Source organism: Myotis lucifugus, unplaced genomic scaffold (assembly GCF_000147115.1).
Source record: "Myotis lucifugus unplaced genomic scaffold, Myoluc2.0 scaffold_69, whole genome shotgun sequence".
Classification (NCBI taxonomy): domain Eukaryota; kingdom Metazoa; phylum Chordata; class Mammalia; order Chiroptera; family Vespertilionidae; genus Myotis; species Myotis lucifugus.
This window is the reverse complement of record NW_005871117.1, coordinates 59,210-199,334: the sequence shown is the minus strand read 5'-3', so window position 1 is coordinate 199,334 and position 140,125 is coordinate 59,210. Positions and strand designations below refer to the sequence as shown.

Sequence of the window (140,125 nt, the reverse complement as noted above, 5' to 3'; positions counted from 1 at the left end):
TTTTATTGGTTCAGGGGATACGAAAGCGAGCACTTGCATTTGTAAAGGATACAATTCTCCCATGGGAAAGTCGCATTAAAACCTACCTTATTTTGAAGGTCCCTCTCATCACCCAGTAAGGGCTTTCCCTAGCCCAGAGTCCCCATCCCCCAGCCAGGCCCTGGTTCCCGCGGAATTTTACTTTCCCGCAGGCAATCAATAGTCTTCACACTTCACCTGGGGCCCTGGACGGGAGTCGAAGCCGGGCAGGTGAGGACATGATGCCGGAGGATGAAGAGGAGAAGGAGGCGGAGGTGGAGACGGCGGCCGGGGCGCCCCCGAGGCCGGGCTTCAACGGGCATGCTCCCTCCCCCGCGCGCCGCCGCCGCTCCCTCTGCCCCGCGAAAGAACTCGCCCGACACCCCGGCTCGGCCCTCCAAACCAGCTCCCAGCTCCCAGGCCCCCGATGGCTCAGGCTCGGCCAGGCGCGTGCGCCCCCGCCGGTCCCCCACCCTGTCCCCTGCTCCGGGCGCTCTGGCCGGCCCCGAGGGGTGGGCAAGGGAAGGGGTGCTCGCCCCCAGACCGCTCAATCGCCTCCCCTAGTCCCCCAAGCCCAGGTGCCCCAGGGGGTGAGAGACACGGATTTAAGGAGCACGCCGGAAGCCGCAGGAACCCCCAGCCTCTTGGGCCAGGCACATGGCCATGCCTCATACAACTGGAGACCCCCTCAAACCAAAAACCCTGACCCCGATCCAGGGTCTCCTAATATGAGGATTCCAAAATAAAGCCTAGAGACAACTGAGGGTGAATGGGCACCCCTAAACTTGGACATCTCCAAATTAAGACCCCCCTTGAGTCTGTGAGAGTTCCCCACCTCCAAAGAGCACTTATATAGAGACTTTCCCAATCTAATCCCCCAAGTTTTGGTTCAGGATCTTTCTCCTCACCCCCATTTGAGATGGGTTGGTCCCCAGAGTCTAACGGGGTTTGGATGTGGGGAAGAGGAGGACATGTGTTCCTGGATGAGGAAGAAGGTGGTGGGGGTCTGCTGAGGAGCCATTAATCTTTTGGGCAACAGGGGTGCTCTCCCTGCTAGATGTCACCCCCAGATTCTAGCTCGTCTGGGGAAGAGGCAAAGCAGTGAGCTATGGAAACCTTGCCTCTGTGATGCCCTCAGTGAGGGTCTGAGGTCCTGCTCCAAGTGTCTCCTGCCTCCCAGCACGGTCCTTTGTAAGCACATACAGACCACTAACTTCAGAGGACAAGGTCCCTAGAAGCTGGAACCCCACTTGCTTGCTCTCAGTCACCCCACCACACTGGTGTACAGTGGGATCCCAGGGCCACTGCACACTGTGTACAGTGGGTGAATCCCATTTACAAACATGGAGGGGAGGGGGCAGAGGTGCTTTTCCAGCTGATACCCCCATCACTCCCATCACTTCCTCTACTTCCTCCTAAAGCAAAGTTCTCCTTCAGATTCTCATCTTTAAAGGGGAGGAGTAGCTTTTATTTAATGGAAACAAACTCTCTACACTGTGGTTAGAACAAGAGTCCCAGACTTTGCACTTCAGTTTTGGGTTTCCCTTTAAGGAGATGGACAACATGGGAGCAAACCCATTACCCCTGGCTGAATTCTGTTTTCTCCTCAGAAAACGGGGTGGAGAGTGTATTCAACCAGGTGTCATGGCCCTTGGTTGGGTTCATGAATAAGCTTGAGGGTGTCAGGGAAGCTTTTAAAGTTATCGGAACTTTTCTGTGGATAGTTACGTATATTTCTAGGAGAGAGGTCTGTAGCTCTGATCAAACTCTTTAAGGTCCCCTGACCCCAGATGGACTCCGAAATGGCAGAAGGAAACTATTTTAAGCTGCCTCCCTGCTCAGAGAGTCTGGGCTGCTGTGGCTGAGCAAGGCTCCAGGAGAGGAGAGGCTCGTGCACAGTGCACAGTGCCTGGGGTCCAGACAGGCTCCCTGACTCCTGCTCCCCCTCCTGCCCCTGAGAGAGGGTTCCCCCTTCTGGCCACCACTTCCCTTAGGGCAGCCACAGAGCCTAAATCATCCCCAGAGGCACCCATCCTTCCAGACACACCTGACCTCTGTTCTTAGATGGATTAACTAGAAATCTAGGGGGTGGGGGGAAGGTGAAAGGATGGGGGGGGGGCGGGGAGTTTAGACAAATTTGGTTTATGGTTAGAACCAACAGTAAGTCCCCATCCAAGGCAAAGGGTCCCTGAGGCAGGAGGGGGCAGCAGGGAGGCACCGTCCCCAGTAACCCCGAAAAGGAAGGTGGGGAGTGTGTGTGTTGTCCCTGGAAGCCTTCCCAGGAAGCCAGCGCTGAGGAAGTCCATTTGCTAAGAGTGCTTTCTCCCGGGGGGCTGCGCAGTGATGGACACTACTTTCAACAAACCCTTTATTGGAAACTCTGGGGCTTTATGCAAAACATAAATTCTGGAGGAAATAGTTTACTTTAGGGATATATTCAACTTTAAGGTCCCTTGAACCGGTGATTTTGGTATGACCTTGAATTCCTGTCGCATTTTATACCCTTCAGGGCACCTTTCCACACACTGCATTCTTTGTGCCCTGTTCTGGGTTGAATTGTGCTCCCCCTCTCCCCCTAAAAAAAGATATGTTCAAATTCTAAGTCCCAGTACCTGTGAATTTGACCTTATTTGGAAATAAAACCTTTGCAGATGTAATCGTGCTAAAATGAGGTCATAGATTATGGTAGGCCTTCATCCAATGACTGGTATTCTTGTAGGAAGAAGGGAATTTGGATTCAGGCACACACAGGGGAACCACGTGAGGATGGAGGTAGAGGTTAGACCACTGAGGAATGCTGGCAACCACCACACATGGAGAGAGGCCTGGACCAGATTCTCCCTCAGAGCCCCCAGAAGGAACCCAGCCTGCGAAATCGGGGGGTTTGGACTTTTGGCCTCCAGAACTGAGAAAAGTTCATCTCTGCTGATTTAAGCCCCGTGCAGTTCATGGTCATTGGTTATGGCAGACCCAGGAACTGAACACAGTCTCATCACATGGGGGAGGTATGAAGGACAGAGATGGGCATCTCATTTTACAAATCCCCCTGTCACATCACTCTTTCACTAAGAATGTCTCTGGCCCTAGCCGGCTTGGCTCAGTGGATAGAGCGTCAGCCTGCGGACTGAAGGGTCCCAGGTTCGATTCCGGCCAAGGGCACATGCCTGGGTTGCGGGCTCGATCCCCAGTAGGGGGTGTGCAGGAGGCAGCCGATCAATGGTTCTCTCTCATCACTGGTGTTTCTATCTCTCTCTCCCTCTCCCTTCCTCTCTGAAATCAATAAAGAAATATATTTATAGTGTTACAGAAATACCATGTACTACTTATGAAGTACTTGGACTAAGACTGTTGGCAATAAATTTGGGACTTGTTGGGCCCACATCCCCAGGGGTCTGCCCACCAGGGAAAGCACCAAAGCCTATACCCCTGGAGACTCACCGACACAGGGCAGTCCCAGGGAAGGCAAGCAGCGAGGCTGGGAGGACATAACCTTTACTGGGTAGGATAATCTCCTTCAGTCACTTCCTTGTAGCTTATCAGTAGAGCAGTGACCTTGGAATAGCCCTTATAATAGAACACAGAGATTAACCTAGACAGGATTAAACTCAACAGAACTAGATTAACAAACGCCCTAACCTTGGGAATAGAATGGATAGGATTAAAATCAACTGGTATAAATACAGATGTAACAGGATAATAAAGAACTGAACCTGGCTGGAGAACCTGGCTATGCTGATCAACTGAACGCTGTCTTTGTGTCATTCCTTCTTCGCCAACTCCGTCCACACCTTTGGGAACCCCTGGACCTGTTGGGGTTGGACCCCAACATAACCCTTTGATTCAGAGCCCTTTCTCCACATTTCAACTTAGATGCTCCCTGCTTTAGGAAGCCAGCCATGCCTTACCAGCCTCCTCTCAAAAGATCTAGATGTCTCTGCTCCTTGCTCCCATTGCAACTTCTTACCTCCCCTTTATTAACACGGATCAGTGTATATTGTTAAAATAGTTCACTTCTCTATAGCCCTCTAGTAGACAGAACAGCCCCCCCAAAGATGTCCATGCCCTGGTCTCCATAATCTGTGACTATGAAATATGTTATATGAGTAAAGGAACTGTGCAGATGCGATTAAAGTTACAGACCGAAGGAGGGAGACTGTCCTGGGTTATCCAGGTGGATCCAATATAATCGCATGAGGCCTTAAAAGCAGAGAATTTCTCAAGCTGGAAGCAGTAGAAGCAGAAGTCAGGGAGAGTCCAAGCAGAGAAGGTTTGACTTCCTCTGAGAGGCAGGAGCCCACAGGCAAGGACCAGAGAGAGGTGCTAGGAACGAAGGCATCCACAGCTAACAGCCAGCAAGGAAACTTAGACTTCAGTCCTACAGCCCAAGGAACTGGGTTCTGCCAACAGCCGAGCGAGCCTGGAAGTGGATTCTTCCCACAGACCGAGGAGAGCCCAGCGGGTCGGCACCTTAATTTCAGCCTTGTGAGCAGCCCAGCCAACTGCACCTCTGACCTACAGAGCTAGGAGATACTAAATGTAGGTCGTTTTAAAGCTCTGCGTTGGTGGAAATTTTGTTATGGCAGCAAGAGAAGACTAGCAATCCCCAAAGACTAAGCTCTGCGGGGACAGGAGCGATGGTAACTGGTCCACTGTCAAACCCCGAGTGCCCACCATAGCGCCTGTCATTTGGTGAGCACTCCGAACCCGTTAGGTGGAGGAAGGGAAACCTCCTCTACACCAGGACTGGCTTTGGGGCTAATTACTTAAGACATCTTTGAAAAACAGAATCCAGTCCTCCACCAGCAATCGGGGGTGGGAGGGGGACGAGGGGGGTGGGGGGCACGTTTTCAACCGAGGATGCCTAAGAAATTGGGCCTCCTCTGCAGGCTGAGTGACCCGGGGCCCCAGGGGCCTCTGATCCTGGAGTTTATGTTTCTAACGGAAAAGCAACCGTTGTCCTGCTGCTTTGCTCCACATGTGCAGTTCCTCTGACAGTAAGCAAAGCAGTCTGCAAGAGTGTGAGCGCATATGTGCACACGTGAGCATGCATGTATGCACATGTGAGCATGCATGTGCACCACAACAAAGTGTGAGAGCATCATGGGCAGGAGTGGGACCGTGCAATGTGAGTGCGAGTGTCTGTGAGCACAAACTGTGTTACTTAAGAATACTTGGGCCCTGGCCGGTTTGGCTCAGTGGATAGAGCATCAGCCTGTAGACTGAAGGGTGCCAGGTTCGATTGCAGTTAAGGGCACATTCTTTGGTTGCAGGCTCCCGGCCCTGGTTGGGGTGCATGTGGAAGGCAAACAATTGATGTACATCGATGTTTGTCTCTCTTTCTCTGTCTCTCCCTTCGCTCCCTTTCCCTTCCACTCTGTCTAAAAATCAATGGAAAAATATCCTCAGTGAGGATTAAAAAATAATAATAATTAAAAAAAAGAAATGGAAGAAACAAACAAACAGAGAATACTTGGATGCTTGTGAGTGAGGAAGCGATTCTTTCTAGGATGGTTCCCCATCCTCCCCTGGACATTGCAGGTTGCCCAATATTTGAGATGTGACATTTAAAAGGATTTTGTTTTTTTTATTCACTCATCTGCTGACAGGCACTTGGGCTGTTTCCAGACCTTAGCTATTGTAGATTATGCTGCTATGAACATAGGGGTGCATATATTCTTTCAAATTAGTGTTTTGGGTTTCTTCGGATATATTCCCAGAAATGGGATCACTGGGTCAAAAGGCAGTTCCTTTTTTTTTTTTGAGGAAACTCCATACTGTTTCCTCAATGGCTGCACCAGTCTGCATTCCCACCAACAGTGCATGAGTGTGGCTTTTTCTCCACATCCTCACCAGCACTTGTTGTTTGTTTATTTAAAAACTGTGGTACACAGTAGAATACTACTGGGATATTAAATTAAAAAAAAAAAGGGAGCCCTCGCTGGTTGTTTCAGTGGATAGAGCATCAGCCAGGCAAAGGCACATAACTGGGTTGTGGGCTCAATCCCCAGTGGGGTGCGTGCAAGAGGTAGCTGATCAATGATTCTCTCTCATCATTTGCATTTCTATCTCTCTCTCCCTCTTCTTTCCTCTCTGAAATCAATAAAAATTTATTTAAAAAATAAAATAATTTTTTAAAGGATATCTTACCTTTTGCAGCAGCATGAATGGACCCGGATAGTATTATGCTAAGCGAAATAAGCCAGTCAGAGAAAGACGAATACCATATGATATCACTTATATGTGGAATCTAATGAACAAAATAATTTAACAAACAAAATAGAAACAGAAGTATAGGTACATAGAACAGAGTGACAGTTGTCAGAGGGGAGGTGGGGTTGGGGGCTGGGTGAAAAAAAGGTGAAGGGATTAAGCAAAATTCATATATATATCTCACAGAGACACAGACAACAGTATGGTGATAGCCAGAGGGGAGGGAGGTGGGGGAGCTAAAATAGGGCAAAGGGGGGATAAATGGGATGGAAAGAGACTTGACCTTGGGTGCATGGTTCGGTGTGCCCAGGATGTTTTGTTGATTGTACGCTTGAAACTTGTATGGTTTTGTGAACCAATGTCACCCAAATAAATTCAATTTAAAAAACTAAAAGAATAAACATAAAAGAAGAGTTCCTTAAAACAATGAACTCCTCCACAATACTGAAAATGAAGTACTATTTATGAAAATGCCATGTTTCCCACAACTGTTTCGGGCTGCTATGCCAATGAAGTGAACCATACCTGTTTAGAAAAAAATTAGTTTACACTTGGCTATTGGTAGCTTCTCAAATCATGAAGACATTTTTTTTCCGGACTACTTTTGTTCTTAGTTCCGGAATAGCCCAGAGGCAAATGCCCTAAGATTTTAAAACAGGACATCTGAGAGGGCTCATATCTAGTGATGAATCTTGCTCAGAGTACCCAGACAGGGCAAAATTCTGAGTTCAGAAATTCAAAGCATTTGGGAACCTTAAAATGGATTAATTAATGATTAATAAATAAGTAATTAACTAATTATTGAATGCCTACTGTGAACCAGGCACCAGGCTAGGCCCTAGGGCAGTATACCACCTCCTTTTATCAATGAAGAGCCAAGGAATTGCCCAAAACCACACAGAAGTGGGGCAAGGATTTACACTCATCACCTGAATTCGTTGCTCTTTGTCCTGGAGTCAGGCCCTCCTTTGGAGTCCTCAATTTCAGTCTTCATTCCTTCTGGATACCACCCAAACTGTCTGCAGCAACCCTGCAAGGCTTACACCCAGCTCCTCCTCCCTCCGCCCCCCATTAAAACACTCCGAAGGTCTAGCTCTTCTACAGAAACCAGTTGGAAGCCATATTTGGAAAGGATCTGATACTAACTGATCACTTCCTGGTTACTTCTCCCAAAGGGTTGGTAGTTTGACAACAATTAGGCTGAACCTCAGGTCTGAGCAGCCATCTGGGTGAACCCTACTGGGTCAGGACTGGCCACATAGTCTCAATCCATGCTCCATCCATTCTTCAGACCACAGTGCTACTTCCTCAAGAGTCTTCGCTAGCTCCCCATTGCCTGCGTGTCCACATGCAGCTCCTTGGGTAGATATCCAAGGCTTGCTGCCTGCTAACTTTGTCTCCTCACCTCCTCAGTGCTCCAGTAACCTACCCACTCTGCCCTTCCCTTGGGAGCCCGCTCCTTCTGGCTCCCCTGCACCTACCTGTACAACCCCCTCGAATGCTTTGGGGCCAGGAACCACTCCTGCTGACTTTACCTGTCCCTCCCCAGAACTAGAGATGTGCTTACACCTTGAATCTCTCTCCCCCATTGCCATTATCTATTTCTTTGCATTGTTCATAAGTTTCCCTGGGATGTATTTCGCCACCCACTGGGGACAGTGGCCTAGCACTGCTCTTTCTCTCAGATCCCTCGCAGTGTGGCTAGGATAGTGAAGACCTAGAGTGGGCACTTCAGAAATACTTGCGATGGAAAGAACCCAGACAAGGGGAAGTGGGGCAAAGCAGAGCTTGTCTCCTCGAGGCCTCGGTTTAAAGGTCTCTTCTTCAGAAGCCCGCCTGTCCTGGCGTCTCCCCAAATGATCACAATTGGGTTCTATTCCCTCTGAGCAGCCATTTTTCCTCCTGGCACTCATCACACTTTACCTTATTTCTTATGTGACTGTGTTGAGTGACTGTCTCCCACTGACTAGAAGCTCCACTGAGCACCTATCAGTTCACCTCTGCATCCTAGCATCCAGTCTCAAAACTACCTGTTAAAAGAACAGATTAGAGAAAGAGAGGACATATCTTCCTCTGGTGCCAATAATTGCGCTCAGGAGCTCCCTAATGGAGCACTTCATCTCTCTAGTCTAGACCAGACTCGAGTGTGGAAGGACCTGTATCTGTGGGGTTGCTACAACCCCAGCCACAGAGCAAACTGGCAGTCCCCTTTTCCTGAGTGTTAAGTGCATGCCAGGCGCTGTACTGAGGCTTCCCCTGCAGCACCACGCCCAGAGGTACCACCATCAGCTCCATTTTAGAGACGAGGGACCTGAGGCTCAACACTCCTACCCCTCCAAGCCCCGCTGGCTGTGGTGTCTCCCATCTTTCAGGGGAGAGGATCTCAAGTGCAGGGAGTGGCCCAGGAGCCTCAGAGATGTTTTAGAAATGCACCAAAACTACCCCTGCCCTCAAGGGAATGAAATCCAGCTGCTGGAGAACAAACTGGAAATCAACTGGGGTCCTGTCTGTGCAGACACAAGTAAAGTCGATGCAAACGGGCCCGTGGGCCTGGTCAAGCCAGAAGCAGCATGTTAGAACGGACAGTGCTTGGGGACTCTGGTTTGGGTAAGTCAGAAACCCATCTGTGCCCCAAGGGCATTCAAAGTCCTTTAACCCACTCTCTCAATTGTCTCTCCCCTCCACAGAGTGGCGAGTGGCAGTACCGATGCCTCAAGTCCACATGGAGCTCAGAGAAGCAGCCCGCTCAGGCCCACGGAGATGGGAAGTGATGGAATCAGGGGTAGCATCAACAGCCTTAGCAGTAACTCCCCCCAGGTGTGGGCACGGCCAAACCTCGTTTGTGCAGATGTAGCAGCTGGAGAAACAGCTGTGGGTGAAACGCTGGCCTCCAGTGTCCAGCTGGGAGCCACCAGCTTTCCTGGGACGCTCCTTGGTGGGAAAGCCCCGCCACGGCTGTTCCCCATGCCAACAGCCCCAATCAGAGCACACCCAAGTCCTCCCCTTTTCCACCATAAAACTTGACCACCCCACTAGCCACCAAAAGCAAGCCATAGCGGCTGGCTCCCTTGCTCTAAACTCAGAATAGAGAGCCTTCGCTTATTTTCCTGTGGGTGATCTTCATTTATTTCCATACTGCCTCATTGTCTAATTGCTTTGTGACTCAGTTTTCTTACCTATAAAATAGGATAATATCTCTGGGCATAAATCTTTGGGAAGGAAACTGCCTTGGATTGTGGGGGAGCTTCCTAATATTATCCCCTCCCTGGGTCACCTCTGATCTCAATCCAGCTGCCACATAATCGACGTCCCTCTTGTTCTTAGCACACTTGAGTATATCCACATGTCCAGCCCCTTCGTTGTTCTCAAGAGAGGACCCTAAAGCGCAGGCAGGGAATGTGCCTGTGGAGGCCTCTGAGAAACCAGTCTGTCTCCAGTTTCTCCCCACTGGCTCCCAGACTCCAAAAGCAAGTACATGAGCCTATCAGGAACTCCCCAGGTGTCAGCGTATACACATGGTGAAACGACGCTCCAGAGAGCAAAACGCACCCAGGAGTGAGTTACCAGGAGCCACGGAAGCATCCCAACCAGCGCAGGCCAGTCGTGGCCTGTACGGAACTCTGCCCTCTGCATGCACGCTCCCTCCTTGGTTTCAGGGCGCCCCTCACAGCCTCCAACCATCTTTCATTCAAGGAGGCTGGCCGGCTCCAGAGAGGTCCCTTCGCCTTTTCTGAGGTCAGCTTCACCCAAGACTGCCCCACCTTCTCACTGTCAGACAAAGCGAGAACACAATGGTCACAGTTACCATTCTTTTTAACACCACGCAGTGCACTATTTTAATAGCTTCGCATGTCAACTATTAATCCTCAGAACAACCCTCAAAGTGTGTACCATTATGAGCAGGTCCACTTCACAAACGGGGATGTCACAGAGAGTCAGATGATTGCCCAAGGTCACATGACCAGCAAGAACAGCGATGAAAAAACACGCCCAGAGCTGAACTCTTCCCGCCTCACTGCACCGCCTCTGAATGTTTTCAGGTTAACACAGATGCTCATAGAAGAATCTTGGGGTGTTTCAAAGTTGGGAGCAAGATTTATTGACGTTTCAGAAAAATGCTGGGTTCTATCTCAGTCGCTTCTGGTTCACTTTGGATCCACAAACATTCGCTAACCAGCAAGAAGTTGGAGAGGACAGAAATGAATAAGGCCTTCTCTACCTCGGCGGGCCCAGCACTTCCCTGGGCATGAAGAGGCCGCCCTGCTAGTCCTCCCACCAATCATGCCAAGGCCTCCCAGGTAGTGAGCTGTGTCTCACGTTCAGAAGAGAAGAGGGCAGGGTGTACGTGTCACTGGACAATACATGGGACACCAGAGGGGTGAATTTGACATCCGGATTCTTGGGTCCCAGACCAGACCTGTGAAGCCAGGCCCTCCAGCGCAGTGGCCTGAGAACCTGCACCCCAGATGACTCTAACCCAGTGATGGCGAACCTTTTGAGCTCGGCGTGCCAGCATTTTGAAAAACAACTAACTTAACTCTGGTGCCGTGTCACATAGAAATTTTTTGATATTTGCAACCATAGTAAAACAAAGACTTATATTTTTGATATTTATTTTATATATTTAAATGCCATTTAACAAAGAAAAATCAACCAAAAAATGAGTTCGCGTGTCACCTCTGACACGCGTGTCATAGGTTCGCCATCACTGCTCTAACCCATAGTCTGGGTGACAGTGACCCCAGACCTGGGACTCTCTGAAGTCCCTTTCTAGGGACAGTCAATGCAGCCTGTATTTTAAGCTGGAAGAGCTGCACACGGACCTGCGACCTGCATCGGGCCCTAAGCAACAATCCCCAGTGCTCGGCGGAGAGGGGACAGAGCTGTGGGAAGGCTCCTCTGGGCCCCCAGGTGGATGCTCCTTTAGCCTCACCTGATTAGGACCCAGGCCCTGAAGGCGCGGGGCCAGATGAGGCCAGTTGGTGGAGACCTGTCTGCCCCCCACTGCACTCTGAGCTGCAGGAGCCAAGAGGCCAGGTTTGTGCATTTTTATTGGTTAACTCCCTCCTGTCACCCTCTCCCTCCCTCTGACACTGGGACTTTCAGTAATTGTCAGCTGAATGAATAAATTAATGACAGAGGGAGACAGACGTGCTAACAGCTAACAGTAATTCGAGCAGAATGGAGTAAGTGCTAAATGGTGGTGGGATGAGTCATTACTGCTGACAGGGAAGGAAGAGGGAAGAGGCATTCATCCTCTCTCCCCTGCGCTGTCAAAACAGACTCTCAACTGCCTCCCTTCCTGTCTCCCCCACGTTGGGGAGAAAGCAGAATACGCATGCCCATGCCCGGAGGTTAGATTAACTCCAAAACAAACATCCCATGGCCACCCCCTCTCCCACCCCCAGAGTAAGAAGTAGAACCTGGCCAGAACCCCAGAAGCCTCCTGCGTTTCCCTCTGGGACAGCCTGTCACCCCTCTCCCCTCCTCCAAGCTCTGTGCTGAGTCTGCTGTGGCCCATTTTCTTGCCTCTTTTTGTAGATTGGCCATGAACGTATGCGTCGCTAGATAACGCATTGTCTAGAGTTGCCTGGTTGGGATTTTCTATGACTGCAGTTTCTTCTGTGGCCTGCAACATGATTTTTTGGAGGGTTGCCCGTGTAGATGCATTGGTGGTAGTTCATGCCTGCTCATTGCTGCTCATTCAACTCTGTTATGTGAACACCCCTCATCCTCCTGTTGGTGGTTATTGGAATTGTGTCCAGGCCCCGCTGATCACTAACAATGCTGCTGTGTGTGACTCCTAGTCCATGGCACAGGTCTGCTACCGGGTTCTTACGCTGCTTCATGGTGCGGTTCCTTCCATCTCGCTCCCCGCTCTCCTGCACGAGGTTTGGCTGCTTAAACTCCCATTGGCTATTTGAGCACCAGCCATCACGTCTACATTCCAGCTAAGTAGTAGGAGGAAAGAAAAAGAATGTTCATCACTCTTTTTGAATACACTTTCAGAAAATTGTACAGGACACTTCCTCTTATATCCCAGTGGCCAGACTTAATCTCATGGACACAACTACCTGCACCTGATCCTAGAAAATGTAGTCTTTATTCTTGGTGCCCTTAATTCCCCCTAAGACCTGGGAGTTCTGTCATTTAAAGACGAGATAATGGATTTGTAGGACAATGACCACTCTCTGCCATAGCTGTCCTTGCTCAGAAGAGAATTTCCAAGCAGTTCTGCCTAATACTCTCACTACACAAACGTACAGGCATTACATATCCCACAACACAAATGCTGGTGAGTCATAGACATATTTAACAGGCCACGGCCTTAAACATTGATAAGTATATTCACATCGTCCTTCAAGTAGTCTCCAGAACTCCAGATGTGCCGTCGCATCTACATTTCAGCTAGCAAAAAGGAGAAAAGAAAAAGAAGGTTTCATCACTCTTTTTGAATTCACTTTCAGAAAATTCTGAAACACTGCTCACCTAGGAAACTGTGGTGCCCACATGGCCGTGTTAAAGTGAGTTTTCCTCCGTCTTTAATCTTGCAAACCTGAAATTAAACCCATTAAGGACAACTCCTCCTTTCCCTGCTTCCCCAGCCCCTGCAACTACCCTTCTACTTTCTGTGTCTATGAATTTGACTGCTCTATAGGTACCTCATATAAGTGGAATCATATACTATTTGTCTTTTTCTGACTGAGTTATTTCATAAACTCCTCAAGGTTCATACCTATTGTAGCATGTGATACGGTTCCCTTCCTTTCTAAGGCTGAATAATATTCCATCATATGTAGAGACCACATTTCATTTGTCCATTCACCCATCAGTGGACACACTGAGTTGCTTCTGCCTCTTGGCTTTGTGCTATGAACATGAGTGCACAAATAACTCTTCAAGACCATACTCTCAATTCTTTTGGGTGTATGACCAGAAGCATAGGGGTATTTGCTGGGTCAATGGTAATCCTATGTGTAATATTTTGAGGAAGCCCATATTGCTTTCCACAGTGGCTGCACCTTTTTACATATCCACCTACAGCGCATGGTGGTTCCCATGTCTCCATAGCCTTACCAACACTTGCTATTTTCTGTTTTTTAATTTTGTTTTTATAGTCATCATCTGGTGTTTTACTTTCTGAAAATTCTTGCTTAAAAAAAAAAAAAAAAAAAGCCCAGCCAACATGTCTCAGTGGTTGGGGCACATGTGTCCCAGGTCAGGGTACATGCCTGGACTGTGGGCTCGATCCCCAGTGGGGGGCATACAGGAGGCAACCAATCAATGATTCACTCTCATCATTGATATTTTTCTCTCTCCCTTCCTCTCTGAAATCAATAAAAATATGTATTTTTTAATTAAAAATAAAAATTCTTGCTAAATGAACTCAGACCCTGACATATCAGAGTGTTTATGGAATGAATGAATGGATGAATGAATGATGAATTTGACCACAACTGGATGAGGTAGTTTTGTTTTCCAGGATATGTTCATGAAGAAATAGTTTCCAATAGGTTGGTGTCTTGTCCAAGGTCAAGAGCCTGAACTTGAACTGCAAGCCCACACAATCTGTACAGAACAGTTTTCCTCTGAGCTCTAGGGTTTGTTCCTGCCTGCCAGGCCCCAAAGGCCCACCTTCAGTCCTCCTGGTGAGCAGCTCCTGCGGGTGAGGGCAAGGCAGCTCCTTCCTAGAGTCTCCTCTCCCATCTGGTTCCATCTTGCACAAGGAGAACAAATCCAAGAAAAAGAAACCTGCTGGCTTGCAAAATCCAATTACCCAAGCTGCTCCCCCGTGGGTGGGGGCCCCACGAGGGATGCTCTGTGGCTGAGGAGGGGGCAGAAGCCCAGCCAGCTCTCCCCTCCCACCCAGTGCTCAGTGGGGCAGAGCGAGTGGCAGTTCAGCAACACTCCCAGGCCCACTTGAAAGCTGAAACAAGTGACTGCCACTGCCCGGCAGGGTGAGAACTCCTCCGGATGCCTGCAGGCTTATGCTGGGCTGACTCACTTCCTCACCTTAATTCTCCCCTAATACCTTCCCTTTCTCTGCAGCTTTACTCCCGGCACCACTGTCTGAGTGTGGAATGTCTGGTGACGCTGAGCAGGTGGGTCAGCTGCGCTGTCTGCCCAGATATTACAGGCCTGACCATGACTGGGATAGAGTATGTGGGGGGCGAGAATGGGGAGGCAAAGTAAAGCCAGATTGTCTGCTAGCTCTGAAGTGCAACCTAACCCCTCAGCCAGTTTGATTCTGCAAGCCTGAGCACAAGTCACCACCTCCAGGCAGGAGTCCTGAGGGCCGGGAGCAGGTGGAGGATGGAGCAGAGGATGGAGAGAAGCAGAGGAAAGGGTGGGGAGCCATAGCTGATTTGGGTTCCAGACACTTCCATCCCATGCTGCCTTCCCTGGGGAAGCTCTCACGTGCCATCCCTGGGGGAACAGGGCTGCATCCTAAAGGTCAAATTTAAAGGTGATATTATGTGTATAGGTTTCCTGGACAAGTCAGAAGAGGTCTCGCTACTAGCCTGGGTCTGCCTATTTGAGGAAGTACCACTATTCCTCTCACCTATGCTCTTTCCTTCCCTGTCTACTACTAAACCATTCTTTTCGGATCCTGGATTCTTCATCTCTATCTCCTTAGCATTGCTTCCTGAATCTACCTGCCTCAGCTTGTACATTGTAAGAGAGAAATTAGAGCAAAGTTTTAATTTTTTTAAAAGTTATTCATTCATATAGCTCAGAGTCAAATAGTGGTGGAAGACAGGAAAAAAGAGCCCTCTCCCTCATCTATACTCCTTCAGTTTTTATGACTCATTCTTTTGGCGTTTATCACAATTCCCTTCATGATTTTTCAGTTTTAGGCACTACTGATTGTCTTTCTCATTCCAACAACCCACTCACACTTCCTGGCCCCCATCCTCCCAACATAGCCATGTAGTAATTTGGTTAGAGCAACAGTCAGTGTTAGAGCAACAGTCAGTGTTTACATTATTACCACCAGGTAAACACTATTTCCATGTGTTTACACAATAAGCCCTGGGATGGACTATGATTACTTCTCTTTTCATGCACATGTTTTTATTTCCCCTGGAGTTAATAATTATCGCCCCTGCCCCATTCACTTAGTTTTCTTTGTACTCAATGCCAGATTCTTTCAGTTATTGAACTCTCCCCTCAGTACATTCAGATGACAGTACACCAGTTTTATTTTCTTGAAGACATCTCTCCTGGAGCTTTCTGACCTAGTTCAATTTAGGCTGGCTGCCCTCTAGGCTTGTTGCATTGTGTTCAACCTGCAATATATCCATTAATATCCAGGGGGATTCTCTCCTGTGCCAGATTCCTGCTGTCTGTGTTTTCTTGGTTTAATACCTTATTTTGGTGAAATACATCCTCCAGCATCCTCATGAGTCCATGAGAAAATTTTTTTAAATCTCAAATGACTAAAAATGTCTTTTTCTACTTTCAAACTTGATTGATAGTTTGATTGGGTATAAAATTTGAAGTTGGGGATAATTTTCCTTTAGAATTTTGAAAGCATTGCTTAAGTGTCTTCTAACTTCCAGTGCTTCTATTAGACAGTCCAGACATTCTAATTCCTGACCTGTTCCCCAATGCATTGGGAATCTTGTAGAACCTCCTGTTTGTTTTCCATGTTCTGAATTATAATGATTTGTCTTGATATATGTCTATTTTCATACATTCTGTCAGCCACTCAATGGACCCTTTTAATCTGTCCTTCAGTTTTGGAAAAATTTCTTCATGTACTTCTTTGATTATTTCCTCCACTCTATTTTCTCTGTTTTGTTGTTGTTTGTTTGTTTGTTTTTTGTTTTTGTTTTTCCCTGGAACTCTTGTTATTTGGAAAGTGAGTCTCCAGGAGAAGCCTTCTGGCTGAGCAGTGCTCCCCCTGTGGGAGTGCACTGACCACCAGGGAGCAGCTCCTATGTTGAGCATCTGCCCCCTGGTGGTCAGTGCATGTCATAGCGACCAGTCGTTCTGCCGTTAGGTCGATTTGCATATTAGCCTTTTATTATATAGGATCATTCACATACCATACAGATCACCCATTTAAAGTATACAATTCAGTGTAATTAGAATATTTAAAATATTCAGAGTAATGCATCTATCACCAAAATCAATTTTAAAACATTTTCATCATGCCAGAAAAGAAACCTCATGCCCAATTTCCCTTATCTCAGCCCTAGGCAGCCACGAATCTACTTCTTGTCTTTGTAGATTTATCTATTCTGGACATTTCATATAGATGGAATCACTTTACTAGTATATGTGGGCCTTGGTGAATGGCTTCTCTCACTTAGCGTAATGTTTTTGAGGATCATCCCCATTGTAGCATGTGCCTAGTACTTCATTCCTATGTATGGCTGAATAAATAATATTCCATTGTATGAATATACCACCTTTATCCATCTATTGTTGGACATTTTGGTAGTCTATGGCTTGCTATTATGGATAATGCTGCTATGAACATTCATGGACAAGTTTTTGTGTTAACAGATGTTTTGAATTCTCTTGGGGATATGCCTAGGCATGGACTGGGGTCATGTAGTAAATCTATCTTTAATCTTTTGAGCAACTGCCAGAGAATTTTCCAAAGTGGCTTGTTATGAATTGAATATTTGTGTCCCCCCTACCCCAACCCAACTCATACTTTGAAGCCTTAATCCCAATGTGATATTAGGAGGTGGGGCCTGAGGTAGGTAATTAGATTTATCTGTGAACTGGAGGATGGAGCCCCATGAAGGGATTAGTTCCCTTATAAGAAGAGAGACTTCGGAGCTTCCTCTCTTCACCATGTGAAGATCCAGCAAGAAGGCAGCCAGCCATCCGCAAGCCAGGAACTAAATCGGCCAGCACCTTCATCTTGGACTTCCCGGTGTCCAGAACTGTGAGAAAAAATGTCTATTATTTAACCACCCGGTCTATGGAATTTTGGCTGAGCTGTGACTTGACTGCACCATTTTGATCCCCATCAGCGGCGTGTGAAGGTTCCAGTTCCTCAGCATCTTCTCAAACACTTGCTAATGCTTGACTCTGTTACAGCCATCCTTTCATCCTAAAGGGGTGCAGAGGGCCTCATGGCTTGGGTTTGCCTTTCCCTGGTAGCTCCCCTTCCCGCCCTGGGCCACAGCCGCCTCCTCTGTAGACAGAATCTAAAGGTTCTTCACATTCTAGCCTGACATTCTGAGTTCTTTTTTGTTTGTTAATCCTCACCTGAGGATATTTTTCCATTGACTTTTAGAGAGAGTGGGAGAGAGAGGGAAAGACAGAGAGAAACATCGATGTGAGAGAAACACATTGATTGGTTGCCTCCTGCATGAGCCCTGACCAGGGCCCGGGCTGAGGAGGAGCCTGCAACCAAGGTACGTGCTCTTGACTGGAATCGAACCCAGGACCCCTTGGTCCTCAGGCCAACACTCTATCCACTGAGCCGAACTGGCTAGGGCCATTCTGAGTTCTTTAAGTGTTTTCTTTAGAAGCCTGAGGATCCACTGCTGGGGATGGGGACTAGGGAGAGGGTGAGGAGAGGAAAAGGAAGAGAAGGATTTCAATACCGGTTCTCAGAAATCCTTCTAAAGAGCCATAGTCACAGAATGTCTGCCGTCGGTAGGACTTTGCCTTCATCCAGTTGAAACTGCCAAACTCCTTTACCGGTGAGGAATGGAGGTCCAGAGGGGAGATGGTTACTAAAGGTGCTCAGCCTGTGACTGTGGCCACTTTCCGGACCACAGCTCTGCCATTTGCGTGATGGGAATAATATCTACCTTCCGGGGTTGTTTCAGGATATAACTACTCTGTCAATAACTTAATTTTACTTTTGGAATAATTAGTATGTCATACCTATGGTAAAGAAATTCAAACAGTATACAGAGAAGCATACAATGAAAAGTACGTTTCTCTCCCCCGCCCCCTTCTCTGGCCCCGCTGTTACTAGTTTCCTGCCTCTCCCCTCAGATAGATTCCGAGCACACAACTGAAGCTATTATCACCAGGGACCCTAGAGTGGGTGGAGATCATTAACTTGCCTGCCTTTCTAAGCTGGTCTTTCCCACTCTGCCCCTTCACCCCCCCTCCCCCACCTACACAGAACCGTGGGGTTCCCTTATTTGTCTAGCTCCCCCTTCCCCAGCCTCCTCCACCTGGTAATGATTTCCTAGAGAGTCTCCCAGGGGTCTCCATGGGGACGTTTCCTGCTCCGATCTCCATGGTAACTCTTCAGGTTGCCATGGTGACACTTAAGTGATTATTTGGAGGCCCTTAAATAAATCACCCATGGTGGTATATGCTAGAAGCATTTGGCTCCGACTCTTCTGTTCGGGGCCAGGGTTGGGGCCCAGGCCCACAGGCAGAAAGGGGTGGAGGCGGGAGGAGGTTGTCAGGGCCGGTTGCCCTTGGTTCTGGCGGGGAGAGGGGCCCTCTCTGGGCAAAGGTGGAATTGAGGCTTTTGGGAATTGGTGCCGGGACAACCAGTCGGGGTTGTGCAGTCCTTGAAGAGAGATCCTGCAGCCAGGAGGGCACCCTTCATAGGACTGTGGCTCAGGACAGGAGCAGCTGCGAGGAAGCCGGAAAGTGACTGAGCAGGGATTCAAACCAGGATCACTGGGCTGCAAGCCCTCACTGCCTGAGCCTAACTGCTGAGAGGGAGTTTAAGATGGAATCCACTCCATTTACTCAGCCAATATTTTTAAAGCACCTACTGCGTGTTGGGCACTGTGCTAAGCATTGAGGATGCTGCAGTGAATAAAACAAAAATAGCCTGGCCGGTGTGGTTCAGTTGGTTGAGCATCGCTCCATGCACCAACAGGTTGCCAGTTCGATTGTGGGTTGCAGGCTCGATCCCCAGTATGGGGTGTGTAGGAAGCAGCTGATTGATGTTTCTCTCTCATCACTGTTTCTATCTCTCCCTCTCACTTCCTCTCTCTCTAAAAGAAAAAAAACAAACATTAAAAAAACAAAAATACCCATCCTCATGGAGCTTACATCCTACTGGGGGAGACACAAGCAGCCCCATAAGTAATAAAGTACAGAGGCCGGAGGGTGGTTTAAGTGTTTGGGAAGGAGCTAGGACTGCGGGATAGGCCGTAGCACACAGTCATAGGGGCTCGGTCCCTGGGCAGTCACGGGGTCAGCCTTTGGGACAATTCCTGAAAGGGAGGAGGGCGAGGTAGACTCCATCAGCGGTGCTGGCTCCTCCCTGGGTTCTGGTAACACCGCTTAGTGATTTTCAGGCTCCCAGCTTCCTGGAGGCCTCACACCACACAATGAAGCAGACAGGCCTGGCGTTGACTCTGTTTTAGACTGGGGAGCTGACAGCAGAGGGGGGCAGCATGCCGGTGGCAATGTGGCTCAGGCGGAACTTGAGGGTGATGACCAGAACTTGAGTCTGGGCTTAGACCAGGACCATTTCTGTCAGACAGTGGACTTATCACCAAGTCTGCAAATTCATACCTACGCCGGCACTGTGTTAGACTCTAACACTGTTAGAGGATGAACATATCGCTTACGTCGTACACCTGGGAGACTGGGGTAGTGTGCCTGGGGGATCTGGCTTATTTTCGTTCCAATGTCAACCTCAGGTGGTTATGATACGCTCCCCTGACCTGTATGGGATGAATGGTCATGCTCATTCTCTGGTGGTGAGCAGACAGAAGGGCATTTTTCTAACCCCCGGCTTCCCAGGAGGCAATACCAACTCCAGGAAATGGGGAAGGTTGGAAGCACAGGTCCAAGGCATACGGTGTACAGTGTGGATTCCGCCACAAAGCTTCCTAAGAAGGCGGTGAGACTCGTCTTTCTACACCAGGCTCTCTCTGCCTTAAAAAATAATGTTTTTTAAAATCCTCGTCTGAGGATATTTTTCCATTGCTTTTCAGAGAGAGTAGAAGGGAGGGAGGAGGGGGAAGAGAGAGAGAGTGAGTGAGAAACATCAATGTGAGAGAGACAAAGTGACTGGTTGCCTCCCACATGTGCCCTGACCAGGGGTGGGGAGCCAACTCGCAACCCAGGTACATGCCCTTGACCAGGAATTGAACCCTTGACCTTTTACTGCATGGGCCAACATTCTAACCACTGAGCAACACTGGCCAGGACTCTACCTTTTTTGTGTGAATTATCTACTGTCAAATAGGCCTTGGATTTTGGACCAGGTTAACAAGCAATAGAAAATGATGGCTGGACAGTTAAAGCCCCCAGAGGCCTCACTGGAAAGTTCCTTGGACAGTGAGCGATTTGTTTAACCTCAGGTGGCTCCGAGTGTCCAGCTTCAGGAGGCGCAGGAGGCCCTGGACACTCCGGAGCTTGGGCTCAGCTCAGACTTCAGTTAAGCTTCTCGGGAGGACAGGACTGGCCTCCTGCTGGTGGCTCTTGGGCCTTGGAGGGTCCAGGCTCCCTCCACAGGGGCTCCCTGCACACTAGTCCCTCTGCCTGGGGCACACCCTTCCCCTGGCCCTTCTCAGCCTTCAGGTATCAGCTTCAATGTCACCGCCTCACAGCGTCCTTCTCGGTCCACCCAACCCAAGCAGGCCTCCTTGCTTCCTCTCGCTGAGCTCCTCCTGGGCTCAGGCAGCCTGTAACTAGGTATTTGTTTGCTCTCTCTTGCACTAACCTGCTTTCCAACCTGAACACAATGCCACTGGCCACATGCGGCAGCTGAGCGCTTGAAACTTGAGATGTGCAGTTAAGTGTGCAACATACACTGGGTTTTGAAAACTTAGTATGTAGAGTGTAAAATAGCTCATTCATAATCTTTCTACTGATATTTTGGATATGATGAGTTAAAGAAAACATGTTAAAATTAAGTTCACCAGTTCTTTTTAAATGAAGATACGAGAAAATTTAAAATTCCATCAGTGGCTTGTATTGTATTTCTGTTGGACAGTGCGGTGACTGGATTAATTCTAAAGAAAAGAGGCAAAGGAACTGTTCGTCACTCTATACCCAGCACCTGGTATTGGGCCAGGCTACAGTAGGTGAGCAATAAATAGTGTAATTTATTGAATAGCTTGACAGTTATATTTTCCATCAGCCCAGATATATTTTGAACAGTCTGCTCAGTGAATGTGACCTAATTTAATAGTCAGTTTATTAAAAACAACTCAGGCATAAGAGTTGCAAGAAACAGAAACAAAGGGAGCGGGAAGGGTCAGGGTCTCAGTCTCTCTTCTGAAGGCGCCTTGGTCCTACCCGCCCCAGCACGTTCTAGTTCCGAGGGGCTTAGGGGGACATGCCGACCTTTGTCAAAAAATAAATTAAAATCCCAATACACCAACGGTGGAGACAATTGTTTCCCACTTCCTGTTCCTTTTTCTTTGCTAACAGAAGCCCCTACTTTTAGATAAGCACACAGCCACCCAGAACCCAAACATTTCTCAGCCTCCCTTGGAGCTGGGCTCGCTAGTGCTGGCTGAGGGGACGTTAACAGGGAGGTCAAGTAACTTTTGGGAAAGGTCTCAAAAGTTATGGCTTTCTTTCCCTCCTCCTTTTGGCTGGAATGCCTGGGGCTCCACCAGCTACCTTGGGCCATGAGGAATGAGGCCAGGGTCATACCCTGGGATGTGGGAGGTGAGGCTGAGAGGGACCTGGGTCTCCCACAGCTTTGGAAAACTGCCCTCAGCCCCGGAATGCCCCCTATTGGCTTTGCATCAGAAAGAAAATCTGAGGCATTTAAGACTGTTAGGGTTTTTTTGTGACCTGATCCTGATAACAATACCCTTCTCCCTGAATATCTGGTGTCTACCTGCTACCACTCAGCTCCTTTCAGAACAGAATACTCAGGACCAAGTCAGTTCCAAGGTGACAGAATTTCTTTAGCATCAGATATTGATTTAAAAAGAACTGGAAATACCCTCAGAAGGTACAATAGAGCACGGAGTGAAAATAAAGTCACCTCAACCTGTACCCTAGTCATCTGTTTCTATCCCGAGGCAACCATTATTACCAATGTCTTTACATAGTCTTTGCTGACAACTTTTAAATAGCAGCTTTTCCTTTAAGAGACAAAGAAAAGTTAAGTCCCCCCTCATGGGACACCCTGTTATATAATAATCTTATATAAATATCCATATTCATCTCTCTCAATAAAAAATAAACAACCTGTTATTTTGGTCTTACTACCCATAAACCTTCATTTGAGATCACTTTTGCTCTAGGGCTCAAACTTAAGCGCTCAGGCCCTTGGCTACATGACTGCGGTGTCAGCCCTTCCCTGGCTCTCCTGTGTGGTGCGAAACACTGAAACCTACTCCTGAGCAGAAGCAGGCAGGGGTAAGTCGGGAGGCCTGATCCCCAAGGCCACAAAGCACAGCTCCATCTGGAGGAATTTAAAAGGATTAGAACTGGGTTTTAGTTTTGATTTTTAGACTGTGTTTTTTAGTAAAAATAGTGATAATCACATAATAAAAATGCAAGCATACTTAATGAGTATATGCTCTGTGCCAGGTGCTGCACTAAGACCTTATATGCACAATCACATTGAAACTTCACTATGACCCTGAGTTAGATACCCTTCGAAAGCATTCCTATCTTATGAGTGAAGCCAAGAGGTTCAAGGTCACCAGATAGAAAAGGGAAGTTGGGATTTGAGTTCCAATAGTCTGATCATAGAACCCAGGCTTTTAACATGATGACTGCAGACAGATGGGCAAGTCCCATGTATGCAGGGACTGTCCCTAAGGGCCCAGCACACTGCTGGGTACGGAGCAGAAGCTTAACCAATACGCATGGTCTTAAACATCCATTCATTAACACTGCAAGTATGCTGGGGCTGGGGAGAGGATGGTAGCACACTTTCCCAGGGTCTGCAGGCTGTGTCCTCTGCTCAAGACACACCCTCTGGCATCCATGCTCAAGGGAAAGAGACCAAACTGGGGGCTTAAAGGGTTCTGAAGGGAAGGTTGGAATCTGGGGCAGGGGGTGCTCTGGCTCAGAGGGACACTAGTGAGGCCTGGAGTGCTGAGCCCGCCCACAGGAACCAGGCCCTAGATCAGGGGTCCTCAAACTTTTTAAACAGGGGGCCAGTTCACTGTCCCTCAGACCTTTGGAGGGCCGGAGTATAGTTTAAAAAAAAAACTATGAACAAATTCCTATGCACACTGCACATATCTTATTTTGAAGTAAAAAAACAAAACGGGAACAAATACAATATTTGTATTTGCATGTGGCCCGCGGGCTGTAGTTTGAGGACCCCTGCCCTAGATTATGCTAGAGGCACTTCTTGCCAAGTTTGATACAGAACCTCTTTTCTCTACCCCCTTTGCTGAACTATTTTAAGATGCGTCTGTATCTAACGGACCGTTTTACTGCTGTATTTCTAGTTCTTAGAACAGTGCCTTAGACACAGGAGGCCCTCATTTGTTGAATGAGCAGTTGAGCTGGCACCTGGTCCTGGCCAGGTGGCACTTCCAGTACTTAGGGGCACTGCTGCCTCCCTGGCTTCGAATCAGCTCTGTCACAGGGTGGGGCTGGCGCTTACTGCTTGCGGCAGGGACACTGGTTATTTTGAGTCGGAGCCCGCCTATATCCCAATCATCTGCTTCACAATCCACAGCAGCGACGTCCAACCTTCTCACCGTGGCACACACTAACTACTAAAATGCTGCGGCACACCAAAATATGTATTTTTTTTGCCGATCAGACAGAAAAAAATGGTATGGTTTTGACTGATTCACACCGAATGGCTACTGTTGTCATTCTTTAATTTGTCGCTCTAAGGCAGCGGTTCTCAACCTGTGGGTCTCGACCCCTTTGGGGGTTGAACGACCCTTTCACAGGGGTCGCCTAAGACCATCCTGCATATCAGATATTTACATTATGATACATAACAGTAGCAACATTACAGTTATGAAGTAGCAACGAAAATAATTTTATGGTTGGGTCACATGAGGAACTGTATTTAAAGGGCCAGAAGGTTGAGAACCACTGCAAAGAGGTCAGTGCTCCTGACTAAACGGCCAGGCATTGCCAGCTTTAAAAATTCTTGCAGCACACCAGCTGAAATTCGCTGACCTACAGGATGAATCGCTTCAGTTTTACGTTTATCAATTTTTCCTCTTTTGAGCTTTGGTAGAAAAATAGAATTCTGCCAAGAGAGAGCAAAAATTTATGAAAAATCATTATACAGTGTCAGGTTCAATCAGACATGAATCAATGTGAATGCACACGGATAAACCCTGAAATGGAAACACACCATAATTTAACTGACACACACTGAAACTCTGGGATGTTCCTCCTGCTCAAAGTGCTGAACACAGCAGGGTTGTAACGGAGTCAATAGCTATTTTAATCCTTTGTAAAAGATAAAAGAGGGCAAGCTGCTAGACAGATGACTAGGCAGGAGTATGTATCTGTGAATGGCTGAGACAGAATATACATGTTTTTCTTATTTCTTCCAAACAGGCCCAGACTAAACCCTAACCTATGGAGCTCACTCTGGAGAACATATTGCTGTCTGGTCTTCAAGTTCTGTGCTCACTATAAAGTCCAGTGCCCAGGGCAGGGAGAGGATTCCATTAGGGACAATTTCACCCCACACCCCCACGGCACACACAGCGGGGAGCACACAGCTCCCAGCCAACACCGCCTGTGCCCGTGGTCCCAGCAGGCGGCAGTACCCGAGAACCAGTGCCTGCAGGACCCCTCACTTCTCACTGGGTGGTGAGCTCCCTCGCAGAACCTTCTGTTCTGAGACACACGCTGATCTACACCCAACCCATCTGCAGCCATTGCAATCCCGTCCCATGGACGCGTCAGCCCACAGGTGGCCGGGGCTCCTGGCAATGCGTCTTTGTTACAGAAACACACTACTGCCGCCATCTCTCCTCCCCATTTCAAGCGTGTGCCACACAGAGGAGAGTGGGTGCTGCTGGTGTTCCCTCCCGCCATCCTATACTCCAGAGGCCATGAAACCCACCTGTGAGGTGCAGTCACCAGCGGAAGACGGCCTGGCATGTGCATCTGTTGTCACAGTATTTACTCTTCGAGGAGTCTGCTGTTGCCAATGGGGGCAAGTCCCCAGCTCCAGCTGACCCCACCCCATGTGGGCCTTTCCCTTCCTGTCTGGGTGACCCTTTCACCCCTTACAGCTGGCACCTGCTGCCACTGCCCTGGGGCACGTCTCAGGCCACCAGTTCTGCACCTGCCCCCTGCGCACACAGGCGATTAGTTCAGGAGGGTGGGGAGGCCACCCAGGAAGTGCCGGCAGCTCCAAGAACACCGACAATCCCACCCCAGCAGGCCCCGAGCGCCGGCAAGGCTCCCGTGGGCCATGAAGAATGGGCCCCCACCTCTGTCACAGGTAGAGTGACAAGGCAGTGCCACAACCTGAAGGAGCTGGAGGCAGACGAAGCAACGGGGTAACCAGGGCACGAGAAAGTGTTTCAGAGCAGCTGGGGCCTCACGACAGGCTCAGCTCACTTTCCAACCCCAGACAGTCTCATTGGCTCAACCAGTTTTTCCAGTGACGCTTCAATGCTGGCTTCCTTGGTTTCTAAGCTGCTGGATTTCAAAAGTAAAACCAAATAACAAAAACTCCAACTTTTTCAAATGGAACAAATAAATAATAGTAACAATATTTACACAAGTACATCACACCGGGAGTCGGAAAACCTGGGACGGTGCCCTGGCCCTGGGGCTCAGGCCCCTCGTTCCTGGGAGCCGCTGGACAGACAGGTAAGGTGGGGAGAGTAAGGCCTCCTGGCTGGGGCTCCTCGTGTCAGGGAGGTAGAGTGGGTGGCAGGTGTGGAGAAACCTCAGCTGCCTGGCCAAGCACTGTGGGGTGGTCAGGGTCACTGGGTGAGCTGCTCCCGGAGTGCAGGGGGCCTGCCCTGGCTGCTGGCATGGTGGGGACATCAGGGCCTCTGTTCCAAGGAGCACAAAGCCGAGGCAGCTGCTGGTCTCGAGCCCCTTTCTAGACAGGACAGGAGCCGAGGGCAGGAATGGTCCCCTCTTCCCGGGACTATGTGACAAGGGGGATGTGGAATTCCTTTGTGTCGAAGATCAGGGGCCTCCTGGGAGGGCTCGGGTCCCTGTTGGCCTTGTGGAGCAGCTTGAAGAGCCCGGTTCCAATGTTCATGGGGATCCCCATGATGATGCATTCGGACACCCCTAAAACCAACCAGAAGGAGATTAGAGAGCTTCTGACACACAGTGGGTTGTCAGGACAGAAACACTGCTGACGTAGGAGCCAGAAACTGGGATTGAAGTCCCAGCTCCATGACATATCAATTGGTTGAACCTGGGCTGGTCACTTTACTCCTCATCTATGACAGGGTATGCTGCGAAGTGCAGGCTGGCACCGTGCTCCTAGCTGGGCAGTGCCACCCACAGCCCGGCTCCCAGCTGGAGACTGATGGCTCAGTGGCTCTCTCACCTAGCGCTAACGTAGACAGCAAGGCTAGTGAAGGAAGCACAGGGAATCCCGAGTTTGCCATCCAGTGTTTGGTTAACTTAGGCCCAGAAGAAAAGCAAACAGGACGACATGGTCAGGTGATGATCCCTGGAAACAGCAACAGCAAGTTGTTCACTGTGCTCAGCGCCCAGGCCTGGGCCAGGCTCGAAGGCGGCCCCAGCCTTGGGAGAGCACAGCTCTAGGGTGAAACACTCAGAAGGCGGGGCTCCCTGGAGAGCCACAGAGTAGGGAGGTGGTGCAGATTCTTACTCTGAGCTCCATTTCGGCTTTACGATATCTAGTGTTGGGCTTTGCAGCTGGCTTCTGGCTCTAAAACAAGCAAGTGTGTGCTTACTACATTCTGGGCTCGGTGCTCTCGGGAAACCAGAGAGACAACCAACCAAACTAAAACCAACATGCGGTGAGGACAACATTATGTTACAACGTGTAAAGGACCAGGAGGAGGGGATTTCACAGTGGGGGTGGGTGGCTGTGCTAGGCCCCTAAGGGATCAGCAGTGGAGAGAGGGGCAGTGGGCGGGGCCATAGAAGGCAGCAGGGCTGCAGCACCGGCCCAAGGCCTACATCCTGGGGGCAAGGCTGGGGTGCTGGGTCTTAGCACCTTGTCAAGTACACTTGCTCTTACCTTTATCTTGGATTTGGCCTTCTCTGCCCTAATCTCTGCTCCCTTTTCTTTCCTTTCACCCTTTACTATCTTAAAGAATTATGCAATTCCTCTTTCCCTTTATCTGCAACTGATGCCCTTTGAAAGGAGGAAGAGTTCATCTTAGGCGTACACCGACTTGGGCTCTACCTGCCCATCACCTGTGTGGCAAATCCACTCAAGAGCAGGAGGTGTTGGGAATGGCCACTAGGAAGCAGAGCTCTGGAGGCGGGGAGGCGGCCAGGCCTGGAACCCCTGTGGCTTGGGGAGGCTCCTGAGCCTCCTGTGCCCTAGCCCCTCACAAGTTCCCACCTCGGGCCTGCAGGATCTTGGCAGGAGAAAGGCTAAAGTGGGCACTTTGTAAAGGACCAGGAAGGGCCATGTGGGCAGCAGGGAGTTTGTGACAGTTCCCCCTTCTTTGGTCTTCTTACTTGCAAACAGGTTTGATACCTACACCTCACAGAGGTGCTGAGATGCGGGCATTTAAGGTGCCCAACACAGGGGTTCCACAAACGTAAAAGGCAGGCTGGGTGCCTCTGCCGGGGAGTCAGGACAACAGGGAGCCCGGGCACTGCCCCTCCTGCCAGCCCTGGCATCACAGAGGGTGCAGGAGCGGCACGGCGACTTCAGGGGCTGGAACGGTTCCTGCACGCGCAGGCTCAGTCTTTTCTTCTTGGACCAAAAACTGACTGTCCGGACAGAGCAGCCTCCTAACAGATGTGGGGGGTCGTGGGGTGCTCCAGTCAAGCTTGGGAGATAAAAGACTGACTGGTTCCAGCTCCATGACCTGTGACTTTACTCTTAAAAAACAGAAGCTCTGCCTGTTCAGTGTGTTCACTCCCAGAAAGCCCCAGCCAGGGTCTAAGCTGCAAACACCCGAGGCCTCTGGTGATGCTCTTGGCAAACCTACCACACACGGAGTCCTTCTGCCCGAAGTAGGCGGCGTCGAAGAGGTGGTCAGCCGTCTTCTCGAAGGAGGCCAGCATCAGCACACTCTCCTTCATCTTGGCCAGGCCAAACCTAGTGATGCCCAGGACTTCACCCTGTCAAGGGAGACACCTGTCAGACTGGCACCCACGCCACTACTGAAAGCTCAAACCAAACCGCACCCACGGCACCTCCTCAACAGAAGCAAAAATCAGCCCAATACAGGAGTTGTTCAAGTCACAACCTCAGGTGTGCGCAGGATCCTAACAGCTACTGTCCCACCCGCCTCAGTGAGGCTGCCAGCCACTGGCAACATGGATGCTTACACTCACAAGCAGGGGCCGTGAAACAAAGAAGTAAGAATCTAGAGAAAAGAGAGCACTTCCTGAAGATGTTCATTACGTCCTGAAGACTTAAAACTCAACTTAAAAACCACAAAGCAAAAAAAAACAAAACAACAACAAAAAAACCCCCACAAAGCAGGGATAGAGTTAAGTACATTTAGGTGTTTTCACCCAAAGGAATATTCTGCCACCATTAAAAAGTATACTTAACTATGTAACAACAAGGGAAATATAACGTTAAATTAAAAAAGGCAGCATAAACACGGCAGGCCCGCTGTTTACTGCAACTGCAGTAACAATATATGCCTCCAGAGTAGACTGAAAGGGGGGACTTTAAAGCACAGCCTATACTCCAGGCGGGAGAGGCCGTTCCTCCCGAGTGCCTGGACCGTCCGAGTGCAGCACAGGTCTGAATGGGAAGGGTCATAAAAACCTGCTGTCCTCTAGCACTGCTAGAGGGGAGGCATTTCTTGGGAAAAGAAAAAAAAAACATAACAACCATCCAACCTCAGTCCCGCACGATCATGTTAACTTAGTCTTTTCCTGGAAATGGCTACAGAAGTGTGATAAATGGGTTTAACAGGGAATAAACACCTCGGTTTGCCAGGACATCAGGCCTTTGGCAATAGCTGGCTTTGCTTTAGGATACGATTTCTACTAAGAACAAAACCATTCTCCCCCTCATACCAGGAGGTTGCAATGTCTGTGCTGGAGTTTTACCAGAACACCCAGCCTGCCCGCCAGGCCTTGGTTTTGGGGGGATGGTGACGTCTTATTTTCTCGCAGTGGCCACCACAGCAAGTACTCCGTGTCTTATAAGCGGGCCAGCTTCATTCTCCTGAGACTGGGCCCCCACGCACCTTGTAGGTCATGAGGTCGGAGAGCAGCATCACGTGCCTCCGGTCGATGCTCATGCCGTGGTTGACCATCGTGTACTGGATCTCGTTGATGATCGTTGTCCGGGCAGCTTCAATGCCCAGAGTTTTCTCCACCTACGGAGAGCCAGGGTGAGCGGAAGCAGCCACTTCCGGGTGCCACATCCCCCCTCTCTGTGCCCCCCTCTGCCCTGAAGGTTCACGACAAGCCTGGCGCCTTTTCCAGAATCAGCTCTTGAGTGGTAGACCCAGAGCAAACAGCTGTCCCAGGAGCCCAGGAACCAGCTGAGGGAGACAGGGCGCGTGTGCGGGGACCCGGGTGTGAGCAGTACCTCATAGGTGTTATTGGAGGTGGTGCGGGTGCCCTTCACACCGTGAGTGGCCATGACCGCCCGCAGGTTATCGCCCTCCACCAGGAGCTTGTACTTCTCCTTCCCACTCTGCTCGTCGATGTGGATGACGGCTCTGGACACCTCTGGGATGCCCTGCACCACCACCTGGACTCAGAGACACAGACGTTTGAGGCCCTGCAGTGCCCATGGCCCCCACCACCCGGGCAGCCTCAGAAACCACAGCCGCAGAGAGGATATGGACGTCGGGCCCTGGTGTGTTCTCGGGAGCACCCCGTTCTCAGTGGGGAGTATCAGTGACGTCCACGCCTAAAAGTCCTGCTCACTGTTCTGAGGTCCAGGGAGAAGGCAGCAGTTCAGGGAACCGTGTCCTTTCCCATGGTCCGTTTTAGGAGAGAACAGAGGAGTCTAATAGACAGAGCTGGCGTGACAGTACTGAGGAGAAAACACCGACTGATTCCTTAGGAGTGTGGCACAGAAGGAGGAATGGGTGCCCCCTCAGTCTCAGGAGTGACAGGACTTAGGGTGCTCTGGGGCCTAGATACTGATGCTGGAGGTAAATGCGTCCCTTTACAAACCTCCCGGCACTTGGCTGGGGGGCACTGAGGGTGACTGTTGCCTCACCTTGGGGAGGTCCTCCTTCAGGAACTGCAGCACATAGTACATGGAGCTCTTGCTGTTCTCGCGGGGGGTGACACACACCACGGCCTCGCCGTGAACAGCCACGTCGCCCGGCTTCACTCGGAGCTTGGACATGCAGATGGAGTACCGCACCGTCTCTGCGTTCACCTGCGGGAGCCAGAGGCGTCCGCACAACCAGGGCATTACTGACGGTTCGGAGCCTTTGATTCCAGTATTTCTCAGCCTTTTGTCATCACTGCCCCTCTAAGAAGTCTTTTCAGGCATTTTTCCCCCTAATCTCTCTCCCCACCATGAGATTCTAATACTAGAGATATACTGTATTTGTTTACGTACTGTATGTATATTTGTGCTTTATTTATAGTTTCTTTTTATAGTCTCTCCACACCCCCACTGGAAATGCATGCTCAATTCATGGCAGCATGCCCGGGCTCCAGGGGAGTCTGGGAGTGCGAGGTTGGTGGCCAGGACAATTTAAAAGCATCAGTGCCACTTCCCCTGTACCGACCTCACAACTACTCGTATCTACACTCCCGGATGCAGCCCCGCTCTTGTGCTAAAAGGACAGAGGCAGGTGGCCAGAGCCAGCCTAGAGAAACCCTGACTTGGAGAACTGGCTGCTCAATTTGGGTCATCGTTCCCATGAACAAACACATGGACCTGGTACTTGAGAGAAGGGACACAAAATGTGTGAAGACTAGCACAGATTTTAACTACCTCGAGAGGGAGGAAGGTGCCAAGAAGTTACTCAGTTTGCACCCCGCCTCAGTCTGTCCCTGAGAAAGGCTGATAATCTTTCAACCATAAATGCCAATATGGTAAGCAAGGTTAACCCGCCCACCCAAAAACATTCACTGAGCTAGCCAGGTGCAGTGCTGGTGCTGGGGCCACAGATGTGCAAGACACGGACAGCCCTGCGGCCCTTCTAGACACTGGGAAGATGGACAAGGAGACGAATTATTGCAATACTTTGTCACCGTGAATGGGTACGGTGGCCTGCACAACTAATTTCCTGTGTCAGGTCAGGTTTAGAAAGAGACTGTGAAGGTGCAACAGACTCACACAGAAGCACCAAAGGCAAGTCTCTGCAGTGCATCCTGTGCCTGGCCCCGCTCACCAGCACCAGCCTGGGACTGACAGAGGGCGACTGCCTCTACAGATTTAGTTAACGACTCACTTCCAGCCTCAGAAGTCTAATCCGTTCCAGGGAGAGCTTGACAAGGATAAAGCAGTCGTCGGGAAGGAACACTTCTTCGATATACTCTGAAATCTGTAGTGTCAGAAGACCGGCACGTTAATCAGTCACTTTCCCTTTTTCTAAGAGCATTCACTGCTTGTTTCTTTATTTAAAAATATGTGTTTTTATTGACTTTTTGAGAGAGAGAGGAAAGGAGAGGGAGATAGAAACATGGATGAGAGAGAAACATCATCCATTGGCTGCCTCCTGCACGCCCCCTTCTGGGGATTGAGCCCACAACCTAAGCATGTGCCCCGACTGAGAATAGAACCTCCATCTCTTGGTTCCTGGGTTGACACTCTACCACTGATCCACACCAGCTGGGGCACTGGCTGTTTCTTGTATGCGTCCTGATCAGGGATTGAATTCGCCACGTTGGCGTTATCGGATGCTGCTCCAATCAATTGAGTTACCTGGCCAGGGCCTGCTTACTCTTTTTTTTTTTAAGTTGATTTTAGAGGGATAGGAAAAGGGAGGGGAGAGAGAAACTTCGATTTTGTTGTTCCACTTATTTTTGCATTCACTGGTTGCTTCTTGCACGTGTCCTGACCAGGGATGGAACCTGCAACTTGGTGTATCTGGATGATGCTCTAACCAACTGAGTACCCGGCCAGGGCCTGCTCTCTCTTTTCTTTTAAGGACATAGAATAGTGTGGATACACCAACTGGCATACCCACTGCACCTGGTTTTTATATTTCCTTGCAATACTACTGGTCTAGTTTTCTCATTATTAAGAGGGATTTCTCCTTACCTCTCCCAAGAGAGTTTTCTCAATTCTCCCTTTCACGAGGCGAGCGTAATCTGCATCCTCATCCTTGTCTAGCTGAGCCGTGATGATTGGAGTGCTGTGAAACGTAAAGCAAAAACAACGTCAGCACGAGAAGTATGCCTGCTTAAAGATGGCTGCTTTGTTAAATCCGCACACAGAAGCAACTGCAATTTATTGAGCATGTGCTACGTCACGCTGCTTCCTCAGACATTCTCATTTATTTTTTTAAAATATATTTTTATTGATTTCAGAGAGGAAGGGAGAGGGAGAGAAATAGAAACATCAATGATGAGAGAAAATCATTGACTGGCTGCCTCTTGCACACCCCCTACTGGGGACTGAGCCGACAACCTGGGCATGTGACCTTGACCAGAATCAAACCCGGGACCCTTCAGTCCGCAGGCCGACACTCTATCCACTGAGCCAAACCAGCTAGGGCCAGACATTCTCATTTACATTTACTATTTTTGGAGCCCATGAGGCAAACCACTCTACCAGTGAATGAAATGCCTTTCAGGAAATTCTTTCTGACCAAGTGTACCTACCTCTTCCTCTTTGGTCCTAATAAGTAGTTACTAGTAATTTAGTTCTGTTCCCTGAGTAAATTGGCTCTTTGTGTGTTATAGCTTCCGCCATCCCTTTTCCCTGCCCCATAACCTGCTCTCCAGGACACTTCCAGCTCCTCCAACACCCACTGTCCTGGTAGTGTCCCCTGAACACACACTCCTGGACGAGACTGACCCCCCCGGAGAAGGCAGCCCTGCCACCGTGGACGTCTATAGTTGCCATTCTACAGCCAAGCGCAGCTTTCCTTCATTTAATGCTGTTTTTATTCAGATCACAGAGGAATCATCATTCTGTCATCAAATGTAACATATTTCTATATTTCTAGTCTCAGATCATCTACAAATCCTATCATGAAATTACGTGGGAGTCACAGAACATGACCACAGCCCAAATGGTAGACACATCAGTCAGGTCTGGTTAGGCTGGGGATATAACATCAAAAATATGAAACCTGCCCGGCTGTGTGGCTCAGTGGTTGAGCGGCAACCAATGCACCAGGAGACTGCCAGTTCGATTCCTGATCAGGGCACATGCCCAGGTTGTGGGCTCAATCCCCAGCAATGTGTGCCAGGAGGCAGCCAATCAACGATTTTCTCTCATCATTAATGTTTCTATTTTTCTCTTCCTCTCTCTCTAAAATCAGTAAAAACATATTTAAAAAGAAAAGTGAAACCTAGCTCTGGTTAGTGCGTTGACTTGTGCACCGAAGGATCTGATTTGATTCCTGATCAAGAGCATGTACCTGGGTTGCAAGTTCAACCTCTGGCCTTAGCCAGAGCATGTACAGGAGGCAACCAATCGATGTGTCTCATATCAATGTTTCTCTCTCCCCAACCCTTTCCCCTTCCCACTTTCTAAAAAAAGGGGGGAAAAAGATCCTTGGGTGAGGATTAACAAAAACAAAAAAGTTTGAAATCTACACTGACACATTGCTGTCATTTTTCCAGTAGTTTTTTAGGTTTCTCTCTTTCATGTGACCAATGGCCATAAAGAACCACTTTTCAATTTTGACTGTATCTAGTTTCAACTAGTTTTTTTTCCAACGGGTTTTTTAAAAACTAAAGTATGATTAACACAGGCATGCCACTGAATTTGAGGTACTGCCCATTTAGATAGCACATATGACAAGAGATCACTGCTTCAGAAAAAACGAGGCAGGCGGGATGGGAACAGAAGGGAAACGGAGGCAGGCACCTGATGGCCTTGGAAGCGTTGATGATCTCTTTGATGCGGGGCACACCCAGGGTGATGTTCATGGAGGCCACGCCTGCAAAGTGGAACGTCTTCAGGGTCATCTGGGTGCCTGGCTCGCCGATGCTCTGGGCACAGAGTGCGCCTACCGCAGAACCGGGCTCCATCTGTGCCCTAGAAGGAAGATGTGGATGGAAAGTCCAGTAAAACTGCCAGGGAGAAGCTTCTGTTTACTTCTTTTCAGCAGAAAAAATGCCTTCAGGGTCAGGAAGGAATTGGCAACGAGCTTAGCTGTGCTGGTGGCAGAGGAAGAACCTGGCATAGATCAGTAATACGTGCGTACAGGAGACACGATGCCCAGAAGGGCCAGATATTGAAACTGTGTGGCAACAATGTCAATGTGCAATGACTGGGCCCCAGCGTCTATTGCCTGAAGAAGACAGGAGAGCCTGCTAACAAATGGAACTGAAGGTAGAGACAGGAGGTGGCACCTGCCAAATACATATTGGTAGTTTCTCTGTGGGGAGAAAACACTTGGAAATTTCTTTGCAATTCCACACCTTGGAGCATCCGTCTACACAGGCTATCATTAAGTGGTGCTGGTGCAGAATCTGTTTCTGTGGGCCAATAGGAAGGATCTGAGACCCTTGTGACTACCCGGTAGTCTAAGATGGTGAGCATCCCTACCTCATGTACTTATCCCTACAGGTCTCCAGAAACTTTTCTATTTGGGTGGGGGTGATCCGGTCCAGCTGGTACAGCACCCGGGGCTGGAAGAACAAAACCAAGTGCAGAGTTAGGGCTGGTACCTGAAAATACCCGAGTGTCCGCCCTTCCACCCGGGAAAGGCCACTTACCTCTGTTGTGCCGTTATCGTTGATGCCGTATTTATCTCTGGTTTTCTTGATCTTCTCAGAAACCCCCTTAATGAAGTTCTTTATTTCCTGAATGATTACACAGCAAATATCAATAATTCAGATGATGTGTTTTATAAACTTCAGTAATATGCAAGCCCATCATATCACTAAAATAGTAACAGCTAAATGAATATTTTAAGGGGTACAACACGGATGAAGTTCCTACTACAAAATGTTTCCCCAAGGGATACACCCAATCATCCACACCCTGGACACAGGGCTCACTGATTCAGATGTTTCTAGGGCCTTTTTTCTCCAATGATGCTTCAGCAAAGGCCACACCGACCACTTTCCTGGCCCTGCCATGTCGCCCTTACACTAGGAAAGCCTTCTCACCTTCCGCTCTCCCTTTGCTCTCCTGGCATACACACTGCCTTCATTTACACAGCTCAGAGCAGGCAGAAGTGCACTGTTAGACTTAGTCTCTAGACTGATTAACTTTAGATTTTCTCCTGAAGTCCTTATGATCCATTTAAAAACTAACAAGCTAAAGCACAGCTTTGCAGACATTATGTACATTTCAAAGGAAGCACCCCCACACTCAGCTTCACCTCCTCTTACTCTCACCTCGGCCTCACCCCCTCAGTCTCCCGCTCCCTTCCCACACAATCAGAAATTTGGAAGGGTTCCTGGAAACCGCTCTCAGTATATCTGCTATTCCTGCTGTATTTGAGAACAGTACTCTCAAAGGATAAAAAACAAAAAAGGATGTTGACAAAATGGAGCAAGGAAGGTGAGAAGTACATCATGAGGAGGGCAGCATTGGAGACTACAGACCTGCAGCAGTTTTCTAGCAACCCTCAAAGGGGAAAAAACCCATCTGTTTTACAGCTGACGGTGTGTCTGTGAAATAAATCCAGCTTCATGGTCACTCCCAGAACCAGGACCAGCTGGCACCTCCTCTCGCATGTGCTTACGGAGGAGTGTGCTGCACTGTAATGAACTGCCCCTTTCAGAGTGCTGCTCCCAAGGGGTCACACTTGATAGGACTGACTCAGAGCACTTCTCAAATGAGCTGACAGCACACACCACGCAGTAGAGCCATTTTCCCTGGTGTGACTCTGCCCAACAGGGAAGATTCAAAGGCAGCATGCCCTGTGCTGCTTCACTTTTCCTCTGTGTTATCCGTGGAAAGAGCCTCTTCCACATTGCTGATTCCTCCCCACCTTCTTGTCTAGCCGCTGCCATATCCTTTAGGCACTGTGGTTGGCAAACTGCGGCTCGCGAGCCACATGCGGCTCTTTGGCCCCTTGGTGTGGCTCTTCCTAAGCCTTAGGAGTACCCTAATTAATAACAATGTACCTACCTATATAGTTAAGTTTAAAAAATTTGGCTCTCAAAAGAAATTTCAATCGTTGTACTGTTGATATTTGGCTCTGCTGATTAATGAGTTTGCTGACCACTGCTTTAGGGCAAGCTCCTGAGAGCCCGCTTGGCTCAGATGCTGCCATTTGTCGCCAGGTGTTAAAAGTGTCCCACCTGTCAGTGCAGGGAAACTGGAAAGAGAGCCTGTCCCTGGGAAGACCGGGCACTGTCATCTGGAGGAACTCTGCACACACAGTAGAGGACACACCTAAAACCACTCCCCAGCTCAGGCACTGGAAACGAACCTTTAGCGGCCACCCACAGGGACCCGCTTCCAGCGGCTGTCCTGAAATGACTTTTCTTACACAAAAGTTAGACATTCTGGAGGTTAAAAAAAAAATCATTTTGCAGAAATGAAAACTGAAATAAGCTACTAAGAATTCAGCTGAATCAACCCATGCATACTACAGGGAACTCACAACATGGCAAATGACAGGCGATTAATCACACGATTAACCAGCAGTTAAGTTCTCACACTCACACCATAGTAGTCTGTGAGCAGGGGCACCAGCCTCTGGCAGGGCCAGGGCTCAATGCCACTCAGGAGCCGCCTCCGCTGCCTCAGCTCTGGCAAGGCGAGGGCCAGCACAGGCGAGGGCCAGGACACATCTCAGAGGCGCAGACAAATCTGTCTGGCCAGTGGATTTTGAACCCTCTTGGCAAAACTGAGTTCACCAGATTGTGAGCCACTGAAGGGCAAAGACATGTTTAGTCATCTTTGTGTTCCCAAGACCTGCAGTGTGTGACACAGTGCGGCTCACTGACTAAATAAACACCGAGGTCAGAGGTCACCCATTAACCCTTGTCAAAGACAAGCAAGGGGCCCGTCCAAAGTGACGCACAGGGAGGCCTGCTTGCCAGCCCCAGGATGAAGGGCTGTCATCTCCAGTGCTGGCAAGCAGCCGAGTGCTGCTCGGCTTCACCCCTTTATGCTCAGCAGTCGCAGCATGCGAAGTGCGTTACCTCGTTATACTTCTCATAGCCTGTCTCAGTTAAGGTCTTCAAGGATAAACAGAGAAATATATAAGTAAATATAATGATGTAGAAAAACAAAATCACAACTCTAACTTGTTAATTAAAAAAAATCTACAGAAAAAAATTAAAACAAAGGCACCCAGCCTAGCCATACCCTTGATTTAAACATATTAAATACTGTAAGATTCTTTTTTACCGTTCACTCCTCAACACATGAAAGGAAGAAGTGAAGCTTCCTTAACTGAAAGCATCCTTGCACTTTCACTCCTGTGGCTTTTTAAAATGTTTTAAATATATTTTTACTGATTTCAGAGAGAGGAAGGGAGAAGGAGAGAGAGAGAGAAACATCAATGACGAGAATCATTGATTGGCTGCCTCCTGCACGCCCCCTACTGGGGATTGAGTGCACAACCTAGGCATGTGCCCTGACCTGGAAATGAACCATGACCTCCTGGTTCATAGTGTGACGCTCAACTACTGAGCCACACCAGCTGGGCATGGCTTTTATTTTTGATATACCGAAAGGGATACATTCCTGCTGATTTTTTGCTGCATTTGAATAACCAATCAGTACAAACAGGAAACGATTGGTTCCTGCATCCCTTTGCTTTTGGTCATCACCACATAAAGAGAAAGGAGCTGCTTACATGGGTCAGTGACATTAAAAAAACAAAAACAAACAAAAAAACCTTTAAGAGTGCCCCCAGGTACCAGCTCTCCTAAAGAAAAAGGAGGGCAGACTCCATGGATCCCTGATCCATACCATAGTAGGAGAAAGAGCGATTTAAGAGGATACTGAGACAGCCCAACACAAATTATTGGGATTCAGAATGAACAAGGAAGAGCTGGTCCACAGGAGGTGATTGCAGGGTGTTGACGGGTACGGTTACACACAATCAGTTCTCTAGCTAAAGCATTTTCCTTCGAATAGGAAAACACTTGTGTAAAAGCCACAAACTAAGAAAGACATGAGACAAATTCTTCACATTGGCTGCAGAGATTTTGCCTCAGCCATTCTTTAATTTTTTAAACAAAGAAACACTCTTACACAAGCCCCCCAGCTCATGACATTCCCCTGCTGGCCCTTGGCCACCACTGTCTGGTGCAGCCAGGCGGGGCGACCAGCACCGGCGCTTACCTGCAGGAAGCTGTCCTGGCAGCAGAGGAACTCGTGCTTCTTCATGATCGACTCGGTGCTCAGGACCAGTTCGTTTTTGCTGAGTGCAGGCTCGCTCTGACACGGGAAGACTGCCTCAAGTGTTAAAGGACACAGTATGATGTGGCGGGCACAACGGAGAAGGGGGCAATATTAAATGAAAGAAGCTACAAGAGACAGGATACTTAGAGGGATCTTCTAGCAACCTGTGATGTTTTTCTCCTTCAAAACAAGTTTTAGATCCTACCTTTAATATGAAGGTGGAAACGGTAAACTGATACTCCACTTACACAAAGACTTCTGGGTATTGTTACATTGCTCCCAAACTTCACCCCAACCCCGATTTGCATTAAAAATACACACTGTTGTTTTAAAAAAATCCCAAATATTCTAAGAGTGAAAATATTCCTCCACCCTCAAGCTCAAAGCATTTCCCCAAAGATTTAAGGGCTACATATCATCCTAACGCACAGGCAGACCACTATGTATCTGAATTCTCCTCCATTGATGGTCTGCCTCTACCACAAACAGTGCTGGAAAACACTCTTGGCACTCTTAGATCATTTCTGCAGGGCTGGTTCCTCTAAGAGGAACTATGGGAGCAAAAGGCACCCACATTTTAATTCAGATCAGTACTGTCAAACTATCTTCCAAAAAGGATGTTCTAAATTATGTGAAATGTAACTGCTTTTCACACCCATGACTTATAACACTGGCCTGTTACATAGAAACCAAAGCCCTCTTCTGTTGGCATTTGATGACTAACACTAGACTTTGAAATTGAGAAAATATTTTCCTTTAATATTGGAAAACTTATTCAGAGTAACACAAAAGGAAAATACTAAGCCAGTAGTTGGGTAGATATGACTGAGCATTAAACTGTGTGTGATGTTCCAAAGGGCACCTCCATTCTAAAGAACACTCCAACCCCAGATATAATACTAAATCTTACTTTGATGTTGTCCAGAACCCTTTTAAACTCCAAGGGCTCATCTTTTCCCTCCATAGCTGCGGGATCTAAGCCATCTCCCCCGTAAATGAACTGTATAATATCTCCCGTAGAGCTTCGGACTGTCAAATCATACTGTGAACAAAGATCTTCAAGGGACTTCACAAGCCTTCTCTAAAGGGAACAAAACAGAAAACAAAGACTAGTCACATGTGCAGAGGATGAGATTTCCAACTCTAAGTTTCAAGGTTACTAGCCCTTTAATCACATAAAAACATTTTATTAGAAATCCCTTAAAAAGATTCCCCTAACCCCAAGAACGAGGCCAAGAGTGCCTCTCTAACCTGTCCAGAGGGATTCAGAATATGCCCAACCTCCAGCACTTTGGTGTGTTTTAGAATACCTGCAATTTAAACCCCATCTACCCTGAAGGACTATGCAAACACTGTTTTCCTAGCCTGCTGTGCCTCCTCTCTCTTTCTCCCTAAGGTATAAATTAATGCCACAGCTCTGCATTTCTAAACACAACTTGATCTCGGACCCCCGTGGACTTCAATATGAATTACAGAGGATCAGGTGCAGACCCTCTTCTGGGACAGGGGGCAGGAGAACAGGGCCAGCATTGTGTCTGACCCAGCAGGCAGCAGCCATTTCTCAAATCTGCCTGAGGAACACCTTCCCCCGGCAGAGCCCACTGCAGCAGCAATGTGACGGTGGCTCCGTGCATGAGGGAGACAGAACTCTTCCTCCAGGCAACTTCAAAACAAAAATCCCTCATGCCAGAACCAATTTGTTCTAGGTTAACACACTGCTCTGGGAAATCCATATTCTACTCCAAAAGGTAAAGAGAGAAAATAAAATCAAAAGACATCTGGCAAGAGCAGTAAAAGCATTTCAGTCCTTGGGCTTTTGACAAAAGCAGCACACTCCAAAACTGAAGGGCAATTTCCCATCAAAAGATGATTAAAAGGGAAGTATCAGTAATGACACACCACACGAGGCACAGAAGAGGGTATAGAAGTAGGTGTCTACTGGCTGGAGTCGATTTCACCCTCAGCAGCCTTGTTTGTCTGGCCCACTCGTTCACATCTCTGGATTAGCAGCCCTGTTTCCCAGTTTGCAAAGGGCCATGCTTCTCAGACTGGCATCCAGTGGGGAGACAGAGGACACAAAGCTACAGCGAGTTCATGGTCCAGCAACTTGGTGTTGTAAGTAGGAAAAACATTAAAATTAAACAAACAAACAAACATATATTATGGAGTACAGAGAAGAAATGAAAATTAGACTGGAAAAAACAAAACAAAACAAAATCCCTTGCTAAGGACTTTTTTTTCTTTCTTCAGTCTACGGAAGAACAAGGCAGGAATGTGTTTCCACTCCTCTGCAGCACTCCTCTGCAGCAGGGGCAGAGGGAAGTCTGAGAAGCACAGGCACAGGAAACCCTCTAGTTTAAATTAACCCCTGGACCTGTTATCCTAGACCAGCCGTGGGCAAACTACGGCGGGCCGTTTGAAATGAATGAAACTAAAAAAAAAAAAGACCATACCCTTTTATGTAATGATGTTTACTTTGAATTTATATTAGTTCACACAAACACTCCGGTCCAGTTTAAGAACCCATTGTGGTCCAGTTTAAGAACCCATTGTGGCCCTCGAGTCAAAAAGTTTGCCCACCCCTGTCCTAGACTGTACACACAGTGGAGAGCCTTCCCTCCCAGCTCCCCTGCGGGCACCAAAATGCCAAGAGATTCCTGGAGCCCATTAGAATGATACTAATAATGAGTTACTTAAATAGCCGCAAAGTGAAGCAGAGTCCTCTCAATAGACAGGAGGGATGCCCTGCCACGCCCATTTGTGTGCATTAGGAAACAGGCTCAGTGAGGTTCCATCGTTATGTCCCAGGATGCACGTTCTCCTCCCATAGAGTCTTGGAACGTGTGGCTCTGGCCTGGTCTTGATCATTCGAGGTGCACAGGATTTGGAACATTAACATTACCCTTTTTTGTTTTTAATTTCTTCTACGTTTCTTAATTTTCCCTTTTTATTACCAAGACTGGGTATATTTTAGCTCGTGTACAAAATATGTAAACACTCAGCAGTCAAAGTCCACAGAGCTCTGTCCTACTCTGTTGTTAATGGCCTACATTTCTTCAATTACCTGCATGTATCCCGTTTCAGCTGTCTTTACGGCCGTGTCGACTAGACCTTCCCGGCCAGCCATTGTGTGGAAGAAAAACTCAGTTGGTGTCAAACCAGAATAAAAGCTATTAGCCACAAAGCCTTTGGCAGCTGGGAGCTAAAGAGAGGTAGAAAAATAGAAAAATTAAACAAAAAAAAGTTCAGGGTCCATTCCAAACCCCATTCACATCAGAAAATGCTACACCTTCCAACTAGAAATCCCTGGCCACTGCACTCTCCTGAAGTGGCGGGCTTTGCATACCCTTCCCTAAACAAGAAATAATTTGGCACAACCCATCCTTCCCAGAGACAAGGAGGGTGAGGTCCCAGCCAGGGCCGGTGCTGGTGCCAGTGGCAGGCAAGTGGCTCAGGAGAGGAAACCAAAGCCTGGGCTGCCATCCACGGAGCAGGCGGGCAGCCAAGGACCTCGGAGGGCACTCACTGACTGCAGCAGCCGGCCCGTTCCCTGGGAAATGATGACTCCCTTAAAGACATCCTTCCTGGGCCAGGCCTGTCCACTTCTAGAACATAACCATGGGCTGCTGATGTTTATGGGGTTCACTTGGGGTGCTGAAAATGTCCTAAAATTAGATGATGGGATGATCACACAATTATGTGAATATACTTACTAAGTCACTGAGCTGTACACTTTGAATGGGTGACTATGATGTATACAATGTATTTCAGTGACATTGTTAAAAATATACACATGTGTAAAACACCATGTGAAATGGCCAAATAGCCTTTGGTCTGGATAGGTCTATGCTCCTTAGAGGACAACTGAGATGAACAGACCAACCACCCGCTTCCTTATGGTGTTTAAGGGACAGCTGGTGGACTCAGACATTTTTAGGCAAGCAGACTTCCCGAAGTCTAATCTAGCACTGGCCCAGGGGCCGTGAAGTCTGGATGCCCTGGCCTCTCCTCCCAATTAGTCAGCTGCCCGACAACTCTGAGCCTGACACACACAGGCAGGTACCATTCCCGTGAACACTCATCTGCCTGACCTGGTGAATTCTGGCCTGGGCAGAGGACCTGCATTGTTCCTGGGGCGACCTGATGCAGAGACTCCATACATCTCAGGACAGCAGTGCTGTCTGCCTAGGAGGGCTGAACAGAAATACTGCAGTTCCAAGCGGCAGGAGCTGTTGGGCTCCACACCCAGAATTTACTGAGGGACCAAGTCTACTTTAAGTTTTGGAACTACAGGTTTAACAGTTGTCTGCCCCTGAATCCCAGAACAACCTCAGCACAGGTTTGCCTCTCTCTGCTTACATTAGCGCCCAAACCACAAGCTAATAGAATTCAGAAGACATTTAAGAGCTGAGTTTGAGAATTCCAGAGGGAGAACCTGAAATTTCTTGGTCGGTTTAAGTGTGGTTTATGCTATTTAACAATCCTTATACTTTTATGTAAATCTCCCCCAAATAAGCAAACAGATTGAATATATATATATGTATATATTCATTTTGATTACTTAAGCTGGATGGGAACCTGAAAGCCTCCTCCTCAGAGAGAAACTTCAAAGGGGGCATTGTCCAAGTGTTACAGCCTGAGTTTAACAAGGCTCCTTCTACGCGAGTTGGTTGGGTTGAAAGGCAATAACGACCCTGAGCAGGGCCCACCCTTGTACGCCACTTGTATGTTGGTTGGCAGCTGCAGAGCTTCAGTTACTCTCTTCTGCACTACAGATGGTTGTCCTTAAAGTTCTGCCTGACCCTCCACTGCTTACCTTTGAGTGTTTTTCAAAGTGAGGCAAGGACCTGTTTTCAAAGCCATCTGGCACCCGGGAGCCACTGATGGCTTGCTGTCCCACACAGGCAATCATCTGTGATATGTTAATGAAGGAACCTGGGGAAGCAGGTCAGGAATGTAACGTCATTACTGACATAACACTAACTGAAGTGCGAGCAGATCCTTGAAATAAAACAGGAAGCAGTGCAGCCCAGCCCCTTCCCCACAGTAAGGTCACAGCCTAGGAGAGAGCTCAGTAACAGGGCACAGCCTAGGGGGGAGCTCAGAACAGGGCACAGCCTAGGGGGGAGCTCAGGAACAGGGCACAGCCTAGGGGGGAGCTCAGGAACAGGGCACAGCCTAGGGGGGAGCTCAGGAACAGGGCACAGCCTAGGGGAGAGCTCAGGAACAGGGGAGGCTGGGCAAGGGCTAGAGGTGCTCGGGAGCAGCGGGCACGTCTGGGTTGGAGGCAAGACTTCAGGTGCCTCTTCAAGAGCAACCAGGTTAGACTTCTGGAGGACATGACGACTCAGACGTAAAACAGGTGGGGGAGGAATTCCAAAGTGGGGGCAGGGGGGGTGGGAAGCAAAGACACAGGAATGGGAAAGGGTGGGGCAAGTGCAAGGAGCAAAAAGTAGAATATTGGGGTGAAAGGCAGCAAAGTTAAAGAATTTAAACTTTATCTGTAAAACATTTTCAGAAATAGGGGAAGCATGGAGGTTTTGAATTTGCGCACAGTATCATGAAATCTAATGGTTTAAGGTCCTGGGTAGGTGTGAAATTAAAAGTATTTTGCTTCATCACTAAATACTATATATATATATTTTTAAAAGTTGTTTTAAAGTTGCTCAAAACATCCTCAAACTTAGAAACCCACACACATTACCAAGAAGTTCCTCTAGAATATTAAACTCCCCAAAATGCAAATAGTTCTTTTTCTATATACAGCTGATCCCTGAATAACGTGAGGGTGAGGGGCATCAGCTGCCTGCAGTCAAAAATCCATATGTACCTGAAGTCAGCCCTCACATACGTGGATTCCCAACTGTGGATCGAAAATAGTTGATTTTTTTTGTTTTTAAAAACAACATATGAGTGAACCTGATTTAAAAAGATTTGCCTCTATAAACAAAAGGTCTGTTTGAAGTTATGATTCCTACATTTTCCAGAACAGAACCAGCCAGTCCTTATGGCAACACAACGATGGCAGCGGCCAGAGCACTCACCTTTGGAGCCGCACAGAGCCATGGTGAGGGGACTGTTGCTCTTGTCCAGCTCCCGGAGGCAGGCGCTGCCCGCATGGTCTCGGATCACCGACAGCTCCTTCAGGATCAGAGCCTGGTGGGAGAAAGGGAGGCGTGGGAGTGATCCTCATTGGCTCTGCTGATCACAAATGTACAATTTAAGGAAATTTGAAAAAAATTTAAGATGTCAGATTTCCAAAAGATAGAGGTTTCAGAGCCTTGGAAGACCAGGATGCCCTATATGTACAGACCAACATCTTCCACAAGGCTCCAAATCAGTGTGTTAGGTAAGGATGATTAGTAACAAAACCCCGAGCAACCCTTTCATTGGCAGTAAGGAGAATGCGCGTGGCTGTGTGCACAGAACCACACGACACATATCAGCAAGTCTATCGCTGTGCACACACATGCCTGAGGAAATGTGCACAGTGGAAGACAATGCCTGTACTATTTATAAAATGTGTCTAGTTTTTCTTGCCAAGAACACATTTGAACTCCCACAGTGAGCCGTGCGATGAGGTGACTCCCCAGGAATGCTCTAGTCCTCCAGCTCATCCACACTGTCCTTCCTCAACTCCCAACTCAGGAGGCTGAGTCACTTAGGGTCACGGTTCCAGTAAAAGTGAGTCCTGCTGCGGCCTCAAGTAATTCTCTAGATGAGAACCTTCCATTTCTCCCCCCTACCCCCTCTCTAAAATTTAAGTGAGCTTAAGACTGAGCTAGTAATAGTAAGGGTGACTACCTCACACAACCCTGCTTTAAAAATTTACTTCATCAGAAAACTTCTTACTGCTTAAACAGCCTTTCCTCCGGAGAGCCAGGCAAACCCCGCTGAGACAGACTGCTGACCAGGCTGCTTCAGAGAACACGCAGGGCTCTCAAAGGGTGGTTGCAATTCTGACTCTGACATGTGCTGGTCCTGTTCTCAGCTAACCTAGTTTCCAAGGGGGGCGGGCGGAGGGGCAGCACTCTGGTACATGACTCTTGATATAATTTTCCATCTTCTGTATCCAAGTCTCTTTCAAAGACCATCCATTTAAACAGTGGCAGTGCCAGCCTCTAGGCCAGTGGTTCTCAACCTTCTGGCCCTTTAAATACAGTTCCTCATGTTGTGACCCAACCATAAAATTATTTTCGTTGCTACTTCATAACTGTAATGTTGCTACTGCTATGAATCGTCATGTAAATATCTGATATGCAGGATGGTCTTAGGCGACCCCTGTGAAAGGGTCTTTCGACCGCCAAAGGGGTCGCAACCCACAGGTTGAGAACCCCTGCTCTAGGCGAAGGATGTAGGAAACCGATAGGGCAGAAGCACTTTACCAGCTCTAGAAGGGCCAAGTGTGATGTCTGAACACAAGCAGCCCGGGCGGCCAAATGAACAGATAGGGCTGTGTCTTCACCACCTAGAATGTGACAGCTGAGCGGGGTATAAGGGGCCTGATCGAAGGCTCTACCCTCATTAAACACACACAAGCAGCACAGGGCCAAGACGAGGCTGAATCACTGCCTCTGCTTCCCTCTCCCCTCTGCTTCCCTCTCCCCTCTGCTACCTTCTCTCTATAGCTGACAGCACATCCCAGGAGCACAAAGTGGCGGAACTGACCACCCGAAGAGCCAGACTCACCTCCAGAGTCTCCTCCGCAGTGCAGCCAGGCTGCTGCTGCAGTTTGCCCGTGTTTAGGGCTTCGATGTACTCATCACATTTTTTGTAGCCAGCGTTCAGCAACTCATTCTTGGCCTTTAGCCCAATTGAGAATCCACGGTTTGCTGTGGAATAGTTGATAGGTAAAGCAAGAGAGGGTTCATGGATGTTAGTCAAACTACTATGTGGAAACAAGTTTATGCCTTCAGAGAATCTGTCATAATTAAATTACATTAAAACTTACTGTATCAAATAAGCAATCAAAAAACTTACTGTATCAGTCCCTAGGGAGTGACACAATCCAGACTAAGACTCACTTCTCTCGAGTGGGGAGCACGGCATGTCCCACCTGCCTATGGAAAGTGTGCCGTCTGACTTCTGGTTCTCGGAGAGCATCGTAGGGACTTAGATTTTGCCCCATGCCCCCAAATACTGGTTTCTCTTTTCAGAAATCATCCCAAAACACAGAGAGCAAGAAACAAATGTAAACTCCACCTTGACGGAACTATGCACCAGCAATAATTCTAGCCCCAATAGATGTAGAAAGTGAGCAGATGAGAGGTCGGGAGTAAGATGCCTACAAGTGGCTATGGAAATGAGGACCAATGGGAAGGCTCAGAAACTAGATCACCAGGCTCTGCAGATGCTAGAGCTGGTATATGTGTTGGAAACAGAAACCCAGTGTCAAGTCTGCACAAAAAACAGACCCAGGGTCTTATCCCTGTGGGAGATGGGAGTTTATTACCCAAAAAAATTCAAGTAGAGAGAGTCTGGATTGGGGGATACTAGGTGCAGACAGATGGGGCTGACTGCCAATCAGGCACTGAGGGAAGGTCTTCATATTCCACAGCGAAGGTTCCTTAGCCCCTTTCCCTGTCCAGATCCCAAAATCCCAGCAGCCAGGTCTCCATCCTAGGGAAGGAGGTTGAGATTGAAAGATGTCTCTGGAGAAACCAAGTCATGACTAATAGGGATATTGGGCAGTTCCTAAATCAAAAAGCTGGTTTCCAGCTCAATTAATAAACTGAGAGATCTATCAGCCAATCAGCTCCATTTCCAATCAGTGTTTTTGTGCCTCACTCATAAAATATGAATGACAGCCAGGGAACCAGATATTTGAGGAAACTCATTACCATGAAAGACAGAAGACAACAAACACACAGAAAAAAGAAATTAAAAGAATATTCAGGGAGCAAATAAAACAAAACTGAGTAATATTCTCTCACAGTAATAGAGAGGATATATCTGGGGAGCAAGAACAGGAAGCCTTGCCCTAGCCTGTTTGGCTCAATGGATAGAACATCAGCCTGCAATTGAAGGGTCCTGGGTTCGAGTCTGGTCAAGGGCCTGTACTTTGGTTGCAGGCTCCCGGCCCTGGTTGGGGACATGCCAGAGGCAACCAATTGATGTGTCTCTCTCACATTGGTGTTTCTCTCTGTCTTTCCCTCTCCCTTCCACTCTCTCTAAAAAGCAATGGAAAAATATCGAGTGAGGATTAAAAAAAAGAAAAGGAAGCCTTAAGAAAAAAGGAGCCCGGCCAGTGTAGCGCAGCGGTTGAGCATCAACCCAGGAATCAAGAGGCCACCAGTTCGATTCCTGGTCAGGGCATATGCCAGGGTACATGCCAGGGTTGTGGTCTCGATCCCCAGTAGGAGGCATGCAGGAGGCAGCTGATCAATGATGTTTCTCTCTCATCGATGTTCCTATCTCTCTACCCCCCCCCCGCCCCCACAAAAAATAAATAAAAACAAAAAAAAGAAAAAAGGAAAGAACTACCTGAGGATAAAAACAGTGGTTGGAAATTAAATATATGATAGTGAAAAATAAGTTTACATCAATAGGAGTGTTAAAAGATAATATAAAATCAGAAATAAAAAATAAAAAAGGAAAAGAAGATTAAATCAGAGAGAGAGAGTCAATCCAGGAGCTCTAGTAGACAATTAAGAGAAATGCCAAAAAGAAAGAACGAGGAAGTAAAGGAGAGAATATTATCAGAAAAATCTATAATAATAAAAGCGTAATATGCTAATTAGACCGGACAGCTGAACGACCTTCCGGACATCCTTCCAGATGACCTTCTGGACGAAGCCCGGGCTGTGAGGGCCGAGCCCCTTGCACAAATTTCGTGCATCAGGCCTCTAGTAATACAAGAAAATTTCCAGAACTGAAGGACAAATAATTGTAGATTAAGAGAATTTACAGAGTGCTCAGCACAATGAATGGTAAAATACCCATACCAAAGATGTACCATTGTGAACTTTCAGAATGCCAAAACCAAAGAGAGGATTCTTAAAGTTTCCAGAATAAAAAGACAATTCAATACAAAAATTTGGGTGTAAGATAGAAATACACTTTAATAGCAACGCTGGCAGCTAGAATAGAATAGAGCAATATCCTCAAAATTCTAAGGTTAAATAATTTTCAACTGACAATTCTATACCCAGCCAATGAATCAATCAAGTTAAGAGTAGACTAAAGATGTTTGGGGGCAGTAAAGATCTCCTGACTCATGGCAAGCTCAAAACATGAGCAAACACAGGAAATAGAACAGTGCCAGGGGAGTAGGGAAATACTGAGAAATCTGGTAGGGCTGAATCATGGAAGGCCCAGAGGGTACAGTGAGTGCACAGGAACCTTGGAAGCAGCCCACAAAAGGCTCTTTATGTAACACAATCCTATCTGGTAGGCAACAGGGAGCCCTTATAGATTTGACAAGAGACTAAAAAGCAACGCAAATGTGCAGCCCAATTAGTTAGTATCACACTCATTTCACTGAGGAAAGCATAATGTTTAGCTTGGAATAGATATGTGTATGTGTGTGGGGTGAGAAAGGGGGATTAAACAATAGCAGAAGAAACCCCTAAGACCCAGAAAATACGGCATTAAAATGAGGATGCTGAGATACTCACAGAGGTAGACAGGAGCCAGCCTGGCAAGCCTTGACATGGCATCGGCAGCTTCATTCTGTCCCCAGTCTCGCAGCAAAATGTAAAAAATATTGTTCTTGGACCCTGATCCCAGTGTTCCTTTGTCCATGCTGCCACTCATCAGCTCACTGTTCTGGATAGTGACATCTGCAAGGATAACAGTGACTATGCATTTAAACAGACAATTAATACACCTTTTTTCATTCCAAAAAGCATTGGAGGTAGTTGAGAAAACTTGTTTCCATATTTAAAGTTAAAGCAGAGCAAGTGGAAATTCTCCTCAAAAAGAGGAATCTAGCATCTTTTAAGAAGCATTAAAGGCCCAATTAGTTACCTTATAGTCCTAACTCTGAAATGTACTAGTTAGCCCTCATTCTCTTCATCTGTGAACTGTGAAAGACAACATCAAGCACTTGCTATCTCTATGTCATGGGGATATTTTGGGCATCAATGACATCGTGTATAGCAAAGTTCTTTTAACCAAAGTGTAGAGCACTGTGTTGTTCGTCTAAGACAGTGGTCGGCAAACTGCGGCTTGCGAGCCACACGCGGCTCTTTGGCCCCTTGAGTGTGGCCACGAAGTTCCAATCACACTGTACATGCATGCCCGCATGTGGTATTTTGTGGAGGGGCCGCAGTTTGCCAACCACTGGTCTAAGATATTGGAAACTAACAGGGACACCATTGTGAAGAGCTTATGTAACCAAAAGAAGTGAAATTCTTATCTAGAAATAAACAAAACACAATCTAAAACATCAAGCTAGCGGCCGGTTTTGCTCAGTGGATAGAGCGTCGGCCCACAGACTAAAGGGTCCTGGGTTTGATTCGGGTCAAGGGTACATACCCAAAAAACAAAAGAGGCAGAATAAAAGAAATTGCATTAAATGGCAGGCTCGATCCCCAGCCCTAGTGGGGGAGGGGGGGCAACCAATCAATGTGTCTCTCTAACATCAATGTTTCTCTCTGTGTCTCTCCACATCCATTCTACTCTCTAAAAAAAAATCAATGAAAAAATATCTTAGGGTGAGGATTAAAATAAATAAATACATAAATAAATAAATAAATAAATAAATACCACGATGCTTTAAAAAATAAAAACCAAAATAAAACAACAAGCCAAAATATCTAAAAATCCTGGGAGCCTATTTTCAAAGTAATGATTATAAATCTGAGAAAAACTAATGCTCTACAAAACATTTCACCTTCATTACAAGACAGCAGAAACCTTGACTTTCAGAGAGACTCACAGAGTCTTATAGATCCATTTCCTGTCACAAGGCCTTGCTAGCAAAGCCCATTCTTGTTAGCAGCCTAAGATAAACTAAGGAGCTCATGCCAGAAAGGAAACGCTGGCTCGATGGCACTGGTCTGTAGACCAAACTTTGAGCTGCATTCGTCTACATGACTCAGTTGGCTTGCACTTACATAAATCTGTTAACATCTATTCTTCATGTTATCAGAAAATTCACTAACCAGGTGAGGCAGGAAAAAAACTTCGTATTTTTTGTTATACGTTTTAGTCATACTTTTAGTCAATGAACACATTTTTTGGACATAAAATAAGAAATTAGATGCCTTAAGTAATGAGACTCTGGTTGATGAAAACAACAACAAAAAACAACTCAAAAAAACAAGAGGCAGAATAAAAGAAACGGCATTAAATGACAGAAACTAAATCAATGTCAGCTCAATAAATTTAATTAAGACCAAAAAAAAAAAAAGGCAGAAACCAGTCACTTAAGACAAAATGCATGTGGTGAAAAACATTCTAATCACTGGCCCATGTGTCTACAGGTTCTCTACCTTAGAGAAATAGAAAATCACATCTGAGCCCGGCCAGCATGGCTCAGTGGTTGAGCATTGACCTGTAAACCAGGAGGTCACGGTTCAATTCCCAGTAGGGCACATGCCCAGGTTGCGGGCTCGATCCCCAGTGGGGAGTGTGCAGGAGGCAGCCAATCAATGATTCTCTCTCATCACTGAAGTTTCTCTCTCTCCCCCTCTCCCTTCCTCTCTGAAATTAGTAAAATCATATTTAAAAAAAAACAAGAAAATCACATCTGAGAGGAGAATCATCAGCTACATTTCCCTGAAGAACAAATTTCCTGCCTCAGGCTAAGGCCTTAGAGAAACACTAAATTTGCTTTTCTGACCCTCCTCCCCCGTTTGCTTTAACTCACAGGAATCATTGACACAGAGGTCTTCTCCTTTGCCACAGTACTGCTTGCCCTTGGTTCGAAGGTTGGCCCTCACTGGATTGTCATCACTAGGTCTGAGGATGACACTGAAGATCTGCTTTCCTGTCCACAGGGTGACAGGCTGGAGGAGGAAAGGAAGGCAGAGCATCAGCTGGCCAAGCCTGGTCTGGACCACCTTTCATGTAAATAAGACAAGACTACAGCGATCACATGCAAACCCAGCACCGGCATGGGTACATCCATATGGACATATGGGGATGGACACGCACGCACACCTGTGTACACACACACACACATACACCTGTGTACATACATACACAGCTCCTGCACAAACCTTTAATATTGTAGGAGGCGGGAGACGAACTTTAATTTTCTCATCCTTGCCCACCAGTATTGAAGCAATGATTTGGCATGCCTTGGCTCGGTCAAAGAAAGTGTCCTTAAGAGTAAGGAGATAGGCACCTAAAAGTGTTAAACACACGCACACATAAAGGAATGAAACTGTGAGAAAATCACATTTCAATTTTAAAGTTGAGATTCCTACCAGCATCTCCTACTGATGTCTTTATCTCTCTCTCCCTCTCCCTTCCTCTCTGAAATCAATAAAAATATATTAAAAATAAATATGGACTATTACTTAAAAAGTGACAAAACATACAGCTGCTTACTGGCTCTCCCCCTCCAGCTAGAATTTAGGCTCCATGAGTAAAAGGAGTTTGATTTACTCACTGCTGTATCCCCAGGGCTTAGAAACATGTTTGGTCTATGCAGGAGCTCAACAAATGCTTGTTGATTCAATGAACAATCAACCAATACAAAACATCTCAAAAATAAGTTCACAATTAAACTTAGTAAACAAACAACAGAATGAAACACAGGCAATTAAATAGCTTTGCAAGTTCTCATATAAAACCATTGTGAACACGAACCATTTTCCACAGTCTCCTTTTAAGTGAATTTCACAAACCCACCTGTTAGAAAATCCTGAATAGCAGCAATTAGTGGTTCTCCGTTCCTTGGAGTTACAAGATTTGCTTTAGTCTGAAGGAAAAATGGATACAGTAGGTTAGCCATCCTTGGAGGCATGATGCAGTCCAAAGATCTGCATGCCAAGGCCGAGAAATCGAAGCCAGGAGCCTTAATCCCAGCTTTGTCACTAATTTCCAGTTCCTCATCTGTCGAGCAGAGAGAAGAAATACCAGCAAGGCAGACCTCAGAGGTTCCTACCAGCACTAAATTAGTAAAACACCAAGTTAAGTTGTTTCAGATTCCTGTAAAGAACTCTGCCATCTAAGACTTTATTGTTTTTGATAAATGCACTTCTCCAAAGAAATTCACTTCTACGAATGAGTAGTACTGTGTCATCTTTGAAGTGAATCAATTCCACACTTCTTCACAACAATGGCAGAAATGTTCAATTTCTCTTGAGACAAAAAGTTCTAACAAAAAACAATTCAGCAACAAGATTTAACTAAAATTCAATGAGTGCCACATTGGGCAAAAAAGGAAGCTGTTGTCCAACACATGGGTAGGTTTACAGAGGTTCTGGGTCAGAGTGCACTGCTCAACTCTTGATGCGGACTTGCAGGCATTCTGGGCCTCCTCACCCACAGTGAAAGGCCCTCCAAGGCAGAGACCTTGCCTGCCTTCTTCTGAGCCACTGCCCAGAGCAGTGATCCGCACCGGGCAGGAGACAGCTGCTCACTTCTGGTTAAGAGAATTTCTCTGGGGTGGACAGCAAGTGGCCTGGGTGGGCGTAGGGTGCGCAAGCCCATATGTGCACATTTTGGAGAAGTTTCCTGGGCAATTTGGGCCACATTTAAGCTAGAGCCCCACCTGCTCCAGGAGACAGGACTGCTGGTCAGTGCAGTAGATCAGCAGTCGCCAACCGGTGGTCCACGGACCACTAGTGGTCTGTGAGGTCCAAAAGGCTGGCGACCGCTGCAGTAGACAACTTTCTCACAGAAACTGAGGGATTTGTCCAAATAGTAATTATGGATTCCTCCACCCAATATTCTTGAAGCCTGCATTTTAGTGTTTTCATTTTTAACCAGTGAAATATGTTGTTATAACAAAATGTCTAACAAAAAGGATCTATAATAGCAAAGTCAATGGCAAAGTCTAACTGGCTGCAGGCTGATAACTATTATCACTAGTAACATTACTTTTTAATTATAAAAATAAGATATATCCATTATTAAAAAATCTAAAAACATAGACCATAAAAACATCAAAACTCAATGTGTCGAACTGCCAAGCAAAAGCATCTACCGTTTTAAGACTTAGCATATAACCCTTCTAACTTTTTGCTATAAACGTTTTTACAAACATATAGGCAACTACTTATCAAACAACTATGTCATCATTTTTAAGAGAACACAAAGGGTTTCATTGTATGAATGTGACACAATTTAACAAAACCAATTTCTTTTCTGGGCACTGCTTGTGTTCTGTGATTGCAAATAATTTGCAAGTCTAATGACTTCCTCTGGAGAGGTTCCTAGAAGTGAGAGTGCCAGTCAGGATGAATGACTGTACTGACCTATTCACCCTTTGACTATAGGAGCGCAGAACAAGAACTCATTCACGGCTGTCCATCCTCCACCAACCACGTACCCATCAACCATCTTGTCCTCTTGTATCAACCACCAATTCCCAACACAGCCCTCATCACCACTGCTACAGACACTGAGGCACAGGAGAAAACAGGCCACGTTCTTGTTTCCCCAAGTGTGATTGTATCTTTGCAGCTGCTGCTCCTCTGCTTGAATTATTCTTTCCCGGACAGACCCACTGGTCATTCTCCCACTTCTTTCAGAACCTGGTTCATGTGACCGTTCTAGTGGTCCTCCCAGACTATCCTAAAACAGACCCCCTTCATGCTCTTTCATCCTTACCCTGCCTGATCCTTTTCTTCCTAGCACTTTTAACCACCTGACATTTTATATTTGTTATTCTCTATCTCTCCCCATTCGAATAGGAAGGAAAGCAAGAACTTGACTTCGCCACTCACTGCTATGTTCCTAGAAGAGTGTTTGGCACACAGTAGTGCTCAATCAGCATCAACTAAATCTTTTTAATAGGCCAAGGAGTCCAGAGAAATAATTTAAAAGAAGACTCTAAATGCACAAAGATGGCCCTTGAGGGACTAACTCTCAAAACAAAACAAGAAAAGCACCTTCAATTTTCAACACCAGAGGGAAGATGAGTCATGGTGTGCTAACGTGGTGAAATGCCGTAAAGCCATTATGATCAATCACGAGGACTCTATAGCAAGTTGGTATTTATAATACGTTAAGCAGAAAAAAGGAAAAGAAAGGCTATTTAACCATGACAACAACCATCTATATTCATGGATAAGGAACAAACTGATTAAAGAGGTGGAAATAAAGAAAGCTGTGATGTGTAGAAACTCTACCTTATTTAAATAACTTCCATTACTTTGCTAGAACGTTTGAATAAATAAGAATCAATGTTTCAAAAAAGTTGAAGACTTCAGTCTATTTTAGCACATAAATTTCTCAGAATTATTTAACTCTCCAAAGGATAATTTAAACATGTATAAACAATATATGATAAATTAAATATTTCATTTATTAGAAAAGATATATCACCCAGCTAGAGTGGCTGAATGGTTGAGCTGGATCGATTCCCAGTCAGGGCACATGCCTGGGTTTGCAGGTTTGATCCCCAGTAGGAGGCATGCAGGAGGCAGCCAATCGATGATGTTTCTCTCATCGATGTTTCTACCTCTCTATCTATCCCTCTCCCTAAAAATCAATAAAAACATATTTTAAAAACACAAAAAGATATGTCAACTCCTGCCATGAAGAGCTCTAGCAAAGGCTACGAATGTAGCCCCTGCTTGCTGTCCCACCAAATCCACACGGACTTTAATATTTAATAGATCTGCTTGCAGAACCTAATCGCCTTTACTTGAGAATCAATACTAACACCATAAACCAAAATAGATTAGAAGAATCATATCAGAAATAGTATTTTTGGAGGAAGGAACACTTAAGACTACAAGATACATCAGTTCATAATACAGAAAATTAGGATACTAGAAAAAAGAAAGACCTAAGTTCTGAAAACCCAACAGGTAGGACCATTGAGTTTAGGAGGGAAGAGCCTACCCAGCAGGCACCCGGGCCACTGTGCTCTGGCGGGTTCAGGAGCGAACAGCACACACAGTGCAAGAGTTAGAGCCCAACTGTGACTCCTCAGGACCAGGCACCAGCCTCACTCATCACCGGCCTCCCCTGGCACCCAATGGGCACTCCTTACCCGTTAATAAGAAAATGGTGATACGAGTCATTACAAAAACAACGGTTTAGTGTGCCCTCCAGAAGACAAAGAAGTACTGCTACATTTTGGGAAGGTTTCCATTCAGAATGTTCAATACAATATACTGGTGCTTAAAGAATCTTTAGCTACTAGAAAATCCATGTATGCAGAACCATCTTTTCCCATGATACCCAACAGCTGATTGCTACGCTCTCTCATCTTTTCATAAATGGTGCTCACATATCCATTTTCTCTCAGGAACCAACATTATAGGTCAGGAAACATCAACTCCCCCCAATAAGCCCCTATCACAGACACCATCTCACACACTAGAAGGTGTTTCCCAACAGGGCCCGATCCCTTTTCCTACCCTCATGGAGCTGTAAGCTGGGCCGCCCCACTCTACGTACCCCCATTAGAACAAGGGCCTCTGCTTTAGCTTCTTCTGTTTGTGGAAGATGAAGATTCATCTCATCGCCATCAAAATCCGCATTGTAGGGTGTACACACACACTCGTTAAATCTGAAGGTCCGATGGGGCTTGACCCTGGCCTGTGGAACACAAAACAAGAGGAGGGCTTAGTCAATGATCCAAAAGCTTCTTAGTTATTAAAAAACTAGAGGCCCGATGCACGAAATTCGTGCAAAGGACTTGGCCCTCGCAGCCCTGGCTTCGTCTGGAAGGTCTTCTGGATGGTCGTTCTGCTGTTCGGTCTAATTAGCATATTAGCTCTTTATTATATAGGAGGATGGCTTCATGGAAAACCAGAAAATGTAGATTAAGAAAATAAATCTCTAGTGTGTTCTCTCGAGTGACTCACTCACCTGTGGACTCACTCACCATGGCCAATGTAGGGAACTTGTTTTACCGCTGGAGGCAAACACCAGCACCGGAGCCACATGAAGGCCCCCCGGCCCATGACATCACAGTTTGATATCAGTAAAATTTATGACAGTTAATTAAAACACACAGACTACATAAACCGATGAGTTTATAATGACAATGAAGGAAGAGAAATCCAAAATAAGCAAATAAAGAATCTAAAACAACCGAATGGGAAGTAACTGAACACCAACTTTTTACTTCCCAAACTGACAATAAAGGAAAAAGAATTAGGTATTTAGGCTGCTTTTCCTTTATGAATTGTATTTCTAGACAAGCAGATAGCTCTACTTTTTTAGTACAAGAATCCTTTGTAATAAATGTGAAATAATTGATATATTTCACCATTTTGCAGCCCTAATGAAATAATGTAGGCAATGATCATAAATGAACAAAACTATTAGCAGAAAGGTTGATGAGGAGCCTTTCAAAGAAGACATCAGATGAATCCTTATACTTTTCAGCTTAAGTAAGAATGGGACATTCAGATAACATGTGCCTCTTCAAATAGCCCTCCTGAAAGTAGCCGGCACCACCCACAGTCATTCTTGTCAAAAAGTTGAACCTGCATCTGATCACGTCTTGGGAGCTAATTTCCAGTTTACAGAAATACAAGGAAGAATAAAGAAACACTTAACTCCATACCTATACAAACTGAGAACATGGGACATTCTCTAAGACAAATAACATGGTTGTTTCAACAATGACATTACAACTTAAAAAAGGAGGGAGGACTGTTCCAGATCAACAGAGACCTTAGATACGTATCATCCAAATGTAACATGTAGACTCTGCATCCTGATCCGAACAAACTAGCTGCAAGTTTTTAGTTTGTTTAGGGAATCTGACTGTGAACTGGGCACTAGACACTGACAAATAAAGAGTGACTGTTCGTTTTGTGAGGTGTGACAATGGCACTGTGGTTACTATGTGTGCCTTACACAGTAAACTGAATACACATGGAAAAAGACATGGCATCTGGGTTCATCAAAGAAAAGAGGAAGATATACAAGTGAGGCCAAATCAAGAAAACTGAATAAAGAGGATGGGAATATGAGAGTTCACAATAGTATTCTTTGAATATTTAAAAATTTCTTTTAAAAAAATGTTCCAAAGATAAGCAGAAGCTTCTAGAAAAGGAAGGCTTCTGTTTCCCCCTAGATCCCATAATCATATCCTCATAAATCATAAACTGCTGCTTTGGTATTTCACTGTTAGGCAATATATTCACAAACTACTGAAAAATGGAATCCAGAAAAACCTGACTTTCAGAGCTTGTTTAAACACTGTTTACAAATGCTCATGGTTCAATGGCTTTGAAGATGGGAGAATTAATGAATATTTAACAAATTAAAGTTGCACCTCATTTCCATTTTAAATTTCCAGAAAAAGAAACTGCTGCTGTTGCAAAATGGAATCACCAAAAAAATATGGTTTAGGGTCTTAGTTGGAGAACTACTGCAAAGAAAAATATTTTAAGCATTTTAGTTTCTTAGTTAATATGCTAAGTTAAATCAAAAGTCAAATTTTTTATCATGTCTATTTTACATAAGTTTGTGCACATATATATGTATATATTTTAGTTTGCAAGTGAAATCATGCTAGTCACTTTCACACTAATTTTCAATTAGTTCCTCTCTGTTTAAGTGTATGAATATTACATTATAAATATTAAAAACATTGAAGAAAAGCTTGAAATTTAAGTTTCCCTCAAATTAAAAAGTGAGAGATGCCCTAACCGGTTTGGCTCAGTGGATAGAGCGTCGGCCTGCGGACTGAAAGGTCCCAGGTTCGATTCCGGTCAAGGGCATGTACCTTGGTTGCGGGCACATCCCCAGTGGGAGGTGTGCAGGAGGCAGCTGATCGATGTTTCTCTCCCATCGATGTTTCTTAACTCTCTATCCCTCTCCCTTCCTCTCTGTAAAAAATCAATAAAATATATTTAAAAAAAAAAAAAGTGAGAGAAAAGGAAAAGCAGGTTATGAAAATCAGAGATTACTGGCAATTTTAATTTTAGAAGTCTGGAATTTAGCATTGTTTACAGCATATTTCCACTCCACAGAAAATAAGACCAGAACCGCACACTCACCAGGTGCGCCATGATGCTCAGCTTGTGCAGCGAGGGCTGCCGGTTGAACAGCACCACATCCCCGTCTATGAGGTGTCTCTCCACAATGTCCCCGTACTTGAGCTCCTGAGCCATCTTTTCCCTATTTCCGTATTTCAAAAACCTGTGCACACAATAATACACATGATATGTGAGAGCAAGGTCTCCTCACCGTTTCTCCCCCTTCATATCAGAATTCAAATTCTAAAATGATCATATTTCTTCACTCTAAGGTGCCCCTCGAGGCATCAATTAAACTATGACAAGCTGATCGTAAGACACAGGTTCATTTCTCCCAATGTGCTTTGTCCACCTAGATCCAGTGTCTCTAAATGCTAAGAAACAAATGAACACTTCACGTATATTCAATCACCAAATAGGGCAAATGGTATACCCAGACTCACTGCAATTTAAACACATACTTTCCACATGCTAAATACCCCAAAACTGTACTCAGGACTGCATTCTGTGGCTAACCATGGCAACAGTGACCTTGGTCATGAGATACACCCAGCCAGACTGGGAAAGCGTTACCTTTTCATCTGCGTGTGTCTCTGCTGAATGAAATTGGCTCCTGGGTGAACTTCAGGTCCATTTTGAACCAGTTTCCTCAAAAAGTTAATGTTTGCTTTGTTTACCTGCAGGACCACAAAGAGATGCTATTAGATTATACTTCCTATACTTCTAGTTATTCAATACACTGAATTGTGCCTCAATTCACTTCCTTTGTGTGGTTCTAGGAGGGAGAACGGCAGCGCCCTGTGCATCCTGCTGCCTAGGGTCATGTGTATAATGACAATGGACTGGCATACAGGAGCCCAGGTTCTAGTCCAAACTTGGTCACTCACTCATGGATGACACAGCCAAGACCTTCACTCGCCTTTGGTATCCCCATCAGAAAAGAGCGTGGCTGGACTGATCTGTAGGAACATTCCAGCACATACTGTGATCTTCAAAAAGGTGCCCACTTCATCTGCCATGATTTACCATGGGCTTCTAAGGTTTCAAAGTGGTGACACTAGCACAGAGGCCCTGGTCTGCAACACTGTCCTACAACCTGCAGGACTACAGTCTCCTGGGACACCCATCTCAGAGCAGGAAACTTTGAATCATCAGAAACTCAACTGAGGACACTTCCTGTAAGTTTTACCAGAACCGTCTATGATCTGGCCAATTATGAATCTCAAAGGCAAAGCCAATTAATAGCCTCCTGATATTAGGCCTTGTACACGTCAGTTAAAAAAGGGTACCGTGTAGTTTACACTCATGGTGAGTGTGCACTGAGGTAGAGTGGTGCAGCCTTTCTGGTTATGCATCAATAGCCTTAAAATACTCAAAGCCTTGACTCGGTGATTTTTAAAAATAAAAATTCATCCCACCCTGGCCGGTTTTGCTCAGTAGATAGAGCATTGGCCTGTGGATTAAAGGGTGCTGGGTTCAATTTTGGTCAAGGGCACAAACCCAGGTTGTGGGCTCGGTCCCTAGTGGAGGGGTGTGCAGGAGGCAGCCAATTAATGATTCCCTCTCAACATCGATGTATCTCTCTCTCTTGACCTCCCTGAAATCAATAAAAATATATCATATCTAATAAATCAGGAATATGCAAATTGACCCTCACGCCGTCGCAAAGATGGCGGCACCCATATCCAATAAGGAGGGAATATGCTAATTGACTGCCCCACCCTCAAAGATGGCGGCACCCAGTCCCCTAGGGCCAGCCCGAGGCACAGGCAACCCTCAGATGGCGGCTGCCCAGCCGCCCAGGGCCGGCCCAAAGCTCAGGTAACCAGGGCCGGCGAGGCTTGAGCTGCTGGCAGCGGCAGCAGCAGAGGTGTGATGGGGGTGTCGCCTTCCCCAATCTCCGGGTTGCCTCCCACCCCCTGAGGGCTCCCGGACTGTGAGAGGGGACAGGCCAGGCTGAAGGACCCCCACTCCAGTGCATGAATTTTCATGCACCGGGCCTCTAGTGTATATAAAAAATTCTCACTTAAAAAATAAACAAAAATCCATCCCAAGAAAATGAACTGTGTGTGGTGTTTATCATTTAGCTCCTCTAAAACATGAGGTATGAAGCAACATAGAAAGATGTTAGAGATGATAGTCCTTGGGAAAAAAGTTGCAGAACAGTACATTTAATGTATCTGTGAGTACATACACAGTTCTGCTTGTACTACATATAGCGATGCATATGTAAAACATGAAACAAACAGGAAAGATACCTATACTAACACATGCCAAATTGTGCATTGAGGGGGACTACGGGGGATTTTCCAGTCTGTTGTTTGGCATCTTAAACTATAATGTAAAGGACTGGATTCGAAACACAGAATCAAGCAGCTGAATGGTACTTACTTTCTCAGGAAAAGTTAGGATTTTGGCCACATGAACTGGCACAGCTACCTCATCAATCCGGAGGTTGGGGTCAGGTGAGATGACAGTTCTGCCAGAAAAATCCACCCTCTTTCCTGAGAGGTTGCCTCTAAATCGACCTAAATAAATAAAAATGTGTCACAGGTCTCCATGTCACAAGGAAAATCTGTGATCCCCAATTAGATAAGCTGGTCATGCATTTGAAAACAAGCAAGCACACAAGCAAGCAAAGGCAGTCAACTGCCTCCTGCACATTTTGTTGGCAACATACCCTGTTTTCCCTTCAGGCGCTGGACAAAACCCCGGGTCCATTTCTTGGGCGCCATGTTGAGGGGGATGCCTGAGAGCTCGCTGTTGATGTAGAGGGCACACTGCAGCTGCAAGAAGTCCCAGTCTTCCATGATCATCTGGGTCTTGGCTCCTGATATCCGATGCTAAAAAGGAGCAGAGAAAAAACAGAAACGAGCCTCGTCATCTTGACTTTCTTGCTCACAAGTGTTTGCATAGAGATATGCTAATGGGAAGCACTGACCTTTTTAATGACATCATTTAGGAAAATGATTTCTGTCAATTTCATTGTCAGATCATCTTCATTGGTGCCAGACTTCAAATCACTCACGACGGAGGGTCTGATGCACAAGGGGGGCACTAAAAGTCGCGTGAGGATCAAATCGGAGGGCTTTCCAGCTTCTGGGTTCATCAGAAGAAGAGGGACATCTTCAGCTGGGATTTGCTTAAATAAATTCAGAACTACTAAGGGATTCAAGTTTTCCTATGGACAGGAAAGAGATACATTAATTTCCATAGCTTGAGCAAGGGCTTACTCTCCATACTCTCTAGCCTATTCACCACTTAGAGTAAGTGTAAGTGATGACAGATTTCTGCTAATATGCTATATTGTGAGAGCCCTTAAAATATGCATACTTTTTATTCCAATTATTTAAACCAATAATTCCACTTCCCATAATTATTCCAAAGGGGATGATTAAAAATTAACATAAAGATTATGTTCACTAAAGCTGTCCTTAATAGTGAAGTTGGAAACAGCCTGACTGACAGGTTACTGGCTAGATAAAATCATACATCGAACATTACGAAGCCATTAAAAAAAAAAAAGACACTATAGAATGCAGCTATTGCCATGAAAGATGTTCACAAAATACTGGTAAATGAAATAAGCATGTGTACAATATGATCTCATTTAGGATGTACATCTATACAGAAAAGAGGAAATGGAAGTTTACCAAGGTTTTAACAGTGCTATCTTTCAGTGAGTGGAATTATAATCGGTTTGCTTCTATTTTCACATTTAAATTTTCTGTAGTGAACTCACATTGGTCTCTATTAACTTCATTTAATAGAAGTGCCATGCTGTAACAACTTACTCATAATTTAAGAACTAGGCAAATTATCAGATAGTCAAAGATCAAAGGGAAGAATGATCAGCTTGTGTCTTGTTGCTGCTTATTGATTTTTCTTGGAATCAAAGATCATGTGACTGCAAATATATGCTACATGCAGAATTTGCTCTGCATAACTTAATGAGAAGGGGAAGACAGTTAAGGAAGAAATGTCTGAACAGCTACTGCCCTCAGAACAGTGCCGCAAAACAAACTTACTGCCGTCCCATCCTGGAGGAAATGGCAGTGAAGTCGGGAAAAGGAAACTTTTCCAATCCACATCCTCACCGGAAAAATAACTCCCTTCCTCAGTTTCCCTGTCTCCCAGCAATGGGCACCTCACTACCACCTGCAGCAGTTGGGGTGGGGGGGTGGGGGGGTGGGATCTAAAACTGTTCATAGCATTGTAGGAAGGGGATGAAGGCCAGCCATCCCCTGGAGTACCAGTCAGTACTAGACGAGAACATCATGGGCTGAAGGCCGTCCAGGAGGGCAGGAGGACTGGCAAGAGTCTGGAAGCCATTTCTCTGCGAGAGCAGCTACTCCAAGAGTGATAACCCAACTGCCTCCCTGGAGGCTCCTGGAGGAGGCTGGTGACTTATTCCGCTCTCACCAGGAAGCAGAAATCAGGGACCCATGAAGACAGCAGAGAAGGACTGTTCTGCACAGGGCAGAGCATCCCAGCGGCTAGAGCTCTAGTGTGGGCTGCTTTTGGGTGGTGGTGAGGGAACATGTCCGGCAGGATGGCAGCCAGGGCAGCCTGTCACCCAGTCTGCCAGGGACATCATGGAATGCATTTCACCTGGTGGGGAGACAAGACTGATGGCATCTTAGGAGGTACTTTTGTCTGCAGATCCACCAACCCTGGATTTACATTACAATCACGAATGGACAGACAGTAGTCTTCCGGGGATAGAGTCCAGAACCTCTGTTCAGTTCAATTCCTACATGGTGTGTAACCCAGACTCAATCACGCTGTGCTGCCCATAAAGGCATGGGGTTCCTTTCCTGAAAAGGAAATGAACTAGGGCCAGCTGATGATTTCAGGGACCCTGCCAGGCTCCAAGCACCACAACTGGCATCAAACAGGACCTCAGAAACATGGATCTTGTTACGGACCAAGCTTAAGCAGAAGAAACCACCAAAAGTACATGACAGAGCACAAGTGTTATACAAGACACAGAAGCTGTACACATGGGGAGGCAAGGCTGAGAGCTCAAAGGGGGTCCAGACAGCAGAGCAGGCTGCACAGAAGCAGCGAAGGCTGGGAATTCTGGTGACGCTGAGGAGGGAAGGGAGGCGTCATTAAGCTGAAGGGACACTGAGTCTGAGCACAGCAGAGGTGGGAGGAAACCTCCTCGTCTTTATCACAATTGTTACTACAGGACTGTTAGTGGCAGTGGAAACTACTGCTGCAACTGGGCAACATGCTCTACGCACTTGTATGTGTCAGATACTGTGCTAAGCACTGGATCTGGAATCATCTCTTAATCCTCACGAAAGCCCTAAAGCAGATACTCTTGTAATCCCTGCTCTGTAGCTGAGGATACTGAGGTACAGGTTGGGTCATGTGTCTGAGATCATGGAAATGATAAGGAGCGAAGCTGGGCTCTAATCTCAGGTCTGTCTGACCCCACAGACAAAGCTCGTAACCACTACCCTAAACCACCTCTAGGGTGTCAGCCTGGGTAAAGTGGAGTGGGGGCACGGGGAGGTGGTGGCAGTGGGGGAGTGTCCCAAGGGCCCAGCTTAATGCACCAGGTAAGTGGCTCTTAAATGGAGGGGATCCTTCCTAGGCCAAGTCACGTAGGAGACTTTTCCAAACCAGATGCCTCCGGCCCTAGAGGAGGATCACTCCTGTGGAAGCGTCAGAAGAGCGGTCCTTGGAAGTGAGGACAGTGCCGCAGGTTCTGGGCAGAGAGGCAGCAGGGGAAAGTGCCAGTGAGATGCCAGGGAGGCTGATCTGAGAGCAGCAGAGTGACTACGGGGGAACACAAGTAAGACTGCACCCAAGAAAGCCCGGGCATCCTCATGCAAACTGACCAAGGCTGCTTGCCAGGCTTCGGACAGCTTTCTGCCTCGCACACCCATCTCCACAGTGGCGGGTCATCAATTCCGGTCCACTCTTACTGTCCACTCTGAGTCTGGCCTCAGGCTCCACCATCACTACCCAAGTTCAGGGTTGGTTTCCCCTTTTTTCAATTCAAAGCATAATTTACACATAGGAAATTGCCCAAATCTTAGATATTTTTAAACTTCTACATGCGTACACCTGTGTGCATACATATTACCATTCAGATCAAGATACAGAGTATTTCCATCTCTCCAGAAAGCACCTGGTGCTCCTTTCCCAGCCAGTGTCTCGCCCTCACCACAGGGTAACGGCTCTCCCAACATCCACTCCCACAGAGGAGCCTCGCCTGTTTTTGGACTTGATCTAAATGGGTCGGACGCTAGGTACTCTTGTACACAGCTTCTTCCTTGCAGCAGGACTCTGAGAGTCAGCCAGGATGTGAGTCAGGAGTTATTTCTTTCATTGCACTATATTCACTTGTTTGGACATACAATTTATTTATCCTCCTGTTCACAGGCATTTGGGATGTTTCCAATTTTGCCTTTTACTAATAAAGCTGCAAGAAACATTTTGGTACAAATATTGTGTACATACATATACACTCATTTCTTTTGAGGATATACCTAAAAGTAAAATTGCTAGACCACATGTAGGTTTAACTTGATAAGAAATTGCCAAACTTGTTCAGAGTGGCGGTAACATTTTACACTTCCACATCAATATATGTGTCAGACCCTTCCCTATACTTGGTTTTCAGTTTTTTTACATTTTAATTTTTCTGGGAAGGTGTGTGTATATTTTAATTAGCATTTCCCTGGTGACCAATAACATTGAGCAACTTTTCATTTATTTATAGGCCATTTGGATACATCCTGTTATGATGTATCCAAATGGCCTATACAACTTTTCGGCCAATTCAAGTCTTGCTCCCACCTTTTAAAATTAGGTGGGTTTTGCCCAGCCAGTGTGGCGCAGTGGTTGAGCATTGACCCAAGAACCAGGAGGTCAGGGCACATGCCCTGGTTGTGGGCTCGACCCCCAGTATGGGGTGTGCAGGAGGCAACCGATCAATCATGCTCTCTCATCATTGATGTTTCTCTCTCCCCCTCTCCCTTCCTCTCTCTGAAACCAATCAGGTCGTTTTTTTCCTTAGCGATTTGTAAAAGCTGTTTCCTGTGTTCTGGCAACGAGAGTCCTTTGTCAGGATTTAGGAATTGTGACTGCTTTCTCCCAGTCGAGACCTGCCTTTTCCCTTTCGTCATGGTGTTTTCTCAAGAGCAGCCAGGTGTTTTGAAAACCTCACCATTTATTCATCATTTCCCTCCCTGCTCAAAACCTTCAGTGGCTCCACACGCCCCGAGCAGGAGGGCCTCCGCCCAGTGCTCTCAGTTGGCCGTCGTGGGCCTGCAAGCCAACTGCCTGGCAAGAGCTCCCGCCCCCTCCTCACTGCCATCTTGGGCAATGCTGTCCTGGAAGTGTATTGTGGGATTAAGTACAAGATCGGGCAAAGCAGGCTTAGTTGTTTGTATGGACAATAACACAATCATTAGTAGATAATAATACAAGAACAAACTGTTTTGCGTACTCAAAGCTGTAATCCTCCTTCTGCATGAGCTAATCCATCTGAAGAACTAGGAACAGGGTTGGGCGTGACAGCAGTCACTAAACGCGAGGTGCTTTTCCATCGCTCCCCGGTCTTTCAAAGAGAGCCTCCGCCACAGCGGGAACCTAGACACTGTGACCTGCACGTCCTGAGCTCACTGCCTGACTCTCTCAGCCCACTGGCATTTACACCAGATGGAACCACACCTTTCCTCAGTCTTCCCTAACCAAGTCCAAAGTGACGTTTTCCTCCCGATTTCCCAATGAACTTACTGTCCTTGCCATTCTTGTGAGTCAGCACTGCAGCCTATATTAGTTCTCTTTTCACAGATGAATGGCTACCGACACATCTAAACTGTGGGATCCTTGAGAGCAGACAAAGTGGTGGCAGCTCCTGATGCTCCCCCACAGGTCTCATAGAGTCTGGTACTCAGTAGCCACTCAACTAATTGGTTAGTTTCGTATAGTATCAATTCTAGACAGTCCTATTGAATTAAGAACTAATCAAGCTCAGAACAGGGTAAAAATAAGACACTTCATAAGATTCTGTTGGTCAAATGTATGCCAATAAAAGTAATGAGAATTACCTCCAAGTTCTTATGTCTCATTATCCCCGTGAGAAACAGGATTTCTCAGTTTGTGCTCTGTACAGCTATAATTTTACAATCTTTTACAATAAAGATATGACATGTTACCTGGACAATGGAAAATTTGTTAGTTACAAGACCAGACCACATTAGGCTTAGTGCTAAACACTTGTCACATGAAGTATTCTTGGAGATCTAACTTAACTGAACTTCTCATTTTGCAAAACGTGCGTATATCAGAGGGTGGAGAGACAGAACGTGTGTAAGACCTGGGGGAGCAGGGGAAGCAGAGAGAGCAGGTGGGGCAGGGGGAGGCAGGAAGAGGGCAGGCATGCACCTCAGACTCACCTGTGCCCTCCCCAGCAGGGGCTCCACTTCTTTGTTGTGCTCGATGGCCGTTTCAAAAGAATGAAGGAAATTCGATACGATAGGATCTACCACTTTTTTGTTCGTCTTGTATTTCTCATGAATTATCTTCAGTAAACCACACTTCTTTACAGTACCTGTAGGAATTTATTACTAAGGTTAAATACGAGGTTATTAGCCAGGCTGGCCTGAGGTTGCAGCCTGGTTAATGAAGTTACTGAAATTGCTACAGCAATGAGAGATGAGATGTGCACCCTGGCCGGGTAGCTTAGTTGGTTGAGTGTTGACCTGTACACCAAAAGGTTGCAGGTTAGATTCCTGGTTGGGGTGTGCACAGGAGGCAGCCAATCTATGTTTCTCTCTTTCTCTCTTTCTAAAAAAATCAATTAAAAAAAAGAACACCCCAAAACATATCCTCGAACAAGGATAAAAAAAAAGATGAGAGGTGCATTTCCTAACAGTGCCCCAATTGCTAGGCTCTATAGCCTAATTTGCAAGAAAAAAAGTTGACTGAAACACTGCATAAAGCTAATAGGCGAAACAGAAGAGAACGAGTGGAAAGGGTTACTGCTGAACCTTTCCTGCGTTCTGCTCACCATTGAAAGCGCCACAGTGATGGCAGATGTTTTTCTTTCGGCATTTATCAGAGATTTTCTTCTTCAGCCCACGCTTCTGGAGGTAGGTCAGGCCGGGCCTCTTGAGATAATCCAGAAACTGCTTCTTCTCCTCCTGGGACAGCATGATGTGGCAGCAGGTTTTGCAGATCATCTTTTAAAAATTAAACAAAACAGATAAAGGATAAGAGGATGAAAAGCCTTCTTTTTAAAATGGCACCCCCACGCCTTGCGAGGACACTGAGTGACCATGCACTGGGGGACCTACAAGATCTGCAACGGAGGCAGCCCGAGCTCAGGAGAAAGCTAGCCAGTCAGAGCTGCTGGTAGGATCTTTAACTTTTTCCTCTCTGTTGTTCTGTATGACTTGAATTATTATTTTATTATCTTTTATATTGCATAGCTACCACTTACTCAAGGAAATTCAAGGAATAAAGAACCCTAAGCAACTTATTTATTGAAGATAAAATAGTATGCGTTTAGTATAAAAATTTCCCCTAGATGTGTCTCCCGCCTCTCACAATTCCTAAGATCACTCCAATGTCCCTAACTGATAACTCCCAAGTTCATGCCTGGGACAGGAACACGCACGCACTCACCTGCAAGATGCCTATGACGGCTCGGAAGTACCCCACGTGAAAACAAGGCAGCTCCAGGTCAATGTATCCGTAGTGGCCCAAGCAGTCAGCCAAGTTTTTCCCACAGGTTTCACAAGGACGGTCCTTCTCACTGGTGCCCTTTGGATAAAAGCACCCCCATTAATCAATGAGGTCCACCGGATAGCAAAGTGGGGACCAGTCCTCACCAGTGGCCAAGTGACTCGGAATCAGAACCACCTGGGAAGCTAAAGTGTATTCCCATCCAACTGACCGCAGGCTGGAGGCTGGGATGGGTGCGCAGGGGAACAGGGTGGGTGGAAGGAGGCCCTGTTTCCACCCATGTGATAAGTCACCAGTTTCAAGTCAAAGCACAAAGAACCCGGAAGGCGCAGGGGTCTTACCATCCTGTGGTCAAGCACCCCGTACAGCAAGGGGGCGTGGTTGTTGTCCTGGCTGTACAGGTTCTTACTCACAACCTGGATGTGCGCCTGCTGGCGCATCTCCTCGGGTGACTTCATTCCAAAACAGATGTGGCTTCTGGAATGAAAAGAAACAGGGGAGCAATTACATCAAAACCACCTACCAAAAACGGTGATTACGTCTGTGACCCACCATAACCAACCACATCCTCCCAGCTCTCTATAGGCTCTGCGCCCCATTATTATATATTAAAACCTCTCCCATTTTTCCTCGGTAAGCACCCTTCATCCTGCTGGAACTGTTCCCTCTCTATTGAATGAAGTGGGGCTCACCGAGGTCACCTGCTGGCTGCTCAATCTAGTGAGAGCATCTCCCAGCTGCCGTGCTTCCCCTGTACCTTGAAATACTGTCTTCTCATGGCTTTGGTGACCCCTTATACTCGAGCTTTCTTCCCTTCCCTGGCTGATGCTTTTGTGGTCTCTTCTACTGCCATCTCTTAAATATTGGCATCGCCCCCTACCAGGGGTGATACCCCTCATCCTCTTTTCTGTTCATTGTACACATTCCTCCTGAGTGATCCTGGCACTTGAGTACATGTTGACGTCTGTCTAATCTCTAACTATAGGCCAGCTATTTCTATTCAGCTGGAGGCCACACAGACACCTGTTCTGGACACCCATGCTCAATGCCCTACAGGCACCTCAGACTTGACGCTTCTAAAACAGAACCCAAGACTTTCCCAGATGTTTCTTCATTCACTTTCCCCCCAAATTGGGGATTTACAATGTGCCAGGCACCATCGTGAAGGGCTGAGAGCACAGATTAGATAAGACAGACAAGGTCCCCTGCCAACATGGAGCTCACAGTCCAGGGTAAGCAAGACAGATAATAAACTGATCCACAAGAATGAGTAAAAGCAGAGAATGAAATGATGTGAAGGGGTAGTTTAAGGAGCCGACTTTATGTTGTGTGGTCAGGAAGTCCCTGTGTAAAATTGACTTTTAAGCTGAATTTTGAATAAGAAGGAACCAGCAGTAAGATGATCCGCTGGCTGAGCATTTGAAATAGAGCATAAATAGGGCAAGGGCCGCAGGACCAGCACAAGGTTGGCATTTTCTTTTCTTTTTATACAGATGTTTTATTTTATTTATATATTTGAGGGAGAGAGAGATTAGTTGTTCCACTTACTGATGCATTCATTGGTTGATTCTTGTATGTGCCCTGACTGTGGATCAAACCTGCAACCTTGTTGTGTGGGGACGATGCTCTAACCAACTGAGCTACCCGGCAAGCCTGGCATTTTCAAGGAACCAAATGCAAGCTGTGTACTAGAGCACAGAAAGCTCACTGCACAAGATGAGGCCAGAGAGGTCACATGGGGCTCGGGAACTATGATAGGGAATTTAAATGTTGGTGCAACGGAAGCTGCTAGAAGATTGCAAGCTGAGTGTCAGGGATGTGATTTGCATCGGAACAGTCGCTTGGGTGGCTTTGTGAGAAGAGATGACATGTGAGTAGAGGCGGGGATTGGGGTGGGTGTGAGAGGCCAGGGCCCACGGGAGAGACAGCCTGGAAGGGTTCATCCAGATGAGGCACTTTCCCATTCCAGGGAAAGGAACCATCCACACAGCCGCCCAAGCAGGGAACTCTGTGCATCTCATTCCTCCCTTACTCATCCTGACCCGAAACCCCTTTGGAACCCACTTCCCTCCAATGGCCCTGCCACCCTAGTGCAGGCCAGCATCCCCTGCCCGATCCCTGCCCAGGCCTCCAGGGGCCCCCCGTACCCTGTCCCTCTGAACCACGAGACCTTTCAGGAGAACTCTGATCAAGCCTCTCCCCTGCTCAGTGAAAACCTTCAAAGGTCCCTCCCTGCCGGCAAGATGACTCCAGACACCCGCTTCCTTCTCATCGCCCCCGGCCCTCCCCACGGTCCTGGAAGAAAGCTGCCTGGTGGCTTTCTGCTGCCCGAACCTTCTCACTCGGGGCTCCCGGAAGCCGCTGTGCCCACCCTTGCCGCTGCCCTGTCTGCCTTCTGCAGCTGCACCGGGCAGTGAGCTCTTGATTCCCGGCCGATCCGCAAGGCCCGTCGCTGGGCCAGCACACAGCGCCTTCCTCGCAGATGCCTGCTGCCAGGACGAGGGATTGTCGTTTTCCACTGGGCGCTCTGAGAGGGGCCGCGGCTCGTAAAGCAGCTCTGGGGGAGCAGGCCCGGGACAGCAGCCCCCCTCCGAGGCTGCCCATCCCGGGGCGCAGCGCTCTAGCGGACAGGCTGTCCTCCCGGGCACGGGGCCTCCCGCCCGGTGCGCTGCAGCAAGACCAGCATCGGTCCCCGCCCGGAGGCTCCCCACGCTGCCGTGGCGAGAAGGTCGCGGGGATCAAGGGACCACGGCCTGACCTCGGGGAACGCGAGCCTCGGCCCACGGCGTGCGATCGCATCGCCCAGGCCCACGCCCCTCCCGCCCGGCCCAGGCCCAGCCCGGCCTGCAGCCCCTCGGTGCGGAGGGCTCGCTCCGGGTCGGGATTCTTTGACCCGCCGGGTTCTGACCTCTGCCCAGCCCTTCGGCTGACTCCCAGCCGCCCCTTCCAACTGGCCCTCACCTCACACCCTGACGGCCCGGGACGCCTGACCTCGGGCCCCTCCGCCCCTCCGCCCCCCTTTCGCCCCCTGTGGCCAGTCTTGCTCCATCTTACATTTTCTTGGCCACATCCGTCTCCCGGAACTGCTCCTTCACCATGGCGACGGCTGCCGGGGCAGCTCCCCGGAGTCGGGGGGCTGGATGAGATAAACGAGGTTGCCCACTCCTCCGGGGATGCTTCTACAGACACAACCGCTGCAGCCTCTCGGCCACCGTAAAGCGTCCCACGTGCCGCTTCCGCTTCCGCTTCCGCTACTCGCAGGCCGTCTGTCAAGAGAGGCTTCAGGGAACACCGACTTTTTTAGTTCTACATCTACTGCCATCTTGTGGCACCTCCTTGAAATGGCCGGGAAGCCGGGCCTGTATTATTATTTTTTTTAAATATTTTTATTGATTTCAGGGAGGAAGAGGGATGGAAACGTCGATGATGATGAGAGAATGATTGCCTGCGTCCTACAGGTACACCCACCCCCCCGCCACTGGGGTTTGAGCTCCTACCCTGACAAGGATTCGAACTGTGACCTCCTGGTTCATAGGTCGATGCTCAACCACTGAGCAACACCGGTCGGACCCGCTCCTGTATTTTCAAAGTCCCACTTCTGCTTCATTTCTCCAGGTCATCTGACACAGGCGGAGAAGCTACAACTCATTGCCTCAGGATTGTCAGACAACCAGGGAGACAAAAATCGCATAAAAGAAAAAAGTGATTATCAACATTAATAGCATCTTAAGTAAAGTCTCAAATAGTTTAAGAGCGTTGGAGGCTGAAATGAGCCCTCCCAAGGAACAAAGGGCACCATCTGGACATCCAACAACAACAAAAATAAACAAGGCAGAAAACACAGCCACGCAGGCTCCTCCAGTTCACAAAGATACTTTGCAAAAGAAAATGATTAAACTCATGTTCTTGGTTGCAAAAACAGAAGTTGAAAGTGTCTGTTTAGAGTGAAAAGTGAGCCACAATGAGCTAGGGAAACAAGATGAAGAGAGAATAGGAAGGAAAGATCATTTACGTATTGAAATAAATTGCTTGCCTACAGTCTGTGGCAACCTGTGGGAGGTGATTAATATGACAGCTTAGTGCACAAAACTAGCAAGGAAACGGCACCATCACAGGAGTCAGCGCTACAGAACCTGAAATTTCTTTACTACTTTGAGAAACTTATAAAGTGGATCAACAATCTTTACATTTTATGAAGGAATGCTATCTAAATTTCAGACTCCATGAATCCTCACTAGTAAAACAATAATGTGGCAGACAAAAGCAAACCAGATGTTCCTAACCGATTTCAGCAGTTAATCGCTCATTGTATCTTTGAAGTAATGTGGACAATCCTATACCAACAAGATTTGACGAGTGACTGGAGGGTAAGAGCAAAGGTTCTGGAACCACCGGGCCTCCAAGTTGTGGGACTTCGGGAAAGTTATTTAACCTTATTGTGTCTCAGTCACTTACCCATTTATAAAAAGGGTAGAATAGGTACCTGTAACATAGAAGCTCCAATCCCAGGAGTGCCACACTGTTCTTTGCTAGGTGACAAAACCATGAGGGGACTAGAGGGGAAAGACATGGCCTTTATTTTTTTTTTAAATTTATTATTTTTAAATACTAGAGGCCCAATGCACGAAATTCGTGCAAGAGTAGGCCTTCCTTCCCCTGGCTGCAGGCACCAGCTTCCCTCTGGCACCTGGGATCTAGGCTGGCTTCCCTCCACCTGGGCTTCAGCATTTTGAAAAACCCTAACTTACCTCTGGTGCCGTGTCACATATAGAAATTTTTTGATATTTGCAACCATAGTAAAACAAAGACTTACATTTTTGATATTTATTTTATATATTTAAATGCCATTTAACAAAGAAAAGTCAACCAAAAAAATGAGTTTGAGTGCCACCTCTGACACGCATGTCATAGGTTCACCATCACTGGTCTGGAAGGACGTCCGGTTAATTAGCATATTACCCTTTTATTATTATAGATTATTAGTTTCAGGTGTGCAGTTTACTGGTTAGTTCCCACCCCCCAGTATTTCCAGTACTCAACAGGCACCATACATAGTTATTGTAATAATACTGACTATATTACCTATGCTTTACGTGCCCTATTTTGTTAACTACCTATTTGTACTTCCTAACCCCTTCACCTCTTCTACCCAGTCCGCCAACCCCTCCCCTTTGGCAACCACCAGCCGGCATTCTGTGTTCACGAGTATGTTTCAAATTTGTTTGTTCATTAGATTCCACATATAAGTGAAATAACATGGTATTTATCCTTGGCTGGAGTTCATTTAAACTATAACTTAGTTTACAGAAATTTTAAGTAGGGATAATTCACATAGTAGTGAATGGAACTGAAATGAACGCGTGCTTACGTAGTCAGTACTGAACTGTTCCACCTCCTGATTGGTTAGTTCAGTATTCTGGGTGTGGCCAAAGATGGATGAGGCCGGGCCTTAGGCACTTCCAATCCGGCATTGGCGAGGTCAGCCTCGAGGTCTGGCCACGCCCCACGCCGGCGCCGCCGGGGTCCTTCCGTACGCGTTGATATGATTGGCCGAGGAAGAGTGGCTCTCTTTTCCTCCCTGGCTGCCTGAAGACCAACCTTCATCATGGTGAGTCTCTCGTGCCCGTGCCGTCATCCGCTGCGTATCCGAGCCATCCTTCGCCCCCCGCTCCCCCCCGTCCGCGCTACGGCCGCCCGAAGCCCGGTTGCGCTTCCCTGGCGCGTCGGACAGAGGCCTGTTGCCGAGGGCCCCGGAGCCGCCGGCGGGGTTTCCAGGCTGCGCTGCCGACCGGGACACGCCGGGCGTCTGAGTCGAGGGCCTGGGGAAGAAGGGAGGGAGCGGCTACTGCATTTGTTGGCTTCGTAGAGTTCAGAGGATCGGGTGGCGTGAAACACTTAGAACCCACAGTCGCAATGCGGGACAGGCGGTTTGCGGGGGACGGCAGCCCCCGGCGAGTTGGGGCGAATGAAACCGCTGTCCCGTGCGAGCCAGAGTGCTGCTAGCTGCTGGGGTCCTTTTGTTACGCCTCGGAGATGCCGCTGCCGGGGACGAGAGGCAGCGCCCCAGGTTGTGACTAGTGAGGTCCGTCATTCGGAAGGTTCGCCACCAGTTTTTTTTAAGTCCACTCCGCTTTGCGAGCCTTTCCCCCTGGCCCTTGACTTCCATAATTAGATACTGTTGAAGTGAGCTTTGGTGTGGTTTTCCAAACAAATTGAAATCTAGCAACCAGACGTTATGTGAAAGCATTCCCCCTTCTCCATCATTTTGGTAAAGTTTATTTTAGTTTGCAAACATGCTAAATGTCCACACCCCTTGGTAGTTAGGGGAGCTGTTGGGCCATTCAGAAGGGAATCGGGTTTTCTGGGCTGTCGAGCCGGTCCCTGAAGAAGGGTAGGTGCATGCAGGCGTGCAGCGCTGTCGGGTTTGTGCAGGAAGCTGTCGGGTTTGTGCAGGAAGCTGGAACGCGGCGCGGTGACTGAAGCACTTGGCTAGTCGCAGGTTTAGTCCAGAGAAAGTTCTCAGCTGGGGGTGACTTTGGCCTCAGGGGGGACAAAGTCTGGAAACATTTTTGGTTACAACTGGGAAGTGGGGATGCTCTGGGCATCTTAGAATGCTAGGGCAGCCCCCACAATGGGACTTCCTGGGGCCACGGTGTCCTAATGCAGAGGTTGAGATACCATGCTCCATCCAGGTGGTGCCCACACCAAAGGGAAGGAATACGGATTCCCACGCAGCTGCCGGCTGCCTTTTCTTGGTACTTAGGTTGTGTGTTTGGGTCCTGTGAGCTAGGCGCACCGTGGTAAGTAGGTTGGGAGGGAATGGGAATTTGGGACTTTTTTTCTTTGTATTGAAGCTTTCCTGTTAGGAGTCCCTGTGGCTCTTGAGCACTTGAAATGTGACTCCTGCAGCTGAGGAATTGAATTTTAAATGTTATTTAATTAACTATCCACATGCGGTGAGTGCCTACTAGTTTGGATAGCGCAGTTCTAGATCTTGGAAAATCACAACAAGGCCAAGAAAAGGTTGAGTAGTTTTATTAACTCGTGTTACTGTTTTCAGAATGACACAGTAACCATCCGGACCAGGAAGTTCATGACCAACAGACTGCTTCAGCGGAAGCAAATGGTAAGGAAGGGGCACATCACAGTTTGGTTAACTGTTCTCCTTTTTTAAAGATGTGTTACATTATAATAAATACTAAACTCGACATTTCCTTTTAGGTCATTGATGTCCTTCACCCTGGGAAGGCAACAGTACCCAAGACAGAAATCCGGGAAAAACTAGCCAAAATGTATAAGACCACACCTGATGTCATCTTTGTGTTTGGATTCAGAACCCACTTTGGTGGTGGCAAGACTACTGGCTTTGGCATGATTTATGATTCCTTGGATTACGCAAAGAAAAATGAACCCAAACACAGACTTGCAAGAGTAGGTATCTTCATTTTGTTACAGCTGCTGAAGACATTTTTCAATAGCATTGTATTGTGGGTACAGTGCAATAAGCAAGAGCAAGCAGTCGGGGGAGGGACAACATACAGACCTAATGAACTCTTCAGGGGTTAAGAGAACCCCTTGATAAAGGAACAGGTAGAGTCTGCAGCATTTGAGGGGATAGCTTTTGAGCTGGGTCTGGAAGGGCAGGTAAAGTATTATTCCTGGGGATAGGAAATAGAAGTGGGGGTGAGTTTGGAAAGATAGGTTGTTGCCAGATAAAGTGAGATCCTTTGTACCAAATGTCTGAATTTGGACTTAACTCCCATAGGTAGCCAGGAGCCAGACTAGTGTTTGGGTAGTAAACTAAACTAGCAAGTAGATTACTTTTTTATTTTAATCCTCACCTGAGGATATTTTCCCATTGGTTTTTAGAGTGGAAGAGAGGGAAAGGGCGAAATACCAATGTGAGAGAAACGTGGATTGGTTGCCTCCTGCATGCACCCTGACCAGGACCAGGGTCTGGGCAGGGGAGGAGCCTGCAACTGAGGTACATGCCCTCGGCTGGAATCAAACCTGGGAACCTTTGGTCCGCAGGCCAAGGCTCTACTGAGCCAAACCGACTAGGGCTGGATTGTTATTTATGTCTATCCTCTTAAGTCCTTTTTCTCCTTGCTATTAGATAAATCTTACAGAAGAGCTGCGAGGGAAATTATTGTGGTCTGGTAGATAGATGTTGCACTCTTTACTGGGTGCTGGGAGGTGTTGAGATGACATTGAAGCCGAGATCCTTGTAAAGATACGGACGCAGTCTTTAGGCAGCAGGAACAGTAAGTGCAAAAGTGGAGAGTGAGGAGGAGTCGATTATAGCAGTCTCCATGGAGGGTGGGTGGAACTCATGGAAAAGGCTCCTTTGTCAGCTGGGAGTAATCAAGATGAAATGGAAGAGACTCTGAAGAGAAGGCAAATGTTGGGGGGCCTTGTTAGCTGTAGGTTCAAGGCTGGACAATAATAGCCGAGTCCCCTGAACTTACCATGCAGGGAGTGTTGAGTGGACATTTGTTTCCTGTGCTATTTATACTCATTGTTTCTTAATTTAAATCCCTTTCTGTTCAAGTATTAAATGCACTTGAAAAGTTTAATTTGGGGAGTTGCATTTCTTGAGCTCCAGCCTGGTCCATTTTCCTACCAGATTAGTGGGCAATGATGCTTTGCAAATAACCTATATACATTCCTTTCTCCTTCAGCATGGCCTATATGAGAAGAAGAAGACTTCAAGAAAACAGAGAAAGGAACGCAAGAACAGAATGAAGAAAGTCAGGGGGACTGCAAAGGCCAATGTTGGTGCTGGCAAAAAGGTATGGCGCATCAAGGAAAATACAGAGGTGTCAACTGCAGGTCTTTAGTTTCTAGAAAAAAGGGGTTTTGTCTTCTTTAATAACTTTTCTTAATGTTTCTTCCCTTCCACTACTTCTGGATTACAGAAGGTAACGTATTTGAGAAGCTGTAGAATGTAGTATCCTAACACCACGTCAGTAGAGTAGCTTCTCCCACAGTAGCTTTGCCACAGCTCACAGATAAGCACAACACGGCGGCCACATCGGTTCAGTGATCACCCTGGTGGGCGCCTTGCAAGCCCACTCCGGAGTTTTCATTTTACTAATTGGCACAGGCTCACCAGGATGCAGATCTAGTTTTCTGAGACTGAACTTACTTTAAAATGGACAACTGGGTTAAGAAGCAGTTGAATCAATGTGGCCTGTGTTCTGGCATGCTGGAGAGGCAGCTGAAATCTGAATTGTTGACCTCTCCAGTTAGCCAAGACTTAAGTGATTTTAATGATGAGCAGCTTTTTACCAGCTTTGCCTAGCTAATTCTAAACAGTTGAATTAAGGTGTTGGGTTGTTAAGTTAACAAATAATCAAGTGTTCTGTGAACTTTTTTTTTTTGCCTTTTCCGTCTTGGATTTCTTGTTCATCAGAAATGAAGTGTCTGGCAGGTACAGAGATTCTGAGCACGGTGTGGGATGCATCACCTTCACTGAGTTTGCTTTGATGCTTTGCATGTTGGCTTTTGAACAATAGTTTCACAGTGTGGTTTATTATAACACCATTAGAGGCCCGATGCACACAATTCGTGCAAGAGTAGGCCTTCATTCCCCCAGCTGCCGGCACCGGCTTCCCTCTGGCACCTGGGCCCCGGGCTTCCCTCACAGCCCCGGCTTTGTCCGGAAGGTCGTCTGGAAGGTCCTCTGGTCTAATTAGCATATTACGCTTTTATTATTATAGATTGCTATGCTTTAAGATAGTGTACTGTGAACAAAGGAGGAAAGGTTTTAATCACGCTTATTTTGGAAACTCAAAAATGCATATTCCAGTGTGAAGTGGAGGAAGGTGGATATCCTACTTAGTAGGCACCCTTTAACTTCACTTGGAAAGCTGTGTCTCAGAAAGTGACATACTCAGGAAATGGCTTTACTTAACACAAGGCTTGGGAAGGGTCCTCTCCACTAATGAGCAGTCTTTTCCTTGGGGACTTGGGAGACATCCATTCTCTGCAGCTCTGATAATAAACTGGCCCAGGAAATTTGGCAAAGCTTCTGTCCTGGGATCATCCACTCAAAACTGCCTTTTATCATGCCATTGTTTCTTACTCAACTTTTCATCTGATATAAATTCTAAATTTATTTATTGAATTTTAGAAAGAGGAATGGGAAGAGAGAGAGAAAGAAACACTGATTTGTTCCACTTATTTATGCATTCATTGGTTGGTTCTTATATGTGTCCTGACCAGGAATCAAACCCAAAACCTTGGTGTATCAGGATGACACTCCAACCTGCGGCTCTTTGGCCCCTTGAGTGTGGCTCTTCCACAAAATACTGACTTCTGCGCATGGGCCACGAAGTTTCAATGGCACTGTACATGTGTGCCCGCACGTATTTTGTGGAAGAGCCACACTCAAGGGGCCAAAGAGCGCATGTGGCTTGCAAGCCAGTTTGCCAACCACTGCTCTAGCCAATTGAGCTACCTGGCCAGGGCTGATTTTTATTTTTTTTAAATATTTTTATTGATTTCAGAGAGGAAGGGAGAGTTAGAGACAGAAGCATCAATCAATGAGAGAGTCATTGATCAGCTGCCTCTTGCATGCCCCTCAGTGGGGATTGAGCCTGCAACCTGGGCATGTGCCCTGACCAGAGATCAAACCACGACCTCCTGATTCAACCACTGAGCCACGCCAGCTGGGTGGATATATTTTTTTAATTAAAAATTTCTCAATATAATTGCATATTCACATGAAAGCCTTTGATGAATATGCTTTTCCTACACATACTTAGAATGGTGCAGTGCCCAATTTTAAATACATTTTGCATATTTGAACAGTGTAAACCAGTTGTAACGTGACTGAGCTTGGGCTGGGAGTAGTAGGGGCCTGTGTGCTGTTACCTCCCCTTTTCTCCCCCTAGGCAGGGCAGTAAACGTGTTCTGTCTGCACAGAACTCAGATCACACTGACTCCCCAGCGCCATGGTTCACTTTGACAAACTGCCAGAGGAGCTACTGGCCACTTAGAGCCACTCTTATACCTACCTGTTGAGAGAATTTCTGGAGATTGCAGAAAAGAATCAGTCTATATTTATTTGTCTTCTGATCTAGATCTGAAGGATGATTAACAATTCTTTTTTCTTCATTTAGCCTGAGTCTCATGTGTTAGTGCTCAGTGGTGACAGGTACAGAGGGGCTTCCTGTGGGGACCTGAGCCATCACTGTCCTACTTCAAGTTGTACTGGTGCATTTCACTAGCACTGCTCTGAAAAGCCGCCTGGAAAATGAATGCATAAATGAGCACGTGCATTTTATTTTTTACTTATTGGTTTTAGAGAGAGAGAAAGGGAGAGAGAAGAAAACATTTATTTGTGGCCCATTTATCTTTGCATTCAATAATTGCTGCTGTCCTGACTGGGGATCTAACCCCCAACCTTGGTGTTTCCGGATGAACTGCGCTACCCGACGAGGGAGAGCGAGCACATAACATTTTTTGACTAAAAAAAAAGTCAGGCATATTAGTGTTCCTATTATTTTAGTTTTTGTTTAGGTATTGGAATTGGTATTTGCTTTTTACCTTTTGAGTGCAATGAATTATTTTAAATTAAGGAATAAATAATCTCATGTTTGAAGAACAGTTGAAGCATTTTTACCTTAGCTAAATTCTGCCTGTTTCAATATTAATTTGCACTACTTTTGTTAGCTGTGGATGGTGGCTTTTAAAGTATTGAGCTGAGGCACGTTTTAAAAGACTTGCTTGATCATTTAGAGCTCTCCCATTATGGTTCCATTAGACTTTAGTCTGGGATGATTACCAAGTCTGTCGATGGTGCTAGTGTATAAGGGTGCCCAGCGCAATGTTGCAGAGCAGAGCAGAGGTATGCCTACTTCATCTATAAGTAGGCAGTGGCAGCCTGGGTTGGGATTAGCGTTGTACTGATCTCTTCATTGTGAAGTCATCACGCCACCTTGTTTGCATAAGAGCCTGAGTAATCAGGCAAGGTATTCTCAAAAATTGGGAGTAATAAAATCAGTGAGTGTGTCTAAGGAGTGTTCTATATACATTCTGCAAAGAAGAGAATGATCATCTTCAAGGTATCTGATTGCATGCACGTAAATGCAGATTATTTTGGAGTTTAAAAGGGACTATTAATGAATGTCTCTTCCCCCTCTTCCCTTTTCCCTTCCCTGCCACTGATTCAGTGAGCTGGAGATTGAACTACAGGTATATATAACTCAAGCTTTTCATTTAGAGCACTAGACTTCTTCATTTACTGACACAGTAATTTAAAAGTAGAGCATGCAAAGTAGATGTAGAAGTAGATTTACAAATGTGCTCAAGAGTTGTGTTTTTAATACTAATAGTTACATGGCTTTGTTTTTAAAATTTAGTAATATTTAACTCATTGTTTGTTTGTTTCCTAACTTGAATGTTCTATTTCTTATTTATTTATTTATTTATTTATTTATTTATTACATTTCCCCCCCTTTATTGATTAAGATATTACAAATGTGTCCTCATCCCCCCAATGTCCCCTCATCCCCCCAATCCTGCCCTCACCCCCTGTTGTCCACATCCATCACTTATGCAAATGTTCTGTTTCTTGATGGTTACGTTGTGTTGTGATCATACAAACCTAACGTCATTCTAGGTTACTAATAATTGTTCTGCATGAATGTCATTAATTTTGGAGTTTGTTGATGACTTTGAACTTGAATTTTTAAAGTTCCATTCAGCAGTTGCTAACTAAATTTTTTTTTTCTTTGATTCACAGAAGGAGTAAAGATTCTTCGGTGACTTTATCTGTGATGGTTGTGCAGATTTTTCATGAGAGGATTAATAAACTATAAACTTTTATGTGTCTGGTTGTTTGATTTTTACTGGGAGTGTAACTAGTCTTCTGTTTATCGGACTTAAGATTGCTGCCCCCAAGTTCACATGTTCCATTAATCTAATTCACTGAAAACTTGGTATGATGGGGTGCCGTTTATCCTCCTATTTAACAGCACAAAGACATCAGGTTAGAGAATGGGCAACATGGGAGCATGCAGGGCCAGTACGGAGTGCTCAGTTTACTATTCGCCGTCAGTGTAACGGTGTTTCTGAAAGAGACACCTAAAATCTGATTCCTTTTTGTTCTTTCTAGAATCCACTTAGTTCTTGTTACTGAAAAGATTATTTGCTGGCCTCAATGAAAATTAAAATTATTAGGTCACATTTATCCTGACTAGGATCTATCAAAATTGTTACCTGTGTGTTGTAGGTTTATGCTTATGGGATAAGTGAGTGGTTTATTATGAATGGGGAATTTTTGTTTTGTTAATCCACCTGAGGCTATTTTTTCATTGGTTTTTAGGGGGGGAAAGGGGAGACAGAAACATCAGTGTACGAGACCCATCGATTGGTTACCTCCAGCATGCACCCTGATCAGGACCCTGGGGATCAGAACAAACCCTTTGGTGCATGAGCACTCTAACCACTGACCCACACCAGCCAGGGCTGTAGAGCTTTGTTAATGGGATGTGCTCAGGGAGAGCAGTTAGTAGCCAGAGCCTCTGGAGAAGGGAATTGTGATTAGCTCTGGCTGGGCTGGGTTGTTGTGAAAGTCACAAATTGGCTGTCTTAGTCGGTAAGCTTTTAAACATGCAGAGCATTTTGAAAGGATAGATTTTACATAAAGATCCAGATTCCTAGCCTCTAAATATCTGGAAGTATCAGCTGGCCCTTCCTGCCTGGGGCACTTGGTAGGGTTTACAGATGGGCTATGAGCCTCAGGACAGGTGTTTGCTCTCCGGTTCCCATGGCCACTATTGCAGCTAGCTTGCACCCTCGTCTCCTGGGGGTCTTGTGTCCCCTCTGCATGCTCCTTCCACCTTGTCCAGCTGAGTGGGCAAGTCACTTGGTCCCCTGATTGGGTTTAAATTGGGGCTCCCAAGGGTATTTGATCTGCTGACCTGACACACGATGTTTTGATGTGCAAATGATGCATCTTTGAAACAAGTGCTAAGCAAGTGTGACTGGAAGCAGGAACTTGCAGAAATTCTCATTAAATTGTAGGCAATTGTGTTATTGAACTTCAGGGTTCTTGGAGATTCAGCACTTCCTTGGCCCTGACAGTAATCAGACCACACTGCTGCTGTCAACAGGCTTTGAAAGCCTCCATAAAAATGCAAGGTTGCAACAGGGAGAGCACATCTCCCCCTTCAACTTGCTACTAGCTGGGGTGGGGGTGAAGCTTGGGGAGAGGTAGCAGGAGTCATTGGAGGATGGTGACGGAGTCATTGGAGGATGGTGAGCAGCTAGAGGTGGTTCTGAAGGCTGAAGAGTCCAGTGAAGAATGGGGTGCTTTATAGCTTTTGTAGCTGCACATGCCAGATTATCGGGCACCTTTTAACGTTCAGCTTTCTTCCTCGAAAGCTGATTATTTTGGGCTACTTCGAAAGCTGATTATTTTGGGCTACTTAAAAGGCAGCATCTTCCCCTCGCCCCCTTGATAGCTCTCCTTGCGTGTCCCCCCCGTCTGGAATCCAACTCGCCATGAATTCCTTACAACTTGGGCTTCTAAAGTGTAAAATCTACACCATTCTCCACCTCTGCACCAGCACACACCACCTCTCCCGAGTTCCTGGCCACCTTCTGCACTCCTGTTCTCTCTTCAGTCCTTTTCTCCTGCAGAGAAGGATCTTCCGATAACTCATGCTTTTTCATGTTAAAACTTTCCTGTGATGTCCCAGTACTCTTAGAATAATGACCAAAATTTTACTATGGTTCAGGAAGATTCTGTTTCCCAAAAATCTGTTGCTTTCTGCAACCAACCCCTGCCTCCAAGCAAAGTAGTAATGGAAAGGTGAGGGAGGGAAGGGGGGTGGGGAGGGGAGTTGGGCTTCAGGGGCAGCCCGGGGAAGATATGTGTGTGGTGTCACCACAAGGGCAGCTGGGGAGAAAACGGGATGACAGCAGCAGCAACCAGTCCTGTGAGTTTGCAGCATTGTCCCCTGGCAGGGCCCATCCTCCTACGAGCCAGACTTGAGGGCGAGGGAAAAGCAACATCTTAAATACATCATACTCTTGGAGCCGAGGCAGCTGCTGTTAACTCTATAAACTATCTCCTTTAATCTGCACAATAACCCTAAGAGGTCTTAACCAGACTCATATTGGAGAGGGTTTCGAGCCCCACCAACTAAGTGATGGAGCTGAGATTGCACTGCAATTGTATGACCCCAGAGTCTTTGTTGGGCACTTACTCATTCACTCAAATATTGAGTAGCTGTTTTCTGTAGGACATATAGTGGTATATATGACTCATGATTTATATGCCTACTATGTGCTCAGCAAGGTGTTGCCAGGGGATCATTGAACAAGTTAGATGGCCGACTGAATTCCCCATTTATTACTGAGCTGTGTGCTAGTCCCTGTCCTGGGAGATGGATGAAGAAGCAGTCCCTCCCCTCAAAGCTCACAGTGGGTTTAGCACCTTGAAACAGTCTTAAGGCCTGGCTTCTGCTCCTTACCAGGAAGCACCAGACAGTGCATAATTGTGTTAAGTTATGTCATAGGGATCCAGAGGTGAGAGGATCAGTGCAGGGGGGCTGGTGTTGGCTGGCTTCTGAGAGAACACCAAGTGGGGCAAGACATGTGATTGATCTGGACACAGGAGCAGGGGTCTCACTTGGCGCCATGAAAGATGGGAAGGAACACGGGGCTGGGAAGAGCAGGCAGCTGTGGTGTGAGGCAATACCAGTCGTTCTGCTGAGGGAAGAGGAGACCAGATTGGGGAGGGTGGGAGCAGAGCGCAGGTAGGCATTTTCTTATCAGTGAGCCGAAGGCCCTGTGGTGACTGGTGGCTTCCAGCAGCTTGCACAATGCATCTCTGGTAGGAGAAATTCCATTTCAAAAATAGACTTCAGGTTGGCTGCCAGAGTACAGAGGGATCCCACTTTGACTCGTTTGTGCTGACAAAGCAGAGGCTTCCCTGAGTTCTAGAGCTCTAGTGTGGGTCTAGGGAGCGAGCAGACTCGCACACTTTCATTTGACCTTGCACGCCCACTCACCTTTAAATGTCTGTAGGCCAGACATTGCAGCAGTGAGACCCCCGGAACAACAAACTCCACGGTCTGGTTGGGAGATAGGGTACAAGCGAGGTTCTGGTGGGAAATGAGACAGGAGAGCTCATCAGGGAGGTGGTCAGGGAGGACCTGCTATGCCAAGGATTTCTCTCCAATAACGTGGTTGAATGAATCCGCTGGAGAATTAGATGTTCAGCAATGGATTGAGTGTCCTTGGCACATGCTGAATTCCTCCGCATGGGAGATATTTGAGCTGTTGGGCTGCTCACTATGTATGTAGGAGAGGGGATTTGTGCAGGCAGTTAGGGGTAGATGAGATGGAATCCATGCAGTTTAGCTTGGGAAAAAGCTACACTGGCATCTGGAGACCTACTTTCTGACCCCTCCCCCTCCTCCAGCCAGCTGGGGCCATGGAATTGGCAAGGGACTTCCCTTTTCTGGGCCTCCATTTCCCTGTCTAGGTGTGGTACAAGGGCTAGATAAGTGGTTCCCAAGCCTGGCATGTGGAGGCTTGTTCAAAATACAAATGCCCAAGGCCCCTGGTCCCAGGAACCCAAGCATCTGAAGTTGAACAACTTCCAGATTGGTATGCTGATCAGCTAGGCTAGGGAAACTGAACTGAAGAGTCTGAGGTCCCTTCTGTCTATGAGAATTGTGTGTCTCTAAGTAGGAGACCTGGTCTCTGGCCACAAGAAGCTGGCAAATAAACACTGATAGTATATTACTTCTGCTAATAAAATAGTGATGACAGCAGAATCGTTTTCTAGGTGCCAGGCACATAGTAAGCCTGTTGTGCAAACTATCTTATTTACCTTCTATAACTACTCTATGAGGGAGGTACTATTCTTATTTATTTATTTTTAAAATTTGTATTTATTTTTAAAATATATTTTCTATTGTTTTCAGAGAGGAAGGGAGAGGGAGAGAGAGAAACATCCATGATGAGAGAGAATCATTCATTGGCTGTCTCCTGCACACCCCCTACTGGGGATCGAGCCTGCAACCTGGGCATGAATCCGTGACCAGAATGAAAACCGGATCCCTTCAGTCTGCAGGCAGATGCTCTATCCACTGAATGAAACCAGCTAGGGCTCTTATCCCCATTTTATAGACAGAGATTGAGGCTTAAAGAGGTTAAGGCACTTGGTCAAAATGACACAGCTTTGACATTCTGTGACATCTCTGTACACTCTTGGAACTTCTAAGGAGCTTGTACTGAGTCTTGATGGTTGCAGAGAGTAGCAGGGCAGTGCTTCTCCCAAAGGGGTCCTGAACAGTAACTGGGAATGTTTAGAAATGCAGGTTCTCTGCCAAAACCGGTTTGGCTCAGTGGATAGAGCGTCGGCCTGGGGACTGAAGGGTCCCAGGTTCGATTTCGGTCAAGGGCATGTACCTGGGTTGCAGGCACATCCCCAGTGGGAGATGTGCAGGAGGCAGCTGATCGATGTTTCTCTCTCATCGATGTTTCTAACTCTCTGTCCCTCTCCCTTCCTCTCTGTAAAAAATCAATAAAATATATTTTTTAAAAAAATGCAGGTTCTCAGGCCCACTCCAGAACTAATCACAAACTGAGGGTGGGGCCCAGCAGCCTGCATTTTAACGAGTTCTCCAGGCGATTCTGATGTGGGCTGAAGTTTAAGAAACACAGCTAGGGGGATCGAGGGGAAGGCATTCCAGGAGGGGCAGTTGTGGGGACTAGAAAGGGTAGTGCTGTACCCCTTCGCTGACCTTCCCTTTGGCGGAATAAAGAAGGCTGATAAGCCTCACGGACTCCCACGAGGGGGCGCTGTGGGCACAGGCTTGGATGCTGCCTGCTTTGTTGTCAGGGCTGTACCCTTGCGGAAGCATGAAAAAAGCCTGGTGCCACATCAACTGGAGAGGTCACTTTCTTCTTAGAGAAGGTCTAATGGGGGTGGTAATCTTGTTTATAGGATTCAGCCTTCGCAGGGAAGCTGAATCTGCAGGGCTTGCTGCTGTTCACATGTGCGTGGCGATGCCCACCCATCCGTGCTGCAGTGTCTCTGCAGAGCCTGCGCACACGGCATTCTCTTGTAGCTGCCCAGCCACAAGCTTGCAGTTTCTTGGGGAGGAAGAAGGCTGGAACCCCAGCGGCCAGCTCTGCTTCAGCATTCTCCCTGCAGGGCGATGCCTCTGTCCTGTTCTTGGACAGTCTGGGTGGGGACCAGAGTGCTGGGGACAAGCCTGTCTTCAAGCCTCACCAGCGCCCAGCCATACTTCACGGTCTCATGCACACCCCGTCTCTGGGCCTCAGTTTCCTACTCTAAGATAAGGGACTGGCTCTGAGAAGGTGGCTTTCAGCACTTCCTCTACGCCAGAGGTGGAGAACCTCTTTTCTGCCAAGGGCCATTTGGGTATTTATAACACGAGCCTGGCAAAATTATCATCTTAAAAATTAGCCTGCTATATTTGGTCAAGCATTCAATGAACTCATCCCTAATGCCTTGGCAGGGCCAGACCAAATGATTTCGTGGGCCTGTGGGCTGGATGTTCCCCACCCCTGCTCTATGCAGAGAAAATGCTTCCCTGGGGAGTTGAGAAGGAGATAGACTGGTCCTACTTGAGGAACTCGGATGGCAAGGCCAGCTGCAAGCATCTGTCTCCTGTATCCCTTTAAGTAAGCCTCGGCGGGGGCTGGTGCAGGCAGTAAGGTGGAACCTGGCAAATTGGATTTTTAAAAAGTCCACATCTTTGGACATCAAGGATTTGCCTCTATAGATTTCTGTTCTGCGTTGCTTGGCGGGAGGAAAGATTTACACCCTGTTCTCTCGGCTGCAGTGTATATTTCTTCTGAAAATACAGTGCTGCAAAGGGAGGGGCTGCGACAGCGAGGGGCTTCAGCATTCCTCATTAATCCAGGGATTGGCATCCTGCCCCTCACGGTGGCCGCTCTGCCTGGGCCGTTAGTCTCTGGAACGATGAATTCAGAAAGCTGTAGACATGTGGATCACAGAGCCAGGGGATTAGAGCGAGGGTCTGCTCCAGCCCTCTGCTGGCTCCTACTGTCTGTGATGATTCAGGTGATGGGGAAAATAAGACATTTTTGGGGCTAGCAATCTGAATCTGTGCAGTAACCTAATGGACATTCTTGATAGCCTATAATTAAGTCACTGCCCCTTTCTCCACATTCTGATCCTGCAAAACCTGTTTACCTAAGTACTCCCATTTTACAGAGGCCATAAACCATGGACAATACACAACCCCCGGAGGGGGTTACCAGCGCGCTGGCGCCAGGTCAGGCCTTCAGGTGTGGTCTCACGGCCCCCATCCCAACACAAAGCCCGAGAAAGGTCTGGAAGTCCCATCCATATTTGGGGGACTAAGAAACCAAAGGGTATAAAGGGAGAGCTTCCTCCATATCGGTTTGCTCAGGATTTGGAGAGAAACAGTCTCCCCTGAGTCACTGTACTAGTACATGAGAAACATCTGAAAATGAATGGGTTTTTCCTGTATCTCCAAGTACTCCTGTGTATTTTCGGTCGCCTGGTAAATTCTGTAACACAGGGAGTTTGGTTAGAAATGGCCCAACCGGTAGGCAGGCAAACACCCTTGAGTGGCAGCTCTGCTTGGGGAGGAAAGTGAAACAGGATGCCTCTTGCCTCCAGGCCTCCTCGCAGAGGGGAGGGAGCTCTTCAGTTGATGTGGCCCCTCCGCTGTGCATGCAGGTAGCACTGCAGTTTCTCTGCTTACGGATGAGACCACTGAGGCACAGAGGGGTCAGGTGACTCCCCCCCCCCCCCCGCCTCCGTCCCTCAGCCTTTTGCTATTGAGTTGTGTGAGTTCTTTGTACATTTTAGGGGTTAACCCCTTACCCACGATATTGTTTGCAAATATTTTCTCCAGTTCAGTAGGTTGCCTTTTCATTTTGTTGATGGCTTTTCACCGTAAGCTGGCGCCTCTCCTGACTCCTGATGGCAGGTGAGCCATTGGCTACTCAGGTGCCATTTACTTTTTTATTTTATTTGAATGTTCTACCATTAGGTTTTTTTTTTTAAAATTTCATTGGTTAATAGTATAATGATTTGATATATGTATATATTGTGACATGATTACCACAATAAGTCTAGTTAACATTTATTATCTCATAGTTACACATTTGTTCTTGTGATAAGAACTTTTAAGATCTATTCTTAGTAACTTTCAAATGTACAATGCAATATTTTTTAATATATTTTATTGATTTTTTACAGAGAGAAAGGGAGAGGGATAGAGAGTTAGGAACATCGATGAGAGAGAAACATCGATCAGCTGCCTCCTGCACACTCCCCACTGGGTATGTGCCCTTGGCCGGAATTGAGCCTGGGACCCTTGAGTCTGCAGGCCGACGCTCTATCCACTGAGCCAAACCGGTTAGGGCTGTACAATACAATATTGCTGATTTATTCTCTTAGTCATTTCTAAGTGCACAATGCAACATTGCTAACTGTACTCACCATTCTGTACATTATATCCCCAGAACTTATAATGTGAAATTGTCCCTTCTGACCACTTTCACCCATTTCACCCACCTCCACCCTTCCCATGTCCCCCACCCCTGCCTCTGGCAACCACCAATCTGTTCTCTGTTTCTATGAGTTGGTTTTTTAGTGTGTGTGTGTGTGTGTGTGTGTTTAGATTATGCAATATTTGTTAGTGAGATCAGGCAATATTTGTTTTTCTCTCTCTAACTTATTTTACTTAGCATAATGCCTTCAAGGTCCATCCATGTCACAAGTGGCAGGATTTTCTTTTTTATGGCTGAATAATATTTCTGTGTGTGTGTGTGTGTGTGTGTACACATATTTTCTTTACCCATTTCTCCTTTCGTGGACATTTAGGTTGACTGTTGTAAATACTATAGTGAACATAGAGTGCAGATACCTTTTTGAGATCCTGATTTCATTTCCCCTACATATCTACTCAGGAGTGGAATTGCTGGAACGCATGGTAGTTCCATTTTTAATTTTTGGAAGAACCTCCATACTGTATTCCATAGTGCACCAATTTACCCACAGTGCACAAGGGTTCCCTTTTCTCCACATCCTCACCAACACTTGCTATCTCTTGTGTGTGTGTTTTTTAAAAAATATTTTTTTATTGATTTTTTACAGAGAGGGAGAGGGATAGAGAGTTAGAAACATCCATCAGCTGCCTCCTGCACACCGCCCATTAGGGACGTGCCCGCAACCAAGGTACATGCCCTTGACCAGAATCGAACCTGGGACCCTTGAGTCTGCAGGCCAACGCTCTATCCACTGAGCCAAACTGGTTAGGGCTCTTGTGTGTTTTTAAAAAAATATATTTTTATTGATTTCAGAGGGGAAGGGAGAGGGAGAGTTAGAAACATCAATGATGAGAGAGACTCATCAATCAGCTGCCTCCTGCACACCCCACACTGGGGATTGAGCCTGCAACCTGGACATGTGCCCTTGACTGGAATCGAACTTGGGACAGTGGATAGAGCAGGCCAGTGCTCTATCCACTGAGCAAACCCAGCTAGGGCTTTCTTGTGTTTTTGATGATAATCATTCTAACAGGTGTAAGGTGATATATATATTTCATTGTGGTTTTAATTTGCGTTTCCATGATGATTAGTGATATTGAGCACCTTTTCATGTACCATCTTGGCCATCTGTATGTCTTCTTTTGGAAAAATGTGTATTCAGTTCCTCTGCCTGCTTTTTATTACTTTTTTAATTTTTAAAATTTTAATTTCTCTATTACAGTTTACATTCAGTATTATTTTGTATTAGTTTCAGGTGTATAGCATAGCAGTTAGTCATATACTTTACAAAGTGTTCTCCCAATATTTCTGGTATTCACTTGGCCCCATACATAGTTATTACAATATTATTGACGTATTTGCTATGCTGTACTTTACATCTCTGTGACTATTTTATGACTACCAACTTGTACTTTTTAATCCCTTCATTTTTGTCATTTAGTCCCCTAACTTTTTTTTTCCTTTTAAAAAATCAGATTGTTTCTTTGCAGTTGAGTTGTGTGAGTTCTTTGTACATTTTAGGCATTAAGCCCTTATCCATGATATTGTTTGCAAATATTTTCTCCCATTCAGTAGATTGTCTTTTCATTTTGTTGATGGCTTCCATTGCTGCACAGAAGCTTTTTAGTTTGATGTAGACCCACTTGTTTATTTTTGCTTTTGTTGCCTTTGCTTTTGGTGTAAAATCCAAAAACATCGCCACCAAGACAGATGTCAGGGAGCTTACTGCCTACGTCTTCTTCTAGGAGCGTTCTGGCTTCAGGTCTTACGTTCGTGGCTTTAATTCATGCAGTTGATTTTTGAGGATGGCGTGAGATAGAGGTCCAGCTTCATTGTTTTGCATGTGGCTGTTCAGTTTTCCCAGCACCATTTCCTTCTGTTTGTAAGGTTACAAAGCACTCAGTGCTGTCCAGGGAACGTCTCCATGCTGTTCAGCTCATTGCCCTGTGCCGCCTCAGTGCCCCTGGAGGCTGAGTGCTGAAAACGCCTACAGTTGATGCTCTCTGAGTTGCTTTGTCTTTGGTTTAGATCAGCGGTCACCAACCTTTCGGACCTCGCAGACCACCAGTGGTCCACGGACCACCAGTTGGTGACCGCTGGTTTAGATGGTGTGTTAGGTAGGAAGCCTTCAGCTGCAAGTAACTGAGAACTCACTGACCTTGACCAATGAGGACATTTATTTGCTTACATAGAAGCTTCTAGATGCTTAGGGACTTCAATTGGATTGATGCAGCAGTTCCACAACGTCCTCAGGACCTAGACGGTTTCTCTCTCTGCTTTTCACTCACAGTGTTGGCTGCGTTTTGTAAGATGGTTGCCAATTACAGAGGGAGCCAGCAGGGCTGGGACTAGGGCGAGGCAATGAAATACCTGGGACGTGGAAGCTAAGGAGGCATGATGTTAGGGAGCTTACTGCCTATGTCTTCTTCTAGGAGCGTTCTGGCTTCAGGTCTTACGTTCGCGGCTTTAATTCATGCAGTTGATTTTTGAGGATGGTGTGAGATAGAGGTCCAACTTCATTCTTTAGCATGTGGCTGTTCAGTTTTCCCAGCAATTTTCCTTCTGTTTGTAAGGTTACAAAGCACTCAGTGCCGTCCAGGGAACTTCTCCATGCCGTTCAGCTCATTGCCACTCAGGGTGATACAAGTGAAGAGCTAGCACTTTCATGACCCCAAGAGTACCTCCCACTGCACAGGCCTGGCCATGGGGCTCCTGGCCTTCCTGTTGGTGGGAGAGAGACTGCCTGCCTCCCTGCCTGCCTGGCTTCACCTACAGCAGGCTGCACTGTAATGAGTAGGTCCCCAAAGGCGCAGGGCATAAACACAGCACACATTTCGTGTTAACTCTCCTAATAGTCCAAGGCAGGGTGGTCAGGGTCAGCAGGAAGCTTTCCTTCCAGGTCTCCACAGAGGCCTGACCAGAAGTTTCTGTTCCTGTTCCAGTGGCTACGTCTTAGCCCAGCCGTGGGCAAACTACGGCCCGTGGGCAAACTACGGCCTGTTTGAAATGAATAAAACTAAAAAAAAAAAAGACCGTACCCTTTTATGTAATGATGTTTACTTTGAATTTATATTAGTTCACACAAACACTCCATCCATGCTTTTGTTCCGGCCCTCCGGTCCAGTTTAAGAACCCATTGTGGCCCTCAAGTCAAAAAGTTTGCCCACCCCTGCCTTAGCTTCTGCACACCTGACTGCAAGGGAGGCCGGGGAACGTAGGCTAGCTCCAGCCCAGGCACAGGTAGGAGAAGGGTTTTGGGGACATGGGCCGGTCTTCGCCGTGGCAGAAAGAAGTAAATGGGTACTTCACAGGGACCCTTCGGACAGAAGTCTCTCAAGCAAAAGGGGGAGTTTATTGGAAATCTGGGCGAGGTCAACCAACCAAAAATATAGGCAGTGCTGGCAGCCTTCCTGAAGAGTATTCCAGTACAAACCAGCTTCTCCTCCTTCCTCCTTCCCCTCTTGGATGCTCCTCCACTCTACTTGCAGCCTGGCTATTTTTGCCTTTCTTTCCATGGCCACCACACCAGGCTTCCCATTAGTTCCCATTGAATGCATCCAACAACATTAATTAGACTCTGCATTCTACTTGTTGCTTCCTGGGAATGGGATGCTGCCTGGCCCTGCCCAGGAGAGGGGTCTCCTCCTGGTCCTGCCAGCTCATGGGTATCATTTCCACTGACCTGTGGCTGAGGGAGCACTTGCTGAGAAGGGGGAAGGGGTGGCTGCTAATGTGGCCACAGCAGCTGCCCTCATGTTGCTAAGGCCTCTGCCCTATCTTGTCACTTGAAAAAACAACAACTATTTTTAAAAACTTTATTTAAAAAGTAGCTTTATCTAATCTAATAATAGACAAACATGGTAATTGACCATACCTTTGCTATGCCTCCCATTGGCTAATCAGTGCGATATGCAAATTAACTGCCAAAAAAGATGGTGGCTAATTTGCATACTGCAGACAGGGCGGGCCAGCGCGAGCCGCCATCTGGGCCCCCGTGTGCCGCCTAAGCCCCGCCCCCAGCCGGGACCCCCATGTGCAGCCCTGGGTGGGTGGGACCCCCGTCTTCGGCCCTGGGCAGAGGGGCTTGGCGGCTTGATCGGCGAGGAAGCCCTATTCTTGCAGGAATCCTCCTGCAACGGGCTTCTAGTTGATATATAATTCATATACCAAAATAATCATCCTTTTAAAGTAAACAATTCAGTGGGATTTAGATATTCTTACAGTCTTGTAACCATCACCACCACCTAATTTTTGACCATGTTTGTCATGCCAGAAGAAACCCCGTGTCATTTAGCAGCCACTCCACATTTCCTCCGACCTCCACCCCCTGACCCTGGGCAGCCATCCATCTCCTTTCTGTCCCTATGCATTTGCCTATTCTGGACACATCTATTGTGTATAAATGGAATTATAGAATATGTAGACTTTTGTGACTGGATTCTTTCACTTAACACAATGTTTCTAAACTTCATATTGTAGCATGTATTAGTACTTTATTTTTTAAAAACAGCCTTTTGAGATATAATTCACATGCCATAGTATTTACCCTATAAAGTGTACAGCTCAATTGTTTTCAGGATGTTCACTGGTTGTGCAACTCTCACCAATAGCTAGTTACAGACATTCTCATCACTACATAAGAGGAAACCTCTTACCGGTGAGGAGTTTCTCCCCGTTCTCCATCCTTCCAGCCCCTGACAGCCATAACGTCTATAGGGATTAGTCTATTCTGGACAGTTTATGTAAATGGAATCATACCATGTGTATGATTTTATGCCTGGTTTTTTACACTTAGCATAGTATTTTCTAGGTTCATCCATGTTATGATATACTACAGTACTTCATTTCTTTTCATTGGCAAATAGTATTCCATTATATTTATCTATTCATCAATTGATGGACATGTGAATATTTCATTATATGAATATACCATATTTATCCATTCATCAGGTGATGGACATGTGAATATTTCATTAAATGAATATACCATATTTATCCATTCATCAGGTGATGGACATTTCAATATTCCATTATATGGACATACCATATTTATCCATTTATCAATTGATGAACTTTTTGGCTATTAAAGATAATTCTGGGGCCCTAGCTGGTTTGGCTCAGTGGATAGAGCATTGGCCTGCGGACTGAAGGGTTCCAGGTTCGATTCCGGTCAAGGGCATGTACCTTGGTTGCGGGCACATCCCCAGTGAGGGGCGTGCAGGAGGCAGCTGATCGATGTTTCTAGCTCTCTAGCCCTCTCCCTTCCTCTCTGTAAAAAATCAATAAAATATTTTTTAAAAAAGGGCACATGCCCAGGTTGCAGGCTCGATCCCCAGTAGGGGGCATGCAGGAGGCAGCCAATCAATGATTCTCATCATTGATGTTTCTCTCTCTCTCTCTCCTTTCTGAAATCAATAAAAAATATTTTTTAAAAAAGAAAAACAAACTCTCTCTTTGTTTAAAAAAAAAAAGAGATAATTCTGGGGAGTATTTGAGATTTTGCTCCTCAGCATATGTTGTCAGTTTGGTTCAAATAAACTCTTATAAAAATTCTATTTAGCCCAGCTGGCGTGGCTCAGTGGTTGAATGTTGACCTATGAACCAGGAGGTGATGGCTCCATTCCTTGTCAGAGCACATGCCCAGAGTTTTGGGCTCGGTCCCCAGTAGGGGACATGCAGGAGGCAGCCGATCAATGATTCTCTCTCATCATTGAACTTTCTATCTGTCTCTTCTCTGTCTCTGTCTCTTTCTCTTTGAAAGCAATAAAAATATATTTTTAAAAATTCTATTTAAAAACATTCTGCTGTTATGTGTTATTTACAAGAGCCAAGGTATGGGAGCAACCCAAATGCCAACAATAGATGAGTGGATAAAAAAGCTGTGGTGCGTGCACACGCACGTGCGCGTGCACACCCAAACACAGCAAACAAAACCAAAGTGTGGCCAGTGTGGCTCAGTCAGTTGGAATGTCCAGTATACTGAAAGGTTGTGGGTTTATTCCCTGGTTGGGGCTCACACAGGAGGCAACCGATTGGTGTTTCTCTCTCACATCAATGTTTCTCACTCTCTCTTTCTCTCTCTCTCTCTCTCTCTCTCTCTCTCAAAATCAATAAAAACATTTCCTCGGGTGAGGATTAAAAAAAAATTATGGGCAAGATTTTGTGTGGACATATGCTTTCTTTTCTCTTGGGTATATACCTAGAGTGGAATTGGTGGGTCAGAGTGGTTACTCTATGTTTAACATTTTGAGGTGCTGCCAAACTATTTTCCATAGAGGTAGCACCATTTTATGTTTCCACCAGCAACGTCTGAGGGTTCTAATTTCTCCACATCCTTGTCAACACTTATTATTATCTGCACTTGGATTTTAGCCATCTAAATCGTGTGAGGTGGTATCTCATTATGGTTTTGATTGGAATTTTATAATAACTAATGTTTTTGAGCATCTTTTCATGTGCTTATTGACTTTATGTCTTCTTTATAAATGTCTATTTAAGCCTTTGCTCTTTTAAAATTAGGTCATTTGTCTTTTTATTGTTGAGTTGTAAGTGTTCTTAATATATTTTACATATTAGACTCTTGTCACATATATGCTTCACAAATATTTTCTCCCATTTTGTGTGTTGTTTTCTCACTTTTTTAAAAAAATATATTTTGATTTTTTACAGAGAGGAAGGGAGAAGGATAGAGAGTTAGAAACATCGATGAGAGAGAAGCATCGATCAGCTGCCTCCTACACACCCCCCACTGGGGATGTGCCTGCAACCAAGGTACATGCCCTTGACTGGAATCGAACCTGGGACCCTTCAGTCCGCAGGCCGATGCTCTATCCAGTGAGCCAAACTGGCTAGGGCCTTCTCACTTTCTTAAAAGGCAAAAGTTTAAAATTTTGATGAATTCCAAATTATTTTTCATCACTCATGTTTTTGAGGTTTTATCTAAGAAATCATTGCCTAACTCAAAGTCACAAAGATAGTTATGTTTTGCGTTATGAGTTATATAGTTTTAGCTCTTTCATTTAGGTCTGTGATTCACTTTGAGTTAATTTTTGTACGGTGTGACAGAGGCGTCTGACTTCATTCTTTGCATGTAGCTACTCACCTGTCCCAGCCCTCTTGCTGAAAAGACTGTTCTTTCCCCACTGACTTGTGGAAAATCGGGGGGTTATGTTGCCACTTTTTGGGTTTTCTGTCCTTGGAAACTGCTGTCAGGGCTCCCATGAGACTTTGAATGTAACAATAATGCATTTCTTTTATTAATCACCTACTATTCTTATGTCAGGCACATTATATATATTCTCTTTTGTCCTCACAACAGTTTTGCAAGGTTTAATGTCAACAAGTGTTATTATCCTCAGCCCAGAGATAAGCAAATTGAAACTCAGGATTTCAGCCACTTGCTAAGGGTCGTTCAGTCAGTGGCACAGCCGGGCCTTGAACTCAGTCAGTGTGGCTCCAAGGCCTCGGCTCGGCTGTTTACTGTGGTTCTCTGCTCCCAGGAGGTTCCACCAGCTTGGACACCCTTTCTGGGGTTCTTGGGGTGATGCCTAGCCAGATACATGTGTGGCAGGGGCTATGGTCTGAAACCTAAATGTCGATTATGACTTCACAGTTGATCTGGATGTTACAGAAAGCCTTGGTAGGAAGCGGGCACCCAGAGGGAAACAAGGGTGGGTCCTGCTCTGTCCTGTCCTGTCAGCCACTGCTGGAGGTTGTGTTAGATTTGGAAGCCATGAGCTGGAGCCCATTCAGAAAGGAGCACCAGGGTGGTGGCCCGCCTCTAGGTGACGGCCCGCCTTCAGGTGACGGCCCACCTTCAGGTGACGGCCCGCCTTCAGGTGGTGGCCTGCCTCCAGGTGGTGGCCTGCCTTCAGGTGATGGCTTGTGAGGCCTGTTTGAAAGGCCTGGAAATGAGCAGAGAGAGGTGCTCTTGGTTAAGGGCTACCATATGGGAAAAGGTAGTGCTTGTTTCTGACTGTGGAAAGGATGGCAAAGTGTCTTGGTTGGAAAGGAATACGTTTTTTAAAAATTAGAGCTGCCCTGGCTGGTTTGGCTCAGTGGATAGAGCATCAACCTGCGGACTGAAGGGTCCCAGGTTCGATTCCGGTCAAGGGCATGTACCTTGGTTGCGGGCACATCCCAAGTAGGGGGTATGCAGGAGGCAGCTGATCGATGTTTCTCTCTCATCGATGTTTCTAACTCTCTATCCCTCTCCCTTCCTCCCTGTAAAAAATCAATGAAATATATTTTTAAAAAAATTAGAGCTAATGGAAGAAGGCAGGGGCTGCTTTGGGGAGCGTCGTGCTTCCTGTCACTGATGATGTACAAGCAAAGCAGAGTCCAGCCGCTTGCTTTGTGGGATTGCTGGGGAAGATCGTTGGCCTTCTGTGAGGTGAGGTCTGGGGATTTTTTATGGTCTCCTTTGACCCCCAGAGGCTGAATGTGGTGCTTCTGGTTTTGCCAGAACATCCTGTTCATGCAGCTGGGATTACTCCCAGCTCGGATCTGTCAGGCCTCACTGATCCTGAGGGCTAAATTTGGAATTTAATAACAACACTTTGGATTTATGTAGCCTGTTTCCTTGGAGGCACTGCATCTGTTATCCCACTAATTCTCATCACACATCCCTGGGCGGAAGGTGAAGGAGGTGAGAGGAGAAGGGATCCCTCTCTGGGTTCCTCACATCCTGAAGGTGAGAGCAGGTGGCTGCATTAGGAGCAAGCCCGGGAGTGGCCTGGATCACAGCCCCTCAGGCTTGCCCCCCAAAGTACAGCTTGCTCATTTGGTAAGGCGTGCGTCTCCCAGCTGGAGGCTCATGTCTGGGGCACAACACTGTATATTGGTGACCTGGTTCCATAAAACGTTTAAGGCACATCCTCTGTGCAAAAGGCTCCAGGTCGACTCTGTCAGGAGTGGGAGTGGGTGGGCACAGAGGTGAGGAAATGAAGTCTGAGCCACGGTGAAGGGAAGACCCATGTGTCCACACTGGCTGGCTGCAGGGGGAGGACTTGCAGAAGTCAAGGTCCCGAGGCAGCAGGAGGGGTTTCTCAGAGAGGGCATCTGAGCTGAGTTTGGCCCCGGACTTGGGCTTGCAGTCTGGAGCTCAGGGTTTGAGCCTGGTTTTCCTACCTCCTAGGCAGGTAATGTGGGCAAGGTCCTTGTCCTTCTGGCTCACTTTCCCCAGGGGAGGACTCTCGTAGGGCCTCATAGGACTCTCTAAGCCTGTGAGCTGAGTGTTGTTGCACGGATGGCCTGAGAGCCAGGACATGCAGAGGCGGGGCTGTGGACTAGCTCAGGGAAGAGCTGCTGGAATTGCTGAAGGATGAGCCCAGGTGGAAGGAAGGTACCCCGGAGGGAGGACTCTGCTTGGGCAAGGCACAGGTAGACTTCAGCCATCCTGTTCATCTTGTCTACCTCTACTCAGACTCATGGGCACCTGGCTTTTTATCCCTCCCAAGCCCTTGGCGCACGTTTTTCAGGCTGGCACTTGGCGAATCCAAGCCTATAGTGGGGCCACTCTCGCCTGGACTCTGACTGCTGTTAGTCTTCCAGGCACCAGGCAAGTGGGTGGGACTCAGTAACTCAGGGCCACGGACTACAGCTGGGAGGTCCCTGGAAATCATCTGGGGCTATACTCTTCTTCCCTCTTTGCATTTGAGGGAACTGGGGCTCAGAGTAGCAAGCCCAGGGAGACATTTCCCAGGAAGAAAGAAGGTCAGGTGACAAGACCTAGAAGCAAGAGAAAGCCGGTCGGTTTGTGGAAGGTAGAGAGCCAGGACCTGGGAGTGCATGGACATGTGGCTGCAGGGCCGGGTGGGCCAGAGGGACCGTGGCAGGCTTCTCCAGGTCAGACTGTAGCTGGAGGGCGGGGGGCAGCCACTGGAGGATTTCAAGCAGAGGACTGGCGCTCTCAGGCTCTCCTTTTTACACAGGGCACTGGCCAAAACCATGGGTTCCCTGCCCTCCCCTTCCCCGACGGCTGTCCCCGGCTGTCCCCACCGTGTATGGCAACTTCGTACTCTGCTTGCTGGGGCTGAAAACCCTGCAAATGGCCTCAACTCTTTCTCTCACCCCATGTCAAATCCGCCCTCTGCTCTTTTGGCTCTTACTTCAAAATGTGTCAAGGATCTGACCACTTCTCACCACCCCGATGGCTTCTTTGGTCCAAGTCCCCACATTTCACCTTTTTCTGCCGAGGTCCCCTCATGTGCTCCATTGCACCTCTGCTCCTCAGTCTCTCCACGCAGCAGCTGGCACGGATGCGGTCAGTCCTGTGTTCAGAGCCCTCTGCGGGCTGCACAGGCCCCTCAGTGAGACACCGAAAGGCCCTCTGTGATCCACGCGGCCCAAGACCCGGTTTCCGAGCCCCCGTCCAGCCACTGGCTCTGCCCCCAGCGTCTCAGTCCTGTTCCTGCCCCAGGGCCCGTGCATCTGTCATTCTCTCTGGCTGGTCCCCTCTCCCCCCAGCTCACCCTGTGGGTCATGGTCTCGCTTCCTGTGGTCTTTGCCCAAGTTTTACCTTCACAGGGACATCTTCTCCAACCATCTTATCAAAGGTTGTAGCTATCCTCAGATTTCCTTCCCAGCTTCATTTTTTTCTCCCCGTCACTTTTAAAACTTTCTTGTGTCTTGGTTGTTTCCCCACTAGAAAGCTTCATGAAGGCAGGATTTAAAAAAAATTTTGTATGTCTTTCTAATTTGTTCTTTGCTGTATCCTGAGCTCCTAGAGCAGTGCCTGGTTCTCACCAGGATAGATAAATGCTGTTGCTGAATGATTGGCCGACCAAATGGTGTCTGGGGGCAGCGCACGGGCTGGGGGCAGGGCCGGAGTGGAGCAGGGAGACAGCTGGGAGGCTGTGGCAGGGTGAGACGGGAGGCGACAGGTTCTTGTCTATAAGACGCCAGGGCTTGGAAGCGCTGCCCTGGCTGCGATGCATGAGCTGTCCATTGAGAAGAGTGTTTAGGGTTAGTTTGTCCAGTTCTCTCTCTGACCACGTGGGGAAACTGAGGCCACAGAAGGAATTCCCCACTTAGTTAGGGACAGAACCCAGCTTTTCTGACTGAGTGGGGCTGCTGGTGCGTTCAGGGCAGGCTGAGGCCTGTCGGGTGACTGAGGACACGTATGAAGTGCTTTTCTCACTTGGGGTGTCCAACCTTGGGGTGTAAGATGGCCCCCGCCCCAAGTGCTGCCAGTTCGGTTGGAAGCTGAGGTGCCTGCTTAACAGTTGGTGTAAAGAGACCTTGGAGGATCTCCCAGTAGCTTCACCAAACATCCATTCTATCCCCTACCACTCCCCCGACTTGTCTGTGCAAGGACTTGCCCCTGGCTAAGGTGACTGAGGGAGGTTGGGCCAATCAGAGTTGCCAGAAAGGCTTCCTTTCAGTGGCTGGACCTGTTCCAGGTTGTGGGAAGTGCAGAAATGAGGATGGAGCTGCCACAGACACTTTGCTACCAGGAGGGAAGCCAGTTTGAGGGCAAAATTTAGATTTGGAGCCGGGCAGAGCTGAGAGGACAGCAGGGAAACAGCCAGAGCCCCACAAACCTGCCCGAAGCACTCGTTGTCCCGGCCCCCAGTTATGGGCCCATTACATGCTGTCTGCTGGTTAAGTTTGAGCCGGCTTTTCTGTCCTGCTCATCAAAGAGGCCTAATTGTATTTGGGTGGGTCACTGGTGACGAGGGGCATGACTGGATGGTGAGGACCTTGGTGGCTTTGATGAAGTGACTGCCACAGCCCTGCCCAGTCCCTGCTCCTCTGAGAAGCCTTGGTCCTGCAGGCCTGGAGGGCTAGTGCCGGGAGATGCTCTCAGCCATTTCTCCCTGAAAGGGGGCCAGCTTGGGTGGTCCTCATGGTTTCTAGCACCCCTGGGACCGTGGGAGTAATCTGTCTTAGAGAGTCACTGGCTTGTTAACCTTTGCCCCCTATGGACTCATGCCCCCTATGGACACATGCCCCCTATGGACACATGCCCCTTATGGACTCATGCCCCCTTATGGACTCATGCCCCCTATGGACACATGCCCCCTATGGACTCATGTCCACTATGGACTCATGCCCACTATGGACTCATGCCCACTATGGACTCATGCCCCCTATGGACACATGCCCCCTATGGACTCATGCCCCCTATGGATTCATGCCCCCTATGGACACATGCCCCCTATGGATTCATGCCCCCTATGGACACATGCCCCCTATGGACACATGCCCCCTATGGACTCATGCCCCCTATGGACACATGCCCCCTATGGACACATGCCCCCTATGGACTCATGCCCCCTATGGATTCATGCCCCCTATGGACTCATGCCCCCTATGGATTCATGCCCCCTATGGACACATGCCCCCTATGGATTCATGCCCCCTATGGACTCATGCCCCCTATGGACTCATGCCCACTATGGACTCATGCCCACTATGGACTCACGCCTCTGCTGGAGGTCTGTGCACAGGTCCATGTGGGAGCCTTGCTGGACCCCAGGCAGCTGCATGCCATCCCCATGAGGACCTTTACCTTTCCTTCGCCCCTGAGTGGGCTGCTGACCAATGGGCTCCTTCCTAGAGTTTTATAAAATGCATAAAAACGTGAACTTAAAGAGAATTTTGTAAAATGCATAAAAACGTGAACTTAAAGAGAATTTTGTAAAATGCATAAAAAACACGAACTTAAAGAGAATGTACCACTCAGGTACATTTAGCAAAATATTTAAATTTTTCTGACAAAGTCCCATATGTTTTTAAAACATTTCTTTACTTATGTGATAGTAATAGTACCTTGTGGCAGGTCTAATAACTATAATTCAAGGTAGTGACAGAGAGGGGAATGGGCATTTGGAGGCATCTGTAATAGCCATGATGTTATATAAAAATACCCGTGATTTCTGTTGGTGACAAAGTTACTGGAACTGATAAAACTGCTGGGGTTTGTTGTCTACATTCATAATTGAAAAAAGTTAGAGGTTAGTGAAGTAGAGATGTGATCCCCACCCCATCTAAGTTCATGGCCTCCCTGCATTCTATCCATGAACCTCATGGGCCCCAAGTTAAGAACCTCTGAGTGACAGATAGTTGTAAAAAAAAGCAAAATCCCTTACATGCACGCACACACATGTACACATGCACACACATATGCGCAATGTGGATGTTATGCATCTATACACTTCCCAGGATCCTCATACTGCATACAGAGCTACAGAAGATCCCTCCTACCTCCCCAGTGAACCTGCTATGCATGCACACACATGTAAAGCTGCAGGCACATCCAGACACTGATAGATGTGCATACACACATATGCATATCCATGAGTGCACAGCCCCCACAGAAGTGTATACTCATGCTCACACTTACACATTGCTCACACACAAAAGCATGTGGACACGCGTCTTGCTCTGTACCCAGAGCCTCTGTATAAACACATGCACAATCCTAGGTCCCAGGGTCGGTGAGCAGAGTCCTGGGCCTGACATGGCCATGGCATGGCAGTTGTGCATGGGCAGAAGAGGTCAAGCTCATGCCATTGGACATTGCCAGCCAGTCCCCCAGGCATCATGGAGGCTCAGTCCATGAGGATGAGGATTCTCTCCAGTCCACGCCCAGGGACTTGTAAACCAAGGAGCCAGGAGGCCTCTAGAGTCTCCCCTCTCTCCTCAGTGAAGTCCTAATTCCCCAGATGGGTGATGGGGGTTTGGGTGATGTCCTGGTGCCACCATAACTGGGTCGCCAGGGAGCCCTCGGCTTGGGCTCTCTGAGCTGGTGGGGGCAGCGGGCAGTGGGCCCAGTACCATGCAGGGGTGTCTTCAAAGGAAAGCATTCTTCATTGGTAATGAACATTTTGTCTGGAGAAACTAATGGCCCAACCTCCTATTCAGTTTATGTAAAATAAGACAGGCCATATGTTGGTGCTTTCAGAGTTTGGGTGTTTAAATTAAATGTTGTTTAATGAATATTCAAACCCATTTGCTTCAAAGTTGTGCTCAATGTGGTGGCAGCTTTCTCCCCCTCCTTCCTCGCAGCCCCCACCCTGCTCCGGTACCCAGGGTATTAAGCCATTAGAACGGGGTGTGAACATCCAGGCATCTGTCTTTCAACGGAAAGTTGGATATTAAAATGCTGCAGCAGATGACAGTATAAATAAAGACATACAGTGAGAGGCTCGTCTGGTTAGTTTTTTTGTTTGGTAATTAAGACTGAGGAGGTTTTGACTTAAGTTCTGTCTTCCTGAGACAGAGGTGGGGCCGAGAGCTCTGCACCTGTCCCCTGTTCCCTTTGCCTGGGAGCCCAGGGAGGGCCCGCATTGGCCGCCGTGGAACTGGTTTATTGACCAGTGTCATCTTGGTGGTTCAGGGACGTGGGATGGTTTCGTTTTCCCTCCAGTTGCTCTGAACTCTGTCAAATTCCCGTTACCATCAGCTCCAGAGGAGGTCATAGCTTTATGGCCACTGGAAGTCCAGGCTGGTTCAAAACTGCCTACTCGTGCCTTGGCGATGGTAGGCCAGACCTGTGCTCGGGTGATGGAAGTGGGGCGGGGTGGCGCTTGCTCTCCACTCCTCCTCCCACTGCAGAGCCTTGAACCTCCTTCAGGTGTGGGGGCAGGGATGGTGGGCTGTGGAGGCGGGCTTCCCGTCTCTACCTTGGCTTCCACCATGGCTGAGCCGGAGGTCTCTGTGCAGATGGCAGCTGTGTCCTTGGACAGAGCCCAGCACCAGCGTCACCGAGGATGTCCCTAGACAGAGGCAGCATTCTCCCTTCAGCCCCATGGATGGGCAGCCATGTCTCCTTTTAGGGTGGGGTGCTGCTTCCTGGGCTGTCCCTGGCTCCAGCTTTTTCCTCTCCCCTCCCCTCTGCACCTCCAGGTGGCAGCACAGGAGGATCTGTGATCCTTCAGTGCTTAGGGGCCATGGGGTCAGGGATGCAGATACCCCAGTCTTCCTTGGCACTGTATTGCCTGGCCTTCCTCATGCTGCTGGTTCTGTGGGCTCCAATACGCCTCTGCTTGCAGAGAGCTCTAGGGAAGTTCTGTGCTCAGGTCTCTCCTCAAGCTCCAGGGGCCCGAGGCAGCCTCAGCCACACTCCCTCCCGAGGTTCTGTTCCTCTCCCCTGGCAGTGTCAGGGTGGGGCTGCAGATCCAGAGCTCAGCAAGCGCCCAGCTGGGGAGGGAAATGCCAGCTTCCCATCTCAAGGGCACCCACCAGTTCTATGAGTGATTCTCTTGAGCACCTTGTATCAAAACAATGTATTCTCTACACAATCAGTTCTTCCAGTGGCCCTCTTCTTTCTCTCCCCTCCCCAGTCTTTATATTTAGGGTGTGTGTGAGAGAGAGGGGGGTGGCATTGGGGTGGGGTCTGGTATTACAGGGCCTGGGTTGTTTCCTTCTTTATGAACCCGTTGGGGGTGTCTGCTGCTGGTGGCTCTTTAGATGTGTGATGGTGAGCCTCTCATTGCTCTTAGCTCCAGTGGCTAGTTCAGGGGCTCCGGTAAAGATCCTACTGATATCCTGTGCCACATTTAGAGTGAGGGCTTGTGTATGGCTGGGACAATTTTAGGAACATCCTGTTGTTTTTCATCCTCTTCTACTGGTTAAGCCACCTTCCAACCCCCCAAAGCCCAAATGCTCCCATGCTTCTAATGATCACCTCCCTGTGGGATATCCCATGCCTCTGTCACCAGCCCTGAGCCTCCTCTGTGGCTCTGTCTCCACTTGGACATCCCACCAAATTTCATTGCGTTTATACCCAACGTCCTCATCTCTTTCCCTTCTCTCCTGCATAGTCCAAACCAATGTTTTCTCTGCAGTGAGAATTTACTCAACAAGTACTTAATTGAGCAGCTACTATATGCCCACCCTTGTATTGGAGATCCAAGGATGACCAAAAATGGTGCCTATACTCAGGGAGTTCTTGGTCCATTGCTGGCCAAAGGCCTAAGGAGAGACTCTGGTATGCAATGGTAAGAGCTAAGTCAAACATGTGGTTGGAGACCTCTTAGAAGCTATTTACTAGAAGCTATTTACTAGCCTTCGAGTACATGGGCATTCAGGAAAGGCTTCTGGAGGGGATGACCTTTGAGCTCAGTCTTGAATTGTAGTGACCATCAGGGTAGGAAATGCAGGAAGGGCATCCTAGGGAAAGGGAATAGCAAGAATGAAGACTGGGGGGCATTGAATAGCATAGGGTGTGCTGAGAACTTGAAGCAGTTCTGGGTCTGATGTGCTGGGCAGGGAGTGGTCAGAGACGTGCTGGTTTCCTGTCTTTGTTCCTGGCACCTCCCCGTAGTCCTCCAAGTGCAGAGTTGTGGCTGAAGCCTCTTCAGCAAACCTTCACCCCTGCCACCCATCCCACCGTATGGTGAATGGTGGAGTGGGTGGCTGGTTGTATGGTACCTTCATACTTTGATATCATGTCACCAGTAGGTGTTTATGGTGATGTCTCTCCTGGGGGAGGTGGCTTGAAGGAACCATTTGAAGATGGGAGGCTATTTGGGGTAAGGCAGCTAACCTAAGGCTACACCCTGTGCCCTGACCTTGACCTTTATCTGGGCTCAGCGCTTGGTCTGAATTTTGAATCTCCTTGATGTGTGACTTCTCTTTGCTTTTTGGTCCTTGAGTTTGTTCCAGAATATGGCTTCCAGATTCCACCTGGTCCCTTGAACAGGACCCATCTCAGTTGGCACTGGCCCTGGCTCCTAATCACCTATATGTGCATTAACCACGGCCAGGGGGTGGGTGGTCCATCTTGCGTGGAAAGAAGTCCTAGTCCCAAATCCATGATGTGGCCTTGGACTCTCCTAGGCGACAGGTGTGGACTCACAGAATGCATTCTCATGATAACCATGGCCAAACAATTCCAGTGCTGAATGTGCTGTAAGGAACCCATTCGTTTGCTTCTTCAGCCTTGAAATCTGTGCCAATGCTTGCCCTGGGAATTGGGGGTAGCAGGATGAATAAGACACAGCTCCTGTTTTTGAGGGGTTCATGGTCTAGTGCAGACTAGAAGCAGGTTTTATGATAGCCAGCCACCTCCATAGGATGAGGAGGACCAATGTTTGTCGGGTGTTTGCCATGTACCTGCTTGGGGCTGCTCCTGAATTATTTAACTTCATCTTCCCAACTTCCTGATAAGATCAATACTATTCCAAAGGAGGAAACATGCTCAGGAAGGGTACGCAAAACATCCAAGGTCACACAGCATAGAGCAACAGGGATAGGCTTTGGATGTGGACAGCCGCGTTCTAGAGATTCCATTCTTAATTCCGGCAGCTTCCAATATACTTGTGGAGGAAGGCTGGCCTACAGAACAACTAGAGTGCATCAGACTGAGGGCATAGTTCTGGCCCTTGTTGTTTGACACAGACAAGTTGGAGGGATCCCCAAGGAGAGGAAGACCCTGAACTTCACTCAAGAGTGGTTCTGGAGTTGACAGAAGTGATCTGCCATTCCACAGGGCAGAGGCTCCTGGCCTGGCTTTCTGAGACCCACAAAGATAGGTCTCCCTAACCCTGGACCTGTTCCATGGCCTCTTCTATACCCAGAGGCAAAAGGAAGCAGCTCCAAGTCTTGAGACCTCCTGTAGTCCTGCATGTGGAGGAGACAGTGCTAGGTGGATGGCAGGAAAATGGGTCTACCTGAGTCTGCTCAGGGTTCCTTCCTAGTGCCTCCTGCAAAAATTGGGTCATCCTGGTGGGGAATGGAAAGGCAATGGGGAGTCAGTTGAGGATAGTAGTTCTGCCTCCCCTTGAATCCTGGAGTGGTTGTGATGAGCATGTGAGACAATATTTGTGAAGAAATATTGCTGAGAAACATCAACTTCTACAAAAGCATAAACATTCACACTTCTACCTGAATTTTTCCCATTTCAGTAGGTTTTCCCCTGTCATTAATGGGTTTCTTAAAACCAACCAACCAAGCAGCTCCCTCACCCATCACAATACGTTTATTTTGTACCTAGTTGTTGGCAGTCACTTGTAATAAAAGACAAGTTATAATGGACAGAAAACCTCTTATAGTATTTTACACTATTTTGAATTAGATGCATTATTTTGCTGAGTCCTTTCCAGACCACATAGTCAGATACTAACTCCATAAGAGATGAAAAACTTGCTCCAGGGCAGAGCTGGTGAGTGGCAGAGCCAACATTTGAACCCACATTTTTTATGCCGAATGGCTTGCTTGGCTAAGGATGAAGTGGCTTTGAAGGTGTATATTTTTAGTTGGTGGAGGAGACTCTTTTGGTTCCAGGAGACCAAAACAAACCATCTATCATGTCACGGTTACACTGAAGCCTCCTTGGTAAAGGGCAGTAACTCTAGGACTGTTTTATAGCTCTCTCATCTTATCTGTAGAGACAGCTCAAGCACAACACCTGGAGTCCTGTCGCAGGCCAGTCTGCATACTGCCCGGGAGCTCAGGGAAGTCCTGGTAGGCACGTGGGGTTTGGGCCCCTGGAAAAGATGGAGAGATGGAGAGGAGGATATTCAGACAGATATGGAGTCAGATCCCTAAGAAAGATGAATCCCTGCTCCTTGGTGGATGTCCCTTGACATCATAATTGTAGGTGAGGATCGTTGGGTTGCATGGAACACAATCCATGTGCGCCAGCTCAGGAACCAGGGGTTGGGCATAGGGCATGGCTATTGGAGCAGTACAGGGTTTTTAGATGGAAAGTAAGGCCAACCAACTCATGGGAAGTGTATCTGGGAGGCCACAGGGAGAGGGGCTTCTCTCTGTCTCTGTCCCCAGTCTCCCATCTCTCTTGGGCTGTATGGCCTTTGCTCTTTGCCTCTCTCTCTGCCTCTGTTCTGTTTTCCTTTCTGTAGCCAGGATTCCTCTGCTTACACATGGCTTCTCTGCTCTGCATACCCCCTCCTCAAGCTTGTTTGCTACAGGGCCAACCTTAGCCATGACTCTACACAACCCCAAAGGCCCATCACTATCTAACACTGGTCCAAATTCTTGAGAGAGAAAATCTGATTGGTCACTGGTTAGCCAATGAACTTGATGTCCTTAAGGCAGGTATCCATCTCTGGTCCAAACAGAGGAGAGTATGTGATACAAAAATGGCCACTTAGGGCTGGCTGCCCCTTCATCTGGGGCTGTGTGCAGGCCAGTGAGCCTAAACACACCTGCCATAGACCAGGGACAAGCCGAAGCCATTTGTCTCACTCTAGACTAGCAGTCACCAACCGGTGGTCCGCGGACCACTGGTGGTCCGTGGAGTCCGAAAGGTTGGCGACTGCTGCTCATGGAAGGAGGGCAGAACCAGGCTTAGTCTTGTGGTTTTATTTTCTTTGAGTAGGCAGCTGCCTCCTGAAGGCTCTGAGCAGAGACTGTGCCCTTGGGGAGGCCTGCAAGACCACAGTTCACTGCTAGGTTTCCACCTGACTTCAAGTCATTTGAGCCCATGAGGAAGAGAGCGCACTGTGGGGGACACGGATCAACATTAGTCAAGAGTCTAATAACACTCTGTCCTGAGCATCTCCCGTGTTCCAAGTACTGTGCTCAACATTTTACCCACGGACTCTCATTTAATCCTCATAACCCTGCCAGGAAAAGTGGGCCCAGTTATAACCACACAATGATGACATATTCATTTGTTCATCAAGTATTTATTGAGTGCTTACTGGTTGCCAAGGCTGTACTGGGTGCTGGGGATATAATGGTGCACATTGGCTACGATTACAGCAAGCTAACTGTAACCAGAGACCATGTGAAGGAGTTGGTATTATATTCATCACTTTCAAACCTCAGACCAACCCTATAAAAGAGTTTCTGTTTTCGACCCTTGTAGGTCACACAGCTAGTAAGTGACACAATCTGAATTTGAACCCAGGCCTAATGGCCTCTTATGTGATTCAGGAATTCCGGGAAAAGACAGATTTTGTTCAGCAAGGGGCACCTGGCCTGGAAAATAATGTTCTCATGGTCTTTGCCTCAGCTGGTTACTTCAATTTCCGAAGGAGTGGTGGTGGTGGTGGTGGTGGGGGGGGGGGGGTCCTGGGTGTGTGCCTCCTACCTTTCTGCTTTATTTCCGGGGCTTTATTTCTGCTCTGGCCCCATTCCTGCTCCTCCCTGCGTGGTGTTTCCTATTCCAGGGTCACAGAGACTTGTGGACTTTTCACAGGCCACATTGTCATAGCATGTACTGGTTGTGTCAGATCACAATTCATATGTTGAAATCATAGTCCCCAAGGGGATGGTATTTGGAGGAGGGGCCTTTGGGAGGAGTTTAGTCAGGGGTGTGAAACCCTCATGAATGGAAGCAGTGCCCCTATGAAAGAGGCCCAAGAGGGCCCCCTCACCCTTCACCTTGTGAGGACACATCGAAGTCTGTGACCTGGAAGAAGGGCCTCACCTGACCATGCCGATGCCATGATGTTGGACTTCTGGCCTCCAGAACTTTGAGAAATAAATTTCTTTTATAAGCCACATGGTCTGTGGTGTTTTGATATACTAACTTGAATGGCCAGGACACTGTGTTTGGTCAGGGAATCTGCTGGCCCCGAGGGCTGAGCAGGGCCATGTTCATCTTGGCTGCCCCTGTCAACAGTTTCCCCCGTGCTGTGGACCTCCCCTATGTCTTTACAGAAGAAACAAGCTGTGTATGTGAGAGAGGGAGAGGGTTAGACCTGGAAGGAGCCTTATCACCAGGGCTTTTAATGGGCAAAGTGACAAGATGACTGTCCTTAATTGGCTATCACAACAGCCACTGGGTCAGGCCTCCTGCCTCCTGCCTCCTTGCAGATCAGCTATGTTAGGTTAGGGGTCATGTGACAGCCAACTGTCAGAGCTCAGCTGGAATCGGCTGGGGCTGGGAGCAAGGGAAAACCTTCCTCTGGCTCGGAATCCAGGAGACAACCAGCAGGGACCAATTGGTGGGGCCAGCTTTCCGGAATGGATGGGCCTTCTCCCTCTACTGCTTGCGTTCATCACTGCACAGAGGAGCTTCTGGCTGGGGGTTTGTAACTCCTAGGCTGTCATAACGCACTCCTTATGTTATAATGAACCCAGAAATCGGCAGTGAGAGCACTGGGAAGGAACAGTCCTATTCTGGATGAGCTGGGAGAATGAATGAGGACCTTGGCCCAGGGCTAAGACTCCCGTTTTAGCCGAGGAGAGAAGACAGGGCAATGTCAGAGCACTGACCTGGCAGGAAGCTGTCTGGCTCTGACGTCATGGAAAGAGCAGAAATATAGGAGTCTGTGGGCTGGAGCCAAGTTCTAAGGAGATAGTAGCTAATAATAGCATGGTACTTATTGTGGGCTGGGTACTCTTCTAAGCACCTTTCAAGCTTCAATTCACGTTCACAACAACACAATGGGTAGGTGCATCATCAGCTCTATTTTACAGTTGATGAAATGGAGGCACAGAGAGGGTAAGCGGCTTTCCCAGGGTCCTATTGGTGGCTGAGCCGACAGTCATGAGTGGTGCCAGCCGGCTGCAGGACTGGGGCAGGTCCTGGGCCTCTTTCCTGGAGTGGCTAGTCTGGTGTCACCTGCTGTGTTCGACACCACAGTCTGGTCCATGTGAGATGGCAAGGGGTGGAGTTTCCCTCCCGAGGGGCAAAGGAACTGCCCCAATGATGTCATCACAAAGCTGCAGAGCCAGCCTTTCCCGGTCGATCACACTCCTCATTAATCCCCATGTAAAACAGTGTGGGACCAGGCTCCTGACCCGTGGTCGCGGCCATGTTTTCACGGGCCTGATGAACGATTCTGCTAGAAGGGGCTTGAAGAGCATCTGTGGAAAGTGGTTGTGAGCAAGATTCCTTCAGACCTTTCACACGTTCCCATCCGCTCCGAGGCTGCCCTGGGACCAAGAAGTGAGAACGCTCACAGCAGTGGGAAGCCGTGCTCCCAAGGTCTTTGGAGCCAGGGAAGCTGGAAGGTCTTCTCCCAGGAAATCGGGGGTGGGGGGCGGGTTAGAGAGTGGCTAGTCCATCCTTTTCGCTGCATTGGGAGGTTCTGGTCCAGACAGGAGAAGGGAGTGGCTCAAGGTTGACCAGCATTAGTCCCAGTGCTAGGACTCAGGGCCACACGGGTCTTCCTCCCCTCCTAGCTAACACATGTGGAAACGTACAGCGCCCTGCATGCATTTTCTCCACTTCATCTCCACACCAACCCATGGAGATGGGTGCTATGAAACCCATTTTACACATGAGAAAATTGAGGCCAAAGTGGCAGAATTGGGATTTGGCCCCAAAAGCTTCCTTATTAGTCCTTCTGCCTTTTTAAAATGTAAGATCTCTTTATACGTATTTTCCAGTGCACTTTTTCTTTCATGTGCAGGCTGTCTGATGGCCATTATTTCTGAACCCACCATCAGGATGACCAATCCAGCTTCAGACAGTCCGGGTTCCAATCCCAGCTCTATCATTTACCAACTGTGGCCTTCAGCAAGTCATGCAGTTGTTGAAGCCTCGGTTTCTATTTCGTAAATTGGGGATAATAATGTCCAAATCACAGGGCATTTTTAGGACAAAATGAGATGATCCTTGAGAGACACTTTATCATGATACCAAGTTAATAAATAATAATAATTATTTTTAAGGAGTGCCAATATTTGATACGGAGTCTTGTTCTAAAAATCTGGAATTGAGTTTGTTGTAACCATATGCTAAAACTTCTATTTCTGAAGAAGGAAAGGCTATTGGGGTTTCATCTATTAAGGTCTGTGGAATCTGAATAAAAAATATGAATAATGAGACCCTAATGTCCATGCCCTAATTCTGGACTCTGTGACTATGTTACCTTACACGGCGAAAGAGATCTTGCAGAAGTGGTTAAATCAAGGATCTTCAGATAGGAGATTGTGCTGGATTATCTGTGTGGGCCCAATGTCATCATAGGGTCCTTAAAAGAAGGAGGCAGGAGGGACAGAGGTAGAGAAGCAGATATGATGGCGGAAAGCAAAGTTAGAAGAGAAGGAGATTTGAAGGTGGTTTGCTGCTAGCTCTGAAGATGGAGAAAGGGGCCAGGAGTCAGGGAATGTGAGCGCCTCTAGAAATGGGAAAAGGCAGGAACCATTCTCCTCGAGGGCCAGAGAGTATGTGGCCCTGCCAACCCCTCCGGGACTTCTGGCCCATAGGACTGGGGGTGGTAAATGTGTGTGGTTTGAAGCCACCAAGTTGTGGTAGTTTGTTACTGCCGCAATAGGAAATCAATACAAGATTCTTATTTAATATTTTCCATTCAGATTCCACAGGCATTTCTAAGCGCCTCCTCCAGGCCAGGCACTGTGCTGGCACTTTCACTCAACGTGTTTCTGTGAACAGCGTGATGAGTGGGTGCGGAGAGTGTGGGCTTTGATGTAGATTTGAGCAGGAATCCCAGTTTTCCTGCTCATTGGTGGTATGATTTGGGCAGTCACCCGGCCTCTCTGAGCCTCAGTTTGCATATCTGTAGAGGCTGCCCTCCTCATGAAAAATAGTTGACGCGGGCTTGGCACTCAGTAGATTCTAACCCAGTTAACGCTGCTATTTACTTCTAGCCTCGGATGCACCATAACTCTTTCCCAGGAGAGCTCCCTTGTCTGGCCAACGCAGCCTGCTGTCTCCCAGGCTCTCCCGGCAGCCTGACCAGCAGCCTGAGGACAGAGTGAGAGCCAGGCAGTGGGGGAGAACTCACCTTCAGCCTGGCTTTCCAGAGGCGGAGCAGCTCCTTGCTACCCTCCTCGATGGTGGGGGGACCCAGGTGTTATGACTGCCCTCCCCAGGGCCTGTCCTGTGTGTGCCACAGGGGCCTGGCAGGGACATTTGGCTCGGGCCTCACACTGTGAAGGGCCTCAGATATGGCCTTGTGATGCTGTCACCCCTGCGGTCACATGCAGTCACAGAACCCACGTGGGACTGACTGCGGAAGAAATGTGCCCCTTGCAGTCTTGCCCCTGCGGCCCAGTCCTGCCTCACTCCCTGGTGCTCCGAGCTTCTCAGGAGGGCGGCCTTCATTTCATGTCTCCCAGGACCGCATTGCAACCCACTTGGGTGGGCTTGGTGGGTAAAACATTTTGGTAAAGGCACACATTGCAAGTTTCCCACGTTTCTTTTTCCTTTTTGCGTTCTAGCACTGGTGACTTTGCATTTTTCACTCTCCTCTAGCTTAAAGAAATGGCAGTAGCCGAGTTGGTTTTTTTTAAAATCCTCACCTGAAGACATGTTTTTACTGATTTTAGAGAGAGAAAGAGGAAAGGAGAAGGAGAGGGAGAGAGAGAGAGAGAGAGAGAGAGAGAGAGAGAGAGAGAGAGAGAAACATGGGTTGGTTGCCTCCCATATGCATCTAGATTGGGGATCAAACCCACAACCTGGGCATGTGCCCTGACCGGGGAATCGAACTATGACCTTTTGGTGCATTGGATGATGCCAGGGCCCCAGTATATTTTAACCTCATGAAGGCTTTGCCTGCAGTCATATCTGAAAAAGAAATAAAAAAATAAAAATATCCGCTCTCCCAGATGTGAACACAAGCCTCCCCCTTTGCGGCCCGATCCCATTCATTCGCTATCTCCGGCAATGCTCTCCACAGAGCTCCGAGGGAGGTATTCTTAGTCTTCTGATCCCACAGTTAACCGGGATCAACAGGCGAGGGTCCAGGCAGTGAAGACATACTATGAGCCCATGGTTCTGGTTGTTTCCCACCAGCATCCATTCTGATTGGCCAGCGCAGATGCTGCACTGATGGGTACTTGTTGGAATAGGACCCCTGTTTATCCCCATTTTACAGATGGGAAAACTCAGATAGGTGAAGGATGGGTGCAAGCCATGCTGCTGAACCCAGGATCCGGGCTCTGAGGAGCCATGAGCTTTCCCACTGCCCAAGCTGCCCCTCTGTGTGGCAGGTTAAGTCGTGCTGGCTTTAAAGACCCACTACAATACGTGGCTTTATTTTCTTTTTACTGCCTCAGAAGTGGCTGTAAAAATATTAAAACCAATTGCCGTCATCTTCCAGACCGCTGCGTTTATGAGACGTAGCTTTCAAATGAATGGAAATAACAGGAAACCCTTTCCACTCCGTTCTGCGGGACAGTTCAGTCATACAATATTCCTGAGAGTCTTATAATAGGGCACATGCACTTAGGGCATTAATGGAGTCGGCTCAGGGCTGGCTGTTCTCATTTCATGGAGCTAATTGTTAAGTGTTTTGCATACTTACAATTGACTAAATTATTCCAAGCTAGCTGGTTTCAGGAAGTGTTAATTATATTTCAGTAAAGGAAAATCAAGGCTAAAAAAGCACCCACTTAGAGCTTATCTATTTATGAACATCTCATTCTGGAGATCTCAAACATATATTTTAACGCCGCGTGAATATTGAGATTAATATTTCTTCACCAAAGGAGCCTTTATTCCCTCTTCCCTTCTTTGAAGAGGATGCCCCCAGCCCATCCTTCCAGCTTCATTCAGCAGCCTCGTCTGGAGGTTGAAAAGCCTTCCTTTGTATTTCTGGCGCCTTGAATCTTTAAGTTGGATGCCAAGAACAGCATTAACTCCATTCATCTTGAGACCAACTGGCCTTCTGTAAATGATATTAAGTAATTAATTTATGGGTCCTGCACAGGCCATTTAGGACCAAGCGCTCCCTTGCTTCTGGGGTTCTTTCTTTGAGGAAGCTGTTTAGACGGGAGTTTTCACCTGGGACGTGGGTTGGAGAGGCTGAGTGACGGGCATTGCCACTCAGTTCCCAGGACAGGGAGCGGAGGGGGAGAGGACAAGGCCGGAGGCGGGGCCCACGCCGCCTGCGTTGTGCATTCACACGTCTCTTCCTGCTCATGGGATCGGGTCTGGATGAATGCCTAACAAGAAGTTCTAGTTTCTTTTGCATCTGTTGCTCAATTTCTTTTCTATTTCTTTTTAACTTTCTTTTCATTCACTCATGCATGCATTCATTTGCTTATTCAGTGCACACATACCGAGCTGTAGACGGCCCATCACACAAGAGCACTGGGCCAGGGGCTGGGCATGGAGAGCTGAGGATGGCAGAGCCCCATCCTCGAGAGCCCTCCTAGTACACAAATAGACCAGGTGCGAGGGCCCCACCGGAGTTTCTGATTCAGAAGGTCTAGGGAAAGATGATAATTTGTATATTTCGCAGGTTCCCAGGTGATGCTGATGCTCTGGCCCAGGGAACACCCTCTGAGAACCACTGTGGGAGCCCCATGGGAGTTTATATCCCGAGACCATCTTGATTTGCACCTAAATGTACATGTGTCACTATCACAGAGCTTTTTTTTGGCGGGCAGATAAGAAGGGCATTTTTTTTTCACAATTAAAGTTTTTTCCATTGAAAATCCCTTATCTCATAAATAATGAATAGAGAATAACAAATATGTACTGAGCAATGGATGCCGAGTGGTTAGCTGGGCTTATGAAACAGCCGCACCGTTCCCTCTGCACACCAGCCTTCCAGAATGAGATTCAAAGCCACACTCGTGCAAATTCCTCCTTTGCAGAGGCCTCCAGGAGTGCTCCCATGTGTATGGGACCTTGGGTGGAATTAATATTTAAGTAGCAGTGTTCTTAATGTTAAATCGATGAATGTCATCGTAGTGTTAAATCTACACATGTGCAGGTTACCCAAAGCTTATGTCGGCCTGGGCCTGGTATGTGGGCCCTGAATGAGAATGGTCAGCATGGAGAGAGAAGAGGACCGAGGAAGCTCACAGGGAGGTGGGACGGTGACCGTCCACCCGGGGTTTGAAGGATGACTAGGAGTTTGCTAGCGTTACCGTGAGGGCGGGGTAGAGCACACTTCGGGCAGAGGGAGCAGTGTTTGCAAGGCACACAGTGAGGGAAGGGAAGGCTTGGACAAAGAGCAGAGAGGAGGGTGCAGACGTGCTGTTTGCCTGTGTACGGGGCACGAGGAGGGAGGCAGGTAGGCGATGAAGCAGGAGGACAAAAACCTTGACTGGTAGGTGGAAGGTAACTTTCCTCTGAAATGCAGGTGGTAGAGGATCTATAGTGCAGGTGGGATAAGACTGTATTTTATAGTTTGGGGGAGTGACTCAAGGATGCTGATGGGTGGGGGTGGGATTAGAAAGGAAGTCTGGCAGGCTGGGAGACTAGTGGGAGGTAAATTAATTAAAATTAATTAAGATAAAAGAAAAGCTTCAGTTCCCCAGCAGTACTAGCCATGTTTCCAGGACTCCTTTGCTGCAGGTAGCTAGTGGCTACCACTGGATGGTGCGTATAGAACTTCACCACTGCAGAATGTGCTAGTCTAGGAGGATCCATGGTATTGGGGTGGGCCTGCCCTCTTGGATCCATGGACACCTTACTGCATGGAGAGAGGGGTGCAGCAGAGGAGGACCAGAGTGGAGTCCTCTAAAAGGGGGACATGCTAGCCGCCCAAGTTCAAGGACAGTGTGTGGGTGGAGTCAAAGCCAGGATCAGAGGCTGCTAACAGGCTACTGAACAGAGGGAGTGGCCAGAGGGGCCACAGTCAGGGGTCAGAGGAAGAATGGCTCAACTCAAGCTGAGTCCTGGAAGCCAAAAAAGACAGTGTGAGGAGTGGAAGCCACTGGTGAGCCTAGCACGAGCGGGGGGTCAGGAGGCTCCCCCTGGGCCCGCTGTTTCCTTCCTCCTGGAAACATGAACCCATTAACGGCGAGTGCTGAGTTGGAAGGCCATCCGCGCAGGGGACAGAGCCTGAGGCTGCCGTGTTTGGGAGGCTATGCAGGCTGTGTGCAGGAAGACGAGGACCCTGTCTATGGAGAGAGAGGAAGAGGCCCACACCCCTGAAAGCTACAGAGGCAGAGAGAGTGTGGCTCTGATCACTTTCCAGTTCCCACGAGGCCCTCTGCTCTCCCTGTGACACCCGGGCGTCTTCACAACACTGCTGCCCCCAGTTGTAACTAAAGGAGTTTCAGTGGGTTCCCCTTTATTACGACCCAAGGATCTATAAACACATCGCCTCCCCACCGCCCAGCCTAGGACGAGGCACGTACCAGGCTCATCAAAGCGGGCTGAGTTGTTGAATGTGGGAGATTTGACCAATGGACAAGACTGAGACAAGCAGAGGGAAGGAGAAGGTCAAGGATCGCCTCTTCATTCTGATAGACGTTCCCCCCTTGGGCACCTGGAATATGGTGCCCCTCCTTCCCCCTTCCTCCTTCCAGAGGCCACATGTGTGGCTGGCACTGGTTTTGATGTCTCTCTCTCCGTGCATCACCACACTCTCACATCAATTCAGGTGGTGGTTTAGAGCCAATTAAAATTTATAAGCCACAGGTAGTGAGTGAAGTCCCAAGGATTAATTTGCTCAGTGGAGTATTAATCTGTGTAATGTCATAGGCACTCCTTCAGCAAACAGGGCAAGATGGAGAGGGAGATACGTCCCCTCCCGTGTTGTACTGTAAATGCTCTAATTGGTCCCACTGGGCTGGAGGTGGCGTGTGGCTCCGCCTCCTCTGAGCACTGTGAAAGGGCAGAGTCAGCTTCTCGGGCCCCCAACAGAGCTGCTCAGAACCCAGCCCCCTCCTCTCCTACCCCTTCCCTCAACTGGCAGACATGGCCTCCCTCTCCTGCCAGCACTCCCTGTGGGCTGTGGGCTGATCCCGACAGAACCTAGGACTTGCCACTTTCTAGGACTTTGTCATTAGAATCCTTCTCAATGAGGAGGTGAAGTGAATCAGCATCCAGCTTGATGGTATGGCAGTGCCCACCTGTCTAGCCAGCCACCTTGTCTCCAAGACAGTCAAAGCGCAAGAGAGAGGACTGGCCGGATGTGAGCCTGTCCAGTGGGCTTTGGTGCTGGGGTTTGGGACGCCTGGCTTCTAATTAAACTCCTCCCCTGACCAGAGCTTGGGTCAGGAGAGCTTTGTCTCAAGGCTGCCCGGTTCCCTGCTGGAGAACCTAAACTTCAATTGGTGACCTTGGGGTCCAGAGGGGCTTCAATGGCCTGTCCAGAGAGCTAGGCAGCAGCAGAGCAGTGGGAATCCATTTAATGTAATGGCGAAGAGTTTTAGATCTGGAGCCAGATGGACCTGGATTTGAGTCCTTATTCTGTACTTTGCAGCTGGATGCCCTTAGGCAAATTACCTAACCTCTCTGAGCTTGTTTCCTTATCACTAGAATGTGTATCAAAATATCTACCTTGTTGCCTGGCTGGTGTGGCTCTGTGGTTGAGCATGGACCTATGAACCGGGAGGTCACCATTCAATTCCAGGTCATGGCACATGCCCGGGTTGCAGGCTCAATCCCCAATAGGGAGTGAGCAGGAGGCAGCCAATCAATGATTCTCTTTCATCATTGATGATTCTCTCTCTCCCTCTCCCTTCCTCTCTCAAATCAATAAAAATATATTTTAAAAAATCTACCTTGTAGGATTTCATGATGTAAATGAAGTGTTTAGTATAGTGCTTGCAGACAGCCAACTCTTAACAAATGGTAGCTTTTATAATTATTTTAATAATAGTGTTAAACATAAAAAACACACCCTCAGATGTCCCGAGTCCCAGTCTCTATCCTGCCCTCTCTCTTGGCTTCTCTCAACCTTACCTGGTAATAGCAAGACCTGCCCTGTCTACCTCCCCTGTGCCTTATTACAGTGACAGGGCAGTGGAGGGGACGGCTTTGAAAAGGTCATTGGTACTTATGCATAAGGCATTATTACTAATAAGCTGAGTTGAAGGCTGTTTCCTTATCACTAGAATGTGTTTCCTTATCACTAGAATCATCTAGGGATTTTAAATTAAAAAAATTTTAGTATTACTATTTATTGGTGGCAAACATTAAGTTTCACTTACATTTTGTAGGGAGAAAAAGTTCCAGCATAAATGATAAATCGAAGCAGTACTTAATTCACAAGGCTATCTACTTTTCATCCGGGCCACAGGCAGACCTTCCTCCAGGATGGCGGACTTACTCTGATGACAAGAGGGAGAAGTTTGAACAAAAGTTCCTTTGGCTTCAGAGGATTCTGATGGGGTCTGCGTTGGTCCAAGTTCGCAGCTGCCAGCAACAGAAACGGCCTCTGGCTGGTTTAACAGGAAAGGAATTTGTTGAAAGAAAATATCAGAGCATCCACGGGAAAGCTGGGGAATCAGGGCCAGGTTGGCGGGGCACCAGGACCGCAGTCTGAACTGTCCTGCGGAAGGCTGGGCGTGGAGTGGTGCTGTCGCTGTCCTCACTGTGAGGCCTGGGGACCCCGGAGCTGCCTCGCCCTCTGGGAGGCCTCCGCTCCTGACCCCGCCTCTGTGCCAATGCACGGCCTGGGTATCTAATCTGCTCTTCCTGGTGACACACTGGGCTTCAGCTGCAAAGAGGAGTAGACAAGTATCAACCAGCGGCAGACCTGCGTTGCTCTGAGTTAGGAGGCGGGCTCTGCCTCCTGAAGACGCGCACAGTAGGCTGTTACACAGTAAGAAGATGCGGGGCGGCCAGAAAATGATGTAGTCAATGGCAAATGCTAGAGGTCTTCAAAATCCTCGGCCATGATGATGTTGAAACCTTATCTGGCGTATTTTTGGTGTGTTTCTGCGTTGACTGGTACTTCTGTTGTGTTGAAAAAGGGACTTGGGCTCCTGGAGGTTGAGGCTCAGATCTTGAGAGGGGCCACGACAGGCTCCTGGGGAGCTCTGGAGTGGGGGAGGGGGAGGGAGGGAATCGGAGATAGTGGACTATCCCTATAGCAGCTGGTCAATAAGTTCAGGCCAAGGGCAGAGTCCAGCTGTCTGGGGCACCAGTGGGTCAGAGCCGGGCTTGCAGGACAGAGGGAGAGCCGGCAGTGCAGCCACGGTGGGGAGCCGCCATGCTGCCTTTCTGGGAATGCATTTGGCCTATGACACCCTCCTCGCTTTGTGATGTGGATGTCCAGTGGGGAGGAGACAGGAAAAGGCCTTTTCCAGCTCTGACAGCCTAGCTCAGTGGTCAGCAAACGCATTAGTCAACAGAGCCAAATATCCACAGTACAACGATTGAAATTTCTTTTGAGAGCCAAATTTTTTAAACTTAAACTATATAGGTAGGTACATTGTTATTAACTTAATTAGAGTACTCCTAAGCTGACCTTTGCTAAAAACGTGGTATTTTGTGGAAGAGCCACACTCAAGGGGCCAAAGAGCCGCATGTGGCTCGCGAGCCGCGGTTTGCCGACCTCTGGCCTAGCCATCACCCAGGGACTCCACCCCACCCCTCCCCAGCCCCACAGTGGGTGACACTGTGCTCCAGGGAAATGAAGTGTAGCTTCTCACGGCCAAATGATAAGGACCCTCCATGACATCTTCCGGTCCTTTTCAAATCACAGTGTGTAAGTGGCCAAACACCAATAAAAAACAAAAGCTAATCTTACTCACACAACAGAAAAAAGTAGCGCTGCTCTGTTCACATCACGGGTGGGTGGGTGGGGCCCAGAACACGCACTGCCTGCCTGCATCACCTGAAACAGCACCAGGAACCCTGAGGACAGTGGTCCTCAAGGTGTGGTCTCTGTATCAACAGCTTCAGCATGGCCTGGGAACATGTTAAAAATGCAAATTCCAGGACTCACTGAATCACAAACCCTGGGGCTGGGGCCAGCACTCCATTTCTACAAGCCCCCCCTCCCCCCGGGCCTTAGGATTTTGAGATGTGCTTTGTCTTGAAGGGCCTCACTCTCCCCATCTGTTAAAGTTGAGCGTTTGAATTATTTTTTTGAACTGCAAATTCAAATAATCCCACGGGGTGGAAAAACCTGGGTTCTTCCCTCTACTCTGCTTTCAATTAGCTGAGTGCCATGGGGTGAGTCCAAAACCTCTCTGGGCTGTTCCTTATCCGTCAAAGGAAAGGCATTCAGATGGCTTCATGGGGGAGGTGGTACCGAGGCGTGGGCTGGGTTAGATGACTTCTGGGAGCTGCCTGGGCACCTGGTGTGTAGGACCAGGTATGTTTGCAAGGTGGCTTTTCGCAGCCCTGACTTTCAAAGCACCAGACTGGAAACAGCTGTCTCCACAAGGAGGACGCTGGTTGAGGAAATGATGGTGCGTCCATGCAATAAGTACTCTGCACTGTCAGAATGAGGAGAATGTATATGTACTGATTGAGGCAGATCTCTCAGACACATTGAGTGGAAAAACCAAGGTAGAGAACATCATGTATAACATGCTAAAATCTGTGTACAAAGATAGGTATGTAAGAGCGCTGGCCACCGTAGATGCCTCCTGGACAGGGCAGGCTACAGACGGGTTGGAGGGGGATGGGAGCAAGACTTACCTGTCACTATATCCCTTGTGGTTTGAGTTTTTAAAGCACATACTTGTACTACTCAAAAAATGAAAACGTGCCCTAGCTGGTTTGGCTCAGTGGATAGAGCGTCGGCCTGCGGACTGAAGGCTCCCAGGTTTGATTTCGGTCAAGGGCACATACTTGGGTTGCAGGCTCGATCCCCAGTAGGAGGCGTGCAGGAGGCAGCCGATCAATGATTCTCTCTCATCATTGATATTTCTATCTCTCTCTTCCTCTCCCTTCCTCTCTGGCAACAATAAAATACATAAAAAAAAGAAAACACAACATAAAGCAGCAACAGCAGAGAGCCACAGTCCTGTCGGGCCCTCGTATACGTTGGTCCTTGGCGTACTGGCAGCCCAGGCTGAAAGTCAAAGTTGAAGGAGGCTGGTGTGGTCGCTGCTAGAGGAGGAGAGGGCAGTGTGGCAGCAGGTGTTGGCAGCGCCCACCTTTACACACACAGGGAGGCCCAGTTTCTGGGCCTCTGTCTGCAACCTGCACAGGGAAGGGGTGGTGGAGGTGCAGTGGGCCCTGCTTGCAGGCTGTGCACTGAGCTGGGCAGGGAAGCACTTAGGGCAGAGCTGTGCTTGCCAGGCAGCCAGGGCACCAGCCTCACGGTGGACTGCAGCCGGGCACTTCTGTGACGGAGTCCCGGATCCCAGGGCTGCCAGGGGCTGGTGAGTTTATGCTGGAGGACTGCGCTCATCGCTGCGGCTTCGCATCCACACTGCCCTCTCCCTGCGAGACCCGCATCTCAGGCGGCCCGAGGCGTGATTGTTGTCAACCTTTTTCTGCACAGGAAGAAACGGAGGCTCATTTCTCCCAAACCTGCCCAAGATCACATCACTGACCAGTGGCTGACTGAGCTGGGATGGGAACTTAGCTTACTGGCTCCAAACTCCATGCAGTGGATGGTGGAGAGAGGCTGCTGGTTGTTGTTTGCCTGGCAGGGAATGGTCACTCCCTGTTTATGGTCCAGGTGGAAGAGCTCGGAGGTCCCAGGTTCGAGAGGTGGGTTTGGGGAGCTGCACTCTAGCAGCTGCTGACCTCCAGGCCCTTCCTTAGGCAGCGCCCTGCTTCTTCCTCAAAGGAGGAGGAACACGCCCCTGCGACCCTGAGGGGGCTCTGCATGCTGGTCCCGCTCCCTCTTCTCATTGCCAAGCGCCACTCAGGCCGATCAATGAAGAAAATAACATCCTCTGCCTTTTGAAATCCTGTTACTCGTTCACATGCCTGTCCTCAGGAAGGTTCTCTGAGCAGCCCCAGGGGCTGGGTCTCTTCTTGCTCAGCCGGGACCAGGCAGAGTGAGACCTTCAATTTCTTCCTCAGGCAGGAGCCAGGAGCCAGGACTGGATTCCTTGCCATCGCTCACCCGATGGCAAACGGTAGGTGCACAGCCATGTTGTGTGAAGGCTGAAAGGTTTTGGCTCATTTCTCTCTCTGACCTTTATGGTGCCTAGTCTCACGGCTGGAGCCGAGGGTGCGTGGCGGGAGTGGCCAGACTAGACAGTGCTCAGCGCTCAGCGCTCAGCGCTCAGTGCTGGGGCTGGTTGTGAAGGCCCTTTATTCTGTAGGGAGACTTGACCCTGGAGGCCCTGGGAGGAGCCATGGGAGCTGCCAAATTAACCAGTGGTAAGAGCTGCAGGGAGAGACCCTGGATGTGAAGGACCAGGGGCTCGGCAGGCTGGGGGCTGGCTGGGTCTGAGTTGGGCAGTGGGGGCGGCCTTATGGGGGAGCAGCCAGAGCTGGAATCAGCGGGAAGGAAGAAAGGGTGGGAGGGGCCTACATGGCCCTGTGGCCTCTGATGGGCCCTGGCGATGGGAATACAGAATTTTAAGTGAAAGGAGGGTTAGAGGAAGTCTCAAAAACCAAGGGGCGCACCCTTTTAAAAAGGAGGGGTGATGGCCCAGTTGGGAGGGCTGGGAGAGTGGCTGGAGCGGGCGGTGAGGCAGAGGCATTCGTCTGGGCTGGGAGTGGGTGCCCAGCCCACACGGGCTCACTGCTTGAGATTCTCCTGCTTGAACAGCACATAGAGCCGGAAATGAAAGCATCGCCAGACCCTGCACAGAGCCCCTGGCATTGCTAATTACCCCGAAGTCACTCCCTGCCAGGGAGCAACTACATCGCGCCTCAGTTCCAGCTGAGCTACCTGAGCGGGCAGGCTGGTCTGGCTGCCCACTGACCCCTTGCCCCCCTTGCTCCCAGTTCCCTATGAGAAGTGCCAAAAACAACCACCCAGCCCTGCCTCCCCGTCCTACCTTCCCATGGCACCACTGTTTAGGTATTACTAGTTAAGAGGGGGACTAATTTGTGTAATAAAAAGTCACGGAGAGAGAATGTGGTGTAAATGTTAATCGTTTTTTTTAACTTCACATTATGTGATCCGTTAACATTAATATTTAATTTAATGCAGTCAAAAGATTAATGCTTGTGTTGATTTCTAAAAAAGGCAAGGATGCTCCAGGCTGCTTTTCAGCTTGGTTGAGCTTTGGGAGAAAAAATAAAAATCCACCCAGAACAGAAGAAATGTATTCATGCTGTAGTAATACAAATACCCTCTCCCCCACCCGCTCTCCCTCCTCAATTCCTAAAAATAAGCCACAGGGTTCTAATGGGGACACTGATTAAATATTCGGCTCTGTAATTTATGCCCAAGTGAATCCCAACAGGAACCAGGGGCTCTGGAAATCTGTTGTGAAATAATTATCCTGAATGACATTGTCGAGATGGTCTGCAAGGGTGCTGTCAATAATGCATTAGCCCAAATCTGTTTGAAATACAGCAAGGAAATTACACGATATTCATGGGAACTTGAAAGAATTATCAGTAAACAAATTTAATCAACTTGATGTTATGCATACCACTCAACCTCTTATTATCTGATCATCTAGGTTTAGAACACGCAGGGGAATTGAATGAGGCGGGATGCAGGGCTGAGTGTGTGTGTGTGTGTGTGTGTGTGTGCGTGTGTGTGTGTGTGTGTGTGTGTGTTTGGTGGAACCAGCCTCAGGTCTCAGCATTTCTCCTCCTTGGCTGCATTTCATTTGCATTTTTTCTCTAGGCCTGATTGTTGGCTCCCGGCTCTCACCTCAGCCTGGCCTTTTTTTTTAAATCCTCACTCAAGGATATTTTTTCCATTGATTTTTAGAGACAGTGGAAGGAAGAGGGAAAGACAGAGAGAAACACTGATGTGAGAGAGACACATCCATTGGTTGCCTCCTGCACATGCCCTGACCAGGGCTGGGAGCCTGCAAACGAGGTACGTGCCCTTGCCAGAATCAAATCCAGGACCCTTCAGTCCATAGGCTGACGCTCTATCCACTGGCTAGGTCTCAGCCTGGCCTTTGAATTCTCATTCTTCACCCCCAGTGTCAGAGCCCCGCTTAGAAGTCAGCTGACTGCCACCCATCCCCCATGTGCCTTTTTCTCCCCTCCACCTTCCAAAGAAGTGGTGGTTCCCCTGCGATTGAGCTCAGAAGTGAAGAGGTTGGGTGGAAAGGAGGTGAGTGCTGTAATCTGGGGAGATGCTTCCTGGTCTAGAATAAGGAGCCCTGAGTGAAGACCTGCCACCAATTTGCTGGGTGATCTTACCTACATCCCGCCCTGGAAAAGGAGTCTTGGTCTGGGCAGTCGGTATGACTTCGTGAAATCTTGGTAGATGCTCAGGAGCATCTCGTTTACTTGGCTTCTGCTCCGTGTCCTCTAGAGCCTGATGGGGACCCACGGGGAAGGGGCTTCCTCAAGGCCGCATGGGAAGTTGGAGGCAGAGTCAAGAGAGTTTTCACTTCTCATGACCCCTTTGCACCCCAAACTCAGAACATGGCTTTCATCTTCAAAAGCCATGGGAAGCATCCCGAATCTTTATCTCAGAGCTGAGCCCCAGGTTCTGTGTCAGGGAACCGGGCCTGCCTTCTTGGGTGGACAGTCACTTCCCATGTCCAGGCCTCAGCTTCCCCACCTGTGCAGCACAGGAGTTGGGTGAAGTGACTTCACATATGCCTCTTATTTTAGCTTTGATATTCCAAGTTGTCACCTACTTTCTAAGTTCCTTCACTGGCTTTGGCTTCATACCTTGAGGAGGAATCTAGCTTCCATTTCCAGACTGTAACCCGCCCTTCTAACTTACTTGTGGAGTGAGAGTACATTCTTGTTGAGTATCTGCTTGGTCGGTGCCCAGGGCCAGGCCTTGCGGTGGGGAGAACATACTTACTGAGTCCTTCTTTGTGCCTAGCTCTGGTCCTGGTATTGACATAAGTTGATGAAACTCAGGAAGTTCTCCTTGGGGACTAAGTAAAAGCCAGTTCATTTAACAAATTCTTTTTGGGCACCTACTGTGTGTCTGTCCCTATACTGGGCATTGTATAGGATAGTAGTTAAGGGGGTTCAGAGGATGTCAGGTTGGAGTAGCTCTTGGGGAAGTGTAGTGGCGAGCCTTCCCTTCTGTAAGGTCTCCTTAAGTCTAGCTCATGCATGCATTCTATCAGTTTGGGACCTACCTCATAGAGATTATTACCAGAGACAGTGAAGATTGGGCCATGAAAGAGCTATTAGCCACCTGTATCAGTTAGAGGTTAGGTTATGCTAAGTAACAAATGGCACCAAAATCGTAGAGCTTTATGACAATGAAGATATATTCCTAGTTCATTATTCATGTTCATCTCTACTAATTCTACTGGGACCTGTGTTCACATGTCATTTGCTACAGCAAGCCACAGGGTTCCACATAATTTAAAGGGGACAGGAAATTGTAATTTTTCCTTGTGCCTGGTGTTAGGACTGGATATTTTTATTGACCAGCACTATGCTCCTTTCTATCCTTTTTTCTAGGCCCTAAAGATCCAAGGAGAAAGGGCCCCATGAGAGGAAGAGCAGAGCGTGTGCCCTCCCTCATGGCAAGACTCAGGTTGATGCTTTGCTAGTATGGGAGGAAGGGGGGATATAAGTGCTAAATTAGATATGCAGTTGAGATTTTAACCAAACTGGACTTTCCATTTAGCTACTGAAAAATGAAAGGAGACAGGGGGCTCTTCCTGCAATGTCGTTACAAAATGGGAAATTGAGCTTTATCATGGCATGGGTGAAGGAAGTACTTAGAAAGGAACAAAGCTGTATTTTGTGTGGCCCACTAATTTCAGACACTACCTAACCCACTATTCATGCATTTAATCCTCAACAATCCTTTAAAGTAGTCACTATTATTACTTTCCTTTTACATGTCACAAAGCTGAGGCTCGGGAAGGTGAAATAATGTGACTAGTGGCATAAGCTCGAGAAGCTAGCCAAAACCCAACCTCAGATTAGCCTGACTCCCAGTACACTTTTGAAAGCCACTCTTGCTTTACTGTGCCATGCTACTCTAAGTGCCCTCCTGGAGCAGACAAGGAAGGATGCGTACATTGTGAGTTAGCCCTTTGTGGGTAAAAGGGTCAAATTAGAAAAATTCCTCAGGATGTAGCAAAAGGGACCTGACATTTCTGGGACCGCTCCCATGTGCCAGGCCCTTCCACCTACTTGGCATGCATTACTCAATTCCTAGGGCAACTCTGTAAGCCAAGCAATTCCATTTCAATTGTGCAGGTGAGCTAACCTGAGGCATCAAGAGGTATGTGACTTGCCCGAGGTTAAGCAACAAGTTCTGTCTGTTTTTCCAAACTCTCTCCACCCAGCAACAATTTCCCAAAGAATGAGTTTGGAGGAGTTAGAGGAGGGGGCACTGTTGGGTGGAACAGTCTTCAGGAGGGTCTCCAGGATGAGAGGATGTGATGGACACAAGGAGGGTGGCAAGTGAAGGTGCAGTGATGAGAGTTTGGGGATCAAGGGTAGACAGGTCTGATTGTCACTGAGGCAGTGGGGGCAAGAGGAAAGGCAGGTTGGGGTTAGGTAGGGAGTTGTTCGGAATGCTGGGCTGAGGCAGTTTGGCTTTGTTCCCTTAGGACAGTGGTTGGCAAACCGCAGCTCTTGAGCCACATGCGGCTCTTTGGCCCCTTGAGTGTGGCTCTTCCACAAAATACCACGTGCAGGCACACACGTACAGTGCGATTGAAACTTCGTGGCCCATGCGCAGAAGTCAGTTTTTGGCCTGGGCGACTCTATTTTGAAGAAGTGGTGTTAGAAGAAGTGGGGGCTGTCGGTCGGTTGGGCGACGGGAGACGCGGCGTAGGTGGGCAGCGGGATATGCAACGCTGGGGAGGTACATTGTTTTGAGGTAGGTTCGCTGAGGTCAACCCCTTCCAACTCTCCCATCCACACTCGTCTATCGGAAACAAGTATACAAGATGAGTGTGGATGGGAGAGTTGGAAGGGGTCGACCTCAGCGAACGTACCTCAATCAGATTGAGGACGTTTTTAGCAAAGGCCAGTTTAGGAGTACCCTAATTAAGTTAATAACAATGTACCTACCTATATAGTTTAAGTTTAAAAAATTTGGCTCTCAAAAGAAATTTCAATCATTGTACTGTTGATATTTGGCTCTGTTGACTCATGAGTTTGCCGACCACTGGGTTAGGATATAAGAGACCATGTGGAGTGAGGTCTGGTGCACGGCTTGGAGGGGGAATAGGAAGCTCAGACGCTCAGAGCGTGGGGTTTCTGGGCTGCCCCGAGCCTCAGTGCTGGGCTTTCTGCCCATAGAGTCAGCATCCCCCAGCAAGTGGGAAGCAAGAAGAGGGAGATTAGGCAGGAGTGTTCCTCAAGACAGAAGCAGGGTTGGCGGAGTCAATGCGGACGGTTTCAGACACAGCAGGACAGCTAACTGAAGGCACCGAGGCAGGGAGTGGGCAGAAGACAGCAGAAGGAATGTGTCTTCGGCACATGACGGACCTCTTTCAGGTCCAGCCGTGTCATTTACTATCTATGTGACCCTGGGCAGTACTTTTGCTTTCATGACACTGAAATTAAGTGAGACCTGGAATTAATGAGAACCTGCAACTTTCCTCACTTTAGTTAAACATTCTCTGAAATGTAGCCCCGTTGGCTTATCTGCCCTTGATGAGTCCCTTTCTTGCAGGGGGACAGGGAAGCCTAACCTGCCATTGCCAGTCTAGCCAGTCTCCTTTCGGTGAAAATGTTGCCTCTCCTCATTTCCACCTTCCTACCAGGGCTGGTTTAAATAGTCCCTTGGGATTGCTGAAGAACGCGAAATAAATGTTCAGTCTTTCAGAACTCCACTCCCTCCCCTTCAAGGTAGCACCTGAGTGTCTGAGGGGCTTATTGCATTCTCAAGGCAGTAGGGCGAGGGGTCTTTGATCTGTAGGGAGAGGGGCCTTTGATCCGTAGGGAGCGGGGCCTTCGAGCTGTGTGGTGTCCTTCAGACCCAAGAGCTAGTCTGGTCTGCTCCCTGGACTGGTGGCCACTAAAGGAATGACTGGTCTCTTCCAGTCTTCTGTGGTTTTGGCCACGTGTCCTCAGGTCACATGGTGGCTTCCTTCTCTGGATTCTAGGCCTCTGCCCTGTCAGCACCTTTGTATCCCCTCTTTGGGTCCCCCTCCTTGGGTCCCCTCCTTGGTAGAGTCGGGGGTGCTGCCTCAGGCTCCTTCCTCTGGTCATTCCTGTAGTTGCTGCTGTGCCCTCACCCTCTGCCAGATGGGAAGCTTTTACAAGTGGCGTGTCCTAGAGGCAAAGAGACTCCTGCTAGTAGACATAGGAAGTGGGCCTTTCCATGGCCATGGCTTTATCCTCCACCTGTCTAATTTATCTCTTCAAGGTGAGGTTACAGTTAGAGGCAAAAGGTAGAACTCAATGGCCTAAACTCCAGCTTCTCTTTCCTCCTTTCCTCCTTCTTTCCATCTTTTCTTTCTCACAACTTCTTGAATGTGAAGGCATAAATGCCAGCATTTTACTTTGAGGAAATATTAGGTGATATGGTTCGGGGTGTTTACTACATGCCTAAACTCCAGGGACAGACAGATAACTCAGACCTGGACAACCAGATTATTCCCTCGCTGGCCAGTGATTGGTTCAGGGACGGACATGTGACCACATTTGCAAACTTAGTAGAACTTACAACAGAGAAGCTCTCTTTTTATATTTCATCCCTGAGACATAATTTATATAGGATGAAATGTGCAGATCTTTAGTGTTCGGGTTGAAGAGTTTTGACAAATGTATACATACACATTTGTGTAACTAACACCCAAATAAGATAGTGATCATTTCCATCACCCCAAGTTCCCTCAGGCTCTTTCCCAGTCACCCCAGAAAGTTCCCTCTGTCCTTTCCAGTCAATACCACTCTCTCCCCCCCGTGCCCACCAGAGATAGTTACTTTCTGACTGTTATCACCACAGATTACTTTTCCTTCTAGAACTTTTCATTCTGTTCCACTTATCTATTTGTCTATTCTGCATCCAATACACACTGCCTGGTATACTGCCCTGAAATTAGGCAATATACATTTTCTAATGTTTTCCTTTACAAACTTGTTTTTGCCATTTAGGTCCTTTGAATTTTCATATAAATTTTATATATTATTTCAATTTATATAAAAAAACATGCTGGGATTTTGACTGGGACCTCATTGAATCTCTAGGTCAGTTTGGAGAAAGTTGACATCTTTTCCATACTGACTCCCAATCCAGGCCGATAGTATCTCTCTCCATTGTTTTAGTTCTTTCATCCTTTAAGCAATGCTTTGTCGTTGCTTATATTTCGTGATGCTGCTGTAAAAAGTATTTAAAAAATTCATTTTTCAGTTGTTGGTTGCTGGCATTATGTTCTTTTTTTGGTGCTTGAGAGGTAAGCCAGGCAAGGCCCACCATGAGGAGAAGGTCTCTTGAGAGTGAATTCAGAACCGAGGGGAGCAGAGCCAAGAGAGAAGGATGGAGGGAGGGAGAGAGATTTGCTCTGAAGAAAGGATTTGATCTCCTATATTCAGTTTTGCCTGAAGCCAGGCCTACTCTGGCCTTGACTGGGACAATACATTAATTTATTTAGAGCTGGGTTCCTTTCACTTGCAGCTGAAAAAGTTCTGATTAATTCAATTTTTGACTTAGCTCAGCCTACAGATTAGCCTGTGTGTGAGGGTGTGAGTTCCATGCCAATGAAGAAAAGAAAGAACGCGAGTCACCAATTCCTATTCCATCCTCCCATGAGTGAGAGCTGTGTGCCTGCTGGTTTCCTCACCAGGTGACCTATTATGTGACCCCATTGCTTAATTCTATCTTTTTCCCTCCCTCTCTCCTCCTTCCCTTTCTTCTTTCCAAAACACAGTCTAAACCTGTGTGGAAGAATTAAAAAAACAACATTGTCTCTGGTAGCTGGCCTGTGGCCCTGCCATTTTACTGAGGAACATAGGGCTTATTTTTCATCTCTTAGGGTCTGTGGCATCACAAAAAGCACACTAGGTTTTGATGGCTGCTTTCTTTGCAGCTTAGGAATGCCACTGCTTCTTGTTCAACTCTAGGGGTAGGAGTGGGGAATGTGTGTATGGGAAGCACTTGCTGTTTTCTCTGGTGGTTTAACCCATTCATCCATGCAACCATTCATCCCATTAGTACTGCACTTTTATTGGAAAGGAAGGTAAAACATGTGTTGGGTGCATTTCACACACATTATTTCACATGATTCCCATTGCAAGCCTTTGAGATGGACATTATCACCCCCATTTTTCAGATGAGGAAGCTGAAGCTTAGGGTGTTTAAGCCATGCATGAGTCAGGACAAGAAAGTGACAGAGCTGATATTCAAACCCCCAGTGCCCATACTCTTTATTGTGAGACGCTGTCTCGGTTTTCTGTGTGTGAGGTCCATGCTAATCAGTGTCTGGGGAAGGTGGAAGAATTACCAGCAACTGGGTGTGAATCTTGTTATCAAACTCAACAGTGGCCCTAGCTGGTTTGGCTCAGGGGATAGAGCATTGGCCAGTCAAGGGCACATGCTGGGTTGCGGGCTCGATCCCCAGTAGGGGACGTGCAGGAGGCAGCCAATCAATGATTCTCTCTCATCATTGATGTTTCTCTCTCTCTTCCTCTCTGAAATCAATAAAAATATATTTAAAAAAAAAACAAAAATAAAAAACACAGCAGTGATTAGAGGCACTGAGACAAGGAGTAAACAACTGTAAAACAAAGAAGAAAGCAGAGTATCTTAATGTAATGGTACCAATATTCAGAATATAGGAATAAAAAATGAGAATTCCAGGGAATTCTCTATATCATGTTATTCTTAAGACTTGCAATGTTCATCATTCTGTTTATGCATTATTATGTGTAGCTATTTTTTTTGTTATAAAAAATAGTATGTTAGTGGAATAGAAATATGGCCTATAGTGGCTTTGAAACACCGGGAAATGCCGGAGAACATAATTGGGTAGTGTTTGAATAATGTAACATGGAGATCTCCTAGCAAGGTTAACAGCACTAAGCAATTAGGAGTTTTCTAAAACTTGTTATTTCTTGGAGAACCACTCATAGGATTTCTGTAAAGTATACTATGCATACAAACCTATTAATATTTTATTTGCAAGAATAACTCACCATTAGCAGTAAAAGGGGCATCAAACACACTGATAACATACAACAGCTATGATGGACTCATGTCAACCCTCACCTTCAACTCTGCTGGTTGGCATTTCCTACTCTTGTTTTTTTTTTTAATCCTCACCTGAGGATATGTTTTTATTGATATTTAGAGAGAGAACGAGATGGAGAGAGAGAAACATCCATGTGAGAGAGACACATAGATTGGTTGCCTCCTGCACACGCCCTGACCCGGGATGCATGGGGTGATGCTCTAACCACTTAGCCACTGGCCAAACATTTTTCTTGATGAATTTTTCTTTAGAGTTGAGATTTGGAAAAGCATTTCAATTCCCTGAGGAACAGCAGGAAGGGATTTCTGAATGGATACACTGGTCATGAGGTAGGCACAGATATGAGCGAGGGGATTTGGGGAAGGGAAATGTAATGGGTGTCTGCAGAACTCAGGGTGGACGTCCTACAGAAGCTGCCATTTGCACTGGGCTGTGCAGGATGCCCAGTATTGAGAGATTGAGGTGGGGGAAGGGAATGGAGGAAGGCATTCCATGTGGAAGGCACAGCTGTGCAGAGAGCCTGAGAAGCCTAAATCTAGGGATACACCAGGAAGTTTGATTCCCCTTGAGCAGGAAGTTGGTGAAAAGGGGTGGTGTCAATAAGATTGGGAGGATAGAGTGGGATTGATCCTTTTGGACCAGAGTGGGGCTCATATGTCATCTGCCTCTCCCTGGCCTGTAAGGTAGGTACTCCCATGGTAGAGAGTTTGTTAGGATGAGGAAACAGGCTCAGGAGTAAAATGACTTGCTTAAGGTCACACAGGTAATAAATAAATAGAAGGTGGGGAAAGTGATCCCCACAGGGCACATAGTCTAATGTCTTGCCCATCACAAGAACGCATTGGAAGTTCATGGAACGCAGGAGTCATGGTGGCTTTCTTAGGTGTCTGTTGAGTTGAACCGATGTGTAGACATTAGAGGGAAATTGGATTTTGGTTCAGGATGAGCCAACACTATCGGGAAAAACAGGCTTTCATAGCAAGGTGTTTTAACAACCACTTTTTGAGATATCTGTTTGTATGTTTATCTGTCTGTCTGTCATCTCTCTGTCTATCTCTTACTGATGCTGTGAATTTGTAACTGATCCCAGCTTCCTCTTCCTTTTAGCCACATGGAAGCTTGTCAAATCTGTGGCTCTATGGAATGGATGAACAGCCTTTCTACATGCTAATCTTACCCCTTGTTTCAGTTTTTTCCTGCTCCTTTGTCCCTATGCATTGGACATATTTGTTTAAGCCACTTCAGATGTGGGTATAATTAACTAATTAAGTGGGCACAGACTGGGAAATTCTAACAGATGTGCAAAGCAGTGCAGCGTGCTGCCTGGTCATGAGCTCACTGCCACCAGAGGTGTGTAAAGAGGCTGGAGGACCATTTGGCTGAAAGATCCCTTCAATTCTGAGATTTTTTTGATGACAAGAGTTGGAAATAGGTCATTCTTTCACTGTGCCCACAACCATCCCTCCAACAAGCTGCAGCCGGTGCCCATGATACAATCCTCGTCCTCTCACAGGCCTGAGGTCCTCTGGCTACGCAGCTAATGAGGCTCTGGGGCTGGGGTGCAGGCTGCCTGGCACTGGGGCGACCGCGCAGTTGACGTTAATAGCATGTGACTAGCAGTGGATTGATTGAGTAAGCAGATGTTAAGGTTTTTGCTGATAATGATTCATTACTATTTGGGAGAAACCTGATAGGAATGCTCTCACTCTCAGAATTAATTAGTTTATGCTTCATCAGTCGTATTGAGCAGAGTGTAAATGGCCCTTCTCAGTACAGAGCTCTTCAGTTAGGGGAATTAGCATTCCTTCCACCCAGCCAGACATGAGAGCAGGCAGCAGCTTCCTTTCATGGACTAGCAGGCAGAGGGGGCGGGGAGGGACAGGGAGACAGAGAGGCATCCATCCACCTGATGTCTGTCTTCCGGGCGGCGTCCCTCCCCCATCCTCCTCCGCAGACCATTTGGAGATGCTCCCCTTTGCGGCTCTCAATCCATGGGTGGGGCTAGGGTGGGGCTCCTGTCCAGCTCAGAGGAGGAAGAGCATGTAATCAAAGCCGGTCCAATCCCTATACTGAACTGCCTGGGCCCCAGGGATTGGTTCAGGGATGTACATGTGTGACCCAGTCAGGTTCCATGAGATTCAATTAGGTATTTGCTGGGAATTGAGGAAAAGCCATTCTCTCCCCTTCCCAAAAGGATGTGAGGTAGGAGCTGCATCAGCCATTTTGTGATTCCAGCCTCCAAACCTTTGAGTCACTCCCAGCCTTGGAGCCGCCCAGCTGGTGTCAAACGGAGCAGAGACCAGTGTCCCCACTGAGACTTCTCAAAATTACAGACTTGCCAGCAAATATGACTGTTGTTGTTTCAGTCACTAACGTTGGGGCTGTTTGCTGCACAGCAATTGATCCCTAGAACAGTCCCTCTCGCAGAGTTCGGACTCTGGGCTAGTATTTGCTCATTGCAAATCTGATCATCTTGCTCTTCTGCTTAAAACAGCCCCCAAAGCCTGTAGGTTAAAGACCAAGCATCTGGGTGTGGTATTCAAGGTCGTTCTGGCTCCACCTCTGAGACCTCATCACCGGGCTCTTACTCTCAGGAATCCTGTCCCACCTCACAGACCTACTTGCAGTTCCCTAAACAGCGCATGCTCCCTCAGCCTCTGTGTCTTCTGTGTGCTCTTCCCTGCGCCTGGAGTGCCTCTCTGTCCCTCTCTGCGGAGAAGTCCCTCTCCTTTCCATTTTCTTTCTTGAACTCCTATGAGTCAAATGTCGAACCACTTAGATTAATCACTGTATTCTCTCCTACCATTTTTGTACATATTCTTTGCTTGACTAGATGGAGAATTTCTTTGACTCTCTTTTCAGCCTTTCTTGGGGAAAATTTTATTTTCATACTCCATTTTATATTTCCAGCAACTCTTTCTTGTCTGTTTTTCACTTCATCTTGTTGCTTGTTTCCTGCTTTATGTTCCTTGTTTCATGTATGAAGTAGCTTCTTGGATCTCTCTGCTCTTCTGCGTGCTGAATTATCCCAGCTTCCCTGAGGGTCTTTGTATATTTCTTGGTTTCTTGCTGTCATGTTGGTAGCTTGCCTTACATGTCTGGTGATCTGAGTTGTCCATTCATGGTTAAGAAAGATTGTCTTGGGAGCTCTGAGGACAGAGGGCTTATGGGTGAACAGGAAGCTGCTGTTACCCGGGAGAGCTTGAATACTGCAACACCGCCATGAGCTGTCTTTGCTCTTCCCAGATAGTTCACATCAACCCCTGAGAGTGCAGCTCTTCACTGGGTGATACAGGGCCCACTGCACGTGGGGTGGGGTGGGAGGGTGATGAACATTATAAAGATTTCAGATTAACCCCTTCTATTCATTCCCTGACCTGCATTCTTTTTAAAAAATAAATATATATTTTATTGATTTCAGAGAGGAAGAAAGAGGGAGAGAGAGATAGAAACATCAACGATGAGAGAGAATCATTGATCAGCTGCCTCCTGTACACCCCCTACTGGGGATCAAGGCTGCAACCCAGGCATGTGCCTGACTGGGAACCAAACCGTGACCTCCTGGTTCATAGGTTGACGCTCAAACACTGAGCCACATTGGCCAGGCGGGTTTATGACTTTTAAATTCTCTCACTCGTTTTACAGGAATCTCATCAGGAGGGGAGAGAGATGCCTGGCCCACATCAAGAAGTGCCAGTTCAAACTGTGCCTTCCTGCCTGGAAACCAAAGTTAGAATAGGCGTAGTGACTGGCCAAGGATGGATGGCCCAGGAGGGAAGTACAGAGTGTGTTAGTTTAGAGCCTAGACCAGGGGTGGGCAAACTTTTTGACCCGAGGGCCACAATGGGTTCTTAAACTGGACCGGAGGGCCGGAACAAAAGCATGGATGGAGTGTTTGTGTGAACTAATATAAATTCAAAGTAAACATCATTACATAAAAGGGTACGGTCTTTTTTTTTTTTAGTTTTATTCATTTCAAACGGGCCGGATCCGGCCCGCGGGCTGTAGTTTGCCCACGGCTGGCCTAGACTCTAAGACCAGATGGTTTGGGTTAGAACCCCGGCTCCATCACTTACTAACCATAGGATCTTGAGAAAGACATTTAACTTCACTCTCTGTTTTCTCAGCTAACAAATCGGGATGAAATGATAATCTTATAGGGTTATGAGAATTAAGTGAGTTAATACATGTGAAGTGCTTAGAATAGGGCCCATCACAAGGAGTTGTCTATTAGTGGAGAAACTTAGACTGGAACTCAGATCTCAGCCAACCTCAGGTTCTTCATCAATCTTTCTTATGAACTTCTTCCAGGTGAAGTTTATACATAAATGGAAGTGCAGTCATTGCTCAATTAAGTACACAGTCTTCATCCTGGTAGCTCAAACCCTCCCCAGTGTGAATCCCCCCACCCTCACCTAGCTTTTCCTCCTAGTGCCTCAGACTCTTCCCCCTCTTGCCCTATCTCAGCTGTGTCCTTCTAGGCTGGTCCCCTTGGTCCCCCTGTCATGCTTCTCCATGGATGATGAGAATAGCTCCTGGACAAAGTCTCCGGAGCCCACCATTGATATAAGTGAGTCATAGTAAATGGCACCCTCAAGCACCTGGAGAATTCCTCTCATCTCTTTCGCTGCTGCCTTTGCCAAGATTTAAATCTGTTTAGCAAAATAGACTGTTCTCCTATTTGTGTCTTGGTTCCCATCAGAATTATGAATCCCAAGAATTGTGGCTTAGTCATAATCCTCTGGAAGGCTGAAGGACTTTACCATCCACACTTTCTGAGAAGGATGGAGCCACCTGGAGATGGGTAGACTGGGTTGAGGTCTCAGCTCTACCAGTTCACAGCTGTGTGTTTTTGGGTAACTAAATTATCTTCTCTGGGCCACCATTTCCTTGTGAGCTTTTTGAGACTCGAATAAGATGCCAAACTGAGAAGATGGTTTCATTGAGGATATGCTGATAATGAGACGAGCTGAGCATCAGTGTGATGACAAGCATTCCCAGCAGGAAGAATGGTTATGGGAGCGAAAACCACGGGGCTCTATTACAGAGGAATTGGCAGAGGCAGATAGTGGGGGGGGGGCAGGGGAATTGGCAGGAGTCTATGCCTGTGGGCACACACGGGAGGTGGTAGGCAGGTAACTGAGGTGACAGGGATTTTCAGTGTAGCTAATTAAGAAATTGTGTGAATATTTTCAGATGTGATAATGGTATTATGTTTATGTTTTTGAAAATATATTTTTATTGATTTCAGAGAGGAAGGCAAGGAAGAGAGAGATAGAAACATCAATGATGAGAGAGAATCATTGATTGGCTGCCTCCTGCACGCCCCCTACTGGGGACTGAGCCAGTAATCCAGGCATGTGCCCTTGACTGAATTGAACCCGGGACCCTTCAGTCCACAGGCCGATGCTCTATCCACTGAGCCAAATTGGCTAGAGCTATATTTATGTTTTTTTTTTTAAAGTCCTAACCTTTTAGTAACACATATCAAAGGATTTGAAGATGAAATGATATGATGTGTGTTTTATTTTTTATTTTTTTTGTTCATCAACTGATTTAATAGATAAATCAACAGTAGTTTATCTATATAATAAGTTAATTATACTTCAATACAGCTGTTTAGAAAAGATTTTGTTTTTCCCATTAGAAGATCAGCTGACTTCTCAATAGAAATACTTCAGGCCAGAAGGGAACCGCATGAGGTACTCAAAGTAATGAAAAGCAAGACTACTGTATCCAGCGAGGCTATCATTTAAAATTGAAGGTGAAATAAACAGCTTTCCAGACCAATAAAAGAAAGGTTAAAGACTTCAAAACAAAGACCATAACAAGAAACAAAGAAGGCCTCTACATAATACTAAAGGGAATGATTTAACAAGAAAATATAACCCTTGTAAACACGTGTGCACCCAATATAGGAGCACCCAAATATATTTTTAAAAACCCTTGATGGACTTTAAGGGAGAAATTAACAGTAACACAGTCATATTAGGGGACTTTCACACCCCAGTGACATCACTGGATATAGATCTTCCAGACAAAAAAAAATCAACAAGGAAACAGAGGCCTTAAATGACACACTAGATCAGATGGATCTAACTGATATTTACAGAACATTTCACCCCAAAAGGACAGAATATACATTCTTCTCAAGTGCACATGGAACAATGTCAAAGATAGACCACATGTTAGGACACAAAACAAGTCTATACAAATTCAGGAAGATTGAAATCATATCAGACACCTTCTCTGATCATAATGGTATGACACTAGAAATCATAAGAAAAAACTGAAAAACACAGAAATACATAGAAGCTAAACAATGAATGGGTTAACAATGACATCAATGATGAAATCAGAAAATATCTTGAAATTAATGCAAATAAGAGCAAAACAACCCCAAATCTATGGGATGCAATGAAAGCAGTCCAAAGAGGGAAATTCATAGCATTACAGGCCCACCTGAAGAAACATGAAAAAAATCTAACTTTACACTTAAAGGTACTAGAAAAAGAATGATAAAGAAAGCCCAGCCCAGCCAGTGTGGCTCTATGGGAGTGTTGACCTATGAACCAAGAGATAATGGTTCAATTCCCAGTAGGGGCACATGCCTGGGTTGTGGCTCGATCCCCAGTGTGGGGCATGCAAGAGGCAGCAATCAATGATTCTCTCTCATAATTCATGTATCTATCTCTCTATCCCTCTCTCTTCCTCTCTGAAATCAATAAAAATATATTTAAAAAAAGAAAAGATTTCGTTTTAATTTTATAAGCAATGGGAAACCACTTAAGATTTATAAATGAAGAAAAACTATTGAAAAAGTTGCCAGTAAAGAATTATTCAGATTAAAATCTAAAACTAGACTGAATGTCCTTGAGCATCTCCAGGAAGGCCTGCGGGGATGGCGCCTCCACATTCTGGAAGGTGTCCTGGACTCTGCCGTACCAGAAGAAGTATTTCTCCTCCAGCCAGATGAACCCGAAGTGGTCCTCATCGAACAGGATGAAGACTCCAGGGCAGCAGTGCCTGGGGTCGGCGAAGGGATCAATGTCCACGCCATAGAAACACATCCTGCAGGTGCGGGGGTAGTTCTGGTCACTTGAGCGCACGCCCACAGGCAGAACAAACCGGACAGGCTGCTCCTCCGAAGCGGCAGCCCCGGACTCCCCGACGCTGGGCTGGGCAGGGCTCTGCCAGCCATGGCCCTGGCTTTCCTCAGTCCCGTCTTCTTGCTGCTGCTGCTGCTGCTCCCGGGTCACCTGCTCGTCCATCTCCTGGACCACGCGGGAGAGCTCGTTGAAGTTGCGGAAGATCTCGCCATCTCGCAGCTGGATGCGGCGCATGAGGTGGATCTCTAAGGCCTTCGTGCCTATCCCCATGAGCCTCGTGACCCTGGCATACTCCCCATGGAAGCTGAGCATGACAGTCGTTGGGCCGAAGGCGTTGAATTTGCCGTGGAAGAGGCCTGGCCTGATGAGGTCGTCCGGGTGGCGTGGTGGGAGGTAGAGGCGGCGGTAGGTCAGGCAGCCATACTGCTGTCCGTCCTCCTGCACCCGCCCCCGCCCCGGTTATCCCCTAAGCCGCGTTGGTGAATCCGTTCGGTGGTCTGTCCTCTTGCACTGGATGGTGAGCCTGTCCTTCTGAATCTGCATGTGGCTGCTGTGGGGCCTGCCGAGGAGGCCTGCCATGCACTCCACCGCGGCTGATGTCCTCTCCGTCAGGCGAATTCTGAACGAGGGCTTGAAATGTATTGGGCCACGCGCATGGGTATTAAGGGAAGGCCTGTACGCCCAGCCAGTAATGCATAAGCCGTCCGCCACGACATTCAGCAGTGTTCTATAGCTGTAATTTAGCTGCCACAATCCCAAAATGTGTCTGTATGGGAACAGCTTCGCATAGACTTCTCGGTAAGACATACCGATCATCTCCAGGTTCTGTAAGTTTTCACGAACGCCAAACTCCTCGCGGCAGCGCCGTCTCCAGATGCTGTCCATGTGCAGGATGTGGTGGAATTTGGTGCAGGCCTGGGCCAGGCTGGGCAGGTCGGTCCCGGGGAGCGAGGCGAAGATCTTCACCAGCATCTCCACCGGCAGGTCCTGCAGGGAGCACCGCGCTGCGGCGTCTGCCTCGACGTGTTTTTCTGCCGGGGACGGCTTGCTGTGGGGCGCTGCCTTCTCGGCTGGCCGCTGGCGCTTCTGATGACACCGATGTCCCCGCGAAGAGCCCACGCCGCAGATGGAAGCGCACTCCTCCATGCCTCCACTTCTAACCGCCACCGCAGCGTGGGCCTCTGCTCCTCAGCCCCGGCTTTAAACTGGCTCGATCCGCCCTAGAGTCCAGCCACGCCCCCATGGCCTAGCCACGCCCCCTCAGAGAGCTGATGTGTGTTTTAAAAGAAACTGGTGGGCTGCCTAAAAGAGGCACACTTTAGGATTCGAAGATA

General features: G+C 47.6%; 2 protein-coding genes across 6 annotated transcripts; one reads left to right on the top strand and one right to left on the bottom strand.

Moving 5' to 3' along the window:
* Positions 1-25,777: 25,777 nt before the first annotated feature.
* Positions 25,778-71,525, bottom strand: POLR3A (RNA polymerase III subunit A). The gene is made up of 31 exons (XM_006090174.3): positions 71,482-71,525; positions 68,769-68,904; positions 68,368-68,505; positions 67,751-67,922; positions 67,137-67,291; positions 61,658-61,897; positions 61,397-61,559; positions 61,108-61,244; positions 59,290-59,393; positions 58,738-58,879; positions 56,177-56,317; positions 52,451-52,520; positions 51,814-51,941; positions 51,462-51,600; positions 49,264-49,428; positions 46,337-46,479; positions 44,692-44,803; positions 43,464-43,582; positions 41,712-41,849; positions 39,558-39,728; positions 38,588-38,701; positions 35,050-35,136; positions 34,880-34,962; positions 34,196-34,366; positions 32,417-32,510; positions 31,605-31,697; positions 30,413-30,577; positions 29,771-29,935; positions 29,424-29,555; positions 28,203-28,335; positions 25,778-26,346 (listed from the first exon to the last, which is right to left on the bottom strand). Exons 1-31 carry the CDS (start codon positions 71,523-71,525, stop codon positions 26,198-26,200), a joined length of 4,143 nt encoding a protein of 1,380 aa, XP_006090236.1. The 3' UTR covers positions 25,778-26,197.
* A 2,385-nt stretch (positions 71,526-73,910) lies between these two features.
* RPS24 (ribosomal protein S24) lies at positions 73,911-81,265 on the top strand. Of its 5 annotated transcripts, XM_014457076.2 has the most exons (8): positions 73,911-74,035; positions 75,488-75,553; positions 75,649-75,858; positions 77,109-77,219; positions 77,346-77,348; positions 77,843-77,860; positions 80,607-80,628; positions 81,179-81,265. In XM_014457076.2, the coding sequence occupies exons 1-6, from the start codon at positions 74,033-74,035 to the stop codon at positions 77,846-77,848; spliced, it is 399 nt and encodes a 132-aa protein (XP_014312562.1). In that variant the 5' UTR covers positions 73,911-74,032; the 3' UTR covers positions 77,849-77,860; positions 80,607-80,628; positions 81,179-81,265. The 5 variants fall into 5 exon arrangements, with proteins under 5 accessions (XP_014312562.1, XP_023610826.1, XP_006090234.1 ...); XM_023755058.1 differs by lacking the exon at positions 77,346-77,348; XM_006090172.3 differs by lacking the exon at positions 77,843-77,860.
* Positions 81,266-140,125: the final 58,860 nt, after the last annotated feature.

Excerpts from the sequence above, each read along its gene's own strand:
- POLR3A (XM_006090174.3), bottom strand. The coding sequence starts at position 71,525 with ATGGTGAAGGAGCAGTTCCGGGAGACGGATGTGGCCAAGAAAAT. Across the intron at positions 58,880-59,289 it reads AGACACACGCAGATGAAAAG|GTTTTTGAAATACGGAAATA; the intron begins GTAACGCTTTCC and ends TTGTGTGCACAG. Across the intron at positions 46,480-49,263 it reads GCTGGCTCCTGTCTACCTCT|CAAACCGTGGATTCTCAATT; the intron begins GTGAGTATCTCA and ends ACTATTCCACAG.
- RPS24 (XM_014457076.2), top strand. Across the intron at positions 75,554-75,648 it reads TGCTTCAGCGGAAGCAAATG|GTCATTGATGTCCTTCACCC; the intron begins GTAAGGAAGGGG and ends ATTTCCTTTTAG. Across the intron at positions 75,859-77,108 it reads CCAAACACAGACTTGCAAGA|CATGGCCTATATGAGAAGAA; the intron begins GTAGGTATCTTC and ends TTTCTCCTTCAG.